General features: G+C 36.4%; 2 protein-coding genes across 3 annotated transcripts; both read left to right on the forward strand.

Annotated features, from left to right (window-relative positions):
* The first annotated feature begins 226 nt into the window (after positions 1 to 226).
* Positions 227 to 87,069, forward strand: tmem108 (transmembrane protein 108). 2 transcript variants are annotated; one of them, XM_015354617.2, is made up of 7 exons: positions 227 to 778; positions 1,653 to 1,755; positions 8,986 to 9,140; positions 40,575 to 40,660; positions 74,018 to 75,133; positions 75,798 to 75,952; positions 84,860 to 87,069. In XM_015354617.2, exons 4-7 carry the CDS (start codon positions 40,621 to 40,623, stop codon positions 84,974 to 84,976), a joined length of 1,428 nt encoding a protein of 475 aa, XP_015210103.2. In that variant the 5' UTR covers positions 227 to 778; positions 1,653 to 1,755; positions 8,986 to 9,140; positions 40,575 to 40,620; the 3' UTR covers positions 84,977 to 87,069. The 2 variants fall into 2 exon arrangements, with proteins under 2 accessions (XP_015210103.2, XP_015210102.2); XM_015354616.2 differs by lacking the exon at positions 8,986 to 9,140.
* A 4,314-nt stretch (positions 87,070 to 91,383) lies between these two features.
* Positions 91,384 to 102,538, forward strand: bfsp2 (beaded filament structural protein 2, phakinin). Its single transcript, XM_006634493.3, has 8 exons — positions 91,384 to 91,991; positions 94,876 to 94,958; positions 95,555 to 95,711; positions 97,405 to 97,566; positions 99,738 to 99,866; positions 100,766 to 101,001; positions 102,002 to 102,081; positions 102,504 to 102,538. The coding sequence occupies exons 1-8, from the start codon at positions 91,533 to 91,535 to the stop codon at positions 102,536 to 102,538; spliced, it is 1,341 nt and encodes a 446-aa protein (XP_006634556.2). The 5' UTR covers positions 91,384 to 91,532.
* The last annotated feature ends 1,110 nt before the right edge of the window (positions 102,539 to 103,648 follow it).

Consider the following 103,648-nt stretch of genomic DNA (forward strand, 5'->3'; position numbering starts at 1 on the left):
AATGTTTATTCGTCATTGTGTTGTGTTTGACTGTGCCGTAAAACAAATTTCCCCTAGGGGACAATGAAGCTTGAATTGCATTGATAGAAACTTAGTTTTTTAGTTCTTGTAGCATATTACAATTAAAATCGTGCCGCAGTATAAGTTATTTAAGTGTAGCTATTGTGTGTTTGAATTGGTAAACTGTCCTGATTTTCTTGCAGTACACGTGCACATGTTTTTTTAGCTCAAATATAGCTAATCCACTGAAGCCCTCGTAAACCCTGTCTCTAATCTGAGTAAAGATACAAAACGCGGTCCCTGCTGTTGCAGCAATATGTCCTCATTTATATTCTGTGGCCGTGCATCCCTTTCAGCTCCTTGGCAGCCCTCTGTTCTGTGTGCCCCAGTGACACAACTCTCTCGTTGCTAATTCTATTAATTACTTAAAGATCCGCCAACTACGGCTTGCTTTTGGTGCGAAGAGCCTGTTGCTGCTGCTAAGTGCTCAGCCTGTGCAGCAGCGAGGTCGGCCACCGAGGCACCCGGCTGCGGCCAACCTATGTGTCCTTTTGTGTCTGTGGGGGAGCAAACTGGGACCCGCTGAGACCTCCCTTTCGGAGTGCTGAAGTTGGAGGTGCACTGAACAATTGAGGATTGGATATGGCGCTCATGTGACCGATTCGAGGCAGACGGCGTGTGCAGTCGGCCTGTTGGACTGCAGAGAGTTCGGGTAGAGCGGCTGTGGGTTCGTTCTGCGCGGAGCCTGAGAGAAACACCGTAGCAGCTAGAGGAACTGGTAAACCTTTCTCTGCCTTCTTATGTGACAATTTGTTTTTTCGCCCGTTGTTGATTTTAATTAACAGGATCTTCTTTCTCTGGTATAGTGATATATACTGCATATTGATTTTAGAATATGAATAGACTATTGGAATACTTAAACTGATGCTGGCACGAAATAAAATGATTTTCTTAAGACGAACTAATTCACACTATACCGTAGTAAGATTTTATATGCTGAAGATGATAGAAGCTCACACACCGGCGTGATACAGTGGTGGCAAATTTTAAATATATTCCAGCACATTGTGTTATATGTCTGTTGAACAAAATGCCCCTAGTTGGTGATGAGAATAATCTGATATAATACCTTGTCAGACCAGTCCAAAACACTAAAGAGCAGTGATTTATTGGCGTTTTATATTCCAATGGCCTCCAAACCGAGACGCCGAATATTAACGAGAAGCACGTTTATCACAATCTTAGAAAACGATCAGGTTCATATGTAATATGTTGTTTTTAAATGTACGCTGATTTAACTAGAATTTAGACTAACTGGACCGTGGAAAAAAATATTTATCAATACGGAGGATATTACTCCTTTCAGCCCCCTGCTCTGTTTTACACGGGTAATGCACATCACATTACTGCTTTCCATATGACTCGGTATTTTGCAACATTATGTGTATTTCATGTGAAACTCTCTATCAGCGAGATTTTGCAGGCAAGAGAAAATTGATGTTAAATAATACTGTAAAGTCCTCAACGACGAAGTTGGCTTTAGAAATTGTCTTCTAGTGTGACTCAGACCACTGAGAATGGAAATAGAGGAAAGTGAACCTCTTTGAAATTACAAATCTGCGTTGTCACTCAACACCACTTTTATTTTCCAGCCAAGAAAAACATATTTAACAAGAAGAAAGGGATGTTAAATGGTTGCCATGCTGCAAGGATGTAGCCACGTTTCAGTGCTTGTCCCCCTCATTCATCATTAAGGTAGGGTGCAAAAGGTCTTTTCACATTTTTCTGTTTACCTATTACCATTATTTTGTAATTATAAATGATTCGAGTACAAGAATTTACTCTTCAGTGTATTGTAATCATTAAGAAGTGTGACTAACTGTACTGACCGTACTATGACTAACTGTACATTGTTTCCATAGCTACAGGGGAAACACATCATTGTCTAGTGCTGTTAATTCAGGGCTGCTGTGTTCGAGTTCTTTACTGTATGTGTAAGCGGGTAGCCTTGGGTTCAGTTCCTGGTGAGTTATTTGTGTGGAGTTTGTATGTTCTCTAAGTATTTGTGTGGGTTTCCTTCAGTTTCTTCCCATAGTTCAGTACTGGTAGGTTAACTTGGCTTATGGGAAAACTGCCCCTGGTGTGAGAGTGTGTGTGTTTCTGTCTGTGCATGCCCTGTGATGGACTGGCATCCTGGCCAGGGTGTATCCTGCCTTGCGCCTGTTGCTTTGCCGGGTTAGGCACCAGCTCCCCATTAACCTTGTATTGGATAAAGTGATTAGAAAAATGGATGAATGTGTCAAAGCATTTTTTGTGTTTTATACCCACATTATCATGGTATATGGATCACTGCAGAAAAAGTTGGTGACATAACATAATTTCCTACCTGAACTACTAAGCCCATTTTAGAAAACTGTAGACTTTGTGGAAAATTGTGCTTTCCGTATGACTAACAGCTTATATTACTAATTATAAATAAAGTAATAATGCAAAGGAGGACTTGTTCTTTAAAACTATTTTATTTCCATGTGAAGATCACAATGTTTAAAGAAAACACTGGGCTCAAATATATAAACCTAATAAAAATAAAGTAAGACATCTACCATTGTAAAACATTTTAATTTGCATTAACAGTAAAGTCTGTATTGTTGGAGTTTAAAAAAAAGTCTTGGCTGTGTACAATAATAAACATGAGAAAATCTAATTAGGTAGAAACATTAACATCACAAGGGTAAACATCTTCAGGATGAATTGCACAATATTTTCCGCCCAAAAGCAATCTTAAAATCGGGGTGTATGGGTCATAACTTACATTTTATATTGGGTTGGATAATTAGGCTCATTGTTAGCACAGTGTATCCTGCAACGCACATTTCAAGAAAATACTGAAGAGATGTCACTGCTTTTGCTTGAAAAAGTGAAACGCCGCTATTTTATTTTTAAAAATGTGTGATTTTATGCTCCAGATCTTGTAAAGATAATGTGTTGATGGTGGCCACAACTACTATCAAACAGGGTGCAGGGGGAACTTGGTGACTCTTGACCCTTATCTGGTCCCAGTGAGAAATGGAGCAGTGGACTCCGAATGAAGCTCCCCACCAGGATGTGGACCTGGTGTGACCCAGTTTTCTAGCTTCAGCTGATCATGGTGCTGCCCTTGGGAGTTCCAGGAGGGTGCTTGTTCTGTGCCCACAGAGCTGCAGCAAATCCTTGTCAGGGTTACAATTCATCTATTGTTTGTTTTACATGTTGTTATTGAAAAACATATCCTTGATGTGTCGGTTGTGTTAACAATCCATAACACACACAGAACTAAAAAACATATCTGGAGGCTCAAAAACAGTTTTGTATTTCCACTTCAGTTTGGCTTTTGGCCAAGGGCAGCAATAGGTTTGTGGCACAGTCCGATAGCAAAGCAGTGTTTTATTTACTTGCTATTCTGAGCTTGTTGGTATTCCAGATTTTGTTAAATTGTAATGTTCCTGCTTGAAGACCACTACAGAGCACTGCCCTAACTAATTCTGGCCGTCCCCTCCATAATCATGGCCCTTATTACTCTCACTCAGGATTGAGCCTTCTGTCGGGTCCAGTTCACATCTGTGAATATCACTCCTGGCACCCCTCATTCAGTCTAGGCCCTGCAACAATAAAGACAAATATGGAACTACAGGCTGTTGACGCAGTCCTCCAGCTCTGTTTTAAATACATTGTTGTAGTGATATAGGATGAAGTTTAATAAAATATAAATCCTTTAATCCTTTGGAATATGTTAATTAATTCCTGTAGCTTTTGTAACAGACGTGGTACAGTTTATGTAATGAGTTAATGAGTCCGTGAATCATGAGTAACAGTATGTGTGTTCATGCACAGACTAATTATCATCATGCAGATCTACCTCAAAATTTGTTACCCCCTGGCATCAACTTAAATCATATTAGAAGAAACCCTAGCGGTACTTTGCTCTTGCGTTCCCTTATACTTTTAAGGCAGCACTGAAGGAGTCCTAAGTTCATCTTTGTTGCACTGCTTGTTATGCTTTTATTTTTTGAACTCTCTCATGTCCTGTTGCAATGCAATTATATGAAACAGTGAAAGGACTGCAGAGTTCCCGTTTCAAGTCATTATACAGCAGACAGTGGGGATGACGTCAAAGCTATTTGTGTTACAGCACTAGTTTGTATCTGCAACGTGTTACTAAAAGAGAAAACCAGGTGTCAGACTCTTAAAGGGAACAGATCTGTCAGCTGTAAAACAAAAAAGACCAGGTCTGATTCCCCATCTTATAAAGCAGGGCTGCAGAGCTACATTACCATTGATACGTCCAATAATTTACCATGCTGTCACATTTGAAAAACAAAACTGCTTTCTGCTTTATAATTCTTGACAAGGTTTTCTTGGACAAGTTATGATGAAAAATCTTACATCCTGCTCAGAGTTGAATTGTGACCTAGGCTTGATTAAATGAAGAGGTTATTTTGTTTTTGGGGTCTCAACCACAGCCCAGATAATACAGTAATGTAGGGTGGTCTGTATTAGATTGCTTCTGGGAAAAGAAGTCTTTCTGATCGACAAAAGACTGACAATTATGCTTTGCATAATGAGACTTTTAAGTCTGTCCTCTATGAAGGAGCTGTCTTTTGTGTAGTTTTCCCAATTGATCCAAAGAAGAGGTTTTTAATAACGTTATGTGTTCTTATGACAAAATGTGCTTATTTTTTCAGGTCTTATTATAGCCGTCACTGTAGAAGTCAACTATTTCTCAACCAATCTAATCTGTAGAGCATTTGAAAGGAATGTTTTGATGCAGCTTCCCTGTTCTCTGTAGCCATTGAACCTCTTACTTTGCACAGGAGGCAATTTTGAGCCCTGCTACAAAGGAGGGAGGTGTTGGAGGGGGATGGGGAGCCATCTTGACATTCGTGGTTGACAGGATCTTCGGGGATGGTTAGTTTTTTAAAGCGAAATATTGGCATCAGTATTGTTCATAGCCCTGTTCACAGGACTGGGCTTCACTGCAGACTCTTATTGTTTCCATGACCCTGACATGGCCCGTGTCTCATTAGGGCGTAAATTAAATTTAAAAACAAAGCTTTATGAGAACCTTTGTGAACCCGAATTGATGTGTTTTATTATTGCCCTTAGATGACTCATATCTTGTGACAGCAACATGGAAACTGCGTCTCAGAGAGCAGAGAGCAGAGAGCATACGAACATTTACAGACGCCATTTCTGAAAACCAGATTAAAGTGTAATTAACATTCCAGGAAATGCCATGATTGATTGATGGACCGCATCTGTGGCTTGATTGTTTGATAAAGCCATGTCCTACTCATGGATAGGCCTGCACCAAATATATGCATGATATTGTATGTGAGTAGATTGTGGAGCACCTTAACTCAGCTTCACAGCACCCTCAGTGAAATTGATTAATGTCTGCAAATACAAGGCAAATCCAGAACGGGAAATGTTTTGTATAGAGAATTAACTCTAGAAAACTGGAAAAAGCTTTCAACAGGAATACAAAAGAATTACTGTAGTATAGAACTGATCAATACACAACAGTTCACCATACTATATGATCAATAAAATGTATAATATAGTAGAAAGTAATCCTTAGACACAAGTGGCCTGATTCTGACTGTGGGCAAACTACTCATTTTTAGCCATTGTCACACAGTGGTATAATAATGAAAAATATTTATGGTTTATGTTTGGTAAATAATTGGCACTAAAGTCCATTTGATAAACACATGGACACTTTTGAAACATTAATTTTAAAGTATTGAATTTTAAAGTCCTCTGAGCTGTTGACTTCAGTATCTTATTAATGAATAATTCTCTATGGATACAAACATATATATATATAGTACAATAAAGTAGTAGATTGTACTGAAATAGTAGGAAATACTATACTATTATATGTATTATAGTATAGTAGTTAAGTAATTATAGCAATTAAGTATTTACATCACAATCCTGTGTCTGGATCCATTTGGATACCATTTTGGAACCATCAGTATTGTTTTGCTCGTCATGGCAATTCTAAGGCTAAGAACAATAGTTTTTCGGAAGGGCAGTGACGTAGCGCTTGTAATATAATCACTTTGCATGAATGTAGCCTGAAAAAAAGGTAACAACTCATTACGATGATTAAAGCATCTGATCTGGCTATAAGATAGCCATATAATTAACTGAAGCATTAAGGTATTTAGAGGAAATTCCTGTAATTCCTTTGTTGCAGCCATGCTTCTCTAATGTCCCATCATTTCTGCATGGCAGAGCATATTCTGAGCTCAGGCAGAATATTTTTGCCCAGAATATGTAGTGCCGTTGTCTATTAGGCACCATGTGTTGCTTTCCAAAATTTCTATAGTCTTTGACCCTATTAAAATGATAAGAAAATAATTCTATTTGTGTTTGATTTACATTAAAAAGAAAAGTACTTAGGGTAGCACAGTGGCGCAATGGTTAATTTTGTTGCTTTGCTGTAGTAAGACCCTGGGTTCAGTTCCTGGGGTGCTATCTACATGTGGTTTTTATCATCTCCCCTTGTTCGCATGGTGTTCCTGCAGGTTCTCCAGTTTCTTCCCGTGGTAAAAAGAGATGCTAGGTGACTTTGGTGAAATTGGTCCTGGTGTAAGTGTGAGGCTGCGTGTGCCCTGTGATGAACTGGTGTCCCATGCAGGGTGTACAGTAGTTTGCCTTGTGCCAGTTGCTTTCTAAGTTAGGCTACAGATACCTCTGCTACTCTGCACTGGATAAGGAGGTTCATAAAATGGCTGGATGGAAAAGGACTTAATTTATGGAGTTCTCTCACTGAAAAGTAAAAATGTAGATGTGATTATTTTGCTTTGAAGTGCAATTAGGTTTTTCCTGATCTCTTATTTGTGAAAATGCACCTCACTCTTGCTATATAAAGTCAATATAGACTTAATGTACTTGGACATTTGCAGAAAAGTCTTGGAAGTGGGACCTTATTATGAAGGAGTGGTTTAAATGTCTGTATCACAGCAAAAACACATTTAAGGATAAGCAAGAACGATACTGGTTTATTGTGTGTCACATTGGTGTAAACTTGTATAAATTGTTAGATACTCTATACAAATCATGTAGGTGTTTTTACAGAGACTGGATTGTGTGTGTACACCCAAATCCCCATTAAATTAAGGAAGAGTCAGTCCATTTCAGTACATTTGAGGTGCACGTACTGCATTAATGATTCTGATCTGGGACATTGGTAATATGCCTTTTTACAGGTGCTTTAAAAGAGATAATTATTATGCAATTGTGAATAACAGCTTAGGAACAGCAAAGCAGAGTACCACATGCTTTAATTTCAATGTAGATGCTAAGTGTCCTTTAAGAGAGGCAGGGTGAGTTGCATTTGATTTCTCTAATATGAGTGTCCACATTTGTACAGAGCGGTGTCTTGTGTAACAAGGTGACTTTCCTTACTGCTCTTCAGTGTCCTGCCTTTGTAGCACATCGTAGCCAATCACAATGAAGCAGCAAGAGTAAGTAGCCAGTATCAGGATAAAAAACATGTCTTGTCAGTCCGAACTGCATAGGAGAGGACAGACAGGTGTTTATTTATGGGGCATTGGCTCCTTTCAGCTATAGCACCTTATCTGTTGCAGTACTTCCAAAATGATTGCTGCAAAGGATTTGATCTGCTATCTCAAAATGTGGATCTAATAGTTCACACTATTAATGATAAAAGAAGTGGATGATCTCTTTAAACTGAAAAATACTACAAAGTGTTTAATTTACAACTGGTATTCCATGCAAGCAATGAATTATTTATTTGATCTGAGATAAAAACAGTTTTAAGAAGGCTTTATTGGATTCTATCATTGAATATACCTGTAGTAGTAATCTTATTCTATTAGGATTATTTATTGATTATAGCCCATAGGTCTGGCATGACATTCTTTTTAATTATTTGGAAGAATGTACAGAAAGGCAGAGGTTTTGAAGAAGCAGTTTATACCATCATTGTTTCAAGTACTATTTGGTTGTCATCACTGGAATTTCATCTAAATTTCAATAGCATAAACTATAAGCAGCCTTGCTTGTATAATCTAACCCAGTTCATTTCAAACAATACAACTTATCAGGTGGTGTGTAATTTTATTTGTACAGTATACACATGCTAAGATGAAAATGTTTTCACTTTTAATAGGCTTACAAAACGACAATACATCAAAGTGAGAATTTGTTAACCAACGATTAAAGAGGCACAAGTGCTACATTAACAGTAATGCCATGTAGAAGGTCAATTTTAAATGTCTCTGTTATAAATACTTCTTTGACCCTCTTATTTTGATTGTTTTGTCTTTTACATGTCACCGTTAATCTACAGAGAGTAGCTTTGCTAAATAATATTTTGAGAAGCATAAATGCAAACATGACCTTATCATGCTGTGGTGGCACATGTATGTCAAATACTGATTTGTTTTGTCTGGAATGAGAGACATATGGGACAGACACACCTGAAGTCAATTTGCTAAAACAATATAGCACCTAATGGATATATAGTTTTCGTGGAACAGTATCTAAACAAAAATGGCATTTCTTTTAATTGGAACACCTAGGCAGAAGTCTGCGGGCAGAGACAAACTCCTCAGCTTCACCAGTCTGTGGACTGTGTGGTAGGACTGTCCAGTACATCCATTCTCATTACCAACTTGTAGCTCCCTCGGCCAAATGAGTCAAGACCAGAATAATATCTCAAACTCATCAATGACCACTGGAGTATTCTGAGATTCTGCCAAAGAAACAGAATCCAGCATCTATTTGTAGTTCTAAAATTCCTTCTGTGTTTCTCAGTAACAATAGTAAGTTGAGAGGAAAGGTGCATTATTACAGAGACAAGAGACATGCCAAAAGTCTTACAACACCCAACACCTGGTCATATTATCAGAGAACATTGTTTGCTAGCTTACTGATTTCCTCATCACCCGCATTTTTTCTGATGTTCCGTAGATACAACAGTATCGTTGACATGAAGCCAAGACTCCTGATTTTCTGATTAATGTTTGGAACATTTTACAGAAGACTTCACATAAACAAATCGAAATGAGATGAGTAAACCCTTTGGTACAGCATGTTCTCTTTTGAAGTTATGTGCCCTTTGACTGGTGAGTGAATTTGATTCATTTGAAAGCTCTGCCCAAACCCATTGATATTTGAAAACCCTTACTTTCTTGCCTCCCTAAATGAAGTGCAAATGCATAAAGTATATGTGACATGCAGTCCTAAATGCCACTTTAGACTCCTATTTTTTTCCACTCCCTTGGATTGCACTGTGTAAAGGGTTCTACTGCGATGCCTACAGACAGGTGTTCAATACAGACACAATGTAAAAACCCTGACGTATGCCTGAAAGGCTACTTTTGTAATGCATGCTTTACACACTTGCTTCCAAGCCCATAAATTAGTCTGTTTGTGAAGCACTCTTTCCTTCCAAATGCTACATATATTCAACAACTGGGACATTTTAACAGGTTTAACATCTAGACAAGCCTTTTAGTGTAGATCATTGATACTGATAAGAGAAAACATTGGGGAAACATTAGAGAGACTTGTACAAATGTCATTAAATGTAGCTTGGATATTTTGTTTTATTATCATAAAGCTAACATGTCAAGAGCTGCCTACACTTTACCTGTGCTGCAGTTTTGGTGTTGAGTGCTTGTCAAAAGTGTCCCACATTACAGTGTTTGTACACGCAGTACTGTAACACTCTCTGTCTGCTGAGTGACGTGTATTCTATTGTTGCGTGCTAGTGTCTTTAATGAAATACTTAAAAAGGAAAGATTCAATATGAGATCAGGATGTGGGTCCCCATCGCAAATGTAAGTTGCTTTAGATAAAAAGCGTCAGTAACAGTAACAGTAATGAAAGGGGCTGATTCTAACCTACTTCTGATTCTCGTGAAAGAAGTTTTGTTTTAAATCTCAGAGAACCTGTGTTTTCTACACTTTTCATTTCTGAGACTTCAACTTTATTTCCTCATGCTTTTTTAAAATAATTTAGCAAATTCCAAGGAGAAAAATGACTTAACCTTGTAAGATTGGCAAAACTCTGTTAGTGAACAGAACATGTTTATGTGCTGAACTAATTAATACATTTTATGTGGTGCAAGTGGTGGAACAAATAGGATTAGAGAGAAACGTAGCAGTGTGAAAGAATGCAAATTCCTCTATACAGTCACCCATTGTATATTTAAAATGTAGATTAAAAAGAAAAAAAATGTATTTCTTGTATTCTTGAGAAACAAGTAAAGGTTTATTCCGTCCTGAAAAGAGACCCAACGTTTCAATTGTGGAGCCTTCTTCGGGTGTGAGGGGGAGTTAATGAAACATGGGAGAACAAAAGACAAAGTAGCAGAGAGAAGGAGGGGAGTGGGAGAGAAGGAGTACCTGCACTCCGGGAGAACTGGGAGAGAGATGTGAAGTCAAAACCTACCTACTTGAACATCTAGTCACAGTATACCACTTAAGCAAATTAGGCGAAGTAGGGCAGTGGACCAAAGTAGCACTTTCTTTAGTTAATAGAGACATGCTGTAATGGAGCTTATTAAAAGAACCTTAGAAAATTGTTGACTTTTGACGTGTTTGAAGTTCCGTGCTTTAAAATCCTCAGCCCTCTTTTGGCAAAGCCCGCCTAAATCAAGCTCATGAATAAAACAAAACTAAAACAATGAAATGAGAATCTGAGGTCATAAATGGAGATGAAGCTGGGTGCACACTGGAAATGTGCAGTGCAGGAAATGTGAAGAGCATGAAGAAAGTAAGGTGAATCCTAGTGAATTATATGTAACAAAAAAGTGTGTTTTATTTTTTATTTTTTCTACACCCACTGAAACAGCACTAACTTCCTTGTTGCAACAAGATAAAAAATACTGGTCTTTTACAAGTTACATGTGCGTCCTTCACTAACCAAGGGCTATATAAAAAGTTATGAGTTAAGCATTAAGAAACCTGATTTTGTAAATGGGAATTTTGGCTTCATGCGAAAGTTTTTTTTATAAAAGCCAAATATACTTAGGATATATACAGTTGGAAGAAGCAAGGACAGAAAAGTGATTTATTTTTAGGGGTTCAAGCAGGGAGCTGCGTCAGCAAACTCTTGCTGCAAAGGAACAAGTAAAGGTTAATTCCATACTGAAAAGTAGTTCGAAAAAACAATTTTTTGGCTGTTAAACCTTCTTCAGGTGTGATTTATTTTTTATTAACTTTCAAAACACCCTTTACGATTGTGAACGAACCATAACATTTAATTTTAAATGTCACAGCACAGTGGAATAGAAAAATCAATGTTTCACAGGACAGTCATGGGATGATATTTAGAAGCTTTTAATTAATTAAGCTTCTCTCAGAATGATCAATACTAATACATGGATAAAATTCTTATTCCAGTCTGCTGTGTATCATTTTAATTGGCCTTGAAGGAAAATTGTTACTTAGAAATCAGGCTCTGTGGTATGTTTTAAGCAACACAATTGTCTATCAGTGACCAGAATATAATTTTATTTTATGGGCATAGAAAACGATGTATAGTGTGTGTCAGTCTAAGTGAGGGGTCAAGTGAGGGTACGGTCTTTTAAGAAAATATCTAAATTGACTTTAGCCTTTAACACAGAGCTTACATTTTTACCAACTCCCCCCCCTGCATTTTCATCATTAGTAATGTGCTTTCTACTCAGAAAGTATGTATTGCTGGAAGTAGTTTATTTTTAGCTTTATATCACATCATTGCAAATTGTCCATGCCAACCACTGTGCAAGGAAGAAGAAGTATTATATATATATAATATTTTTCTTGCTCCACAATGACAGCAGTGTCATCACTAAACATGACATGCTTTTAGAAACACTAAAAATAAATAATTACAACCATGCAGGGGCATAATAGTCCCAACATTTATATAACAATTAATATTTTTAATATTTTGTACAGCTTTTATAAAAAACAGGATATCTTTGCACCAAGGAAGCCAATCAAACACTAGCAGAAAGCAGAATCGCTTAGCTCCTGCCTGTGCCTCTACAGTTCAGAAAGGCAGGGGTCATATTACTGAAAAAGAATGACACCGGACAGAAACAGATGTCACAAAAATATTTAACTTATTTGGTGTTTCATGGGACACAGACATACAGTATATACAGTATATTAAATGCTTAATTGTTTATTTTAAAAAATGAAAAGGAAAACTGTAAGCTATAGTTTCTGTATTGCTATATTTTCTAAGAATACATCACATCCTGAAATCAAATCAAAAGTTTATTTATCAAATGCACAACAATACAGCGTGCAGCAGTAGTTGCTGGCAATTAAATGTCTTTTCTGTGAGCTCACAAAAATCACAAAATTAAGGTTACGAAAACAAGGCTACATAATAATAGATGTAATAGAAATTGAATAAAACTCAATATGTATAGAGCTGCTATGTGTCCATGGTGTATGCAATATATACAAGTAGTGTAGTATGCGGAATACAATGAAAACTGTCCATGTAGCCATTACAGGTGATTTGATAAAGGAGCTGCAGGTTGGCTATTTAGCAGTCTTATTGCCTGGAGGTAGAAGCTGTTCCGTAATCTGTTGGACTTGTACCGAATGCTTCGGTAGTATTTACTGGACGGTAGGAGGGAAAACATTTTTTGACTGGGATGACTGGGGTCCTTGAGAATGGACTTGGCCTTCTTAAGAAGGTGCTAGCATTAAGCCTCTTATTAGATTTAGATGCAAAAGTTTGGTTTTCAGGCCAGTTTGTGTCAATATGGGGAAGGAAGATGTTGAGTGTGAGTTTCTTTCCTAAGCAGTATCTCGGTATCTCATGAAAAAAAAAATACAGTAACCCTTCATCTGCAGGATCATCTGTGAGTACAAAAGCCAACACTCCTGTTTGGTGTGATCGGTGACCAAAGCAATAGACATAAATGAGAATGAAAATTTCATTGAATGAGAAGAGAGATAGCTTTGGGTTGCTTACTGAGATGGCAAAACGCCTTGTCAGATTTGTGAAAAGGCTTCTGCATAGAAAAGTGCAAATTCATATACTTGAGCAGATTTTCAGTGATCTTCACTCCTACCGATTGTGTAGTCCATAAGATGGGACTGTACATGAGGAAACAGCAGATTTGTTTCGTCTCCGTAAAAGAAACTATTTTTCTCAGAGCTGAAATCCAAAACTCAGACTTCTCACTTCATGTTGGCGTCATTCATCTGTAAAAAACTGCAGCATGCTTTAGCTTGTGTGGCATCACAGTATTTTATCACAGTTTCCTATTATACGCACGCTGTTGCCACAGTAGAAAACCAACATAGATGAACTGCCAGATACACACTCTGCTCATCAAAATGAAAACCACAATATTTTTTTAAAGTTATCAAATAGGATTTTCATTTTCGTCCAAAAATAATTTTTCCAATTAAGAAATACAAAGCCAGGATGTAGTAAGAATCATTCCCCAATCAAGACCCCCAAGAGAGTTTGGTGAGTGCATTTTTGTTTTATATCCATTCTTGGAAACACTACAATAATACAACCAGTACTTTCACAGTAATTAATTCTGAACTATATTTTACTTTTTTTTTTACGAACAATACCTGGAGTCCCATAAAAGTATGGCATTTGAAACAACAGCGTGGTCTAGTTCTTCTTGCAATAATAAGACAATGTCTGTTAATACTTAAAAGCATAAAAATATCAAAATGTTTTAATGAACTCCAATCACTAACTTACCATTTGTTTTATGACACAATGGACTTAATCACAGTTATTTTTAACTTCTCAGTAAAAATTATAATTTATCAGTAGACAAGATTCATTTGTTTAGTCAAGAAGGGGATTAGTTAAGAATTGCCATTTTTTCAGAGGATTTGTTTTTTACTTTTTAATGATCTGTCAACTTGTATTGAATTGCTAGGCAATTGAATTTGGTCCCTGGTTCATGCAGCACTTTGTGTACCTCTGTGAGTGGATTTTTACCCTAGTCAATTCCTTGGTCTAACGAGACAAATAAGTTATTTAGAAGATTAACTTGAAGAAGCAGTTCTCCTTTACAGAATACAGTGAAAACACTTTTTACAGCAAATAATGTATCGTAACCTTCAATTTCTTCTTATTAAAATACTGATGAGACAAAGCTTAAGAGAACTAGAATTGGCTAGGATAGATCAATAGAGTGGATGGCAACAACTTAAAGATATTCTGCCTGGAACACAAAAGAGATTCATCCCAGTAATAAGTAAATTAAAGTCAGGAGAGCAATGGCCCAAATGGTTAAATAAATCAATTAAGAATGTTGTAAGGACAAGAAAGCACTTTGGAAAGTATTCAAAAAAAAGTATCTGATCCAGCTTAAGAAAGGGAGTATAATGAACTGCAAGAGCAGGTTAAAAAGGATATTGGAAAGGCCAAGAGACATATAAAAAGGACTATAGTAAACTAAGCTTCTTTTGTTATAGCAGCACAAGAATAATAAAAGATTAACTAAAGTGTCTCAAAGAAAATGGAAAAGTTCTAGATGATGACAGGGAAATGTATTTTGTCTTAAAATTAACGTTTCACTTAGGTGTTAAGTAAGGAAAGAGACAGCATGCCTCAGGTTGAGCAAATAAAAACAAATCAAGTGATGTTACTGTAGTAGATTTGCATACACAGTGCTTCCTGTGGTTCTCTACCTCAGACCATTCGCTGTGCTCCTACTTGATGTTGCCACTGATGTAGTTTAACGGGGGGGGGTTTCTTTGTACAAAAATGGCAGTAAAAATGATGTCGCAAGGTCTATGTGCACACTTTCTCCAAACTCCACATCCAAATTCTGAACTAAACTCAACCTAATGTACAATGTTGTAAGGGAAGAGAAATACAGTAAGTAAACTTTGTTGTAGGCAAAATCCATATAGCGACATATACTGTACAGTAGAACATATCTTTTAAAATTTCACTAAATGTTACATGAGATGGGATATTATTGGGATATTAACATTATTATTTATAACAGAACAAATGCTTTTGTGGTGTATAGTAATGTGGTATTTGTAATAATGTTTGATAATGCTAAAACCCATGTCATACTCAGAGGGTAATGAGTAGGTTTTGCTAAACTGACTTTCAGTGAAGACTTAGTTTGCTAATTCCATTTTAAAGGGAGGTATATGTAGTAAAACATGTAAAACAAAATCCTACAACAAATAATGTTGTTACATTTGATATCCCACTTTAAGTACACTTAAATCAAACAGACTTACAACAGCAAATTATTTTAATACACATGATACCAGATAGTGGTGTAGTATGTGGTATCTAGTGGGGCGGTGCGGTGGCTCTGTGGCTAAGGGTCTGCGCCTGTGGCTGGAAGGTTGCCGGTTCATATCCTATAACTGGCAGAGGAATCCTACTCTGTTGGGCCCCTGGGCAAGGCCCTTAACCCCAACTTCTCCAGGGACGCCGTATAAATGGCTGACCCTACGCTCTGACCCCAAGCTTCTCTCCCTGTGTGTCTCATGGGAGAGCAAGTTGGGGTATGCAAAACGACAAATTCCTCATACAAGAAATTGTATATGGCCAATAAAGTGATCTTATCTTATAGTCTCTCTTATAGTTAGAAAATTCGTCAAGTTCACGAATGATACCAAAGTTGGAGGGTTAGCAAGACCTATAGAAGCAGCAAAAGAAATGTAAAAATTTAGTTTAGACACATGCAGGGTGTTAGATGTAGTTGACAAAAACATAAACCACAAACATAAAATGGGGAAACTCAATGCTCAATGCTAAAACATCATTTTATCTTCTAGTTTAGACATTGTAGGGAATTTTATCTTCATCTATTTATCTACATCTTTCTGCTTACTTAAGTGTTTACTTATCCTCTTATTTTAGTATTGTCTGTAAACATGACCAGTGACCACTTCATCAGCTGTACCGCATTCTAGATAATTGATATCATTGAAGTACAAGAATGTCTTAATGCACATACTTATTATCCACTACTTATATCACCTCAATATAAGCATTTACAGTAGGTCTTAACCCTTACTGTTTTTATCCTGTAACCAGTTCTCACACCAAGCACACATTTCCCAAAAGGACTACTACCTGTGATGTAAGAATTAATCTTATATATTTTTAAAACTTATTAAGAACTTTAGGAAAAGCCTTTTGAAAAAACTAGTACAAAATATGTACACTCATTTGATGCTTGTTCAAAGAACCTCTAAAAAAGACCTATTTTAAATCCATATTGACCTCCGCTAAGATCTTATTTGTATATAAATGATCCTTTATTTATCAATATTGTTTCCTTACTTTGTAACGTTCTGTTAAATGTAATAGATAACATACTTATTACTCTGTAATTACTTGGTTCAGTTTTATCACAGTTTATATGAATAGGCACTGCATTAGTAATTTTCCCTAGACAGTTCCCTTGAGTGACTTTTGAAAGAGTTGTGTTAATGGCTTAATAATAGCATCCCTTGCTTCCTTAGAGTACATGCAATATGGTAGGCACATGCAATGGAGTATTTTTAATCCTATGTACATCTATTGCCTGAAACAAGTCTGCCACTTCTTTGCTAATGTTATTTAATTCAGAACATTGTACTCACAAAAGGCTGAAGTATATTGTCGATTTTTACCTTGATGAACACCTGAGAATTTAAACGTGAATCAGTTTTTAGTTGAACAGTAATGAAATAATAAAATGTTGTGATGAAACCAGAGGATCTCAGGATTAATTAGGCTACTGGGAATAACGGGACCTTCTTAGGATTTCAGTGAACTGTGAATTACAGGTAAAATAAAGTACTTAGCAGTACTTTCTTGGACTCCTTGTCAGGCAAAGAAGACATTATTATTATTATTATTGCTAATACTTATATAGCGTTTTTCTGGACACTTCACTCAAAGCGCTTTACAGGTAGTGAGGACTCCCCTCCACCACATGGATGATGCGACGACAGCCATAGTGCACTAGAAAGCTCACCACACATCAGCTATTAGTGAAGGAGAATGGACTGATGAAGCCAATTCATATACTGTATGGTGATTATTAGGAGCCCATGATTCGGGAAGGCCAGAGAGTGTCAGGACCTTGGTTTTACGTTTTAGTCGAAGGACGATGCCTATTTTACAGTATAGTGTCCCCATCACTATACTGGGGCATTATGACCCACACAGATGGCACGATGAGCAGGTGGCCTCACTAACACCTCTTCCAGCAGCAACCTTAGTTTTTCCCCAGGAAGTCTCTCATCCAGGTGCTGACCAGGCTCACACCTGCTTAGTTATAAGGTGATATGGCTTATAACTTATCACATTTAACATCTTCTGTGTCCCTTACAGTCTCATGACTATAAGCACTGGGGAGCCCTCAGGGGTCACCTCAGGGGTAACACTGAGAGCTACGAAATTCCAGAAAAACTAATCCCATCCCACCCTCACTGACCCATCAGCCCATCAGTTGAATAGCGACATGACCCTGACTCAAACCTGAAATCAAAGAAATCGTCCTGCACTCAGGAGAGTGTTTGGACTGATTGAGCCACCTGATTGTCCCCTTGTTACATATAAAATTTAAATGGAATTCCAGTATAGCCGGATATAAGAACTTTACAATTACCATAAAAGCCATGTTTCTGTGGAGAAATTTATAATAATGAAAATGTTGACCTGATTCACATGTGCAGGTGGTTAGTCATGGCTAATATTTACACCGTAGCAAATTCTGCCAAGAATGCCAACGTTATTTGTAAAATAATCCAATTCCAAATCAAAGGAGATAAAACATTTTGGCAAATAATTCATCATAGAATGACCATAAATAGGAATATATGTGTAAGAAGAGCTGATAAAAGTAGGAACTTAAAAATTTGCAGTAGTTATGCTCTGAGATACATTCTTGCACTGGTATAAAGAAAAACGTCTGATCTCTACTGGGCTGAAAGTCTGCTCCCGCAATAAAGTTTTCTTGTTATTTTGTGGAATGTGCTGAAGTAGCATCAGTTGTGTTTGAACCTAGTTTTGTTTCTTTTATTATTTTGTTCATTTCCTTTTTCGTCTTTGTCAGTGTAATGTTTTTCTGTCAGCTGGAAAATCATTTCGCTCTTTTTTATATTTTCAGGAATTATACAGTTTTTAAATAAAAAGGTTTGTCGCATATTCTCCCCAATTACTAGGCCTACAATATATGCTATGCAGAGTTTTATTCATGCTGTGTGTTCCATTCAGACGCTCAGGGGTCCCTAGTGATATGTAGAACATTGTCTGCTAATTTGAAACAGTTTTAATACAAAATAAGATTGTGGAATGCTGAATTCAAAAATTAACAAATTAATTTCATTATAAAGTAGGGCTAATAATGAATAAAACATGAATTCTTACTGTAGAATTAAGGCTGTAGAAGAAGATTTAGTTTAATAGTGCTTTATGTGTGTATGGAAGTATGAGCAAAAACTATCACCATGGAGACCAAAGCTCTGTGTTTGGACCAATGATTACAGCTACAGTAGATGGTGACTACTGACGATACAACAAAGCTATAGATAAAAACACTTTTGTACATTTCTCCTGCCTGATAATACTCTAATAAGGTTGCATTCCTTTTGTCCTGTTGAAAAGCTATTTAATGGTGTTTTTCTTTCCTGATCAATTGTGTTAGCTGATGGTAAAATATAAATTTAATTTAAATCTGCATTGCTGGAGGCAAAAGGAACGTTTTTCCCAAAAGGTAAGAAAGTTTAAAAATAGGAGCCTAAGTGGTGTAATGGATAAATAAGGATTTTTAGGAGAAGGAAAGTTCTTTATAGAGCATTTAAAGAGATATCAGAAAGACAACAGTGACTATAAACAAAGTGTTCGATTTCTCCAATCCAGTGTTGAACTCAGGATTATTATATACTAAGTACGCCACTGTTACCTTAGAAATAATGTGATGCATAGCAAAGGTTTGACAAATTTCTCATTTAAAAAAGGGCATTAAGAGTATTACTGTCAGTGGACCATGTTTCGCACATTTCATTGTATTGTGTACATTCAGCGAATGCAAAGGCCAGCTACATTTTTTTTTACATTATCCTGTCTGATATATTTCAGAAGAATCAGCAAATTTGCCTTTCACATAACTTCGAGGTTTAATATCAGATATGGATGTTATGAAAGAATACAAGATGCACCTAGGCTCATATTAGACTTGTGTTTGACTTTGGTGTAATGCTCATTTAATTAAACCATCAAGGTTGCAGCTTTTGAAACAATGTCTGTAATCAACTCAGTCAGACCCCCTGCCTTGGGAACTGTTACATTTTTTCACTCATTTTGCTAATAATAGCTCCTTCTGCTGTTAGAATGACAGCAGTCGAGCAGCTGAACAGCACCCTTCTGAAAGACTTTAAATGAAAGACAACCTGTTTACAATAACAATTTCAGTGATAAGTGTTCCACATTAAGTGATAAAAATGAATGTCAAAGTTATAGTATTTATCATGTTTCATGTATCTCTGGAAAATGACAATGAGATTCTTTCATGTGAAAAATATGTTAAGATTACAGGGGGACTTAATATTAGACCCACTAATTTTGGAAATCAAGACATTTAGACAAAACCCAACAGAATATTTATGTATTTCTTTCTCTGTCCTGCAATATGTTAAGTCCTGGAGTTGTAAATGCACATACAGATGTAGTATGCAACCCTTTGCCCTGATAAGTGTCAGGTTATGGGTTCAGGTCCTGCTGCAGACTTCTGCTGCTTTATCAATTGAGTGATGAACTTTACCCCAGTCGATCCAGTCCACCCAGTAAGTGCTGGGGGCATTTCTTGCAGTGGATCCCCAATGTTCAGCTGTCCGAACACAGTTTGTGCTTAGATTACTTTGTGCACAGGAATATGAATCTACTAACAAAAGCTACCAAGACACAGGAGAATGACAAAATGATGATGCCAAAAAAACACATTTTCAAAATGGACATTTTTGAAGAAAAGATCTTAGTCTCCCCTCATTACACTTTCCTGTGGCCCACACATCTTCAAAAGCAAGGAGAAAAAAGTTGGATTTGGAATATTATGTTTATGTGTTTATGAGTGCTTATACCAATAGGTTAAATGTTAAATTTCACCTACGGTACCTCATCAAGAATATGTGCGAGAAAAATTACTCTTCAAATGAAAGAGCCACGATTCCATTAGATGCAAAGTCTGCTGACAGAAAATCTTTTCAAAGGTATATACTCTGATGTAAACCAGACACAGTTAGAGCATGATTACACTGCAGGCATGGTGAGAAAAAATGGATCTAGCTTTAATGCAAGAAAAAAAGTGAAATTCGTACATTGTATAAAAACATATGAGACGTTTCTTAAAAGAGGTCATTCAGCACATCAAACCTGAAATTCTTGTTCCATGCAGTTTTGCTACTAGGTTTTTCCAATTTGTTTCATGATAATTCTTGCCGTTGAAATAATAAAAAGAAATATGCTTTACTTTCTTAATTGTGTGTATTACTGCAGCTGAAGGACTGGCAAAACCATGCAGTGAGGGATTGGAGTAGAACAGCGCTATTCATTTCTGTTCCTGGAGGGCCTCAGGCCATAAGTTTGAAGGCTTTTTAACTCATCAGTTCCCTTATGTTACTGGTTAAAGTTATACACTTTGTCCAGTGAAGACACTAATTAGTAAAATTGGGCAGACAGGTCGAACCTCCAGGATAATGACTAGACACCCTTGCCTTACAGAAAAATAACCACATGAGAACTTGATGTAGATTGAAAGTACAGTATTTGAGTGTGTTTACCTGCACTTATATTGTATACAGGTAGATCAAGATCTTTAAAAACTTCAAGAACAATCGATTATGTGGTTAGCATTTCTGCCTTGCAGTAGTGGGGCCCTGGGTTCAGTCCCTGGGGTGCTATATGAGTGGAATTTGTATATTATAACCTTGTTCACGTGGGTTTCCTTCGGGTATTCTGGTTGTCAACCACAGGCCAAAGACATGCGGGTAAGTTAATTGCGTTCCAAGAACATTGGCTCTGGGGTGGGTTCATGCGTGTTTGTGTCTGTGTGTATGTGGCCTGCAAAGGACTAGCATCCTCTCTGGCGCCCTTTACTTGCCAGGATAGGCTCTGGCTCCATCTCTACCCAGAATTGGATAAAAGCAGTCGGAAAATGCATAGATCTTTTGGAAGGAGATCTGTAACAAAGCTTTACCCAGCATCCTCAGGCTTTCCGAAATGTTGACACCCGTGGTACCAGAAGCAGAAAAGTATATATTACAAACATAACTTTTACTTTTAATACTAATTAAGAAATAGCTAAAATGTTAAATAAAAAAACAAACTTCTGCAATCTAGATAAGCCGTTGCCCAAGGAAACAATTTTGCTGAGCTGTGGAACATCCCCCCCCCCAGTAATCATCAGTAATTACTGAACTAATCTATAACAGGAAATGAAGCAGAATTTGCCTACTTTGGGGGAAAAAAATGTGTGGAGTAAGCTACAGTATATATTGTCAGCTCCATAAAGTAACTTACCATAACATACTGTAGCTGAAAGAAGGCTCATATCTACTTTTATGCAGCTAGGAAAAAAGATTCCTAAACTTTATCAGGTCAGACCTTCTTTGTGGCTTTGCTGGAGAATGGAGAATTTCCCTCCATACAAAGAGTCATCAACAATGGATTGCTAGAAACACTGATAGAAAGCAAGGCAAGCTAAAGAAATGCACAAGAACAATTACATTTTCAATGCCCATACAGCTTGTCTTTCAACATTAATACAGTACTTCTGTTACGTAGCAGGGAATGGAAGGCAAAGCAGTAAAGAAAATGCAGGCATCCAGCTCCCTTGACATGTTGTAATTATTTCCTACAGCACACAGCGTGAATCTGAAGGAACAAATAACTCTTTAAACCTTGACATTCAGCTGTGTCTGAAAAGCCTGGGATTGAAAATCAGGAAGCTCTGGGCAATTGTTAAAGACAATAATCCCCAAAATATCTTTTTCAAGGATTTTCTTTTGTTTTTCTAAAGTTGCATTAGTCAAAAATAAACGGCTTTTGTGTTTTCCTTTAAGTGATTTAAATGTGCAGATATAGGCGAAGTATACACGTTTTGGTACCCAGTCCATATAGGGTTGGGAAATACTTCATTTGCTTAGGCTGGTTAAAAAACCTTACATCATAACTCAATATATTCCTTGAATATTTTAGACTAAACATACAAGTGAGATAAAAGAAAGGCCTCGGTTGATTTTGGAAAGTGTGTGGTCACTGTGTTAGTGAATAAATAGTGTAGGGATTTGGGATGTCAAACTATTAGCTCAGGGAGCTCAAGCTAGCAAGCTCTGTAAACCTCAAAGATGTTCAGAATTGGAGATGTTTCCCCCTTCTGTAACCTGTAACTAGAGCCCTGATATTTTCATAAAGATTAAATTAAATAAAAGGAAATGTGCACCGGCATCGTCTTGCAATCAGTGTGAACCAAAAACAGATTAGTTGTCAAGATGTTGCAATTGACACGCTCTGGAAATAGTGGAGAGCCTTTGCTCTGTAGCCCTCATGCAAAAGCATTTTCTGGTTGTCTTTTTTTACTTTCTGGCAATTTCAATTCTGTTAACAGAGATACTAGGTTTTAATATGCTTAGACTTCAAGTGACAGCTCATTTATGGCAAGTGAAATGCTTTTGTCGGTATTTGTGTGTAAAAGTCGTGTTTCCACACGTAAAAGGCTCAAAGGTTCACTTGTTTTCATCAAAATGATTTGGAGATTGTATCTGACAGGAATTACCAATTACCAGTCCAGACTTTGAAAACAATGTTTAAAAACCCAGGAGGGACAGCCTGAGGAATCGCTTCTAGCACTTTCTTGGCATTATGGAAGACCAATGATTTGTGACTCTTGCCATTAGAAGGCTCAGAGCTGCCCTTATCCATTGAGGATGCCAATGGTAACAAGACTATATCATCTGAATATTTGCAAAGGCTGATGAGTCACAGTTCTGTGTCTCGTTTGACATTACACCCCTACAGGAGAAATCCGTGTCGAGGGACATCTTCTTAAAGTAGCAATATTGGTTTAGTGGTAATGGTATGGGGGACCATTAATTTAAAGGGAAGTAGCTAGTTTGTTGGTTTGTTGTTGTTGATGATAACCTCACTGAGGTTTTTGTCAGTTACGCTACAGCAATACCAGCTAACGCTCACATAAACACTAATGAATTTCTGATGTAGACACTAGCTCAATCATAAGTTATGAGTGGGTTGACATGTCTGTATGCATTATCCATTTTAAAAAAGCGCTGCTTTGGCAGTTGCTTTTTTTATTTAGTTGATTTAATGAACAAACATCTACAATATCTCTGCCAGTCCATGCCACTCCATACAGTATGTGTACTCCTCCACAGGCTTATGGTATGACACTATGTAATACCATTCTTACAGTCCTGAATGCAGCATGGGCACAAAATCACATAGGACTTTTGAAAGTTTTAGTCAGAATCCTATTTACAAATGTCTATCTTTACATATATACTCCTGAAGCCAAAGATGTGTTACAAAATTGTTCTATAGTTATATACAATATGTATAATGTGCTGGATATGTGTTATACACATAAGAATTTAAATTATAAAGTGGTGTTCTGCCTACTGAGAGGCATTAAAAATACAATTGGTTTCAATGTTTGTTGCATTTTAAAATGTCTGTAACTTAAAATGAACATATTCAACAATATGTACAATATATGGTAGGTATAAATATGATAATGTCCCCAGGCAATGTTTCCAAACGTTTCACTCATAAACTATTGTTTATAGCTTTCCTTATTTATTGTGCGCCTGCAGACTTACTAATGTTATTTTCCTTTCTTACACAATCATATCTTTTTTTTTACTTTGTAATGACACTTATTTCAAAGTTTTTAGATAGCTGGGTTATCATGAGTAGCATTTGCTTAGCCAGTAAATAATAATGGTCGTGTAAGCAGTTTTTGTTCTCCTGAGCTCTACTCCAGTATATCCTTGATCCAGTTCTGATCTTTTCTTGTAAATAAGTGCCCAGTCCTTTTGTCTTCGATTTAGTCTCAGTACTCTTAAAATTATGTTGCATACTTCTGATTGTGCTTAAACCATGTCTATGTCTTTCTCTTTCCTCGTTGTTAATGTTGATGTCTATCCATACAACATTCTTCAGGTAATTTATACTTTCTGTTTTGTGGCCCAGTTTCACATCTGAATATAAAAAAACACGCACCATACAAGATAATCTTTTCAAGGTGAAGAGGCATTTTCTCCTTCAGAATCATTTTATACTATGTTACTTTTTTTCCAGACATTGGCTTTTTGTTTAATGATTATCAACCAACCCCAAAAAACACATCAATGTTCACCTCTTCTCTGTAACAGTAGATGTTTACTTTCATTTTTCTTGAGAAGAGCATGTTTGTGGAAAAGTGTCTTTTTTTGTAAGCTTGTTCTCAAACCTGCTTTTATGCTAGCCTCATGCAGCTCTTGGACTCATAATTGTAGTGTTTCTGTAGTTATTACGTCTTTGGAGAATTGTATATTATGACACAGTGTTCCCAGGAGACATCAAGACAGCTTTATATTACACTGAAGCGCTGGGGATTGGTTTGAATGCTTATGTTTCCAGTATAGAGAAATGCTCCAAGAATTATTTTTATTCTTCATGATGTTCTGGGATTTTTCTAAAGTAGTGGTTATAAGCCTTAGAAAAATATATAGTATATGAATTGTATGAATTAATTAATTATGCAGGAGTCCATATTAGTAATTCCATAATTACAGAGCAGCACATTAGCAAAAACCAGCAATAGCAGTTGGAAAAAAACGTTTTTTGGGGAGACACCAAGGTGTGGTAAATGATGGTGAATTCATGATGTCTATGCTTATGTTGTTCTGTTGCGTTGGGTTAATGGAGGAGAAGCATGGCTGTATCAAGAGACAGATTGACTATGTTCAGAAATGGGAGTGTGTATAGGAACAGTGAGAAAGCTGTAAATTAAGACAAAGACTTTGGACCAAGCACAGCCTGAGATGCAGCATGACAGAACTTCAGACTGGATAGAAACAAAGAAATATGAGTAAAGTTGTAACTACAGACACAGCTGAGCCCATCAGGAGAGAGACCAATATATATATAGACAAATATTTCTCCACTGAGCTGAAAACATTATGAAGATTACCATACATTTACATTTCTCCACTTTTCTTTGCTGAACCATTTTATGCTACAGCATGTACTGTGCATATTAGTGTATGTAAGATGTTGTTTTTACAGTAGGAACTGCAGTTCTAACTTGGAGAGATTATTTTTATCCACTGTATTATCATTACTGCATATTGCTGTTGCCAGTCCCACATTTTGGGCTTTATTACTTATGCATAAATTGTTCTAAAAAATGCTGTTTTTTATCAGATGATATACATTACTACAATTTCCTGATTGTCAGCAACCATGTTGCCAGTGAAACAAAAAAACTGGAAAATGGAAAACAAATTAATTTCCATACATTTTCACAGTCTCAACTAATTTTAAATGCACCCACACTAGCTCTTTATGTATGTAAGAACTTTAACATCTTCTTTTCTAGAACTTAATATTATCTTAGGTTTTGTTTACACTAATGGTAAAAGAAACATCTACTGAATTGCCTAGTATAACACAGCAATTGAAATTTATTATACAGTACTAAATGTGAAGTTTGCATGTAGTTAAATAGTAAAAGTTAAAAGCATACTATGGGTGGAATGGAATTAAAATGTTCACAAAAGGGAATATTAAACATTGTATCGGATTCTGTCTGCTTCAAGGCAATGCACAGATGCAGTAAATATATGTATTCCATTACCTTAAAAAATGAATTTACTGTATAATACAGTAGTAAATATATATACCGTATTCATAAATATGTACACTACATTGTTTTAGAACAGTAATATTTATTATTCAAGTACCGACACATTTCAAATTGAAGTATCCATCTCTTTCAGTTGGATCACTAAATGCCAAGTGGCAAAGATGTGGACCTACTATTTGTTCAAGTTAAAGATCTCTTTCATTACAATGAAATAGCAAGTCTCTTGCAAATCCTTTACACTTGTCATGTTATTGTCAGCAACAAATTGACGAGTGTAAATTGCTGGCTGGTGGTTGCTGTCAAGCAATGAAGAGATGTGTGGAAGTACATGAACAGGTACCTTACTGAGGATGCTAGTTTTGGCAAGTGTGCCTGGTTATGTTTCCTCTAGATCAGACAGATTGCTGTAATGTCTTTGACTCTGCTTTGTTCAAGTTTTCTGTGGAGGTCATCTCTGCTGTCAAGCATAAAAAAAGTCATTTAAAGGGTGGGAGGATCTTTATTTTGACAGATGAGTACTCCATGCTACCTTTTCTTTAAGTTGCACCATTACTGTGATTAGAAAACAACATGTGCCTGACCTTACAAGTCATCGTTGTTTATGACTGATAATGCACCACCTAAAGTTTTCTAAGTGAAAAACCTAAATGCTTATATATTTGTAACTGTCACGTATAAGCATTCAAAGTTGTGAGAATGCTAAAATATTTATGTTCGTCAAATTAAATATAGAGGCAGTGATTTGTAACATGTTGTTGATGCTGACTAAATGGAATAGTTCAAGAAACAATTTGATGGAATTCTTGGATCATTTTGCTGTTAGCTTTCAAAGAGCAAGATGGATTGATTTTGCACCTCTTGTTTTAATCTTTCTTATGTTCTGATGATCACTTAGTTTACTGATCAATATTTAAAAGCTCCTTACAGGATTTTTCAGTTATAAAAGAATTCCTAAGAATGCACTTTGATGAGAGGTTGCTTATTCTTTTGCTGTGCACATATAAAATATCCCTTTGACATCCCAAATGGATGGATGAATGGAATGACAACTGATCAACCTGACCTTTCAATGAAATAGGAGGTTGACTCCTAACAGCATTCAAGTGATGAGATTTGTTTTCCAACCTCTACACAGAAAATACAACCAATTTCCTTAAAAAAACAAGAAGATACAAAGTTGGTAGAATCTCTCAAATTTTAATTTAGTAGGAACTGGCAATGACAAACTAGGGTTTAACCCCAGATTTAAAAACAAGTCTAAAGTCAATTGCTACTAAACTAAAAACATGTATGTGCTATTCCAGTTAAAGAGTAAGACCATTCTTGAATCCAGGTAAAGGTTGGGTTCATAGCTACAATAGCTATCAAATGCATTCAAACCCCCTGGACTGTGTCCCATTTTGTTGTTACAATATGGAATCATCCATCCATCTATGGAGGCAGGATACACCCTGGACAAGATCCTGTACAAGTCTATCACAGGACACACACAGACACAAACACACACTCAAACCAGGGTCAATTTTCCCAGTAGGCCAATTGACCTACCAGTATGTTTTTGAGAGGAAACTGTAGCACCCCAGAGTAATATTTGCACAGGAACACAGGAAGAACATACAAACTCCATGCAGACAGCACTTTAGTTCCCGAATTGAACTCGGGATCCCAGCATAGCGAGGCAGCAATGCTGACCACTTTCCTCTGTGCTGCCAATATGGAATCTTAATGTAATTATCTGGGATTTTTAACATTAATCAACACAAAACACTTTATAATGGCGAAGTGAAAGCATAATTCTTCTGATCTCCTACTAGAAATCAATCCTAAGTAGAAAAAAAATTACTGATGGCAATCTTTTTATAGACTGTTTTTCCACTATATTTGTTTTGGCAACAGGCTCCCATAGCAGAATGTGAATCTTGGCTCTGTATTGGTAAAGTAATAGAATGATGTGGTACTGAAAACTCTCAAAGGTAAAAGTGCTCAGGGTCACAGGGGTTGACATGTAGAGTCAAGGGTAATCCAGCCCAGCAGTGACTAAACCAATTCTGCACTACCACCTGAGGAATTCTGGGAATTTCCTTATGACATTGACCAGATGGAACCAGCAATTTCTGGAATGTGGGGCATAGCTTCATTTACGTATGAAGTGTTACATAATTAAAATATTATTTAATTTGAATTGAAAAATGTTAGCATTCAATAAACCCTAGCTTGTATGTTACAGTTGGAAACACATAATTTGTGATGTTTTTGAATTTCACTTAGAAAAGTTTAAATGCCAAGTGATTCATTGTCAGTCATGGGCAGTGATGACTTGTACGGTCAGACGTGTGTTGCTTTAGAGATTTATGGATATTTCCAAGTACAAGCATGAGTAATGTGTGAAAGTAAACCATCATTTAAGTGATTATACAATAGATTTTGTTTTATAATTCTTCAAATATCAGAGAAAGGAAAGTTTAAACCTGTACTAATCTAGGAAAATGACTAAGACATCTTAAGAAAGCTAATTTCAGTTTGGAAGTGAATATGAAATACTCACAAGGCTTACTTGTATTGGCTGTAATTTTGGGCAAAGGGAGCTGATTTGCACAGGAAATTAGAAGTTAACAAACTCCATTCAAACACTTAAGAACATTATTTAGCCAGCATAAAAGCAGGTGTCTGTGGGCGGGTTTGAGAGCTCTTAGAAGCTTTTTAAAGAGTTTTGAATGAGGTTGCACTGTGGATTGTGAAACAGCTGAACTGTTTGATGCTGCTGTATTTTGTAGAAGGCTTTTAATATTCAATGTTGTGTTGGTGTTTCCCCTAAAATCTCCTTTGTCATCCAGGCAAGACCTAGCCTGCAACAGATTGCAATGCTAGCCACAGTTTTGATAAGGAGTGATGCAGGAAAGACAATTTAGCACAAAAGACAAACAATGCTGTCTTATATAATTACAGTACAGACAAACATACTGCTTCAAAACATTGGCAATAACAATAATAATAAACTAACAATTTACATGAACTTTGCAACACATGCTGCATCTTAAATTGTCAGTATTCAAATTCAAGAGTGTCAGAGAGAAAGATGCTGTTTTGCATGAGCATTTCTGCACTTTGAAAATAAAATGTGCTGGGTTGTTCTTGGTTGGAAGTGGACTGCACTCCCACCTCTGTTGTATTATTTCAGCAATAAAATAAGATTAAAACTTACATATCAATATCATATTAGCTTTTTGCATTATATTGCAAAGCTACACGGTAAGCCATCTCACCAACTGTGTTACCCAATAATTCAATTTCCCCCAAAAAGATTTCATAATAGGCTTGTACCAATGTAATACATCCTTCAACTGTTTGTAAAAAATTGTATTTTTTGGTTTTCCTTCCTGCTATAAATTTTTAGGGCATAATGCCTACTATAGGAATGCTAGCAGTCACAGCACAGTACTGTGAAGGTTTGAGATTAGTTTAATTGTAATGAAAATTACCAGTAATGAATTACCAGTTCCAGTACCAGTTGCAGAGGTTCTTGTAGTCACTATTGTCACAAAAACATTACCTTAGATTAATGCTCACGATATAATTTCAGGTTTTTCTCCTTACCAGTCAGCCTGTCATACACACATTGTAGTTTATCGACTATATGGTAGCTTGAAATAAAAGCATTATGCAGAAGTGATGTTAAAGTAACAGTACATTGGATAAAGTCATCCTCTCATGACTGAATATCCCCATATTCATGGGCAATGATGTACCAGCCCTGAGTCATATGCTTCTGTGACAGCTGTTTGTAGCTTGCCCAGGTCATGTGGTGATGTGGTCCTTTTTGTCATTGAATATGCTCAGTCAGGTTTAGCTCAAGTAAATAAACTGGCCAAGCTGGGAAACAATTTTTGCCATTTATTGTCACACACAGTCTTACACTGTCATACCTCAAGAGAATATTTAGATGTTGGTGTCTGCAAAATGTGATGGTGACAGGGTCTTGTACAAGATTGAACCTTAGCAATAAACTCACTGAACAGTGTTTCACGTTCAATGAACATTTCTCTTCTCTGCCCCAACGTCTCTTTCTAGTGCTGTATACAGTACATGTCTGTACAGTATGTACTATACTATATAGTATTAGTGTATGTCTACAAATGTGTGTATAGATCTTTCATCATGTTTCACCATCTGTGAAGTTTAATCATCTTTCATTAGTGAACTAAATTGATGTCAAGTGTCATAAAGACAGCTGACGTGGTCACATACCTACTGCAACCTACTGGGGCCTATGAAAAGTGTGGATACAATAGTCTTGTAGGACACTCAAATACAGTATTTTAAGACTGTCTTTAAGCATTCTTGGAGATTCATTGCCTTTGCTTCATGATGGCACAATTTCACTCACACATCCATTGTGTCCTTAAAAGAAATGCAGCAAATTTTAAATTCCAATTTAACTATTAACTATATATAACTACTTTTGAGCTGTAATGTTTCATTAATTAAGAATTACATCAGGGCCAAAGTTTTAATATCATACCTTTAAGTGTGTTAATGGTAGATTTTCATATCATATATGGTTATAAGGACTTACATAAGGATTGAATAAAGCATGCTAGCAACATGACCGTGAAAAAAAGTTGTAGGTGAGAGCAGTATTCTTAATCTGTCAGTGGCAATTGGTTTTCTTTTAAAAAAAACAATCTGCCATTGATGCCTGTTTGTTCCCTGTGACTTCAGCTCTTTAAAAGCACACAAAATTTGTGTGAAGAAAAGGTGAAGAGGACAGTCTAGTTACTAGATGGCTAGACCTGTTTACATAAATATAGTTAATTTGAGGTGACTTACTTTAAAGACTAATTAGTTTTGTTCAAAGTATTAAATTGATTTACAAATAATTTCTTAATTAGTCTTGTTGTTTTCATTGCTCATATGCCAATGAAATGCATTGCATAGTAATTTAGTAATTGGTACTAGTGTTTGGTATGGTATGGTTAGTCATTTTTCCATAAATTTGCCAAGCTGACATGCACGTTTAATGTTTATACAATTTTACAATTTAATGTAAATAAGTAAAGGCATAACAAGTACAACGGGTAATGGTAAATTAGACATGAATAAAATAATTATAAATTACACATTTATGATTAAGCTAATAGCTATGTAATTAATAATCTGTAAGGATCACTGCCTACCAGGTTATTAACACTTTATTGATGTTCTCCTTGTCTATTACTGGAATCATATTATCAGATTGATACAAAGGGCCAGAAAACTCAAGAAATAAGAGTACCGAGTCCTTTAAAAATAAAAGTACTGACTTCTTTCCTTTTCCTTGCTTTTATACTGAATTGTTGATACCAAATATATGTGAACAGCAAAATTATGGATGAATGTATATTGGAAAGCCTGTTTTCTGAGAAAATGTTTGTACTGTATATGGTCTTTAATACAAACAGCACAACAGCAGAAAGAATTCAATTGAAAACTATTTTAAAATAATTATTCTGCTTAAGTAATGGTCACTTTTCCTCAATCCTATCAATGATATTTGATGCCAGGTGAAAATATTATATTGAATGTAGCATGTTTTTGATAAACGCAGGAGTGTGGCAGTCCTTCTCAAACATCAAGGAGCACTTATAGAAGTTAAATTCTCTTTCATGTCAGTTGTATTGCAGCCTTTCCCACTAACAGACTTCTCAGCATGCAAGAAACAGCATATTGAACTAATCTTCAAAATGAACCTATTAAAGCCATCTGGGTTTGGGTCTCATAGGAGTCTAGTGCATAAATCAAAAGGATTAGACTATGAAGATTTACTGAAACATCAATATAGATATTTTAGAAGTGTGAATTGTAAGTTATTTTATTTTCTTGTTTGGTCTGCATCAGTACATAGTGAAATCAATTAATTCTTACTCATGATACAAATACTACTTCACTATTCAGATAAATGTATGAATATGCTGGGTATCTTAACTCCAATACAAAAACATATTTTGTCTATTGTATTAATTTAATTAATTATTACATTGTGTATTAGACTTGTATTTTTCAAAAGCGGTTTCCTAATTCCTCTATGGCTATGGGAAAATTAGAACATAAAATTGATCAAAAATGAAATGTGCTCTTTCAAACTAAGTCTGTTTTATCACGAAATGGAAATTTTGGCAGTCACTGAAAGCATAGATCTTTTAGGTATACTTGTTTAAGCTTTTATGTGAGTAGATTATCCAGTAATGTGTTTCATCATGCTTTTCTTAAGGGAGTAATGCATTTTTCATGCTCTGAGCCCATGGGACTATTCTTAATAAAAGGATTTTCCATGTGATTAAAGATTAATATTAATATTGGAGCACAGTAAAGATTGCACACAAAACACAACATAGACCACACAGAAGAATTTAATTAAACAGTGGTCTTTCAGAAGGAAAAAATAATAATCTTAAGTGTCTGACTTTCTAATTTTGACCTTTACAAAATAGTGGCTTTGGTTATTGATGTTTTTATCCTCATAAATTTACACTAATGTGGACTTGACTTTTATCCTGCTGTTCCTTTATTTGTATGGTTTTCAGAATAGAATTGTAAAAGACAAGTAATAGAAAAGAGTCCAATAAAATAGACTATTTGTTGTACCTCATATGAGTGGAATTCATATTTGCATGATGAAAAAGTCTGATTATATTTTGTGTAATAAATGACTTGTGTGCCTTCCCATATAGATATAAAAGGATCATGCAGATCATTTCTTGTGAACCTGGAAACACTCAGTTTGCTATAACTATGTTTTTTTGTGTCTGAGGATTGTGCAGTACTGATTCAAGAATGGATCGGTGGATTGGTGTTTCATCTATAACTACAAGGATTATGCTGTTGAAGATATCCACACACTGTACCATAGCTGCTAATTCATTTAGACTGTAGCAAATATAGTCGTGTTTGTCCAAACAGCCGAGAGACCTTAAAATGCCTCAGAATACAAGTGTTTAAAAAGACTACTACTTATGGAAAAAGGCTTCATAACCACAACTGCCTTCAGGATGAATACTGGTTTGGAAGAGACGGTGAGATGTGAGAAGCGATGTGGTTATAGTTTTAATTACAAAAGCAGTTTATCTCTTCATCAGATTTTGTACCCTTAAGGCTGGGTGGTAGCAAATTCTTTCTAAATAATCTAAAACAGTCCAAGATTAATAACCATCAAGGTTTGTAAAACCACTGGTTAGGGGTGGAAATAATTTCTTTTTTTTTTCAAATTGACAGCATGGGAGATATTTGCTGATAGATGAAAACCCTCAAATGACCGCAGCTATCTTCTACCCAGATATGATCCCATTACCAGTGAATGCCAATGAAAATATTGCTAGTTCTGCAGTCATCACTGCTGTTATTTGGACTTTTGTTTGGCCACAAGGGGAGTGATATAGTGTAACATGCTGGAGTAAGTCTCTGGTCTCATGAACAGTGGGCTGTGTTTTCAACTCCCTGCTGCAGTCACTGTTGCTGTATGCCAACTGAGGTAGTTTATCCCAGTTGCTCCAGTCCACCCAGCTGTATTAATGGGGACCAGCATTTGCGTCCTGGAAGAGTGGACTCGTGTGATCTCTTAACTGAATAATACCACAGAACCCAGTAAAAGCTCTTGCCTGATTAGCTGCTGTGGCAACCTTTAGGAAATTAACCTACCTTTGACATGGAAATTCTTTAATCCTTCTACTCAAAACTGAAGAAGAATTAAACAGCCCTTAATCAGAAGCAAGGAAGAGGACTGCTTGAGAATGAAATACTAACAGTACCTAAATGCAAACCTGCCACACTAATTTACCAGGTTGCACAAACAGATCCTGTAGTTAGATGAGACAATTCTGAATTTCACTATTATGTCAATGTAAACCTTTTGTGACTCTTGATGAAAGCAGTAACATTTGATTTTATTGTTTATTTATTTTTACTGTTATAAAACAGTATCTTGATCTCAATATTTGCTCTAATCCAGTGTTGTTGCAATCTTTTTCATAGCTACCTCCCACTTGACACACAAAATATAAAATGATTGATTATTATCCGTATCACTTAATGAATCAGTTGATAAATACTTTTAATTAAACAACTCTTGAGGACAGGTGAATGTATAATAAGGTTTGATTAAAAAAAACATATTGGATGTTTTACTAATTTTGAAGATTTTCACAAATGGTTCTCTGCATGTCAATGTCACAGACATTTGAAAATCGATAAGCCAAACGACGCCATGCCTATGGTAAAGCAGTGTTCAAGAGAAGAAACAAGTGACGATTACACATTTGGTGAGCATAAAAGTAAAAAAAAGAGTTGTTTAAAAAGAGTGAGGCGTCAAATTAAAATATTATTACAGTATGTACTGGAATGAGATATTATCCCTCCATAGAGGCAGTAACCAAACTAAATAAAAAAAAAATTATAGTTTAATAGTTTAATTAGACATTAAAGGTCAGTGATGCAATTGGTGTCATCTATTGAAAGTTTTACCCAAAAGATGTGCAAAGGCAATAAATATGTGGCACAAGTGACATTTCTTGATAAGCTGATAGTACTGTAAATCTAGAATGCTTCTCTGTTTTTCAAATAATTTTCAGATAATTCCAGGAAACTGTCTCAGCATTAGTAGGAAGTTGATTACTATCAGGGATGTTTGAGAAATTTAAAAGCAGTTAGACATAGCTTGGATTTCCTGAGGGGTAATTTACTTATCATATTCATGGCAATTTTAAAGCGTTGCTGGAACATTTGTAGTTGGGATTAACCCAGCTAAAATTTGCATGTTTTCATTTTTTTTTTATCTCAGCCGAGCAGCAAATACATCTCTAGGCGTCATGTGGTTTGGCATTTATGGATGTTTGTTTACCATAATTTCCATACTTAATACTTCAGTCCCATTAGCCTTTTTATAAACAGGATGGCTGGAGAATTGTGTTCAAAGATGTCTTGTTTTCCCTTTAGTTAAATACTGAATTCCCCAAAGATTCCCTTTCGTATCCAGATTGAGAATGCCTTGTGGGAATCTTTTTGTAACATTTTTAAAGGTCTAATAATAATAAAGAAATTTTAATATAACTTGATAAGTTACAGAATCTATTCTCTCATGATTACAGTGATGCTAAAGAAATTAAAACCTATTAGTATGCATTGATTCATTGCCAGTCCTGAGCAACAGTTCACATTGGAACATATTATTTTAAACAGAGCTCAGTGGCACTAAGCATATTACAAAATTGACATCACATCACATCACATAGTGGCGCTGCTTGTGCTCTGAGCCCGTAAAGTCACGTAAGGCCTCAAGATGACTCGAACCAGTTTCCTTCCTTGCCCATCTGCCTGGTTTGGAGGGAGAACACGCTCCAAGACATGTCTGGGTGTAACAATAGATATCAAAGAGATATTCAGCAACTTTGAAATTTTCAACAACCTTCTCTTGTTCTGAGCCTTCCTACAACTTTCAACTTGAAAAATGTCTTGGGCTTGAAGGATGAATCTTTCCTTGAAGCTCACTATCTGACTGGGGGACTTTACAGAAACAGATGTTTTTATTCTGAAATAATGTGAACCACTAATTATTGCACTCGGAGAGAAGCCATTCAACTAATTGTGTGACTCGTCAAAGAGGCTTTGTGTACCAGATCTGATTTGGATTTGTCGAAGGAAAGGGAGTGAACTCATTTTAGGTTTTGAATTCACATTAGTTTGATGACATTTATTTTTTCCTCCTTACAAGTATTTGAGCATTCAAGCCAGTATTAAAATATTCACTCAAAACATGCATATACATTACTAATAACTCAACAAAATTAGATATTATTGGAAGTGGCTAAATTCCTCTGTAAGGTATAAGATTCTAGATTTTTAAGTGTGCTAAACACTGCTGTGAAGGACATTTCACATGACAAGAGCATAGAAATAAATTTGTACTGTTATTGACAGCCCTGTAATGCCCTAGCATTTATTCTCTATGAGATAGGTGATCATCAGATATAGATCTTAAAAATAAAATGTCTAATGCATTACTTTTGTTTTGTTTCCTCTCTTCAATAAATGTTTTTGAGCAGCTATAACCCATTGAGACCATTTTGTGCTAATGAGTATCTTACTGTTCTTGAACTCCATTAACTCCTGTACTTGTAGCAAAGTTATACACATGATCACTGCTGGATGTCTCTACTGGATGTCTGTGAAGCAGAAAATTTACTCCTGAGGAACTTTATATCACATCAACAAAAGCAGCAGGGAAACAAAGTTTCTAAGTTACTTCGATCCCTGAAAAGGCTGTGTGAGGTCTGCTTCATTATGTTTACTGTCTTTAGTGTTGGGAGAAGTTACCCAAAAGATGTAATCCATTACAATTCCAAGTTACTGGTGTAATGGATTACTTATATAATTAACAAGAATTTTAAATTTCAGAAAAGGAAACTTTGTACTTTTATCCAAAGTAAACAGCAATTAAATTCAGTCAAGATACTAAGTATAAAACAATAACAAAACCACAAAAAACATTAAAGTGTGAAATAAATATGTTGCACATATCTACATCTACAGAGCGTTAAATTAAATTAACTATACCAGGGCCGGTGTGATTATATTTGGTTCATAATTATTTTAAAGCCATAGAAAATGAGAGAAGTCTTCAGTTTCTTTTTTAATTTTATGCACTTGTGTAAATTAAAATCCTATACTTAAAAGGGAAATTAAACATGCTTCACACTAGACAGACAATTGAACATAAATAGATTAATTGTGCTGTACTCTAAATAGCAAGATACACAGAGTAAGTGACTTGAATTTTTCAAACTGAGCTGTGATATTAAAACACGTTGAGTGAAAATTAATTTTGAAAACAGACAATTTACCAGATTTTAAAATGGTGAAAGACAGGTGCTTGGTTTCTTTTGTGATTTTGAATTATGAATCATTAGGGATTATTCTCCTTTCAGAATTTCCAGTAATGGATTTTGCAGAACTACTTTTCATTTGGTTATTTTTAACCCAAGAATATGTCAGTCTTCATTAACCTTTTTGCTTAAATACAATATGTTGATAGACAAGGAAAAATGTAAATATATGAGAGACATGAATCACATTCTACCATGACTTGGATCATTAAATGCGCGACTGTTATTCAGCAAAACTCCTTCAATCATCGAGTATTGGACTACATACGGTATCCATCTTTGCCCTTAGACATAATTCACTTTTTGAGAACATCAGCTAATGCATTTCATGTTGCTTTATTAAAATCCAGTCTGGGAATAACACTTTGTTTTAAAATTTCTTTTCAAGCTGCAGTCTTTAGTATAACTTTTTAAATAACCTACACAAACAAATAATCAAAATCAATTCAAATAAAAACATCAAATCTTCATGCATTTTAGATTATCTTTATACAACAGCAACAAAAAATAATGAAGAGAAAAGAGGTTGAACTTTGATTCCATTTGTTGAACTATTGATTTAAAAAATATTAATATCAATTCAAGGAGACTTGAGTCTGTGAGTAAGGTGAAATGTCTTTTTTAGCACTAAATAAGGTATTTGACTGTAGATCAAGGAATAAGAAGAGCTCTATACTTCCCCATCTTGTTGGGTTGGGATGTCTCATTATTTAAATCCATTTCTTTTGTGTGTCTCTTGCTTCTACTGTGTGAAGCAGTGTGTGTGTATTTCTGTAAGTCTGTGTTTGAGACACTTCCTTTATTTGCTTTTTGCCATACTTTGGTGTAATTACTTCATAATTATTGTAATTTGTGAGGTCATGACCTCATTATTCTTTAGATCAAAGTCCAGTTTTTATAACCATCAAAGTTTTTCATTCTGAGTTAACAACACTTGCCTCTGCTAGGAAATGGCTGTGGCCTTGGTCTAAATTAGATTAAGCAAAGTCTTATGAAATTTTGAAGGGCGGTATCAAGTTCTTCCTCTGTTGTCTGCTTTTTTTAACAAATAGATAATGTTGTTCTTCCTGCTTAGAACATTCCCCTGGGCGTTAGTTAGATCAGCAGGGTTTTCTCTGAAACTCTGTCACAGAGCTTGAGAGGCAGCAGTAATTTCTTCAGTCTAAAGAGGTTTGTGCTGCAGAAGCAGCAGTATGTAGCTCTTCTTTGCAATTTAGTTTTCATTTCTTTTAAAGGCAGTTCATATCTCAACTACCGGTAGTTTAGCGTGAATTCACCATCTTGATTTGAATTGGTCTCTAACCAGCTGCATTGTGTGCATTTTAGGTCTAAAATTTTCAACTAGAAAAGCTGTTCTTAAGCTGTAGAATCAAAGGTTCTGAGGCAAAACAAAGATTATGTATCAATTGGAATACACATTAAGTGACAGGGTTATTTCAGGAGCACCCATGAAACAAAAACCCAGAGACAGAAGTGGAAACTAAAAAAGGAAGTATGTGTAGAATAGAACCATAAAGTTCTACTCTACACATACTTCTGTACACGTTCTTACATGAACTATCATGGATATCTGGTACAAACCATCCAGCTACAGTACGTTGGTAAATCTAATTTACCAATTAGATATTCAACTTGTATGATGTGTTTTGTAGTGAATAAGTGTCCTACCATAACTTTAATATTAAATATATATATATTTGGATTCACTGATTGCATGTTTAAACAATCAAAACACTATAGCCTGAAAAGCTTCAAGTGTTCTACCATAGTTTTTTCTTTTAAAGTTTTTTTAAAGTATTTAGAAATCTAACACCATTAGGTGTTCAAATACAATGCAGTGTTAAAGTTCTTCAATTCTGAAGTTTTTGAGAATATATCATTTATAATATAACATATATCATATAGTATATCATATATCATTTAGTCTTAAGCAGTGTATCAAAGCTACATATGTATGCAGAAATTTATAAGAACAGGCACAGCATCTACTAACAAATTGGTATCATATTACTTATAATATGTGGGTTAATAACAACTAATCATTCTGTTAACCCACATTCCGTAAGTACTTTGAAAAAATCTCAGTTGTGTACTGAGGAGAGACACTCTGGCAAAGGCACTCTGGCAGTTCTGCAAAGGAGAGGTTGTTTTTCAACCTTATTAAATAAAGTCCGGACACTAAATTCATTCTAGACTAGAAATTCACTCAACATTTATCACAGTGCTTCAGATGGTTATAGAACTTTTTTATCTTCATTATTGAAGAGATGGCTTGAAGTTGGTATAAGATTTATCCCTGCGTTTAAAAGACAGTTGCACAGATTTGCAATCTGACATGTTCATTTTTTTTCTTGCTGAGATTTATAACAAGAGGATTGGTAAACTTACCAGCTAACATAACAGTTTGATAGCCTATACGAAATATTCATTCATGGTGGTAGGTTGCACGTTAATAAGCTCTGTCCTCTGATTACTCTATAGAGCTTTCAATACACTACAAAAGATAAAAAAACATGTATTTTGGATCATGAAAATACAAGTGGCAATATAAGGTAAGGAGATATTAAGTGGATACACTTGTACTGCCATTCAGATATATTTGGATAGATACAATATGGGTGATTTCTAAAATATGATAATGTTAAAGTAAACCAAATCTTGGTTAATTTAACAGAAATTAAACTGATAAGAAAATGTTTTATTTTTTATCCTGTAGGGCTAATTTTGCCTTGGATGCTGATAGAATAAAATAATATAATATAAAATGTGTGAATAACAAGAGTTCAATCACATTTTTCCATTGAGACTTTCGTACCATTTGTTTAAATTTTATATTGAGCTCAGTCACGTTGTGTTATTTATCTACAGACTTCAGCACCTAAATATTGTGTTAAAGTGTTTTCCAAAGTGCATCATAGGAGATGCCCTAACAGGAAACTGCACCTGTAAATCAAAGCTTGAAGTTTGAAATCCCAATAAATGAAATCATATTATATTTAAGAAAAGTTGTATTCTTGTCAGTAAACTGCCTCTGGGGCAAACCCTTTACAGGTATAGTTCCTATTTGACCTGCTTATTTTAAGATTTAGAACTAAACTCCACAACATTTTAAGAGAGCTTTTTTATTGTTCTGATGAACAAATAATTAGACTTCTCAAGCCCTGCAATTTATCATCAAGTTTAGAACAAAGGTAACAGTCAGCATTTTCCTTGTTAGCACGTCTGTATTTTAGCCATGTTTGTGCTTTATGCGGAGAAGAGGGCTGATGTCTACTTTTTTACCATGGAATGGCACAAAGTTTGCTAAAAATATCACTAGGAATTAATGCTCACTCTGTGAAAATTGGTGCTACATATAATGAAAATGTATAATGAGCGTCAAAGGATGACCATTTTTTTGTAGTAGGCACACTGACATTTTTAGCACACACAAGAAATAGGTAAATTATGCTGTTTGATATTTGTAATCAACCTTATTGATCAACAAGGATTTTACTTTTTTTGGTTCCAATTGTTATTTCCATAACCCTGTTCTGAGTGCCTGTGACTTTAAATCTACTTTTTAGAAAATCGGCTCAGATATTCATTAATACTCTCAACTGCTGTCAATGAGCAAAGCCATCCATCTGTGAAGCAGTCAAAGCTGAAACGAACAACCTTTACATTTAGAAATAATACAAGATTTCAACCAAAAATGTGTTGTTTTTATCTTGTCTCTTATTACTTGAATGCTCTACAGCTCCAGGATATCACTTTTTGTGTTTTTTTTTCTTTAGAGAGAACCATGAAAAACGTGGAGAACAAGCTGGATCAGATGATACCATGAAGAATAGCTCACAGGTCCTCTGCTGCCAACTGCTTAGTAAGTAAAGCATGCTTTTGCCAGTGTGTTAGGGGAATCAGTCTAATGAAAACTCTTCCATTGTCTTTTACTCATAAGTGCCAAATCATTTCTGGATGAGTCTTCTGGGGTGATCAGTGATGCTTATGTGAAGAGTGCAGCTCTGCTCTGCCCCTGGTAGGATCTGATCACAGTCACTCATGGGTACAGAGCATCCCTAGACAGTGGAACACCCAAACGCTGAGTCATTTTCTGTATATTGTTGACTAATCATTAGTCATTATTCAAATCATGACTAATACTAATGTAATAAATGCCTCATCAGTTACTTGCCCATGAGGTGGGCTAGAGGTTTCAAACACTGTCTGCCTGCTTTCAAACTGTATTCCCTTCAACCCTCAGGTTAAATCTTAGACCTTATTGACCTTGTTAGAAGCTATTGCAAGAAAAATAAAAGCTCAATGAAACACCCAAGAGGACCATAAAAGTTAGATTTGGTGGAGATGTATTAAAAAAGCAGACCTATAAATGACAGAATTTTCTTTTGAATTAAGATCTACATACAGTACAAGAAAAAAAGTTCACTTATGCATTGCAAACAAGAACAAATGATGAAAAAGAAATGAGCACAAATCTTCATTACTAATCCTCAGCTGTATGAAATGCAGTTAATTAAAAAGAATCGCACTGCAGCTTTGAAAATCAAGTAAGCAATATCTGGCTCTCAATTGTAGACATTGCTTCCTGTTGGCTTCTAATTCAGTGTTTTTAATAGACAGACCAGCATTTATATGATAATACTGCAAGTCCCCCTATTACTGCTTATTATCTGTGAACCAAAGATTACTGAGGCTTACCATACATGGTAGATTGATATATAATAAATTTTATGTTATGATATTTTTGTCAATATACTATATTATGCAATTATACAAAAATTTCTTGCAGTAAAAAATGTAATGTATTGGAAATCTGTATTTTTTTCATAACGGACAAGTGCATTTTCTAAAATTAGTGTCTTTCCTGCTCTATTATACATTAATATTCAAGTAGAACCTCACTCTATTTCTTTTTAAGAAATATTGACATATTCTCTTGAGCTTCCGAGATCTTTTAATATACTGTATAATATTTTTTCCATCACAGGTGAGTTTTGTTGAGTCAAGGCATTATAGGTTTTCTTATCCTTGTTTATGTTTTTATGTTTCTGTGAAATGAGTCCTTCGGAGATGCACTCATTGACCTCTTTTAGAAAGCAATCATATGTTGCCCACGTATATGATCACGTTCCTAGCAGTAAAACGATGAGACTTCCATCAATCCTTCTTCCTGTCTATCTGGGGAAAACGTCCCTGATGAGACTGTTTCACATAAAATCAGCTCTGTATCTATAAAAGTGTGTTCCAGGCATTTGGAAGAAACAGGGGACAATCTGGAAGTAACTAATAACACCCCAAGCATAACACATTAAGCCTAGAACTGCTGGTGTTCACTTGCCTGCCTCCCAGAGAGTCTCTGTTTCTGCTTGTGCAACATGATTTTTTTAAGTTCAATGAGAATCATACTGTTTAATTTAAAATATATATGCTTTAACTGTTTTGGATGTCTAGGAGGTTTCTGTTAATTATTAAACATACTGAAAATACTGTTGTCTGTCATAGTTTTTTTATGCAGATCAGCAAATGTATTGAGTCTGAATGAGAAGTGTGGAGATTGAGCAGAGAGCAGTTAAAGCCTTTATCTGGCTAACTTTAACATGGTTTTAGGATTGCTTAAAAGTTGGATATGTTTCAGACATGTAGCTTTGGACCATTAACTATTCCCAACACATTTTTTAACTCTTTGAGAAAGACTCCTTTTGATCAGTTTAGATAGAGTCAGAGCTGATGGCAAGGAATTCATCTCCTGTTTAAAGAAGCTGATAAGGGAGCTACAGTATATGATTCTGTAGACTCTGTTTTCCTTAATGGTTATTCCACTGAGGCTGTATCCAAAATCTCTTTGCAACTCCTTGTTTATATCTGCCATCTTTTGGATGTTGGCACCGCTTAGCTGACGCCAGCTGATGTCATTGGTAAGTTTGCAACGATTGTATCAGGCAGGCTTCAGGGGAAGCCATTAACCCCCTCTGTTATGGGTAGGTCCATCTTATCTCAGCCAACACATCGTTTCCTGTTCTGGCAATTTCATCTCCAGATGTAAAAGTGAATGATACATATTTTGTTCTTACCTGACTTTTCTAAAACTATTCACAAAAAACACAATCACATTATGTTTACCTCTGTACTCGCTGTGATTGTTCAATAATAATGAAAACAGTATGAAAGATATAGCTATCTTTCCTCTGTCTGTGCTGTTCTAAGACAATGCCTGAGTTTTTGTGATCGCTCAACTTGCAGTTGAACATCAGGCGTTCACTTCATTTCCTGTTTACACAAACATGTAGGAAGCGGTGCCTGAGTGGAAATACCCAAGCTTTGTTTTTCCCGCTTCAATCCCACAAATCCTCGTGTTTAAGATTTAGGTTTGCCATAGAAAAAGGGTCGAATGCCAATGTAATCAACATATTTTAGTCTTTATTTTTCAGTTTTCTGACATTCTTTCATCTATAAAAGTGTGCAGTTTGAGCGTTCAAGTTTTCATTAAAATAATCACTTTAAATGATATTCCAGATGGGGCCTTGAAGGTTTGGAATGATTTGCTTCATGTTTTCTGTGCAAGTGAAAGAAAAGCAATCATATCTTCGGGCAAAAAAATATATTCCTTTTGCTGCTCAAATTAGTAACTTCCAAGGTGCTAACATGGACGTGCTTTTATGTTGTTCTGTGTCTGAAAAGCTTGGAGGCACTCCTTCTCTTTCCAGTGCAAGCTGCTGTATTCATCACTATGGCAACTGCCAAAAATCAATCCATTGTATCCAAACGCTGTAGCCCTCTTGTTCCTAACATTTCCAGACTACTTACTGCTTTGTAGCATTTTTTACATTTATTCCACAACTAATATCAAAACATATATACAGACTAATCAAAAGTTTCACAATTTAACTATGGCACAGTATGTTCAGGGAACCTGTGATCATTTTTATAGACTGCTCAAAGGATCCTCAGTAGCAAAGGGACGTTTTCCATCCCCTCAGAGTACTAAACTGCTTTGTGGTATCAACACTCTCACAGTAGGTCTCCTTCAACAGTGCTAAATTATGATCTGTTGATATACACATACCTGTACATGTTGCATAACGTCTACTTTTTGTGTATTTTCATTTAAAATGTAAGTCCTTATTCAGTGTGATTTCAGAAGAAGGAATTTCCTGCCCAGACAATGTTTAGACCATCTCTGCTAAAGCGTCCTTTTTGGAAAACATAGATAAAAGTATATAAAGAGAATGTTCAGATGTCAAAAACTGAAAAAATCAAGCTTGGATTTTTGAATGGAGGTGTTTTCATTTGTTTTATTTTTTTTAGTGTACCACTGACTTGCACATTGTGCCTTTATCATTTTGAAGACAATTCAGCTTTCACCACACAGTTCTTTACAGTGGCAGACATAATTCACAGGACAGGTTACAGATTGTACTTGCTTGCTGCACAAAGGCAAGCTAGACCTGGGAATATTCTAGTGGTATTTTAAACATTTAGACCCTTTATTCTTCACAGTTGTGATGGGATTGCTGTTGTTAAAATGTATTGTTACAAATAGGGTAATGGAAATAGAAAATATCAGAAACAGGCTGAGCAGATTAATCAGCAAGTCAATTAAATAATCATGATGCCCTCATTGTAAAGATTGAGCCCAGAATATCCCCAAGCGGTTGGCATAAATGGAGGCCCATGGGTTATTTGTTCTCTGGCAAAGCTTTGGTGAAAAGAGTAATAATTCAGCTAAACTGAATTAAACAAATATTTATTAATAATGACAAATGCAAATGACAATGTATAAACCATACAACAAAAACATACAAGTTACGCTTACGCTACTTGCAAACAAGGCACCCCAAAGATCTATGTCTTGTTCAACCAGAAAACCCCAGACTGATATCAAGTATTTAAATCCCTATTGAACATCTACACAGGCTAACAAGAGAGACACATCTGCCTTCTGAAACAGACTATGACCCACAGTACATATCTCTATAAATCTTAATAGGAACCTATCTCCCTATTCTAAAAATTCACCAAATAACCAGGGATTCTCTACACTGACACACACAGACACGCACACACTCATACCAGGGCCAATTTCCCAGAAGAATATTAGCCTATCAGTATGTCTTAAAACTATAGGAGCAAACGGTAGCACCCAGAGGAAACCCACATGAACATGGCAAAAACATACAGACTCCATGCAGATAGCACCCCAGGTTTGTTATTGAACGCAGGGCCCCAGAGCTGTGATGTAAAACACTTTTTCACTGTGCCATCCGCAGTTCTAACATAAACCTCTGAAATATGGTATACTGTATGCACCTGTAGATCCATGGATATAACTTAATGACGCATAGTGTTGAATTTTAACATTTAGTTGTTTAGGTGTACATCTTGAAATTAATTTTAAAAGATGCGATTTCGAGGTTTCCTGTATTCATTTTCGGATACCTCTAAAGAATATTCTGAATTGGCGTAACTGTGTTTTAAGTGGAACAATCAAAAACTGAGCGGAATCAACAACTTCCTGCGGATGTATCCTGCGTAGAGACATGTTCAGCACTTTCACAGTGGCAACATAGAGACGCCAGTTAGCCTAGCTTGCATGGTGACACGTAATTAGAGCTGGTTACCCACGGCTCTCGGGTTTGATTTTTCACCGGGGGTCTCCTGTGTGGAGTGTGTATTTCATCCTGCTTTCACATGGGAGTGCTGTGGTCCCCCAACCCCCCCCCCCATCTCCTCTGGTCTGTAATAGGCTCTGTGATGCTGCAACCCCTTATCCGGAATAAATGGGTTCCTCATAATGGATGTACTGTATACAGTAATTTGTGAAAAGCAAGTCACGACTCCTATACCATCGTTATTTCAAACTCCATACTTACAGAGTTGTTTTTTTTCTGCACACTCACTGTTTTGCTGCTTGAATTAATTGACTTCCTTTGCTTGCTGACTCAATTTGTAGGGATGCCAATAACAGAAACAGCTTGCATTAATCTGATGTTTTCAAACAACCAAGACTGAGTAAGACGGACAGGGGTAATAGAACATAATACATAATCATAGCACATATTGGGAAAACAAGACCTATAAATAAAAAGTGAGTGGTTTTTAATCTTTTTGTATGTCTTAAAAATTGAAGTATTCATACTTAATACAGTCAAACATGTAAATAGAAATATGATGTGTCTTGTGATATATTACAATGTAAGAACATTAGGAAGTTTACAAAAGAGTTTGGGATCTAGTAATTAATTTATCTGAGGATCTAATCAAGATGTTTTGTAAAAGATGCGAAGGTATCAGCTTCATCATGGCTGTTTTGCCCATTCCAAACCTTCTTGTAAAAACAGTACCTCCTGCTCTTAGTTCTAAATGAGTTTTCTTGTCGTTTAGACTTCTATCCTCTGATTTAAGGATTCTCAAGAATTCAATTGAGTCCACTTTGCAGATACCTTTGAGGATTTTGAATGCTTGAATCATGTGCCCTCATGGGCTTTTCCATTAATAACCGAAACGTTTCAGTTATTCCATCCTGTCAGTGTTGTACATTCCTTTAGGCTAAGAAAGTACTGGTTTGGTTGCCTTTCTCCAGGCTGAATCCAGAGCAGCAATATGTTTTTTTCATAATGTGGTCACTTAAATCGGTCCAAAAATTAAAAGAGTAATATTTAGCCTGTCAAAATAGGATAGTCCATTAAACCCAGAAATGTATCAGGCCACTCTTTGCTTTGGAACAATTTCTATCCCTGTGAATTTCTCCATCATCAACAGAGATTTGTCCGAAGGTTTTTTGAGCATCTTGTTTCAGTACAGACCTCCTGATTTTTTAGGAAGTATCTCATAAGACAATTAAATTAAGTGAATTGAGCCCAAGGCTTGATTGTTAACAATACATTGATGTGACAAAAAATCTTTAAAAACTCCTGTAGCAAAAGTTCATATCCTTTGTCCCTCTTGAACCCATCGCACTTCTGTGAAATGCGATTTTCATTGCACCCATTGTTTTTTCTGAATGAGCAATATGAGCCACACTGCCAGGTTTCTGAAATATTTCATGTGACAACCTGAAATAGAAAAATATGATTGCATAAGAATATTATGATGATCTACTGTGCTCAGCCTTATGGGGCTGAATAATTTGGACCCTGTCTATAGACAGAGCACTAAATAATGACATTTTGTGTGTGCAGGGGTCTGCATTTTTAAGGTCTGGAAAAAAATGCAATTTACTGACATTTCATTGATTTGTGCATAGATTGTCTTTTTCTGACATAAATAAAATGCAAATTAAGCCACCACTCCTATAAAGAGAGGTGGCTTCAGCTGAATTTCAAGTGCATAGCTGCGCTGCAAGGTGTAGATCAGCTATTTGAATAAGACACAGCGTTTCCGATAGGTGAAAAATACCAGTACTGGTGCACAGGGCCAGTTAAGACTGGTCCTCTCAGTGCGCTGGGTGGAAAGGAATGCAGGATGGACCATTGTGGCAGGTCCTTGTTTTTATAAGTGAATAAGAGAACCAGAAGGTCTGGCCATGGTGAGTATCAGAGTTATGGGTGTAGCAAAGGTAATGCTGTATGTCTTTAAGCGGGGCCACTCTTTGCTAAGGTGTATGTAGGTGGAAGCAGTTTCCTCAACTGCTGAGTTACCTCCTTAATAGCCTGTGACCTCTGAGAAGAGTATCATCCATTGACTTGCTGAAGGCAAACCAGCCTTCTCCCTTTCCAGAATACAAGCGAGTGTCGGGCACAGGTCTAACTCTGTTGGCCACAAGACGCCTGTCAGTGGCCTGTGCAGAGGCCTTTGTCATCTTGAATTGTCACAAGTTGTAGCTTGTTCCTTGGGCCAGTGAGGGAACAGGCGAAACTTCTCAAAAGTGAGCAGCCTGATGCTCTTGAAGGAATGATGAAGGACTCGGTGAATTCACTTGGCTTCAGTTCTGAAATGGGTTAAACCTTCTATGGTAAAAATAAATATTCATCTCTGATGTACATGCTGATGTGCACCTGAGGGCAGTACAGAAATATGTATCAGATACATTTAGACATATCACACATAGCCATCGTGCTACCAGAAATGTTAAATAATTTGAGATATTTAGTCTGTAGCTTCCATAATCTGATCAGTATTTTGTTCAAAAAACAGTCTTTAGAAAATTAATATAATCAAGCTGAAATTCTGCTGCAGAGCTCAAACTGTTTGTCTTTAAGTCTGACTTTTGTGGATGCCTGAAGTAAGAATCAGTGAATTCACTTGATTTCAGTTTTGAAATGGGTTGCAAGCTGATTTAACAAGCCGATCACACAGTGATAGCAGAAGAAAGAATTATGTTATTGTGGAAAATTGGAATTCAAGCAAGATGGAAGGATTAGAGAAAAGAGAATGGAAACTGTAACATTATACGTAGACTAATATCAGGAGATACTCTGGATATTTGTCAGAGGAAATTTGTAATTTTATTTTTTTTAGTATTTTATTTTAATCCTTGATTGTGCACAGGAATCACAAGTGACTAATTAAAATATTTGATTGAGCAGGTGTGAGTGGAGAAGGAGGGGAGAAACTCAAGTGGAATTTGTACAAAACTGAAAATGTGATCGAGAAGCTTTTTTTTTTCCATCCAGACGGCTTCACACTGACATGCAGTGTTTAATTTAAGAGTAAATACAAAGAGCTGAAAACAGGACATGGATTTTTAATGAGAATTCTTTAACAATTTGAAGTGTGGATTTATTTTAAAACAATATGCAGGAAATACATAGCCTGCAGACACTGAATAATGTGGCATAATCATTTTTTATTGAGGGGGTTTCCATATTTGTTCCTCTTTTCTCGCCAGGAGGTCAGCACAATGTCTAGGTACGGAGAGAAGATTATTTTTGAGACCAATAATTTAGTAGTCTCCAATCTCCCTGGGAAGCATCAGACCAGAGGGATTAATATTATGGTCCCAAGGGTAATATTTTTAAATGAAGTCGATTTTATACAAACAACTGAAGTGGTAGGCTACAGAGGATTTATTTCTGAATATGGAGTTCTCCCCACGCATAAAGTGTTGAACTTTAACCTCCCTGTCTAAGGACATCTGCTGTAGTTCCTTGGCCATCTGGCTTTTTAATTACGATTTTCCTTCATTAACGTGAATTTAAGTAAGAATCCAGGCTTTCCTGATTCAGTTGACTTTAGTGAGAAGGTAAATAGTACAGTTTTGGTTAATTCTCAGGAGTATGTTGGTGTAAAAATCTGCTGACTCAAAGTTACAATGCTGTACCTACATCTGTGTTCAAACCTTCTCTCAAGATCTGAGAATTATCTTAATAATAATGGCAGACTTACATTTATTGGCTTTTTTAGAATAACACCAGATGCTTACTAAATTAAACTTCAGTGTAGATTCCCTTGAGATTTTTTTGTTTCCAGATTTTAAATGGCAAAATAAAAGAATTTCTGATTTCAACTCAAGAGCAACTTTTATTGTGCTCTTCCAATAACCTTTGTTTGTACAGTATATACAGTTGTGGGTAAGCTACAGTATACTGTATATATGAGCATATCATCATATATTTGTTGGTTTTGGGAAACTGAGTACTTTTAATGTTTTCATGTTTGTGGATGTATTTGCAACATTTTGTAATAATCTTGTCCTTTAGACAGAAAGTAATAATTCACATTCTCTTTAGAGTTATATTTCAGCATTTCAGCATTCAGCATTGTAGATACATGTAGATCTTAAACCACTGTATACCCTTTGTATGATTTATTCCTAGCCTGCTTTACTTAATACTAAAACTTTCTTGTTTCTGGATGAATCATTACCTTAATTCCCAGAATAATTACATATCCCATTCACAAAGGTATCTTGTAAGTGCAGTGCTAGTTAGATGATAAATTTTAAACTCAGCAGTGATTGATGTTACTATATGAAATTGTCTAATGTGACATTCAAAGTCAGGCTAATATTATCACCCGTAATAAAAATATTTATAAAGGCTCTAACATACTGCAGTGAAAATGTCCCGATGTAAGAATAATACTTGAAATCTATTTTTTTATATGAATGTCAAGGGAATGTGTGTTCAAAGCAAACTTAAAACATTTATTTTAACATGTCGTATAGAAACCAATTAAAACAATGTATTAATGCAGACAGAATTTTAATTTAAAAAAGCATCCACGTGCCATATAAAAAAGTAAGTTGCTTGTGGATATTTGTAAATTTCAAAATAAATATGTTTTCTTGTCTTTTTCCAGCCATCATTGCCAGCAAACTGATTTGTATTTAAAGGCATTGCTTTTACAGACTTACATTACTGTGAAGTAAAACAGGATGTTTTGTAACTAAGAAACCAAACACTTCATGTTGCCTATAAAGGAAAGGGTCATTGTTTCACTGCAATCTTTATGTAGAATTTTATTGAGGTGTTTGGATATATTAATAGTGTTGATGCAATAGATCTCATTAAGCAAAATGTGGCATACAGAACCTAGCTGATTCAAAAAGTATTATTACAGTGCATTGTAGTAAAACAAATAATACACATTTCATTCTTAATTGCAACCTAAGCTATCACTTTTCAGGGACATGACTCTTCCTGCAGATGTGCTGACAAATTACAAATGTATACTTACAAACTGCTTACGAATGAACGTTTATGCATCTGTCGAGCGGTTCCAACAGTGCTTTTGCAGTAGTTGCAAAGAGTCTTACCTTTTCTGATTAGTAAGAATGGAATTTTCAAATGATACATTGAAAAATTGGAATCGAAGGAAGGAAAATATCATGCTTATAATGTTGTCAGTAGTGTTTCTGACATGTCTCTAGATTTGGCTTTATTAGATAAGAATTAAGACCAAGGTATTGCACTCTTAAACTTCTACATCTACAAAGTAAAAACCTCTAAACTTTCATCTGTGAGTGTCCATACCCCAAAATATCTTGATGTTGTTGATTACGACATCTGAATTTCTGTGCCCCTTTTCTTTTTCTAGTAATGTTGCACACTGTGGAAAATGTAGAAATTTGACCAAATATATTGTAGTATTTGTTTAAAATATGCAAAACATCTGCCCATTTCTAAATTACATCTACCAGTTATTTACATTATATTCTCATAGGTGCCTCTTAGCTATAACCTTAAATGATTTTTCAATTTGCAGATTTCACTAGACTCCTGTTATACCAGTTCTATGTAATTTACTTATTCTTCACTAGAATGTTGTTTTCACATCAAGTTTGATTCTCACATTAATATTCTGATGTGTTTTCCATTAAGAATTGGCCACTATTACACCTTGCTGAATTGTTTGTTCCAATATATCCAATTGTGTCCACACCATAAACATGAATATGGAATATCATATTGTGTGTTACTAATTTGTTGAGTTTATATTTTAAGTAAGTTTAATTTTTTAAATAAGTTATCTTTTACCTCAAAATTGTGCATTAAAGGCTAGTTTGCAATAGATTATCTTTTTGTAAGGAGTATATACTACAGTATATGGTGTAAATAAAGGATATACAATAGGAAACTATTCTCAAACATTAATATTTAAAAGTGATTCATCGCTGGAGTGTTGTGTTTAAAGTTTGATTCTCACATCACTGTTCTAATATGTTTTCCAATTACAAAGCAACATGTGAACCCAAGAAACTTAACACATGTATTTGCCTTTCCAAATAAAAAAGAATCTCAGTGACATGGGATTGTGTTCAGCTTTCTACCCTTCTGAAGACCCTTTTTGATTCAGACAGCACAACCAATAAAATAGTCTAGTAATCACAAGACTCACTGAGGAAAATATGTGGAGAGTGTCTATTAAGGCAAACTAATTGAGCAGAAAATGACACTGTGGTCTGAATACAAACTCTGGAGTGACATCTCTGGAGAAAAAAACAGTGAAAAGCTTTGGTGTGAACGTCTGTTAAGGCTAAAGCTGCTAAATTATAAAGGAGATTTTTTTTCTGGTTTTGCCTGTGGTGAAACTAGCTGTGAGTGGAGTTCTTGTACTGGTTTCTCATGAAAGTCTTCAAAATGTGGTTTCAGAGAGTATTTACAAGTGAGGCTCCCACCCGGAAGCCCATCCTTGCCTTGGCAGCATCTTGTCTAAGTGAAATGTGTCTTGTGGGTTGTGTAACAGAACTTTGATTTGGAAATGTCTTTTGCCTGGTTATTTAGTAACCTATTTTACTGCTTTTTCCAAAATATGTTTTTTTTTTCAGATGTTGGTAGGGTAGCGGATTGCTAGCAGTTAATAATATCTCTCTCAATTTATTACATTGTCCATTAAAGAGAAAAAAATATGTGGAAGTTTATTATTAAACTTTCAAGCCTGATGTTTTTACATACTTGAAATCCAGCAGGGATGTAGGACAACAGGAATTTATATATCATGCACACCCTAAAGCCCTCATGGAGGGAAATACTTCATATTTACATGCTAAGCTTGAAGAGTGGTTCGTAAAATTAATCTGTCAAAATCTTTCATGAGCAAAATTCTAGCTTCAGACTCTACTTAAGTACATTATATTCTTGGTTCTGCATTAATTCTGCCTTAAATGTTGTGTCTTGTCCTTGTTTATACTCCCATTTTTATCATTTTAGGTTTTAAGTTTTTTGTCATTCATTTTTTCTGTTTTTGCCTTAAATAGTGCTTATTGTAAAAAAACAGTACTTTACAGAACTATAAATTACTGATTTAATTTTAACATATTCGTCTAATAAATCTACAGGTTAATGAAATGCAACACTGCTTCTATGTGTAAACTAATGGTAACTGGGAGAAACTGATTCCTTATATACAGTTGAGCAGAGTGTGGTGCTGGACGTATACCTAGCAAAACCACAGCGATACTAACTGCTGAAGGATTACAGCAGTATATTTCATGCCTGCTGCAGTCTGAATGCTGCAGTTCAAAATGACTAATTAAATAGGCAGCTGATGAAGATTAATTCTCCTCTTTCCATGAATGATTACCTACTGTTTGTAGAACCCCCTTTCTCTATTCAATTAATTTGGGCCAGGCAGGAGGGGGCTGGGCAGGGGTGTTTTGGGCTTTGGGATGAGGATGATTATACTGGAAATTAATTTAGAGGGCCCAGCAGTATCATTCCTAGCAGTCACAGTTGTGCCGACTGGACTGTGAATCACAATTAACTTCCTACTAAGAGATTTGACTGGAGCTCTTTATGCTTTGTCACTTATCCACTGCGGCTGACAATCACTGCTACCAGTCTCCCCTTTGCTTACCCAGGACAAATTGGCAGGGGTATTTAGGATCTGTTGGAAAATTTAGCCTTTATTTCTTAATAGCTGTCCCACAAGGAAAACCTGTTCTGTTCATGTTCTGTATGTTTTTCTTCCCTTTTAATTGTTTTATGTTAACGTGTGTTAAAATATTTAAACAGTTTTTAAAATATGTTTTCTAATAACAAGAACAATTACAGATTACCGTGATAATTTTGAATTGTTTTATGTCATTTTTAATCTCCTCAATGAATGATGTTTCAGGCCACACTGGTTTCGACTGTATGGCAAAATAGCAGAAAATGAGATTTGCATACAGTGTTTGGTAAAATCCAATTACATTTGAATTTCAATTCAAGACGGGGACAAATAAAATGACATGTGGCAGATGCCAGACACTAAGCACATTTGCGCCTGAGGTGTTTTCAAATATCAGCTCAAATTGCCTTCTTGAAATGCCTCGTAATGCCTTATGACTACTGTTTGTTCGGCGTAGATTCAACATTTTGTTGGTTCTCCACGTAGGCAAAAGACACATAAATTTCACTACAATCGAATTCCAGTTTTATCAGCTTAGACAGTTGTACAATAAGAGCCTTGATTTGTTGCAAGTTTGTTTTGACAGTGATACTACTAGGAAATGCACATATAGTGTATCTCCCCATGAGCACAGTTTTACAGAATGCATTGTTGTACTTTTACTGTCAACCTGTGCTGCTTTCTGATTGTGGAGATTGTGATTGTGATTTTCTTAGCCAGTGTCCATACTTTGCCAATTTGTGCCACAAACATCAGGGATGTTCACAAATTAAGCTGAAAACACTGGACGTTACTTGTAAGTACAATTCTTAAATATTTTTAGAATTGACTGATATTTTTAATGTAAATTTTTATTTTTAATTAAAATGAACATAATGACAGGTGTCTCTTGTTGACCCAGTGTTGTTATGTAATTAGGCAGTCAGGAACCGTGAACAAACTCTCAACCTGTTTTCCTTTGACTTCAGTAATTGGAATCCACAGTTAAGTCAAAATTGAAACCAATGACATAGAAGCAAACCATGCAAAAATAAACTAGTTGAAATATACTGAAAAAGAAAGAAACCAAGGGTTTAATTACAGCGTAGACCAGTTTAACAGGAAACAATTATCAGAAATGCCGAAGCAAACTCTGACAAACTGAATTTTCTGCATATTTGGATTAAAATGCTTCCATATGTATTAGGAGCTGTTTCACCATAGAGCTGGTGATGACCCAAAACATAGTCAATGCAACATAGTTAATAGGGGAAAAAAAGAAAATTCTTGGACAGATCAAGTAAATCTCCAGGTATAAATCCAGCCGAGAATTTTGAATGCTGAAGAAACAACCCAAGAAGTAAGATGAACTCAAAGTAGCTGTAGAAAGCATTTGGATAAGTATGTCAAATGATTATGCAAAGCTTTGATAAAGTCAATAGTGCCTACACAACACAGCATTAAGTTATTACTTCAAAGAAATATAATATGCAAACAAATTACTGACTTTTGCACTCCGAACCACAGTGTATGTTTTTGTTCTAATTTATGCATGGAATTACCCAACAAATAAAATGTATATCATATTATTATTGTTTATAATAATGATCAAAAATATACATTGCTTGAATCTACAGCAGATACACATTTATAGGGCACTGCATAACCTAAAAAGTGTAAAAGTACTTCTAAAGAACTAAAACGTTTTTTTCAATGATTTGTCAGTGTGTTTATTAAAAATACACAGATTTCTCCAGCTAGAGCTGAACCTCCTGTGTGCAGCTGTAGAACCTGTAGCATCTGAAAGGACAAATGACTCTATGGGCGGGCAGGTCAGAGGAGGCTGCATGCGTTTCCTACCCCATAGGGGTAAAAGACTCGTTACTGTGAGCCGAGACGAAATTGCCAAATTGTCTCGGTATACACTTAAAAATAATTGGCACTCATCTTTCTTTTTTTTGTGCTCTCACATCTTCGTTCAGCAAAGCGTGCCTATTGCAGCCGTTAGGGAACAAAACCGCCTGTGCATTCAGTGCATAATCCGTTTGACCTTAGGGGCGAAACAAAGGAATTGGTTTGCTCTTTTTTTTTACCTGTTTTTTTTTCCCGACATCATAAATCATTAGCAAGGATTCCTATCCGGAATAAATACTTGAAGTACAGTATATTGGGGCAATATTTTGGATACTATACTGCAGTTCTTCCTCCAAAAATGCTAACTATTGAATAATGCACTTGCGATTCTTTCAGTGAGTCTGTTTGAGCCTCATAGACAATATGAGGCTAGTTCTAAGTCTCTTGTGATCAGTGAAGGATTGTAGGACTGTTGTAGATGTTTTTATTTTAGAAGTCTGTAGATAGAAACTTGAATAGGGTGGGGCATACCGTGATTGTGGAGGTGAATGGGTGAGGGAATTTTATGAGATTGGATGTTATTTCGTTTTTTGTTGTGCTATGTTGGAAGAAAATAACAAAACAGAAAAATACCCCCCCACTCCCCCCAAAAAAGTGATTCAATGCACCAGTATATTTTTATATAAATATCATGCAATACTAAAATTCTGCTTTGGAGGTACCGTGTGGTGTTTTTCATAGGGCACATTTATTTCGAGAACTGGCACTCACATATAGTTCAATTTAAAAGTGTGCAAATAGACATCTGATTGTATGCTATGTGCATTAAACAGATGATGAGTGAATTAGAATAATTACCACTTTGCATTGCCATTTTGTTGAAGTGCTTTCAGCTAAAAGTTAAACACACTTAACATTTGCACTGGATCATGTTAAGTGCTTCAGAACACTTCTCTTTGGGCTGAAGACTACATTCAAATTTCAATAAATTTGCAAAGTTTGTTTTTTTTTCCCCACTGATTACCAAGGGCATGTTTTATGAATTACCAGTGGTCTTCACTTGTTATTTACAATTTCCAGAAGCTAAAACAAACTTTTGTTTTATTTTCCAAAAAGGTGGACCAAAAAGTCTGAAATTAGGTGTTTTAACGCATAACTCGGCAAAACGCAATCAGGGAGAGAAAGTATAAAAGCATTGTTAAGCTAATAGTAGATGTAATAGGAAATCAGGAAGTCTATACAAAAAAAAACATTTTATACCCCTTCACTTAATAACTTCTTCCAATTCAGAGTCACTGTGGAGCCAGAGTCAAGATACAGCCTTGAGGATACCAGTCCACCGCAGGGCAGATACACAAACACCCTTCCACCAGGAAGCCCAGGCCAAGGTGGGGGAGAACACAGATAGCACCCCAAGTCCAGAATTGAAGCCAGGGCCCCAGCAGTGCACGGCAATGCTAACCACTGTGCCACAGTGCTGCCTTAATTTTATAACAACAACAACAACTATTAAAAAAATATAATTAATCCCAGTGCTTGGTTGGCATTGTATTTACAGTGGCTTCCTTGCAGCTTTTGCGTCTAATTTTGGCCAGGGGTGCATTTTATACGGAGTTTGCATGTTCTCACTGTGGCCATGTGGTATTTTTTCTTGATGCTACAGGTAGGTTCATTGCTGTCGAGGTTAACTGGTGTGTACACGTCCGTATAGGCCTTGTGCTGCACCCTGCAGGTCCCATCCATGTACAGTCTGCAGGGTTAGATCCTGTACTGGACTCTAACTCTAGTTGTCAGGGCTTAGGCTTTTACATACCCTATTTATATGTAAGAAAAAGAAAACGTTTTTACAGCATACAAACAAATGAAATTCCTGGAAAACGTTTTAAAGTTAAACTCAAAATTATTTTGCGAAATGTGGTAAGACATCTTTAGCGTTCCTGCTTTGGTTTCATACAAATGAGTAGTAAACTATGATATGTAGAATTATCAGCTAAACATACAGTAGACATACAGATTTTCGGTTCATACTTCAAGCTGTCATTTAAGTCATTTATATCAATGAATCAGGATCAGTGACAGAATGACACTTAAAATGTAGCCATACGTGTGACAAGCACCCTTTATGTTCTGAAATATAGCATTTATCTTCCTAAACATAATTTACGAGGTAATACACATTAAACAAGTTTTTATAGTTTGTTTGAAAATCAATTGCAATCATGACACCTGCTGATGTACAGATGCAGGGGTCATTCCAGTATGTGTGATTGCTTTGAGTTGTGATGTGACTCAAGGTTCACTTTGATATATCCCTTCAATTTGTTCACTCTACATTTTCTTGGGAGGGTCCAGGTGAAGATGATAAAAACATAAATTATAAACTCTTATATGTGGGCTATCTATATTGATAAGATATTATGTGTGTGTGCGTGTAGAAAGTGTGTGCAGAGGTTTAAGCAAATCATATAGAATTGTATTACATGTTTTTTGCAGTTGCAAGATTATAAAAGGGTTACAAGTGAGAGGAAATAATCTTTTGCTTGCCTAATTGATTCAAGGGGCTCATCCAGCCATTTTTTAATGGAGCCCAGGGTATACTCTTCACATGGCTTTCACTTGTATCTTCTGGTTTATGTTTCACTACGGATTCTGAAGAAGTGTATTGGGTTGACTTTGCCACTGCCTTTGAGAATTTTGAACACTTTAATTACATTTGTTTTTCATCCTGTCAGTGTAAGACATTCCTTTTAGACTAGAAATGTACCTGGTCCTTCTTTTTTGGACTGATTTCAGAGCACCAATATATTTTTTCCATAACGTTGTAACCAAGGTTGTAAATAGTATTTGACATGAGGACTTCCTAGTGCATCAGTATTAAAACATCCTCTACGTTATACAGTGTTAGCTATATATCCCAACATTGTTTCCTCATATTGGTTAGAGGACCCAGCCTTCATTTGGTACTAGCAATTATTCTATTTTTGTATTATTCTTACTACTTTTGCTACATTGCTACATGCCTCTATTAATGTATAAAGTACAGACTTTTTGTCATTTCTTCAGATCAGTGATACAGTTTGATTGTCTGTCTGATGCTGTATATTTTTCCACTTATACTCTCTTCAAGAATCCTGACACTCATGGACCACAGTAAAATGACATCTTTATGGGGGGAATATGTTAGCTTCTGGAAAGTCAGCCCAGTTAAATTCCTTTGGCTTCATTTTCTGGAAATTTACCTCCCTCCCCACCAGACATGCAATGTATTTGCTGAATTGTACACCACTGTGGTGAGAAGAAAAATGGTAAATCACGCCAGTTGTGAATTGCATTGTTCTTCCTCATGCCTGCTGTTTGCTATTACACGGGGGTTCAGATGGAGTGATTGATATCCACTGTCAAGACAAAGACTGGTGAGAGCAAACTGTCATCCAGATTTTGGGTGTATGACATTGAGGCTGACAGAAGAAAAGGTGAAGAGGTGTCAAGTGCCATAATGTTATCCAATATGCAACAGTCTCTTACACAATATTTTGAAAGACACCAGCTCTTTATATAAATAATTTCACAAAACTATCATCAAAATTCCTAGAAGGAATATATGGGATACTTTTAGAAACACAGACAAGTAGTGGAGAACACAAACACTGTTCTAGTTTCTGTGCTGGAAAAGGTATTAAAAATCATCTCAGAAATTCTTTACTAGGCTGGTCACTGGGTGACACTTACACGCTCATGAATGATTCATATTGGGTTTTTTTTATTATTGAGTGTTTCTATCTCTATCTCTCCCTTTAACTAGGTATTACTGTTGTCATAGCAACAGGAGTTGCTAAGATCCTTCAAAATTAAAGAATGAATGCCGTCTCCATTTAAGAACCCAAACCTCAGAGCACAATATCCCATAATGAGAAATAGGTGCAAAGATGTGTTTGAATAAGTCCATAATACTCTTTCCTTTTTAAACAATCCAGCCTAAAACTCAACTGAGACGAAAAGGAGGAGCAGGGGGAGTGAGATTTCTGAGGGAGGGCCTAGACCCAGGATTATTATATTTATTAATATTATTGAATTGAAAAACACTTGTTCTCTTGTCCTGGAAATCTTTTCTCACACTACACGAAAGTTTTCGTGTGCAACCTATTAGAAAACGTCAGGCTTTTGAAGGCAATGTGCATAAGATGGGTGTAGGGGTTGGCACTTGGTCTCAGATTCCTGGCTGCAGTTGTGACTGAAAGTACTGTAATTTCATTTTGTGGTGTCATGTGATACTAAAAGAATTATCGAGGAAACGTGAGTTAGAAAAGAAATATACTGATTCATTTATCGTTCCCATTTGTTTGTGGATACATGTGACGATTTCTTTCGCTTAGTGATTCATATAAAGTATCTATCTATAAACTGAAATGTCACTTTTTTGGTTTGTTACAAGCAGAGTTGCTTGTCACATAACACTTCATCTTATGTGACAAGCAACACTGGAAGACATTACTATAAAAGATCCCTTTGGCGTAAATTCTTGAATGCGAAAAGGCTTTTGCAGATTAATTACCTTTATGGAAGCAAAACTGTCCAAACTCACAATAAACATTCCATGCTATACAGCACCTTGCAAGACTAATGTATAAACTTGCATACTATTACCATAGCTATATAATAGTTATTATTTGTACTTAAAATAAATGCATGTATTATTTAATACAGTATATGCAGTTAATTTGTTTAGACAGAATTATGTCTGAATATCAGTAGTACCTTATTATAACTATGATATTATATTATAACTTATTATAACAATTTTCGGGTTCTGCAGGATCTACACGTGTACTTACATATAAGTAAGTGACCCATTTAATCAAGACTTGAGTCAATGGGTCAATGTCATTTGGTGCCCAATTAAAACTAAACGACCCTGCCTCTCCAGACCAGAAGTGGATACAATTGTATTATACCTGGTCATACCTGTTGAAACACTATCATTCTGTTGTTTCAGTGCTACATACTGTATACAGTATTACTGCTCTGTTTTATTTAATTTACTTCTGTTTTAGTACATTTATTTCAGTAGCATGCACATCATTGTATATTTTTCCAATATTACACAGAATCATGTATCCTATAGAATGAGATACAAATTTATGCAGAAAATGATGAACAATTAACTGATGTTTTAGGTAGAAGGGACTGCACCCCTTCTAAGTATGTACAGTAGGAATCAGTTAAATGTTTTGTATTCAGTTTTATATTTGGTGTTATGCTAATCATTAATATATGCACAACAGTTTCTACAAAGAATCCACAACTACAATGGATCATTAGCAGACTCAGGTACCATTTCTGCTCTGACCTACAGTATTTTAGTGAGTAGCACTGAACTTATACAGTACTTCATATTTCAAAGAAGAAAAAAAAAATAATGAAGTTCCTAGTTTAGCTCCTCAGAAAACATTTCTTCTTCTCAGACCTTCCTGTGCTTTTAAGTGATTTGAATCACTTTAATCCACTGAAAAACTTTTTTTTTGTAACCCTTGTCAATATATGTTGTTGAGAAGCAGTTAAAAGCTTTTGGTTTCCAGTTTCCCAGTTTCGTTTCATCTCACTACTCTTACATGTTCCCAAAGATTCTTTATGCCCTTGCTCCTGCCTCTGCCTTTAGCAGCAAAGCTTAGTCATTAAATGCTTGCATAGCATCCTCATTTCTCAGACATCAGTGCCTTGCTTATGCGCACAATATGTGTACAATTGCCACTGCCTCCTCTCTGCCTGCAACCATGGCAACTAGGGCCTTGCTGTAGAGGCTGTAATCACAAAGCAGAGCAGCAGTAGTGGGCAAAAAGAACTTGTGATACAAACAGAGGAGCAGGGATGGGAGCCAGACGGCTGTCAGATATTTATTTTCCAGGGGGACGTTGCTGTTTTACAGTCATGTATTCCTAATGTGCATTTGTTCTGTACACAGACAGGAAAGCCTGCCAGACATTGTAAGAGGTCAGAATTCGCTGACCTTTGAAGCCCTGTACAGTACTTGATGTCAGACTAGGCTCTAATTAGCCTCCAGCGATGAATGGAGTGACAACTGTTTATCATTTCTTGTTTCTGCCTGTTTGGGGTTTTAATACTGTAGTACATTCTTATAATGCGAAAATCCTGTCAGGTGCCATTTGTACATAGCTTGTATGGTTTGATCTTAGTTCTTGTGCATAGAGTATCAAGACCTTGTCTACTTGACATTCACACTGTATGGCTCTTATTCATGATGAAACACCGATTTATTCCTGACATAAATAGCAGCAATAATAACATAAAACATGTAGATGCTTAACTGGCTTTTTCATGTTATTACATTGGTTTTACTTAAATATTAAAGCTCCGTCTTCTCTGAAATATATTTTCTGTGCTATTTTTGATCAGACTAAGCTACTCTACTCTAATCAAGATGATTTATTGATGTTGTGGTTGAGTAGCATTGCAAATTCCATTGTTGTGAAATCTATAGCTCACAGGGGAACCTGGATTTCTATTTGATTTTCCATTCCATGACTTCTGTGTCCATCTCTCTTTGTCATTGTCCATTCAGCTATGTCAGTTCCTTGTGTAAGCACTTCCCTTTGTAGGCTTGTATGTCTTTCCCTGGGCTGACTGGCCTTGATGTCTAAATTTGCCAACATCAAATAAAAACATAACAAAGTTTGCAAATAAGAGAAATCCATTCAGTCCATTTACCTCAATGGGTTGCTAGAAGCTAATTGATCCAAGGCCATTTTTCAAAAGAAGCAATGATATCAGCTTCAGTAATATGTGTAGGTAACCTGTTCCAGACTATCATGATTCTTAGTGATGCAGTGCCTCTGTTATCGGTTTTAAAATAATTTATCCTTGGTGTCTCCTTGATTTCAGTTTTGAAATCAGAATAGGACATTGCTTTGAGCCTAGCACTGTGTTCTTATCTAGACTGATTCCAGAATGGTAGTATCTTTTTTGTAGTGTGGCAAGCAATGGTGTGCAGTAGTCTTAATGAGGTTGGTAATAATGCATTTTACAATTTTGACATAACATCCTTTGCTGTAAATTGTGCACTTTCATCCACATATTCTCAGTTTAATTTATTGTTTCACCACACAGTTTAAAAAACAGTATGCCAACATAAACAACCTGAAAACACAAAGAACTGAAAAATCTTTTGTCATACGTTGTTTCTTCAAGCTCAGTTTTTCTGATCTTATATTTGTAGTTTGTAGTCTTGATCCATGATAGGAATTAGGAAGCTCAGTAGTTGGATTGTAGATCCCTGTGGTTTTCCCATGAATCACTTTCACCTCAGCTTGTTCCTATTGATCTGGAGGATGTAGCACCTGGACTCCAAGTCTCTCCCAGACAGCTCAGCTTCTCACCCGGTGACAGAATTCCTAATTCCCAATAGCTCTGTGAAGGAGAGGGTGTAGACTGAACTGCTTCGTCTTCATCTTCCTTTTCACCACCATAGACTGGCATTGCACTGGCGATCCTGCCAGTGCTGCTCCCATTGCTCAGTATAATTTATAATATATATATAGTATAATTTTTAAATGCTTCCAGATAACCACAAGCATTCTCTCCAGTGGTCTGTGTCAGGTGGCCAGTGGAGGGTGTAGATAATGGCAGTTTTGAGTAGCGGAGGTGAGCTCCAGCCTTTTTCCTGAAATAGCCTCTGCATTGTCTTGCATGCCTTGGTGATTTCTTCCGGATTGTCAAAGCAATGCGTGCGCGCGTGCCTGTTATAAAATCTTCAGTTTCCTCTATCTGACCATCTACCCACAAGATGGCAGTATACCCATCATATCCAAGCAGCCCTGAGCTGAACTTTGTGATATAAAGGTCTGATAAAATTAAGAAGGTAGCTTAGCGTATAGCCACTGAGCTTGTACACACTCAAACTTTAACTTTTTCTATGACACCTGCTCCTCTTACACACTATTGCCTCTTTAAATATGTTTTTCTGTTGTTTGGGCATTTGTTTATTTGCATGACAGGAAGATCTTTTGTATTGTTGTTCTGATTAAAGGATTGTTTGCCTAATTTGGAGCCAAACTATTGTACATGTGACCTCTGGCTTAGAAGTAAAGCCATTGTTTTATTTTATTTTCCTTCTTCATCTGTTTGTATAGTTTCAGTAAACATTTTACTGATTGTTTAAAAACACTTGGAATCAAAAGGTGAAACACCAATTTCAAGTTCAAGTTAAAGGTTATTGTCATTATACTCATATACAGGTATATGTTATAACGAAATGCTATTTAGCTAGCTCTCGGACATAAGTAGTACAAAGAAAAAAACGACAACAACAATACAATTGTATAACAAAAGAAAGACAGAGACAAAAGGCAGTGTGCAAAAAAACAACAGGCAATGTGCAAAACAGCAAAAAGGTAACAGGTCATGTGCAAAAACATGCATCAACAGAATTAAATAAAGGGATAGAAATTATGTGGAGTGAGCTTTTGACTTATGGTAGAGGTAGATTTTCAATGTGTGTTTGGGTCTTTGGTAAGAAAGAAAGAAGGTACTGTGAGGTTCAGATCATAGGTGAGAGGTGACGTGAGAGTGAGAGAGGCTGGGAGTTTAATAGTTTGATAGTGCGGGAGTAAAACCTGAATTAAAAAAAAATAATGTGAGCTTGAGGCACTTGATGCAGATGAGCAGTACTGCTGCAATATCAATAAAAAGTCAAATATACAAGTTCATTTTAAAACAGAACCACAAAAAAGTAAGGAAATCAAACCATCTTTTTCCTTGTTAGGCCTGTTATTCTGCTGCTTGTGATACAAACACAAATACATGACCTGGCTCATTGATATGAAACTGATTTTTACTTGTGTACTTGAATTGCTTTTTGTTTTCAATTGTCTGTATTTTTCCCCTTGTAGCTTATTGATATTATTTATATCTATAACCTGACTTGTAGGTAAAATTTTACATTTGACCATTGTCGTTCAAAGTGGAACTTATATTATGAAGGGCCTTCCAGTATTTCTGTGTTTCGTTCAGTGTGTGTACAGCACGCACACTCATATTTGCAGTGGTCGGAACTTGTTCCAGAATTACATTTTATACATATGCAGATAGTATGCGAGACGATTACTAATACATTTCTAAAATATTACAGATGGAACAAGCTTCCTTCTGTATGTTTAGGGGTAGGGGTAAGCTACACAATATGGTCAGGGCTAAGTTAAGGGTTTTTTTAACATGCAATTAATCTACAGCAGAGGATATGATATAAATACTTTGTTGAATTATTAAACAAATCATTAAAAGATTTATAAATGGTATTTATAGTACCTTATCTGGGCAAAAGCATAAAATAACCCCACAGCTAACAGGATAGGAAAAATCAAAGTCATATTTTTCACACAGTGCTCAATATAAACTGTGTTCTTAGACTGAGGGTTTGGCCACACCTTGGTACATAAAATAAAACATTGAAGACATGTTTTCATAATGTCTGCCATAAGACAAAAGTTGAAAAATATACTAATTTACTGTGAATTAACAACGTCAGAAGATGTGCGTAGCACTTCTTATCTTCGCTGTGGTTGACCTGCAGGTAAGATGGAAATTGCCCATAGTTTAACTAGAGGGAAAACCAGGCATAACACTTTTAATACTTTGTGTACCCTCAAAATAACCTTTAATTGCGGGGGTTCCTGGTATATTAATGTTTATTATTATCATGTAAAGAAGGATCAGCTCAGCATTCTAATAATTTACTACAATCTTCTATCCATTTTGTAGCCACTTCATCCAATTCAGGGTTGCGGGGGAGCTGGAGCCTGTTCTGGCAAGCAGCAGGCAGGATAAACCGTGACTGGGATGCCAGTCTATCACAGGGCCCACACAGATACAAACAAACACACACTCGCACCAAGGGCAATTTTCCCAGATGCCAATTCACCTAGCAGCATGGACATTCCAGTTTGGCAGCACTGTGGCTCGACGTGGGGTCACAGACCAGTATGTCCTTGGAAACCCAAGCGAGCACAGAAAGAACATACAAACTCCATATAGATTACAGTCCTGGATTGGACCCAGCGCTGTGAAGCCACAATGGTGACCACTGCACCACCATGCTGTTCATTACTTACAGCATTCTGAGGCTGATAGCATTATTTGTTTTAAAATAAGAGCTCATTAAAAGTCAGTAGGCAAAAGTAGAATTGTTAAGCAATAAAGTGATTTAAAAGAAAGAACACAGTAATAACAAAAATACAGTTTTACAAGCTAATCACAATGACACAAAGTATGTTTTGAACCAGAGATGGTTCAGACTCAGAAGAATAGGTAGAGATCATTTCCAGAGTTCCTTGAAAACTATTTATTTTATTTTGCATACTCTGTTCTCAGCTTTTTTTTTCATTACTCTATGTACTAGAACATCTGAAGTCTGATTAACACAGCTACAAGTCTACCAAATGACAGACAAATATGTAAAACATCTCTTTTTAGACCTGTTTTATACTATTTTATACCAAAAAAAAACAAGATAAGGAAAAGTTGTAATATTTCAAAATAGCTCTGCAAACTACCTTGATGATGATGGGAACTGTACAATGGTCTTCGATTGGAAAAAAAGTCTATAAATAGTAGACATTTGAATTCCTGCTGTAGAAGTCCCAGGAGATTCTACTCCTGATTATTACCATAGGCCACAATTTATCAAAATACATTGGTCTTAAGGGAAAGGTGCAGATTAATGGTCCTGACTCCTTCACATTTTTTTTTTCATATTAAGAATGCAAGATCTACTACAAATGAGATGAGGCCATCTGGCCCATCTTGCTTTGTTGGTTTCTCATAAATTATTGATCCAAAGTCCTTATCGGGATGCTTTTTGAACAACCCACAGTATCCATATTGATTCAGTCCTGCTTGGTAATGTTCTGGTTCACTCCAGGAAAGACATTGCTAAGCCACTATAAAGCTGCTACTGAGCAAAACATGTTGTATGTTAATTAAAATGTCTGCCAGAGTCTCTTCACAATATCTGGAATGATGTGGATGATTTTGTGTGTGCAAAATGCTCCAGATTATCTCAAACATACCATTCTTGGAAGAGTATTAATCATGACAAATAAAACCTGCCCAAAACAATAAGCTGTGTTGTGATGAATATTTCACAGCCGTGAACATAACAAAATGTTATTAATTTTACTTTTAATTCATGGTCTAGATTCTGGGGTAATAAGTAATCTTTTAAATTTTTTTGCACAATAAAAAGTCTGCATTAAAAATGTGTGTGTTAGTTTGAACATACTTAATGGTGGTAAGCTGATAGTTGCTCACCAGCAAGAAAACAAACCCAACAGCATAAAGAAGATGGCTTTCCAGATATCTTCTAGATTTTTTACGTTTGCAATTTTTGCAGACTGGAAGGTTTTTGTTGTGGAAATAGACTTGTATGGAAATAGACCAGCGTTTCCTGAAAGATGCTAAGGTATCACCTTCAACGGCTGGGTAACTTGTTCCATACTCCCTAAACCTTATGGGTAAATATTGTAAGTGCCTCCTGTTTTTAAGTAACTTGTTTTTATTTCCACTTGTGTTGTCTTGTTCAAATTTTACTATTGATTCTGAAGAAGTCCACTGTTTTGACTTTATCAGTGTCTTTGGGGTTTTTGAATACTTGGACAAGGTCACTCCTTTTACCATTCAATACTGAAATGTTCAGTCCATTCAGCTTGTCAGTGTAGGACAATCCTTTAAGCCTCAGAATGCAGCCGATCGCTTTCGTCTAGATTGATTCCAGACCAGTAATAAATTTTCTATAACATTGTTACAAATGGGAAATTATGAAAATATAGTACAGACAGGGATAAACAATAATTAAAATATATAAGATATATATTTAAGATATACTAGGAATATACCTGAGCGGTTGTTATAGTTTGAGGCACCCGAGTTCGTTGTTTTATGTCACAGTTTTGGCAAAGGAGTAATAAATGAGAGTCAAACTATGATTAACAAATATTTCTTAACACTGAGAATAACGGAGACTAGGCACGACACAACACAACATACATTTTACCCTATTTACAAACAAGGTATCACAGAGACCTGCTCAGCCAGAAAAAAATCTAGACTGGTAACCCTGTACTCACAATTCCTATGTATCAGGCCCACAAAAGAGATAGACCTGTGTCCAGAATAAATTAGGTTATAGTCTAGAGCTAAATCTCTTTTCCTAATAATCTAGAAGTGAATGGAAATCTATCCCCAATTCTAAAATTGCATCCACTTTTTATCTTGTCTTTCTGGACTATTGATGACTCTTAATAATTAACCAAGAAGTTAAAGTAATTAAAATCAACTCCTTTTGATCACTATCTCTCAGATCCCCTTGAGTTCAGCAAACACACAGTTCCTACTAGTTGCTTTAAAGCCTGAATAGTGCAAATGTTAACTTTTATGACTATTCTAACAGCCATGACCAAAATGTTTTGCAGTCTTTTAAATGAGGCCTTACTAGTACATTTTACCATTTTAAAGTTAACATAACATCCCATGATTTAAATTTCTTTTTACTACATATACAGAAATTTAGTTTGATTTTTATTGCGTTCCCACATTGTCTAGAACATGCAGAAATGTATCAACATAATTATCATCCTTTAACTTAGTGTTTCCCATTTTATGTTTAAAATTTAAGTCTTAACTGCCTGCAAATCCTGTACAAAATCTGCTTTGAACATCATCTGCCATGTATAGTATTTGCCCAGTCTTGTCTTTTATCTAAAAAGCAATGCATTTGAAATGCATTTTCAGCTTCTGTAGTGTTTGTTATTCCTTTTATATTGGTATCATCAGCAAACATGAGTAGTTTATTAACTCCAGGTGCTCTTAATTTACTCCCTTTTATTTTGTGTGTTTTTAGTTATGCGTCTCAAGAATATACACTGCTTTTTAATTTAGATCACATTAGTACTCACTGTAACACTCTTTGCTGTAGCCTGGAACAATACTGTACATGCTGCACATAATAAGTTGCACACAGGCATGAATAAAATCCTTTTAAAATAATTTTAATTGTGAAGAATTTGTAACTGGGACATGATAACTTTAAAGTATTTTTATTAAGCACTAAATAAAACTGTCACTTGTAAAATTAAATAACACAATTCAACAAAACAGTCTGCAATTAATATAATCTTCTAAAAACCTTAATAATGAAACAGTATTTGTATAATGTCATTTACAAGATGTTAAAATAAAGAGCATTTTCTCTCTACTGAGAGAAAAAGCACAAAAATCACTGCATTCGAATGTCTATGGGCACCTGACTCATGCATTTTCCCCTTTTTTCTCCCCACCATTAACAATAGTCTGCCTTCAAATATATTTAGTACAATTGCACAAACATGAATAAATATGTGTTATAGTTTTTATGTGGGAGCACAACTCTCTGTTTGAGAGAGAACCTGGAAGCCATCCCTCCATTTATATTAATGTAATTTCCCATTCTTGTGGGAAATTAGTTTTTAATTTATTTGGTTTCGAGGTATGGTACTTCTTCCAGGAATGTATCTGCCTTATAAGCTGAGAACTACCTGTCATTGAGGTAAATTAGGAAGAGCCCTGATGCCAGTACAGATGCCACTACTAAATATAAGAAGGAAATGAGCACAGTTTATCATCTACCAACAAAGCCTGTAACATTTTTTATTCTAAGGGTATCGATAATTTATAATACTGCTCTTATCGTTTTAATATCCATTCATTTTCGAACCGCTTTTTCCAATTCAGGGTGGCAGTGGCCTGGAGCATATCCCGGCAAGCAACAGGCGCAGGGCAGGATGCACCCTAGACAGGACACCAGTCCATTGCAGGGTAGTTACAGACACACACACATATTTGCCAGGGCCAATTTTCCCAGAAGCTAATTAACCTGCCAGAAGGCCAGGGGAATTACGGGACACCAGGAGGAAACCTCCATGAACATGGAGAGAACTTACAAAAACTGTACACGGATACTGTAGCACCCCAGGAACAGAACCCAGGGCTCTAGCCCCTCAGAGGCAGCAATAATAACCACTGTGCTGCAGTACTGCCCATGCATATACTGTATGTTATATACTATAAATGTATCATTTTAATGTGATTGTTCTATTGTTCTTCCCTTCTAACCTTGATGTATACTTAAATATAATATGTAATTATTATTATTATTATTATTATTATTATTATTATTATTATTATTATTGTTGTTGTTGTTTTATTATATTATATGTTTTCCTATTCTTCATATTTCAAATATTTCATATTTCATATTATATGTTTTCCATATATTGCACCAGGCTGCCTCTAAAGACTCTAAAGACAGGAGTGAGATTGGACCTTTAGACAGTGAGACAGCTCACTTGCATCAGAAGTAGGTGACCAGGGTTTGATTCCCACTCACACTTGCCTTTTGTCCCTGAGGGTTAGGGTATGTACAGGCACTTTAGATCATCTGCAGTCTTTGCAGCTATTTCTAATGTTAGCGATTAAGAATAGGACTGCAGTACTATTTGGACCATCTGGAGATAAGCTAAATCAGCTAATCTAATCTTTTATCTCTTATGATGAATCACCTGCAGTGCACCACTGTCTTATCCGTATGAACATTACAGTTATTGCCGTCTTGGTCAGGGTTATAACAACACCTCCACAAATGTCTGCCTAACGAACAGGGTAAAACTTTAACCAGATTAATTTAGAGTGCTGTTGTCATTTGATTCAGTTAGAAACGCAACCTTGAAAACTGAATTAGTAAAAAGTAAGAATTCAAGAAAATAGTTAACCTAACCAGGTCATCATTTGCTACACTGAGTTTTGCATAGGTTACAGTTTGCAGACCTGTATATGCAGGATGCCGTTAGTTGAAATTGCACAGAACTTGCTAAACCTTGAGTGTTAAAGAACATGGTTGTTCACCTAGTATTTTCCTTGCTTTTGCGAAAAGCCTTGTATATCTCGTGTATCACTGTATCCTTCAGTACTTTCTGCTGGAACACCAATTATCTGGGGACAAAAGGTAATATTGCCAGCTTTCCTTCCTCATGTTTTGAAAAAGCATTCTGTAAAGTACAGGTCTTATAATTTCTGTGCTTGTGTACAACATAATAGACCACTGAGGTAGTCCCTCTTATATGTTAACACTGTAATTTACATCCCAATCAAAGCACAGACTGAAACAGAACTGATTGCCTTGGAAACCAATCAAGCTGTGCTTGTCACATTCCATTCTATCACCAGTCATGCCCAGCTACAGTATGTCACCTCGACAAATTGCGTTTTTCTTTTTGTGTGTGTAAATGGTGGCATGTAATATACTCTCATAGAATGTAATGTCAAAAGTTTATGATTAGGACAAAAAATGGAAGCTGTATTTGTAAACAGTTGACACAAAATACATACAGTACAATGCAAAACATGATGTGGCTATAGCTTAAAAGCATGTGAAAACATAAAAAGCAGCATTTGAATCATATCTTTTTTTATTTGAGATAAAAAACATGCATAGGTGCCCTGATGAAGGTATGATTTTTTATCCTCTTGACTAATTTTGAGAAATGCATTTTATGGAGTGCTGACTTTTTCAGTTTTTTAACAGAAAATTGAGACTAAAAACTAGGATGAGTTGGATTTTACTGTGACACCTGGCAGTCGTAGATGATGAGTTGAAAGCAAACGAATGTGCCTTTGTATGCTGTGTACTGTATGTGTTTCTTTTAGCAAGGAATAACTTGGGTGAATTAATGAGCATAAGTGGTCAAAGGTGCTGGATTTAACAACAAAATGTCACAGGTCTGCCTGAGTGCAACATTCTTTAAAGCACTCATTGATCTCATACAGTTTATTCGTCTTCTGTGCTGTGTGACTCCTTATTCCTTGATGTTTTTGCATTAAGAAAAACTCCCCTTTCTGCTGGATTTCTCTTCCTGTCCTTCTACTTTTCACTTTAATGTTTGTAAAGCTCTGTAAATGACACCTATAAGCAACTTGAGATGCAAAAATGTAGTACTGTTTAAACATGCAAAACATTTAGCTATTTGTATGATTAATACTTTATGAACAAATCTAAGAATTAATAAATAAATTCAATAATTTAAGAATAAATGTAATAAATCACGTTCCTTCTGAGGATGAATTAGCGTATTCTCCCTGTGGATCTAATTAAATATATGCTTAAACCATTAAATATTAAAAAGCACAACTTTGTATATAAGTTTGTTGGTATAAGTATAAAGGACAACCATAATGATGTCACTAGGGATCTGCATTTCTTGGTTACATTTTTATGGCCTCTGAATATTGTAAACAACATTAAAAACTTCTTCCGGATTCTTCAAACGAACCCTCATTTTTCTTCTTCATGGGATACAAAGATTATTAATTCTTCAAATGCAGTGGTCTCTGTCAATGTGATCATAAGATACATTGAGGCACATTGGGATAAAAGCAAAGAAGAAAAAAGGGTACTAGTATGCATTGAGAGGATAAAAGATCTGTCTTTTGAACCTTGTACAGAGAAAGCTTTGTGGAGCTGTGATATACCTGTTAAGAATTCTGAAAGAAACTGATAACTTTTACCTCAACACCATCTCAGTCATAGATAATTTAGGACAGAATAAGGACTAATAGGGACTATTAGTTAGGACTGTTAGTTTCTGAAACTATAGGCAGAATTCTCAAAATACAGATTAAAAACTCCTCCAGTTGTTTTAAAGGTGTTTTAGGTATTTGCTAAATTAATTTAACATTTTTAATTTCGTTGTGCATCTTTTGAAACCATCTTTTGCCAGCAGCCATATCACCCTGCAACTCACAACTGGCAACCCACTGAAGCTCAGCAGGTGTGAGCCTGGTCAGTACCTGGATGGGAGACCTCCTGGGAAAAACTAAGGTTGCTGCTGGAAGGGGTGTTAGTGGGGCCAGCAGGGGGCGCTCACCCTGAGGTCCGTGTGGGTCCTAATGCCCCAGTATAGTGACGGGGACACTGTACTGTGAACAGGTGTCGTCCTTTGACTGAGACATAAAACCGAGGTCCTGACTCTCTGTGGTTATTAATAATAATAATAATAATAATAATTGCTTACACTTATATAGCGCTTTTCTGGACACTCCACTCAAAGCGCTTTACAGGTAATGGGGACTCCCCTCCACCACCACCAGTGTGTAGCATCCACCTGGATGATGCGACGGCAGCCATAGTGCGCCAGAACGCTCACCACACATCAGCTATCAGTGGGGAGGAGAGCAGAGTGATGTAGCCAATTCATAGAGGGGGATTATTAGGAGGCCATGATTGGTAAGGGCCAATTGGAAATTTGGCCAGGACACCGGGGTTACACCCCTACTCTTTTCGAGAAGCGCCCTGGGATTTTTAATGACCACAGAGAGTCAGGACCTCGGTTTTACGTCTCATCCGAAGGACGGCGCCTGTTTACAGTATAGTGTCCCCATCACTATACTGGGGCATTAGGACCCACACAGACCGCAGGGTGAGCGCCCCCTGCTGGCCCCACTAACACCTCTTCCAGCAGCAACCTTAGTTTGTCCCAGGAGGTCTCCCATCCAGGTACTGACCAGGCTCACACCTGCTGAGCTTCAGTGGGTTGCCAGTTGTGAGTTGCAGGGTGATATGGCTGCTATTAAAAATCCCAGGGCATTTCTCAAAAAGAGTAGGGGTGTAACCCCGGCGTCCTGGTCAAATTTCCCATTGGCCCTTACCAATCATGGTCTCCTTATAATCCCCATCTATGAATTGGCTACATTACTCTGCTCTCCTCCCCACTGATAGCTGATGTTTGGTGAGCATTGTGGCGCACTATGGCTGCCATGGATGATGCACATAGGAGGTGGTGGAGGGGATCCCCATTACCTGTAAAGCGCTTTGAGTGGAGTGTCCAGAAAAGCGCTATATAAGTGTAAGCAATTATTATTATTATTAAATCATGAATCAGTTAGATATTTTTGTACTGAAGCATTCAACCAAAACAAGTCTTCTCTTCAGATCAATGTGTAATCCCAGAACTCACTAGAACAAACAAAAGAAGCATAAAGTAATAAACACAGGAGTGGAATGAAGTTGGAATGAAACATGTAGACGCACTAGCCCCCCAGAGCTACAAATGGATGCCTCTGCTTTAGAATTTTGTATCTAATAGTTTAAAAATGAGAATTTAGATATGATGTTTGTGTTCTGAAGTTTAAAGACTTTTTATGCTTTACCAATTGAATATTCGTAAACAAAAAACATTTGGTGTTTGGAATAAAAAGCCTATTCACCTTCTGCAAAATCATTAATCTAAACTCCTGCATAAAGTAGTATTTTAAGGCCTATAAACTCAATAGCGTACTGGAAACCCAATGAGCTAAAAGTATTGAATGACAACTTCTCATTTGTAGTCCTGAAAAGTTTGATATTTTGTATTCTCAAGGGATTTCAATGCATGCAAAAGGAAAGTGTATTCTGCCTGAAAGCTTAATGGAAGCATATAGTCCTAATGTACTTGTACAGTATCTATCTGTTTGAAGTAAAGCCTTTACAGGTTAGGCTGGAAGTTAAACGTGACAATCACAATGCCAGAAGGGAGAGAACTGTCATACTTATTCTACCTTCTCACAGACATAAAATCCAAGTTAGCTGCCACAGCCAGCTATTTTAACCTTATAGGTTAATCAGTATGACATGTATGGGTGGGAGACATATGTAGTTCCCACTCCATAGTGGAAGGGTGTTCTTTTAAAACACATACTGTATACAGTATCTGAGTAAAACTTCAACTTGAAAACCAACAATATTGGACCAATAAAATGTGCTAAATGTGCAACTGGCAAAACAAGACAAGAAGATTCAACAAAAAAAATGAGTCGTGCTGTTTCAAAAAAGATCAGAGCATAAGAAACTACAGAAAGCTTTATATTTTGTGACAGAGGGTTATCAAAGTTAGTGTTTGACAAGTAAGGCATTTTATTACCAAATTCATTCCTGCTTGTCTGTTTTGTTTTTTGATGATGCTGAATTCATCAAAAATTAGCCTCAGTAAATTCACAGAGCACACTATAATGACTCAACTTTTCCCTGTTTCGTTGATAGGTGTTCTACTGATCCTGACACTGACAGAAGAGCAGATATCTGCTGACCAGGAACTGTTTCCCAGTCGGACAGCTCAGGACACCAAGGTCTCTATGGGAACACCGAACAGACCAGGAGCTGGTTTCCCTAGGGTACAAGGCAGCTCACCTTGGCAACAAAATGCCAGTGGAGAAGGACATGTTCAGGGATACTCCGACACCAAACTGAGAGAGACTGAACAAATCCATCCCACATCGACTCTCAGCAAAACAGCTCCAAGTCTGGATAAAACATCTGATGAAATAAACGTGTCAGGGACCCCAGCGAGTGCATTTTATACTTATCCCAGCACAAGAGGAAAAACCGTGAAGGCTTCTAACACTATTGCTTTAAATACAGACACAATGCAAACTCAGTTTACTGAGAAGTTGAAAGTGGAGGGCCCTACAAGTTCCAGCCAGCCTTACTTTCCTACAGAACTTCAACCCTCCACGTCAACAATAACCCTAAGAGATCCTTCTTTGACTACTCCAGAACTGTCCAACCACCATGCCATTACTCTGCGGGAACTGAGTGAATACAGCAGTGTTAATGTTTCCAATGACACTTTTGGCCTTACAGTCACAGGGCAGGAGAAAAGCGCAAGACAGGGAATGACAGAGATGCCTCCTGCTATCTCTCCGACCACCTCCTGGTTTGCCTCTGACCCGACAGCTTCCTCTTCTAATCACAGCTTATCACCAGAGAGGAAGGAAGCTTCAAATTTGAAGATTCCTGATGGGAATAAAAATGCAGCTTCACACTTACTTAAGACCACCCCCGGGGAAAATATCAACATTTCTTTAACTACACAGGAAAGTTTTGCAAAAATAAATTCAACATTTAATGGCACAGTGACGAGCACCATGTCCATCGGTGTTGTGTCATGGAATTTGTCCTATGCCTCCACCACAGAGCTGGCTTCAACAGCAACAGGAAACTTCCTGAACAGACATGTACCCAAAGGTCTGAGGCCTACTACCAACAACTCCCATGTTACTGACGTAGAAAAGCCTCATCAAAGAGCCACCATATGTCTCAGTAAAATGGACATTGTGTGGATAATCCTGGCCATCAGTGTTCCAGTGTCATCCTGCTGTAAGTAAGCCTTTTTGATTTGTGTGTGGCATTGGAAACATGCGTTGATTGTGAGCATTAAAACCAAAGAGTTATCAAGTTTCACTTTAAATGAGCATTCTGTTGCTTAACCAGAGACACCTCTTAACATACAGGTAAATGCAGGTAATAGGAAATACGGAGAATTAAAAGTTCCCAAAAGACACAAACACTCATAGGGGATGTCTTCTTATTTATTATTTATCAAGCATGCCTGGTAGCCACCTACCTTGTTTGTGCTTGTGGAAGACTTATTTTACGAACACTTAGTTTTGTCCTCTGCTCTGGGCTTTTCGAAGCTGAACATTTGTTTTTAAATCCCCTGTTACTGATTTTAAATGTAACCCAGTTTTGAGACTCCTGCAGAGCCAAAAGTGCATTGTATGTACAGTAACTGTTGTTGCTTATGATCCCATATATGTCATACATAATTTTGCAGTATAAATAGAAATGTCCAGTCTTCTATTTCATATTAGTCTTCCTGCATGTCCTTTCTACTGTAGCTTTTCACATGTGAAGCCTCACCACACAGCTCCCAGCTTACTTGGGACATCATTTAGATGCACAGATACATTTCTGAAGCACTTCCTTTTGATTTTGTTCCTGCCCATTTAAGGTGTCCCTTTGTCTCTCCCTGCCTTGACAGCTGTTTTACTGACAGTTTGCTGTATGAGGAGGAAGAAGAAAACCTCCAACTCAGAAAACAACTTGAGCTACTGGAACAATGCGATCACCATGGACTACTTCAACAGGCATGCAGTTGAGCTACCAAGAGAGATCCAGTCTTTAGAAACAGCGGAGGTACAATTGTAGTTCTACAATTAGGGATGTTTATAAATGGGAAGAAAAGGATTGCCCTGAAGACCTACTTATCTGATTGATAGATGCTGAATCAAGTACTGTATGTCCATGTGCATATATGTCATTTTTGGGACTGTAGCAACTGTCTCTGTGAGACAGTTATCCTTGTAGGTTTAAATCACTACAAAGAGAGATAGGGCAGGCATTCACACATGGGTTAGAGATGAATCAGATGAGGACTACACAGTGGCGCAGAGGTTAGCATTGCTACATTATGGCTCTGCAGCCTTGGGTTAAATTCTTGACCTGGGGTGTTGTGTGTATGTTCTCCTTGAGTTTGCATGGGTTTCTTTCAGGTGCACCAGCTTCTTGTCACAGTCCTGACTTACTGGAAGGTTAATTGGTTTCTGTAAAATTGGGGCTGGTGTGAGCATGTGTGTTTGTGTCTGTATGTGCACTGCCTGGACTGATGTCTTATCAGTGGTGTATCTTGCCTTGTGACTGTTGATTGCTGGGATAGGCTCTGAATGGATGGATAAGTACTGTAGGTAAAGAAATCAGGAGAAGACGTCTCTTTATGAGAATGGTTTTGCTTAGACTAGTTTTAGGACTTGTCAGTTCTGCCGATGGTATTTCCAAAGGGTCAGTATTCGCCTGTCAACTTAGGGCTTCGAAATACAATTGGATAAGAGGAAGTAGGTTATTTGGAGACATATGAGGGGAGAAGCACAGTTTACTCTTTCAATCAATACGTTTAACTAATCTCCAAGCTCACTCTCCAAGGAGTCTGGTTCACTGGGAAAGGAGGTGGTGTCTCTTAGGTGGACAGAATAACTTAAGATGCAAGTTCAGGTTGACGGAATCCCATTATGATTGACGAGAAGGGAAACCAGATAAGCAACGTGGACTACAGACCATATTAGGGTGGTCTGGTGATAACACAAATTTGGTATGGCTTAGGCCTCAGTCTTAAAATAATCTTGCAGTTACATTCCACATAGGAATTTGAATAATACAAAGGGCCAACTAACAGGTGTCATACACAATGACCTTGTGTTAGATCCTCCTCGTCACAAAACAGGTTTAAGAGGGAGTTGCCACAGGGACATTAAAATATTTTATTTCAGTTACGAACATGCAAAGGAAAGGTGGCTCATCTTGCAAATTGAAGTGGCTGTAGGATTAACAGTTGAGGCTTTATTGATTTTAACACTTGTAAATGTCAAATGAGAATGGCACCACGGCTTCACCTTTACCTTTCACACTAAGATAAGGTACTAAAAAAACATTATGTACTTCATGTACTGTGGTTGGATTGAGTATGGGGATGAGCGAGCTCATTTCTCTGTATGACAGCAATCTAAAAATGCTAATTGCAACATTAACTTTCAGACCAACACAAGGTTAAATTTGAAGACTATACTAAACTTGATCAATACTACAATGCACAACTAACAGTATCCATTAGGTCTAGATTTGGTGTCCTAGTAATACATTACCATTTAATATTAGAAAGAATCAATTTATTCTGCACTTTTGGCTACTATCACTGTATGAATGATTGATACAGAAGATAATGAAACGTTTGGAAGCCCCATGTGGTATTGTTTAAATTGTGCATTCATGTCAGGTAGTGCTACGTAAGTTGGCAATTACCTGGGATGTCTAACATCAACTCAAACACCAGAATGCAAATCAGAAAGCAGAACACTGGTAGAAAGACTGCGCTTGGAGCACAGCCTGAAGCACTGTTATTTTGGTGGTGATTCATGATGATGTATGTGTCTATCCTCCTTGTCCTATGAGTGCTCAGTTGCATTCAAATCAGACAAAATGCAGGTGAGAATGTGGCTCCTGTCCCACCCTGAAGTCCTTCATATGAGCTTAATGAAAGGGTTTCTTTGCTGTAAAAAGTGATAGGGCACTGGACTCAAGCTGTATTCAATATGTTGCTATGTAGTGAGATTGGAATATACAGTACCATTACACGCAGCAAACCAGTTCCTAAAGTTGCTATCCTCCATTATGCCACTACCACCAAAACAATGGTGTAGACACCTGAGCGAGATTCTCATCATTTTTCCTGTATGAACTTGCTCTGTCATTGCTCATGAGACAATGCATCGGATATCACCCACCTTGGCCAGTATTGAGGGATCATTCCTATTGATGCAACCTCTGTAGTCGTGTATCCCAGTAATTTCATGCCAGCCTTGGGTCCTGGACTCTGCTGTTGGTGGATAGGAACTGCTGTTAGTGTCTGTTGGTGTCTTGTTCCTGCCTGCAGGACTCCAGAGAATCTTCTTCTCTCTTTCTCTGAGCTTCAGCATTTTTGCAGTGGTTTCAAAGCTGGTAAACTTTTATGTTTATGGCAGCCAACTTTGCACATTTAGATTCACAAAGCACGTATTGCTTCCTTTGCACATTGTGTTATACATCTTGGTATTTCATATTCAAGGGGTGATAAGGAGAAAAAATAAGTGGCCTTTAACATTTTTTTTAAAGTCGCAGCCCCTCGTATTGAATTTAATAGATAAGATTCAAATAAATAAATATTGAAATGGCATTGACATATGACATTGACTTTTATGTACTTTTAAATTTAGGGCACACATGTGCATGAGAATCACTATGTACTGTATGTGACAAGTCAGCTAAACCAGTTGAAAAGGACATGCAGAGTTTGAGATGAAAATAGCAGATCTTTAATTCAATTCAAATACACGCACACAATTATTCCCACATTTCTGTGAACAGTATAAGTGGAATGTTTGTAAAATAGGATATTAAATAGGCAATATTAAAATCAGAGGTAATAGAGACATGTAGTCTTACATATATATACAATGACTTTCATTTAGAAATTTATGGAATTTAAGCTTTATTGTAGGCACCATTCTGTTATTGGAAAGATTACAGAATGTACAGCTCATACAACAGTGTGATTAGTGCTTTACTCAGTACCTCCTCATTAACAGAGTGCGCAGAAAATCCCTTTGTGGTTTGTAGAATGACAGAAATTCACAAAAAGCCATTTTCCTTAGAAGACTTTAAAGAGCAAAGTTGGAATTCATTACAGTATGTGGTTGTATTGACAAAGAAAATAAGATATACTCTACAAGTGTAAGCATTGTGAGAAAAACAGATTATTTGATATATTGATATCAAATATTTGATATATTGATACTTTGGAGTAGTTTTGAAAATGTGTGTTTATGTTACTGAAGCATTTGAGCAACCCACTGATTAAATGTTTAGAAATATTTTCAACATTATTATTTAAAGGGGAACTGCTGTCTACGTTTCTCAGATGGGTTTCTAAAATTTCATTAACAAAATAGTACTGTAAGTTACCATGTTATCGCAACTTGCATTTGAGTTCCCACGATTTGAGACATGGTGACCCTTCCTGCTCACTAGTGATCGTAATGACTAATGTAGTGTGATGTACAAGCAAATAAGTGCAGGTTGTGCAGCAGACATTTCATTGCAGAAATATTATAATCTGATCTGCATGCAGACTTAACAAGGAAGTAGTATTTGCCAGCAAAGCCATCTCAAAATCGAAAGCAATATTTCTATTGGATTAAAAGAGATGTATTCACAAGCCTACTTATTTACAATGTAATAAGGTCATAACATGTCATTATTATGTTATTGTGTACATTTTATTTTGATTGTGGTTTGAAATGCACTGATCAATCACAATTGCCTGCATCCACACTTTACTAGTACACTTGCATTGCCTTAAATGGCCTGTGATATACTAATAAAAATGGTTCCGTCTTTAGTCATTAGATTTTAAGTAGTGTAGTAAAAAATGGTAAAGTAAATCCAATATCACATATAAGTATCTCAATGAAGCAATAATTTGTTGTTGGCAACAGCAGTAGATGAGGTGCTTGAGCAACCTTAATAAATAATTCACTAAAAGGTGCTTGTGATCTACCACTATGCCAAAACTTTTGTTTGATGTTATGCTGTTTAGACTTATTTATTTCAAAATATAAAAAATACACAATATCACGATTACATCATTGCATTAAACATTTTACATCAGCGGTTCTCAAACTGTGGTACGCGTACCGGCAGTGGTACGTGGAGTGCCGCCAAGTGGTACGCCAAATGACCCTGGAACTGTGTTGTGTGCGCTGAAAAAATCGGGACGGGTTTTCATATTTTGTATTTTTACACGTGTCGAATACGCAGCCTATGTACTACGATACAGTGCGCGCCAATACTTCAGTGGACACAAGAGATACTCTGTAATTCTATACCACTCTATAGGAATGCGTGCTACGGACGCAAGTGACCAATTGTATTTAAAAAGAGCTACTGTATCTCCAGCAATCAGGGAGAAAGTAGAATGTGCGTGATTTTGGAACAATGCCAACGTTGTAAACACAGGAATGCATAGAAATGCGTGCTACGAACGCTGGTAATCTTGTGAGCACAGGAAAGCGTGAAAAATAACAGAAAAATATTTAAGAACTGTTCTAAGTTAATTTGCGAAAAATACGCCGAGCGTATAAATACTTAAACACTGAAATAAAAACGGAAACATGGAAAAATGCAAGCTTGCGAATTGCTAAAGCAGATAAGCCCCAAAGTATTATGTGTGGAGAAAAAGCTGCTGAACAGCTCAACCTGCTGCCCCCCCTCGAAAGACACAGTCATTCATAGAATTATTGAAATGAAGGATTATATCAAAGTACGCTGACAGCGCGCGTTAAGATGAGCAGATGTTTTTCACTGCAATTAGATGAGTCTGTAGTCGATTTGGCCAATTTGCTCGTTTACGTTAGATACGAGTTTGAGGGTACGTCCCGTGAGGACTTTCTGTTCTGTAAGCCGCTACCAACAGGAACTACAGGAGAGCACGTATTTCAGCTTCTGAATGAATTTATCGAAGAGAATGGCATCGAATGGATAAAATGTGTCTGAGTTTGTACAGACGGTGCTAGAGCAATGACAAGCCGACACAGCGGTGTAGTTGCACGAATTAGAGAGGTTGCTCCAGAAATTAATGTACGCATTACAACATCCACCGCGAGACCTTTGCCGTCAAGAAAATGCCTGACGATTTAAAATCTGTTAAGACTGTTGTGAATTGTATCAAGGCTCGAAAAATTAATTCACATCTGCTCTGCTCGACTAAACAGGCTCACCCCTCTCACTGAAATGGTGCTTTTTTATTTTTATGTGTTGGTTTTTTTCTGTAAAACACTTTGAGAAGCCACATTTTAATATATCAAATAAAAAAGTTTATTATTATAATATTTATTATATGTATGTGTGAGTGTGTGCACGCGCGCTCATGTTGGTCATTGAAAATTTCTGTGGTTCCTATGAGATGATGACTTGTAGGTGGTACTTGGATGCTTTGGTTGGATTAGGGGTGGTTCTTGGTCCAAAAAGTTTGAGAACCACTGTTTTACATGATAAAAGCAGTGTAAGGGCTGTACTGCTGCAGTTAATTGGCATGTCTTGCTTTTAACTAACCGTTATTTTCTATGCTTTTAATTTTCACTGTAGCACTTACTGTATATGTCTGGCTCTATTTCTGTTTCACATTTTCATTTGCATTCTGTTCTGAAGGAGCTGGAGACTGAGACAGTGACATGCATGGGATGCTGAATGTGAGCAGGTCATTTCTTCTTTGTCCTATGTTTTCTGCTTCTTTCTCATGTTTATCGGATATTTTGGCATTTTGTTTTGCTTTTTGTTTTGTTTGACTTTTGTCTCCTGTTGTTTTAATTCTTGTGTTTATTGTGATTTTTAGAATTTTCACACTTATTGTATACTCATGCTCACACTCATACACTCATACTCACAATTATACCCACACTCACACTTATACACTCATACTCACTTTTACACTCACATTTGCACTCATACTGGAGAAGTGAGAAGTTGAATTAAAAGGGTACTTTAGCGCAGCCCAAAAAGGATACTGGAGGTAACAGCCATACTCTTATAAGTGTATCCCAGTGTCATGGGATCTTCAATGGCAAAGTAGTTAGGACCTCAGTTTAACTTCTCATCCAAAAGGTGATACCTTCCATCATCATACTGGGACACTGGCTTGAAAATCCTGGACCACAGGGAAGAGCACCACATTTTCATTAGGGGGTCTCTAGTCCAAGTACTAACCTGGCCCAACTTTGCTATACTTCCGTAATATGAGGAATTTATGTTCATCTTAATATGAGGAACCTGGGTAGTAAAATTGTTGTCAAATGGCATTGCTACTACATTTTAACCTATTTTTTTATTTGAGCATATGAACATAAGAAGGCTTTCAAAAGAGAGAAGTCCCATCAAGTTGAATTTGTTTACATACAGCTCTGCTGCAAAAGGTGCTAAATAAATATAAAATATAACAAAACTAAGTAATTTCCCAGCACAAACTCACCTTTTTTTCCAAAACATTTATATTTGTATGGGAAAGTATGAAGTGAAGTAATTTTCTGTGTGAAGTATACATGTTCTCCAGTATTCATGCGGAATTCTACAGGTGTACCGGTTTCCTTTCACAGTCCAAAGTATGCAGTCTAGGTTCACTGGAATCTGGAATGGAATGAGATCAACAACAAAATTATTGCATCAAGTTTGCTTTTTCAATTGAGTAAAAACAATGTTCAAAAAGAAAAGATTGTATTAGTTTAGAAATGTGTTTTTTTTATTTATATAATAAGAAATATACAATGAAATCTCCAAGTACTGGGTGTACTTCCCTTCTTTGAGAGAATTAATAACTATTACGTTTTGCAAGTCTGAAAAAAGTGCAAAGGATGTTGAAGAAGGATGGCCAACAAATCTCGTAAGATACAATATGCAAGGTTGGGTGTGATCAGTATCGGGTTAGGAGACCACTAAAGAAAACCAGGTTGCTCCTGAAATTGGTGGTGGTGTACCAGTAGCTACCACATTTCTCCCTGGCCATATGCAAACTAAAGCACATGTATGTTGACAGGGGGCACTTCGGGTTTTTCACTTCAGGAATTTAGGTAGCAGGATTATGCTTAGCCATGAGATAATCTTGCACAATCCTGCTACCTAAATTACCCCTTTAATTCAACTTCAACAAAGTCTTTTTTGTTTTATCCACCTAATCTGCTGCATAGCTGGGCTGTTGAAGCAGAATAGCTGCTGTGCTTCACTAGGTGAGTATTTCATTTAAGCAGTGGTTAAGTTTGGTCTCCTCATGTGTGCCAATCACTGTGCAAAAGCCCCAGATTATTTTTATTTTAACATTTTAAGATTTGTAACATGTTCATTCTTAAGGCTACGAAACGGAAAGATTCATATTTCTGTTGTCCCATTTTGTGTTACATTGACATGCAGAGAACAACTCTGCCTAGTTTAAAATCATGAGTCATTAGTTTTTTAGATTTATAGGTGGGTTTACCTGAGGTCCTGACTCTCTGTGGTCATTAAAAATGGGCGTTTCTCTATATGAATAAGGGTGTAATCCTGTTGTCCTGGCCAGATTTCTCCACTGGCATTTACCTATCATGACCTCCTTATAATCCCCATCTGTGAATTGACTTCATCACTCTGTTCTCCTCCCCACTGATAGCTGGTGTGTGGTGAGAGTACTGGCGCAGGTGGGGCTACACATTGGTGGTGGTGAAAGGGATCTCCATTATCTGTAAAACAATTTGAATGCCATGTCTAGAAAAGTGCTATATAAACATAGCATTATTATATGGCTACTAGGAATCAGTAGGAATCAATCTGGTTTTGGTGGGATCAGAAGGTGGGATCAGAAGACCCCCGGGCAACAGAAATAAAAACTGAACTTTTCAACCAAGCAAGATGTGGAAACGAGAATTGTCACAATTTAAGAAAAGAATATTAAGGGCCTAAAATCTATTCATCTCTAAAACAATAAGGGCCAAAGTGGTTCAATAAAGCTGTTAAGAAGGAATAATAAGAGGAAGGAGGGCACTTTAAAGAGGGTGCCCAAGTTTTATAGATTGATGAATAAGCTACTCTGCAACTGAAAAAAGATACAGTAGGGAAGGAAAATAATATCGTAATATATATAATATATTATCTTCAATACAGATGTTTACATAGATTCTTCTATACCTCTTGGAGACAATTGGTGGGAAGAAATAAAAAATCATTCAGAATGTATGAATTCATATCACAATTCATATCATGTGAAATTTTAAATACAGGGAAGTTAGGCTTACATTTTGTGATGCACAATTAATACCTTAATTCTGATATGAATTTGATCACTGTACTACCAAAATGATATTTTGAAAGAGGTCAATAGAAAGAGGTCAAAGAAGAGCAACAACAATGATTTCTGGTTTCATATATATTTCATGTCTTGATAAAGTGCTTATTATAATTTGCTTAGCAAATGCCCTTCTCCATGGCATTGTAGAAAATCTACAACAACACATGATTAAATATAAAGACAAAATAATTTGAGTACAGTAAAGAAAGGGGTACAAATTCAAATGAGAAGAAATTGAGAGGAGATTTTCCTCAGATTCCTCAAGGTCATCCCAGGGGACTATTTCACACTCAGTAGGGAAAGAAGGACATGGATAACAGCTGGAAATTACAAGGGACTGAATTTCAGATGGAACAAAAGGGCAACAGTATTCACAACCACAGCTGTGGGTACTTGGAACAGTCTTTCCACCAAGGTGGTTGAGGCCCAGACAGTTCTTTTAAGAAATGGTTTATATGAAAACTTGAGATTCATAACGTTTTAGACTAGGTTACTCAACTACCAAATGAGCAAGATGGGGTGACTGACACCCTCTTGCTTGTAGCCTTTTTTGTGTTCTGTGTCATAAACAGAAGGCAGTGTACACACAGAATGACTTGCTGTTGTCGTGTGTTTGCCATGTCTAACTTCAGTTTACTTTTACATTTCAGGAGCAAGATCCCTGTTGTCCTCCAAATGGCGACTACATCGAGAGTGGAATGGTCCTGGTCAACCCATTCTGTCAAGAAACTCTTTTTACAAACAGGGACCCAGTGTCGGAAATATGAATAAAGGCTCACTGACGTGTTTGCTTTCATGTCTTAAAATTGCTTTTTTTTCCTTTGCAAAATAATGAGATACAAAGAGAATATTTCCACCATTTTTATTTTTGCCCTGAGGTTGTCAGCCTTTTTATATACGGTATGTGGTAAAACTTTTAAAGACTGTGCTTTATATTAAAAAAATAAAACAGAAACTATTTAATTATGAAGTCCAGCAGTGTATTTTTCTTATGTATGTTTTCTACGGCTATGTAATTGTGATAATAGGAGTTTTATCTGTTTTTGTTTTTTTCTCTAATTACAATCTTTGGTTCCTTTTTAGTTTTGTTAAATCGGTGTGGTGAGTTGAGTAAATGTAGAGATTGGATTTTGATGTAGAAATAAAATGATGCAGTGACTTAACCCAAAACACTTAAAAAACACTAAAAGCCTGTTGAACTTGAATTCTACTTGAAAATACTTGAGGGGATCTTTGCCATTCATGCCTGTTGTCTGTTGGCAGGTTGGATGCTTAAGGGTTATGGGAAGTTAGAAACAGTTATTAATTTGAAAATGACATACCTTGTAGGCAGGGTTTCAACGCAGGACCTCAGTATCTTGTAATGGTCTTGAAATAGCCTTTACCAAGGACCATCTGAAGAATACATGAGCACTAGTCTAAATGTTTCAGCCATCGTTTCTCATTTAGGTGTATTCTTTGTCCTGTAAAAGTGTGTGTTTACTTTGCTTGTCTTACTGTTTCAGGTCTCTTTATGTGTTTTGGGTTTTGTGCCATAAAGGACATATTCATATCAGAGACTTTTGGAGAGCTAAATATTAACGCTTGTTTGAATACCTGCATATACATATACTTCTGAAGTAAAATGCCTCCCGAAATGAATCGCCTCCAGTTCAGTTGATTCCTCACAGAATTCAGAAAGAAACCAAAAAAATAAGTTGCATTGAGTGTTACTATTGCACTGAACATGTTTTAGAAGATCAGATTTTGTTACTTGTTGCAAGGATTTCAAGGAAGATTTTTGGAGTTACTGATGCTGTACTTCACACACCTAAACTAAAACAACATGTATGTTATCAGCACATTAGGCTTAAATGTCTTTTAAGCAGACAATGATTTAGCTATTGTGGATATTCCTCACTGTGAGCCCCACTGTGAAGCTGGGTTTTATGAAGTGTGTACGTTAAGCAGTTTATTGAACGCTAAAATACTAAATTTTTATGCTTAGCTTTATACTGTATCTTTTCCAAGTACATTTTTATATTCTATTAGCTTTTACTGCAGTTGAAAATATGAGTATTGATATGTCATGCACTGTCCCCTAATTTAAGTGTTGATAAGAAATATATACTAGTTTTTTGTTGTATATCTTTTCTTATCTGTTTCTTTTAAAAAAAGTACTGAGTGGGCTCCCATTTGGGTGGAGTTTAAACCCCACAGCCAAAACATTCACTTATTAGAGTCTAAGCTAGACTGGTCTTTAGCCAGTAGCAACCAGGATTCCCCATGCTTGACTGGGAATTGGTGAATTGGTTGGCTTAAGATCGCCAGGGTCTTTTTGACTAGCCAGTCTCTTGTGAGCTATTGCTGTTTTCAGTGAGATTGGTATCACATCTCCAGTGAGTACTAGTTTTCCTGGCCACTGGGGGACATTTAGCATGAAAAACAGTGGAAAGTGACATTGTCTAATCTCTCTTCTCCCCATCTCCATCGCTAGCATGAGACTTGTGGTGAGCCAAGTTGATCAACAGTTATCGAGCCCAAAACAATACCTGGCAACTATTATATTGCTAAGGATTGTATAAAATGTTATTATAAGTTATTATATTTGTTTTGAAAGTTATTATATGAATTTTGACTTGCACATACCTTTTTTAACAAAACCATGTATTTTGGTGGCATTTAACTTCAGAAAGGCTAGTAAAACGATGATAAAAATGTCATGCTGTTCTTGTACGAGAATGCATATAAGTATTGATTTTTTTATGCAAAAAGAGGTTAAGGGGGAAAAGGTTGAACTTGTAACCAATAGCAAGACTTTTGTATTGTAGTATATACACTGTACTTTTTACTGCTGAGCAATAAAAAGATGAAAAATTAATTTTGTATTTCATTAAATGTAACTTTGTGATTTCAAAGTTATGAAAAGATATGAACGAACCTTTCTTTATTAAAACAATGAATCACTCCCTTAATGAAAGTGATGCAGTGATTGGTGGTTTTAAGAAGGAAAAAAGGAATTCAATGCTTGAATGTAAATATATTGTGGGGCAATTGCTGGTTTTTCATATTGTGAGATCTTTAATGCAGTGTAATCAGAAAAATCACATTTTCATTTCATCTTATTTCAGAATAATGAGTATTATAGACAAGTAATACTAATCCTTGAATGAAAACATAAAAAAAAAATGTTACAGAGATACAGGATTCTGCTGAGTCAGAGCCAAGGAGGAAATGAAGTGGCACTGGGACAAAAGTCAGAGGTACAGTAGGTAGGCACTGACTGGAACAATTGGATAGATTAAAAGTACTATTGTCATCATATTCTTAATTTATACAGTGGATGACTTAACATGCTCGAGACAGAGAGGCAAAATAAGGCTAGCACTCAGATCTCCATTATTTTTGTGCTCTGTTCCTTAACTAATTTCTTTTGATGCTTAATGTTATGCTCACTGACCAGTGTTCACTAAGGGTTTTATTTCACTCCAGCAATTTCACTCCTGCTGTCGTTTTTCCTAGAAGGGATACAATACAAATGAAAGTGAAAATGCAATGAGACACGGTGCACATTGTTCATTTTGCTGATAAATACATGCATATAAGACATTCTTCATTTTTTCATTACTGGCCAGGCAGTTAAATAGCTGGCTGATTCAGAAAGCTACCTGGTAAAAAGGAGGGAAGAAAATAAAGGACTTTTGCTTTTTATTTTTGTCTATGCAAAAATTAAGAATAAAGGCCAGCTTTCATTTTGAACTGACTGTTCGGGGATTAGCTAGCCCAGTTTAAATCTCAGCTGAATAAAGCCATTGTATATTTTGTTCACTGCGCTCTGCTTTTATTTATTTCAACCTGATCCTATCGGATGTGACTATTATACAGTAAAGGCTAATGATATTTGATTTGGACTTGCATCTGGAATATAAACCCAGAACAAAATCTCTGTAATGTGGTTGAAACTGACTTCATGGAATCCTGTAAGAAATATATATTTTTAACATTATGAAAGATGTTCTGAGTACAACCAGCACTCAATCAATCGTGTTCCCCTTACTTGGGGAATTGTAATTATAGACAGCTAGAGACATGGCCCAGTCTCGGACCTGGGATTACAGAGTTTAAACCGCACTCAAGTAAGTATCATTCCAGAAGATCCCAGTGCTCAGCGTTTTCTGTGTTGGGCCTCATTAATTGAGGCGTACGCTTTTCTAAGGAGTTTCTTGATTGTAAACATATTTTAACAACTCGGATATCTATTAAAGACGTCATTTCTAAAACATCTAAATTGCAAGATGCGTTGTCTTTGTGTTCTGTGTATGCATTGTTTCAGTACCAGTCATTCATGATGGGAAAACATCTCGGAATAAACTGATTCATAGCAAATGTTAGTGTATTTGCTGATCTGTTACGTTGATTTATGTAGTATATGCTGCAATGAAGCAATCTGTTGTGTAGAAAAAATACAGCAAGTACAGTGGCATAACTAATGAGCACAGTTACCAGTCATCTTAGCTGAATGCAATCGATGACAGCCTTTCGTGTTACAAGATTATGAATACAATTCTAAAAGACCCTTAGCATTTTTATCAGATACTGATAATGAAAATAATGCATATGTTGACAACGAAGAAGATGTAATAGAATGTAATCTTGCACTTGGTTATGTCTCACAAAGTGGGTTTATCTTCATGAGTCCTTACTCTCCACTTTAATTTGTCCTGTCATTTGTAGATTCACCTTACCATCATATCTTTTCTGAGTCATGTCCATTGTTCTGTTTCTCCTTCCTGCCTTAAACCTCCTGATTCTGCTGGCTTTGTAATCATCTCTCTCATTTTCTCCTTTTGAACTGATAGCCTTGCTCCTTTCTTCCTTGTTTTTCACATGTGTGAAGCACACATCTCCATCACACTCATTTTCTTTCCTCTTTTGGAGCCAGATTTTAGTTTAATAAATCAGTACTAGGCTTATCATCTTTTGTACACCATAGCTTTTAAACCATATGGCATTTTCTTATCACAAACAACTCTTTTTTTCCACTTCACCCATGTCTTATTTAACTCCTTCTCCAAATCACCACCCATCACCCCCAGATGGGAAAAAAAACTCTTTACCCCTGGAATATTGTAGCTATCCAGCACCTGTATATTCATCTGAAACACCACAATCCAGTGTTCTTTGTCTTCACTCTAGTTTCCTGATGGGGTGGGGCTAGCTCTCCACTTTCACACTGTATCACCTAGCTTGAAGTATAACATCACTTGCCACTGCACCAATGAACAGAAAGCCTAAAGCTGACACTCATACTCCAAAGCTAGGGACCACATCTAATTAAAATGTCTTCTCATTTTCAGTAGCATTTGACACCTTCAAGCAGGTTTAAACTTTTGACAAGACAAAAGCTGTTTAAAACAATTGCTTTTATAAAATGCTGAATAGCAATGCTAAACAATCCCAAAACACTACATATAGAAGGGGGCTGACCGTTGAAGCACAGGACCCACCTGGGTGATGCACAGCAGACATTATGCTCCACCAGTAGACAGGGTAGAGAAGTGAGAAATTAAAACACACAATTAGAGGACACAAGTGGAAACACATTTAAAACCTAGTACAGGTGCACGTCTATACCAAAAGAGTTGGCGGACAAACTACTGTACCACTCAAACCTCTGACGTCCTCCAAGAAACGGCTAGATGAGATCCTGTGATCAAGAAGCTACTAACTCCAAAACTGGCTGGATGTCGTGAATGGCATGTGCAACCGGTTATGTTCTTAAATTACTTTACCATGAGAAATCAGGGAGGCATTTAGACTGGACAGTTTACCAACCCCAGAATGGAAATTAGTCACTACTCTTATGGAATTCGTATTGACCAAGTAATAGTGGTGTTTTTGTTTTTGGACATTAGGGTCCAGAAGGAAAAGTGCCTCCTACTGCTCCACCAATATCATGTACAGCAGCAACCAGGTTTTCCTATATGGCAGCCATTTTTCTTCTGGCCAGGCCTGACCTGCACTTCTGAGATCTGAAGGGATGACAAGGCGGTAACACTGTCATCAAGGTGATGTTAGAAGGTGGTATCAATGTTGAAAATCGCTTTTAAGTAACCTGGAATTTTAGCAAGATTTTCTAACTCATCATATCCATATCATGTATGATCATTCCTAGAATATTATTGGTATCTTTTTGTATTTAAATTGCTTTGGTTTGTGTACATTGTCTGTGAGCAGGTAATGAATATATGTTAAGGACTTACACATTGCATTGGTCTAAACATGACGAGAATTGTATAGTTATTTTGGGGTGGAGTGGTAGCTCTGTGGCTAAGGATCTGTGTCTGTGGCTAGAAGGTTGCCGGTTCAAATCTTGCAGCTGGCAGAGGAATCCTACTCTGTTGGGCTCCTGAGCAAGGCCCTTAACCCTAACTGCTCCAGGGGTGCCGTACAATGGCAGATCCTGTGCTCTGACCCCAGGCTCTCTCCCTGTCCATGTGTCTCATGGAGAGAAAGCTGGGGTATGTGAAAAGATCATTCCTAATGCAAGAAATTGTAAAGGGTCAATAAAGTGATGATGTATCTTTTAACACTGCAACCAATAATTTCCATCCACTGATGTATTGAGGCACCAGACAATGAACTTGTCTCGTGCTGTATCTCCCCTTGTAAACTGTGACTATACTGTATATGTGATTAATGAGCATCTTAAACATCACAAGTTAATTTAAATACTTAAGCCCTCCAAGTTCAGAAAGACCAGCACATCTTAATCATCCCCTGAGCCCAAAAGCAAGCAATAACTTTTAAGAAGAAGGAAGCATTTTTATTTGGAGTTTCATAAAAGACCTCTTTTTTCACTTTGACGTTTAATTGTTTATGTAGCATATTTATTTGTTTTAATCAATAACATATTTTTCCCCACTCTTTTTAAGACCATGTGAAGAAAACAGCAAACAGAAAAGCCGTGAAACTGTCCAATCTCCAATGTGATGATGACACAGTTTTCACACAGCGAGTAGCTCTTTGTTTCCACATAGCATTGTCACTTCATGTGATGGGCTAGAACAGGCCTGGGTGCTGAAGAGCTGACTGATAGACCTTTCCTGACCGAGGCAGGGTGCTGAGGCAGCAGAAAAAAGCCGCCCCTCAACAATGCCGCCCGACTGCAGTGCGTGACAATTGCTGGCTCGCAAAAGTCTGCCATTCTGGAACGACAGGCATCAATAAAGGGGGCGTTCTGCTGAAGCTGCTGGCCTTCACGGTTTTAGGGCAGGAGCAGAGCTGTCAGCACAGCGGAGATGCCCACAGGTGCACTAGCTCTCTGCGCACACTGATCTCGGAATGCCTCTGCCAAGACGTAGGTCTTCGTTCCTGGGCCAGCCTGCTCAGGCGCCCCAGGCTGAGCGCCCCGCAGGGGCCACCCGGAGGGTGAGCGTGGGCTCGAGCGGGGCCGCGTCTACTTCCAGGAATCCTGGGGTGTACGTGGGGGTCGCGCCTATCGGAGGGGCCAGCAGCTTGGGCACCCGGGTTTCCCGCCGAGCCCTGGGGATCAGCAGCGTGTTCCTGCAGGGTCTGCGCAGCACCACCCCTGTCCTGCTGAGCCAGGGTGTGGACAGGGGCCGTGGGCCCTCTCCCGAGAGCCTGAACGGCTGCCTGCTGGAGTACATGGAGAAGGTGCGGGCGCTGGAGCAGGTGAACCGCGAGCTGGAGGAGCAGATAAGGCTCTGTCTGGACAAGAAAGCCTCCATCGCGGGCAGCTGGGGCTCCCTGAGGCAGGAGTGGGAGGACATTTACAGGCAGGTAAGAATGGTTCCCCTCCGAGGATCATCCGTTTCGCAGGGTTTTGTTTCCACGGGAAAGAGATGATAACACACAATTTCTTGTTTGGTCAGAGACTTCCACTTGATGGTCAAACACTGTGATGTGAGCAGTTTGCACATCCTCCACAAAACAGTAATCAAATTGGATGCAACAAAGCAAGGTGTTAATTGGAATAAAATGGTTCAAGAAAAAGAAAAGGGTTCATTCAACTTTCTTTAATATGCTGTGTGCCTTCCTCTTCCTTGCATTGTCGCTTATATTCTGCGGTAGAAAAAAACAAGTCAAGTCTTAGTCTCTCTTAAGCCAAATTTCTACCCATATTGTTTCTTGACACTTCCCTCATCTTCATCTGCTCTTGCTTTGCTTCTGCTTAGATTCCATTGCAATTGAGAAGACATATCATAATGATATCATCATATCATTTATTTTGTGTTCAATGTTATTTTTGTTGTGAGTTCAGTGTTGTTGTCATATCTGAGTGTAAATTCTCAGCACTTTGTCCAATTTGTTTTATGTCTGACTGCATTTGGCAAGAAATCTTGCCATTTCTTGATGAACGGGTGTCAAGAACAGGTGTTCTTGATCAAAGGGAGTCAGTACCTTTCACCATGCCTTAATGTATACTTGATGGGTGCACTTAACTTTTAAAATTTATACTTAGTAGGTCTAATTGATGTTTAAAGTAACCCATTTTGTCAATATTCAAATCTGATACTGCTTTGTACAATCTAATACATGTTTAGAGAAAACAGTATCACTGTGTATTATTTTGTGCATTAGCTTCACAACAGTAAGTTTTCTGTGGAGAGAAAAATACAAAATCAGAATATAATTGCAGGTCTTAGAAATTGAATGTACTTGAAAAAGGAAGCATTTTATTCTTTTTATTGCTAAGATAATCTAGTGTTTTGCTGCATTAACCTACTGTGTCACTCTATGTTATAAAAAAAATGACTTGTTATTTATTTCTCAAAACTATTGTTATAGTGATTATAGTACATTACTAAAATCAATTAATAATAAAATTGTAATAATTATTAAAATAATTTTAATTAAAATAGTAATAGTAATTGTTGTTTGAGGAAGTTTCTATTTTTATAAAGCTAAAACAAAGAGTTTTACTGTAATGCTGTATGTTCTTATGTTTATGTAAAGAAGATACAGTATCAAGCATGACTAATCCCAATTTAATTATTTATCTTATTAAATGTATTTGCTTCGAATATGTTATCTAATTTGTTAAATAACTAGAATGTTTTTTCCTAAATTACTATTTATAATAATGAGTTTATGGTGAGTAAACATCAGTTTTTATTTAAGATTTAAGAAGATGCTTTATCTGTGTACAGTGGTCCAAATTATGGGGATAATGCTTACAGCCATTTTTGTTAAATTGTACCTAATCAAGGCTCCGTGCTACCCAATTCTCCTTAAACAAGATTGGTCCAGTAAGTTCTACTACCCACAATACACATCAGTATCAAATTTTTATATTGACAAAATGGTTAACTTTTCACTTCAATTAGAACTACTTAGTACAAGTAATTGTGTAATCTATCTCACAGACCAATTGTGGTTCTAGCCTTAAGCGTAATCTGAAGATATTCTTGCGTGGTGTTGAACATAATATGAGAGAATGACTGCTTTTCTTAAGTTTACTGTATATGCATACAGTTCTTTTCAGTACTTTGTCATGTACCATAATATGATAATGGAGAACTTGGAGGATATTGGTGTATTCAACAGTTTTTCAAAACTATACATTAAAATCTAGCCACATGCTAACCATGCATTGTGCATGGTTACTGGCTTCTTCTCAAGACTTGCAAACATTCCTTTCTTGTCGTGAAAATTACTTTGCTGTAACAGACACTTAGATGACTGCCTTCATCAATAACATGCGCATATCATTACTGAGACTGTACCCGCTATTGTTAGTAGAAAAGAAAATTCCAACAGTTTCATTGGTTAGCAGCCCTGAGTAAGAATTGTCTGGTTACCTAACTGTCTAACATTCTTCATCTGAATCCCTGTATTAGCCACTAGCAAAATGTGAATGCAACAGAATTTACAAGAAATTCAAAGAATTGAAAGGTTCTTGTAATTCCATGAAAAAAACTGTTGGGAAAAGTCTAAGAATTGTATAATCCCATTTCATGTAAAAAGCAGAGGTAAAAAATAACAACTATAGAATAAAATGTTTGTGGATATTGTAAGATATTACATTTTCAGTGGCACTGCCACAATTTTCAGTAGTTTTTGATTATGGTGGTTATTTCAGTTACACTTGTAACTCAATGAAACTTCTGATGATACACTTTTTTTAGTTTTCAACACTGTAGAGATAATACAGTATTAATTTCACTAGCAATGGATAAGGAGTAGATGTAAATAAAAAAGTAATAAAACTGTGGTTCCATCTGAATAACAATGATGTGAGTATACTGTATTTTTATGAGGTATGAGATATTATGTTTTATAGTTATACATAACTATTATAGTTTTATAGTTATATAGCCGTCTATTATGTTGCTATTTTTGCCTTTATTTAATGTGGTTTTGGGTGGTGTAAATATAAAAAGCACAATATAAAATTCCATTTCCAATAAATTTATTGAAAGTCCATTCAATTGGCTGTTACTGCTTCTCAGAATAAGCTAAGTGGTAATATAAAAGTGTGCACTTATAATTTTGCCTATCAGACTCTGAAGTCACACTGCACAGATGGCTGTTTGCAAAACCTGAAGGGTTGCTATCCTAATCTCCCTAATTCCCTTATATCTTAGGGCTGTAGGTTCTTAGAAAACCTGTTTAGATACAATTTAGATTAACAAGTACGGCTTACTCTGCTTATTTACAACAGGTAAGTGATGCCATCTTGGACAATGCTCGGCTCATGCTCCAGACAGAGAATCTTCAAGCAAATGCAGAGGATTTTAAAGACAGGTCAGAATCTACATCAGCTGTCGAGAAACACCATTTTGTTGTCCAATAACAAAATGGATTCCTCACAAAATAAAATTGTCTCCCGCAATTATAGTACATCTGTAATTGCAGTCATTTTAAGATGTAAAATGATGTTGATTTGGTCATATACTTAAGTGTAATAGGTTCCATGACAGTACTGTTACCAGAGCTCAAAAGTGTAGAATTAAGTATTCTTTGATTAAACAAATTTATATTTTTAAAGGTAAATATGATATTCCATTGATTATAACTAGGTGTTTTGCATGAATGTTTTTCTCGCTCATCGAAATTAATAAATATTATTTTGGTCCCCAATGGAAGTGGCAGGTTGAAGTAGGACATTCAGAATCCTGGTGTCATATGTACTTCATTTTCACAGGAGTACATACTGAGGCTGTTTTCAATTAAGTGACCTCGTCAAAATACTCTTCCACCAAAGGCATGCAAAAGAGGAAAAAATTGGGGAATTCGTTTTTATGAACCTGATGAGAAACTCCAATCACAAGTATCGGTTTCAACAGCTGTCAGTGTTGATTTAGTAGAGTGGTAACATCTCATGGTTTGCTTCTTTGCAGATATGAAAATGAGCAGCCATTCCGCAGAGCAGTGGAAGATGAAATTAATTCCTTGTATAAAGTGATTGATGACGCTAATTTGACTAAAATGGACCTGGAAAGTCAGCTAGAGAACATGAGAGAAGAACTGATTGAACTGGCAAGGAACCATGAAGAGGTGAGTGTGGATGAAGAATGCAAAATCTGACCTCGTACAGAAAGCTTCTCAATTAAAATTGTTGTGTGCATATTTACAACAAACTAAAAGGTAGTTGGGGCAACATGCTTAGGAATGAATGTTAGATTACATTCTGAATGAGACACCAGTCAATCGATGGGCACACAGTTGCATGCAAGCTATATCTTCAGGAGGTTAAAGGAACTAGAACACATGTGCCCAGAAGAGCATATAAACTCCACATAGGATGGTCCCCAATTTAAAATCGAACTCAGGAACCAAGAGCTGTTGAGCAGCAGCAATAACTGTCAGACCACCAAGACTCCATTGTGAGACAAAGGACACAATTTGAACAACTTAATTATATCGTGAGAAGTATTTAAATGAAATTTTAAAACAAAATAATTCTATTCACTACTAACATGCAGTTTCCCAAAATGAAAAACCCATTTGGAAATCACTTCAAAATGTGAAGAGAATAGAGCAGCATAAATGCAAGAGTGTTGCAGGTGCATTTTTATTATTATTGATTTCCTTAGCAGATGCCCTTGTCCACGGAGACTTATAGTTGCATACTATCTTAAACAAACAGATAACATTACAAAACAGGGAATGGAAACAAATATACAGTATAACAGCATTAATATAGCACCAGGCAGGAACAGATAAGTGCAGGTGCTTAATAGTGTTGATATCTGCACTGGGGATATATGTACTGTAAATCTGAAATATTTTGCACTCATCTCTAGATGTACTTACAAAAAATGAAAACGTATGCTTTAGAAAGAGAGGAGTTAGAGAAGTAGGGAAAAGGGAATTTAAAATTAAGACATTATAATGCAAAATACAATGTTTTAGATCATTTACAGTCTTAATTTAGACATACCTGTAATGTACTGTAGGTTATGTACAAGGAGGTTTGAATACTCTTGCATACCTGTAATGTAGGTTATGTACAAGGAGGTTTGAATTCTCTTGCTGCTGATTGATTTAGCTTGGGAGCAGTTGGCAATGTGAGCAGACATGGTACACAGACAGTAACAGTCTTTAGTTGAGCAGATTTAAAAAGGGGATGTAAATTCTAAAACCTCTGTCTGCTGCACTTCACAAATAATTCTGTACAAAATAACATTTTAATATTTAGATTATTTTAAAATCTATCTCCTCTACATTTAGAAAACCAGTCACCTGAATTCCTGATTCAGGCTGATAGAACTCACTATTTCAGATCTTTTTACCTCAATTAATTCTTAAAGCTGCCTGAGAAAACAAGAGATTATTAATTATTTTAAACAAGATAATGACTATTCCTGAATTTGTAAGTAGCACCTAGAGCTTGGTTACCTGAGAAGCACAAGAAAATGTTTGCATTTAAAGAAAGGAAGATGATCATAATGTAATCATTAGGAATGCTTTACTTTCAGAACCATTAAAATAGTTTAACAGATATTTGTTTAATACTGATTATAGAGTGATAAACCAAAAGAGAAAAGTTGTGTCTATGAGATGTTTCATTTTGTTTGACCAGTGAAATGCAGAAGTACATGCCACCATGTTAAACAGTGTTAAATAGTTACCCTCTTGTCTTATTGATGTTCTGCAAGATGTTAACTTATTATAGCCAAGATCTACCTCTGTCCATTCTTCATTCACAAAATATCCACTGTGCTTTAGGATATGTCTTTTCTCCTAGGATGTGAAAGTGCTTTATAATGAGCTTGCTGGCAGCCAGTTGGATGAACCAGATGCTCCCATTGAGACAAGCCTGGATCACATACTGGAGTACATTCGATCCCACTGGGAGAAAGTTATTGAAAGGAATCGAGCAGAAACCGATGCCTACCTGGAATCTAAGGTAAGTTGTCGGGAAAAGTAATTTTCATGTGACGATTCTATCTGGTGACATTTCAGGAGAGGCCCGCAAGACACTGCTATGAAGAGGAGAATGGAAACAAAATCTCAACAAGCTGCTTCAGGTGCAGCAAGTTGTGTATGTTTCCACAAGAGTTACCCCAACCTTGGGCAAAATGAAAGAAACCTTGAGTTAGAAAACACTCATGTCAGTTTTTACTCATGTCAACTGCATTAGGCAACACAGAAGGAACCACATTTTCTCGCCTTCTGAAACTCTTTATCCATGAATTCTGGTTTTCTACTGCTAAAACAGGCTGTGCATGTGAATACGGAACTATCCAGCACAAGAACTGTCACTGAACCCTTTGGAATACATAACAAGTAAGGTACTCTGTGTGTTGGGTTGTGGTATATAAACTAGTTCCCTGGCTGGTCACAACTAATGACCTGGCTGGTCACAACTAATGACAACTATGAAGGTATTTTAAACTTATTAACCAACATCTTACGATGGTTAAAGTGTAAGTCCTGGTTCTTGCAACTTTGATTGCACTGCTATGATGCTTCCTTTCACTAAACTCTGGGTGATTTAAGTTACTTACAAATTATATTTTAAAAATTACAGGCACACTAAAATGCCAAATATTTTAGAATTGATTAGCCACATAAAACTTTTAAGGCTCTAATTAAGCAAATTATCAGTTCAATTAAAAGCTACAATTAATCAAATTAATGATGCACAAAAGGAGGTGAGAATTATTTTGTGTCAAACACTCATTGTGTTAATAAATCTTGTTAATTCTGAATAGGCTCCACTGCTTAGATTCCCTCACTTTGTCTGGAAAAACAAACCTAGCACCTCCATTGTCTGAGAGCTGAAAAAAAGTTTCATACATTTTGAAGAAAACAACATGATAATTACACCATAATTAGTGATGCTTTACTTTCTGCCTGAAACTGCCATAATTCCCCTGCTGCTTAGGTGGAACGAAAAGCAAAAGAAAAGAGCAGGAGTGCTTACAAACCCTTTTATAAAAAATGCTTCAGATAGAACATAAAAACGGGGGCTTAAGTATTCTGTGGACTGAATACTATGGCTTAATTTTCACAGCAATACAATTACATCTCTTTTTTAATACTTGTTTGGTCACACTTGTGAGCATTCAGGGTTTACTCTTTTGTTTGCTTTAGCAGCCCCACAATCTCAACCCTTTCCATCCATCCATTTTCTAACCTCTTCTCCTAAATCCGAGTCGTGGGCGAGCTGGAGCCCAGCTCCGCAAGCAATGGGTGCAAGGCAGGATACACCTTAGATAGGAAGCCAGTCTGATCTTTTTGCACCTCTGTTGTTGATATGGCCATCTTTTTAAAAAAATCAAGTGTGAGTCTTTGTCTTTATAAGCACTGTCTGTACACGTTTACGATAAGAATGGAATTGTGTCTAAGCAAGTTCCCTGTTTTGTATAATGTGGTGAAGGAGGACATATTTTAGTGTTTAACTACATATTTAATGAAAGCTATTGTGAAAGCTCACATCCCAACAAACTCCTTTTTCATGACCAGATGAAAGACATGGAAATTCTAGATGTTTATCTTCTTCACTTGATAGCTCCACATATGAACAGAGTTTGTAACGAACGTTTGTGAGTTATGACAACAACTAAGTTCAATCAGACTCAGCTAGCAGTAATTCGCAATGTCAGTGATTCACCCCTGATCTCATTTTCTCTCCTAAAACACTATAAAGGCTAGATGTGATCCCCTTCCCTGTCTCCTATACATCTTTTTGCATCCCACCTCAGCATGGAGGTCCTGGCCTCCTCGTCCTCTGGCCAGTAGGTTAGCCCTCAACCAAGCAGGTTAAGCCAACAGTTTGACTAAGAACTCCACAATCCTTTCAGTACACTTAATTCTTGGATGTTGTTATTCCTAGTGAAGTGTAAAAAATGAATTGAATTAAACAAAGTTGTTTCTTTCCAGCATTACTTTTGATTTTTCTCTCTCAAAACTCAAACCCTGTTCACAGTACTACGGGGACAATAGTCGCTATGAGCTCAAAACTGGTTAACGAAACCCTTTTCACTGACATATTTTTGACAGAATTAAGAAGGTGAGTAGATTTCCTCTTGACAGATTTTCTTATTGGCTGTGTTGTGTTCTGTGTTTGAGCAGCAGTCTGAGAGCACAAACACCAAACTGAGCAAAGAAGAGGAGAAAGTGGAGTCCCTGAAGATGGAGTGCAGCGATTTGGGGTGTAAAATACAAAGCCTCCAGGCAGAGACAGAATCCATGAGAGCCCTGGTATTTTATCTCCTTTATCTCACTGCGTGTGTCTACCTTGCGGTTGTAACTGGAAAAGCAGTTTCCCAAATTAGTGGCTCTTACATTGTAGAACAGAACTCACTCCATCAGAGCTGAACAGCTCCAGAGGCACAATGGAGCACATTTACTTGGTGTGCGTAAGTTCAGAAAGTATCCAACAACCCTCTATGTAGTGCTGTAGCTACAAAACACCCAAAGCACAATATTATTAGGTAGTATACATTTATTAGGATCAACACCCAGGATTAAGAGCGTTTTCATAGAAAAAAAATAAAGGCAGTAGTTGTTTGGAGATTGTTAAAAGTGTTTTATAGTAGGTTAGTTGTTCTTACCAGCAGTGGAGGTAAACCAGATTCGTAACAGATAACCCCTGCCTGCTGCTGTGTGTATAGGATTATCATAGCTTTGTTGTTCAATTACTTGTCAAGATCATAAATTTGATTTGCAAGTTTTAATTTAATTTAAGTTTAAGTTTAATTTAATTTAAGTTTACAGGGCCATCTGTAATCCAAGGATAATACATTACCAATTTGGTAATCGAGACTATATGACAAATAGTTGCTATTATATTAAGGCGGCTTTATGATGTTAGAAACGGGGTTCTCATTTTAAATCACATGCCAATTGAGAATCAGTTTTTACATATCAAGACATTTTTCATCCTTCCAAAGGTCGATGTTGGAAATGGAGTTGAAACTGGTTGACGCCAGCAACGAATCAAAGTCTGTTGGGGAAAAAAAATACAGTCCAGACAGCATTTGAAAATTCTACTCATCCGAAAGCTGCCAATGTAATTCTATTTGTTTCAGTGCTCTGTAGTTTTTTTTGTGTGAATTTGATTCCTTCATAGCGAACTCATAATCATCTTCTGTTTACAGAAGAGGGGTTTAGAGAATTCCTTACATGATGCGAAACACTGGCATGACATTGAACTGCAGAACCTGGGCTCTGTGATCTCCAAGCTGGAGGCTGAACTGGGGGATGTTGGAGCAGACATTGAGCAGCAAAAGAAGGACTATGATACCTTGTTAAATAACAAAATGAGACTAGAACTGGAGATTGGTACATACCACGGCATTCTAGATGGAGAGGAAAGCAGGTATCAACCTGATAAGTGAGTATTTGTGTATTCAGTAAAATGGTACAATTTCATTAAATTTTTTTTTTAGTAATAACCATATGTCATTTTGATTTTAAATAGGCTTCAGTATATAGGTATTATAAAAAGAAAAACAAATCTGTCCATCCATCCATTTTCTAACCACCTTAACCACCACAGGGTCAAGAAGGAGCTGGAGCCTATGGAAAAAACAAGTTAAAGGTTCAACATTTTGAGAGAAAGAAAGGAAATAAAAAGCAAACACCTCATTTCAAACTATCCAGTAACTTCATTAGAAATCCAAACTGTATTATGGGATAATAATATTGATGGCACAGTCCTTGGATGCTGACAAGTGTCACCACTCAGCAAGTACAATATTTGCTGGCTAAGCAGTTACTGGGATACAGTAATAAATGGAAAATACACAATTCACACATTTACAGTACCTGAAAATACAAGCTTCTACCTTAATTCATTGTAATTCAAGAATATAAAATAATTTTAAAACACAGCTAAAACACATCCCAAATACAAACACATACATATACAGGTTATAGGGTATCATATATATACTTTATAAATAATTAAACATATATCAAACTATTCCAATATCTATATATACTGTTTAAGTAAAAAACATTTATTTGTATCATTATTTAAACCTTCTGTCCTAAATTCTTTTAATAGACTCATATTGACTTCCATGACCAAGCTTAAAATAACTTCTGGAATTTAATTTTAATATTTCAAAAACTTCAGTCTCTCCTCATCTATTTCCTTCTCAGGCTTAACAGGTCTAGTTCTTTCAGGTTGTCATTGTAACTTGGGATTGTTATTGGAGGAATACATCTGTTTTAGTTTCTCTGAACTGTCAAAGTCTATAGCTCTGTGGTCAAAGTCATCATCTGATTCATGTGGAATAGAGTAGGCAGTTTACCCAAGGTTTGCCAATTGGGGAAATAAGGGTCTGTGTCCTTCTCTGACTTTATATCATTAAATGTCTTGATTGTAGGTGGTCAGGCATTGGGAGTGCATCAGAACAGGGAGACAAGCCTGTTATCCATTCATCTGATGACCCTGAACCTTCAGCAAGTGAGTTTGTTTTCTATTTCCTCTTACAAAAACACTTAAGAATAGCATAATCAATCAAAATAATTTCATCCTCCAAGTTCACAAGTTAAGGCTTCAACAACATACTTGGGTATTCTGGGTAACATACTGGGCAAATCAGTATAAATACTCTAACTGTTCTAAATTGGAGGTAGTAAAGGGGTACAATTGCTATTTAAAGTATAATTGATGACTCCCAATGTATTAAAAATGTTTCAAGCAAAGTTATTGCTATAAGATGACTCCCTCACTTTGTATAGTTAACTTTTCTTTACTTGAGCTGAAAAGCACAATCATACAACTTTGTCCCCTTTCAATGGTAGTAGTAGGTCACATGGGAGGAAAAACACAATATTGCTTCAGCCTGTACATGTAACTAAGTTTTATATATTTTTCTCTAGCAGGTTTTCCACAGGATGACGTAGAGAAGGACAAATGAGATGATAAAGTAATCGTTATCTGCAGAAAGGAACTGATTATAAATAAATCTCTTCTGGTGGAGGGGATTTAGACTTTCTTTTCATTTGACAAGAGTAGTAAGAATGTGGTTTTAAAGATCTCAGTGTGGCTTCATTTGAATACTGTGGACTTGAGTGAAAACCTAATAAAATCTAGACTTCAAGCCAAAATGATTTTCTGTTGGTCTGTTTATTGAATGGGTATGCAAGTTAATGAAAGTGCTCTGCTCATGAAACTGGAGTAGGGTGGCCAAATAAAGCAATTTAGAAGAAAATAGTGTAATGCTTGGAAGGTAAAGAAATCCCTCTTTACATGAAAAACAGAAAACTCTCCAACATCTGATGAAGGTCCACCCTGATGGGGGTGCACCAGGTTCTGGCTGAAGTGTTGGAGGATTTGCATTGATTTTAAATTAAAATATTTATTTTTATTTGGAGCACTCAGTTTTTGTTATGTTGAATGGCAAGCTGTATTGAAGCTATTTTATTAGGCTTTTTACCACTAAGTTAAAATCTGTTAAATTACTCTTTAAAACGAACACAAGACATATTCAGGGACATTTCGTGGTATTCCACCTACCTAAACTAAACCAGGAATGTGTTTAGTTTGACAAGGTTATTTTTTACGAATGCTTTGAAATAATTTTATTTGTATATATCTGGAAAACAATTGCCTGCAGTCACAACCAGTCAAATGCATTATACAGTGCACATCCTATTAAAATATGTTCTCTTTTCACCCAATTAGTTCTTTGTGCAGAAAGATTTGTCTTCTAATATGTTTGCTTTCTTGTTAATAATGAACATATATTTGTATTTTGTTGTACCATGAGTATCCATTTTTTATGGTTATACAGTATAGAGAAGAAATTATGTTAATGAATGAGGAGCACCTGACAAAGAGTTAATAAGATTCAGTTATGTTACAGATTAACTGCTACAGCACTTCATATTGGTTGTTCATGCACAGTTTACCTTGAGATGTTGAAGTAAAGATCTCTAATCAATATTAAGTTTGCTAATTCATGAGCCTGGTTTCTTCTTAACCCAAACAAAGCTATGTTAATAACAGGCAAAATTGTGATTGGAGT

The sequence above is a fragment of the Lepisosteus oculatus genome, chromosome 6 (genome assembly GCF_040954835.1).
Source record: "Lepisosteus oculatus isolate fLepOcu1 chromosome 6, fLepOcu1.hap2, whole genome shotgun sequence".
Taxonomy (NCBI): Eukaryota; Metazoa; Chordata; class Actinopteri; order Semionotiformes; family Lepisosteidae; genus Lepisosteus; species Lepisosteus oculatus.

What these genes read in the sequence shown, in the direction of transcription:
- bfsp2 (XM_006634493.3), top strand. Translation starts at nt 91,533, where the DNA reads ATGCCTCTGCCAAGACGTAGGTCTTCGTTCCTGGGCCAGCCTGCTCAG. An exon ending in GCAGAGGATTTTAAAGACAG is followed by an intron (nt 94,959 to 95,554) that starts GTCAGAATCTAC and finishes GCTTCTTTGCAG; the next exon opens with ATATGAAAATGAGCAGCCAT. An exon ending in TGGCAAGGAACCATGAAGAG is followed by an intron (nt 95,712 to 97,404) that starts GTGAGTGTGGAT and finishes CTTTTCTCCTAG; the next exon opens with GATGTGAAAGTGCTTTATAA.
- tmem108 (XM_015354617.2), top strand. Translation starts at nt 40,621, where the DNA reads ATGAAGAATAGCTCACAGGTCCTCTGCTGCCAACTGCTTA. An exon ending in CCTCTGCTGCCAACTGCTTA is followed by an intron (nt 40,661 to 74,017) that starts GTAAGTAAAGCA and finishes TTTCGTTGATAG; the next exon opens with GTGTTCTACTGATCCTGACA. An exon ending in TGTTCCAGTGTCATCCTGCT is followed by an intron (nt 75,134 to 75,797) that starts GTAAGTAAGCCT and finishes CTGCCTTGACAG; the next exon opens with CTGTTTTACTGACAGTTTGC.